Below are 125,555 nucleotides of genomic sequence, written 5' to 3'. Positions count from 1 at the left end.
TTATACATCCTCCCCTGCCCTATTGCCCCCTCTCCTGCTCTGCTGACCCCTTCCCCAAGTTGATTGCCTCCTCCTTGAATCAATCACCTCCTCCCTTGCCCGCTCCCTTCTCTGCTCCATCACCTCTCCCAGGCTCTGGTGCCCCCCTCTCCAGCTTCATCACCCTCTCCTCTACTCTACTGCTCCTTCCCCACCTCCATAACTCTCTTCCTTACTCCATCACTCACCCACTTCCATTTCCCCATCTTCTTTCCTCTCCCTCTCCCCACATCCATTGCCTCCTCTCTTGCTCCATCACCCTTTCCCCAGCTCCACCATCCCTTCCCTTGCACTACCACCCCACCTCCACTGCCCCTCCCTGACTCCCATCAGGGCTGTCCCCATCTCTGGTGCCAAGAGCTTCCCCCAAGCCCTTCCTCCCAGAACGGCGTCCCCCATGCCACGGCTGGACAGAGGGGCGCTGCTGCAGCCCCCTGTACCCGGGATATGGGGGGGGGGGGCAGCCAGTGGATTTTTTCCATTCATTCCCTCTCCTTCCGAGGCTCTCGCACAGGTTTCAGGCGCTGTTGACGGGAAGAAAGGAAATGGGGCAAAGCTCTGCCAGGAACCACAGGCTCCCGGGCTCCGGCGATCCGTCCCGCTCTCCTGCCTGGCCGCTTCCCGGGCAGAATTCCTGAGCAGTTCTGAGAGCCCTTTCTTTCTGCTATTGATCTTGGATCCACAGCGCAGGGCCACTTCCAAGACCGTAAATCTCTGTGTTGCTCTACCTGAGGTTCTTGTTTTCACTGTGGGGCTCCCAGACCTGCTGGAGATCTCGGCTTCTGTTCGTGGCCGGGATGTCCCCGCTCCTGCACTGTCCCCTCCCCGCCGTCCCTGCGCTACCCAGGCGTGCGAGCAGGCAGGGACAGGTCACTTCTCCATCAGGCACAGGCAGTAGGGCAGTGCAAGGGCAAGGCTTGGGGTGCTGGTGGTACCTCCTGATATCCCTTGCATACCTCTGGGGTGAGATGAAGCTCCTTGGGGCTCAGGCAGGGCTTGGACACACCGAGGAGTACCTGGGGGTTGGTGGGGGGGATGAGGGAGGAGCACCCCAAGGTGCAGGGCAAAGGTTAGGGGCAGCCACACCTCTACAACGAGCCCCTTGACTCCAAAAATCCGTATGTTGCTCTTGGCTAGGCTGCAGTAACAGGAGCCAAGAGCAACAGTTTTACATATTAAAGGAAAATTAAATTAAAATATATTTATTTGTGCCCTCTCCCCCCCAACGCCCCCAACCTTTCATAGTCCAGGTGGAGGGCACCCATGGGGGGGGAGCCAGGAAGGTGGGGCGAGGACCCCGGGTCTCATCCAGCCCCTGCCTGTGCCCACCGCCCATCCAGGACCTCACTGGGCAGCCAGGGCTGGGTCAGCGACATTTCAGGCTTTCCAGGTGATGCTTCCCAGCTTTCCTATGCAATCAATTCCTTGAAGGAAAGCCTTAGTGGCCACAGTTATGTTTGGGGTGTCCTGGAGTGATGGCAGTGACTGCCTTGGGTCCCTCACCTCACACAGGACACGTGTCCTGGGTCTGGGGGTTGGAGAGATGAAGGACCCAGGGAAAGGTCTCAGCACAATACACATGCCACCTCCATCCCCATCACTTTGCTGCTCAGCTGTGCGTGACAATTTGTCCCCAGAGCTGCACCACAGCACAAACTACCCCCAAACAATCAGTTGTTAGAGTATGTGGCCCTAACCCACACCATGAAGCCCCCTGAAGCTTTGTGTCACTAAGCACACAGGACAGTGATTTCTGAAACACCCCAGAGCTGGTGGCCAAGGTGAAAAACATCCCAACATCCCAAATATCCTCCAATAGTCCTTTTCATAGGGCTCTGGAGCCCATTGTGCAGACACCCCATGTTAGAGGGAAATTCCGGGGTGACGCCTTATCTCGTGCTCCGTTACATGGTTGATAAGCAGCTCCCATGGAATTTCCCTATAGTGCCGGACCCAGGATGTTTGGATCCTGCACAGTGGGTGTCAGTGATTAGGAGCCGCGCTGACAGGTTGTTATGCTGTTACTAAAGAAATCGCAGGGCTGTGGGAATGACTAGGAATGGCTGGATGCCCGGACCCCCTGGCGCCAGCCAGGCACTGGATGCCAGATGTCCTGCAGGACACTGCAGGGACCCTGCTGGAATCACCCCAGGGTGGACAAGCTGCTCCAAAAGGGATGCTGGAGATGGCACAGAGCAACCCGGGCTGACCTGGGATCAGCAGCTCGTAGGAGTGGGGGCTGCTGATTGCACCTTGTGATGGTGGCCCGGGCAGCACAGCCTGTCCGCAGGGTGCCGCCACCCCCGGAGTGTAACATCTCCCTGTGCCTTGGATGTAATTGGTCAGCCTATGAGTGGGACATTGGACTTTGGGGTCTGGCAGCCCCGGCTTGACCACCCTGACTTGTGTCACCTCCCAGGAGCTGCCCTGGCCTCATAGTGACATTGCTGTCCCCTGCCCTGAATTGTTGTTCAGCCGGAGACACGGCTTTCCTAGCCTGTGCTGTGGGCACTGGAGCTGAGCCATTTCCCGGAGTCTCCATTGTCTTACCCCGTGCTCAGCCCCAGGGGCACCATGTGCCACGCGCTGTGAGTTCTCCAGTTCTCAGCAGCGGCACCGAAGCTGCAGTCTGTGTTCCCAAACTGAGGGATGTCCTCCTGCGGGGAGAGGATCCCTCCCCCAGGGACAACAAGCCCTGGGGTGCGCCCAGGTGTGCTCAGCCGCGCACGCACACCCTGCTGGCACACGGGGGGCCTGGCAGCACTCGGTGGGTCTGGGCAGCCGTGAGGTCTTGTGTGATCCTGTGCCCAGGTGTATGTGTGCATACATGTGCCAGTGCACTCCCCTGTGCGGGGCCTGGCTGGCAGTGTGTGGATGTGCACATGTGTCTGTCTGTGAGTATATGTGCACGTGTATGTTAGTGTATGTGTATGCCTTTATGGGTGCATGAGTGTGTGCGTGTGTGTGTGCATGTGTTAGCCTGTTTGTGCTTGTCTAGGTGTGCGTGGGCATGTACATGTGAGTGTATGCGTGTGTACATATGGACATGCACACGGTATGGGCACGTTTCTTAATGCATGTGTGCGTGTCCACATTAGTGTGTGGCTATGTCTGTGTGTGTTAGTGCATGTTAACGTGTGCATGTGTGTGTGTTTTAGTATGTGATAATGTGTGTGGGCCTGTGCACGTTAGGGTGTGCACATGCGTGTGGAAGATGTGTGGAAGGGTGTGCATGTCTGTGAGTGTGCACGTTATCTGTCTGTGTGCACAGGGACATGTGCCCATTAGTGCGTGCGAGAGCGCGCACGTGTGTATCTGTGTATCTACAGCTGTGTAAATGTTCTGTTTGTGCACACGTGTTTGCGTGTGCGCGTCCCTCAGTGCGCTCTGTGACTGCGTCTCCCCCTCCCGCGCGTCCCCAGCGCCGGGGAGCTCCCGGGCTGCGCGCGGACCTCGCCGCCACTTCCCGCCGTGGGTCCCGCCCCCCGCCCCGCCCCCCGCCCCGTCCCCCGCCCCGTCCGGCCCCGTCCCGTCCCGTCCGGCCCCCTCCCGGACACGCCCGGCGGGGCGGGGCGGGGCGGGGCGGGGCGGGAGGGCTCGGTGGTGCTGCCGGTGTCGGCGGGCGCGGGGCGGCGCGGGGCGCTCGGCGGGGCCGCCGCCGCATGGCGCGGGCCGGGGCCGGGGCCGGGGCCGGGGGCTGCCCCGGCGCGGCGCCTCCAGCACCGCAGCGATCGGCCCCGTGGCGGCGGGGGCAGCGTGGCCGGGCGATGGCGGAGCTGTAGCAGCCGCGGGGCCGGGGCGGGCGGCGGGCGATGGCGGCGGCGGCGGCACGACTGCGGGTGGCCCTCTGGGTGCTGTGGCATTTTGGAGTGGGCGGTCGCGGGTTGGAGCTGGCGGGACTGGAGGGCCCGCGGGGGCGCGCGGCGCGGTGCCAGCCTGTGGACATCCCGATGTGCCGGGGGATCGGGTACAACCTGACCCGCATGCCCAACCTGCTGGGGCACGAGAGCCAGCGGGAGGCCGCCCTGAAGCTGCACGAGTTCGCCCCGCTGGTGGAGTACGGCTGCCACGTTCACCTGCGCTTCTTCCTCTGCTCCCTCTACGCACCCATGTGCACCGATCAGGTGAGCGCCAGCATCCCTGCCTGCCGCCCCATGTGTGAGCAGGCCCGACACAAGTGTGTCCCCATAATGGAACAGTTCAATTTCGGCTGGCCTGAGTCACTTGACTGTGGCAGGTTGCCCACCAAGAATGACCCCAATGCCCTCTGCATGGAGGCCCCTGAAAATGCCTCAGCTGCTGAGCCGCACAAGGGACAGGGGATGCTGCCTGTGGCCCCCCGGCCCTGGCCACCTGGTACTGCTACCGAGGGACGGGGAGCCAATGGGCTGGGAGCTTGCGACAATCCTGAGAAGTTCCAGTACGTGGAGAAGAGCCTCTCATGCGCACCCAGGTGCTCCCCCGGGGTGGACGTGTACTGGTCCCGGGAGGACAAGGACTTCGCCTTCATTTGGATGGCTGTCTGGTCCACCCTCTGCTTTGTCTCCACTGCCTTCACCGTCCTTACTTTTCTGCTTGACCCCCACCGCTTCCAGTATCCTGAGAGGCCCATTATTTTCCTCTCCATGTGCTACAACGTCTACTCTGTGGCCTTCATCATCCGCTCTGTGGCTGGGGCTGAGAACATTGCCTGTGACCGGGAGAACGGTGAGCTCTACATCATACAGGAGGGGCTGGAGAGCACAGGCTGCACCATTGTCTTCCTCATCCTCTACTATTTCGGCATGGCTAGCTCTCTCTGGTGGGTTGTGCTCACTCTCACCTGGTTCCTGGCTGCTGGGAAGAAGTGGGGACATGAGGCCATCGAGGCCCACAGCAGCTACTTCCACATGGCTGCCTGGGGCATCCCAGCCATGAAGACCATTGTCATCCTCACCATGCGGAAGGTGGCAGGGGATGAGCTCACGGGGCTGTGCTATGTGGGGAGCATGGACATCAGTGCCCTGACTGGCTTTGTCCTCATCCCCCTCTCCTGCTACCTGGTCATTGGCACCTCCTTCATCCTCACTGGCTTCGTTGCCCTATTCCACATCCGGAAGATCATGAAGACGGGTGGCACCAACACAGAGAAGCTGGAGAAGCTGATGGTGAAGATTGGGGTCTTCTCCATCCTCTACACTGTCCCGGCCACCTGTGTCATTGTCTGCTACTTCTACGAGCGGCTGAATGTGGATTACTGGATGCTGCGGGCACTGGAGCGTGGCTGCCTGCGCCTGCCTGGCCGCCATGCCACCGACTGCTCCCTTGAGGCCTCGGTGCCCACTGTGGCTGTCTTCATGCTAAAGATTTTCATGTCACTGGTGGTGGGCATCACCAGCGGGGTGTGGGTGTGGAGCTCTAAAACGCTGCAGACCTGGCAGAGCCTGTGCAACAGGCGGCTGGGCATGAGGACGCGGAGCAAGCCCTGCAGTGGGGTCAGCTGTGGTGGGGGACACTGCCATTACAAAGCCCCTACAGTCATGCTGCACATGACCAAGACGGACCCGTACCTGGACAACCCGACTCACGTCTAGAGACGGGGGCTGGCCCCCACACTGGAAGAAGTGGCCTCATGGGTAAGGGGCAAGGGCTGTGTGCAGCAGGAGGGACACTCCCAGGTATAGGGGGGCAAGGTTGCAGGATCCCCCAGCACCACTCACTGACAAGTAGCCGCTTTTTCCTAGAGGATGTTTTGTTGTTGCTGTTGCCAAATCCAGTGACTCCTTATAACGCTTTCTTTGGGGGTTGGTGGGGAAGGGACAGGGAGAGGAATAATCCATCCATGTTTATTTAATTCTGTAATTTATTTTAAATTTTTTTTGATCATTAGCTGCAAGGAATGGAAAAAACAATAAACCCTGGATGTGTTATTTGATCCAAGCTTGGTGCTGTCTGCAGGCATTCCAGGGGATCAAGAGCTCCCCCATGGGACCCTACCCCAGTTTGGGGTCTTTCATGTCGGGCCAGGCCATGCCAGGCCGTGCCACCACAGGGGTGCCTCTGTTGCTGGCAAGAGTGTGGTACCAGCAGGTACCACCATCCAGTTCTCCTCCGTGGCTTCCCTGGGGCCAGTTCTGCCCCCTGGCAAGGAGGAGATGGAAGAGGAGGAGGGTTTTCCCATGCTATGACACGAATCATCTTTTCCACTCCATGCTCTGAAGGTGATTAGTGTCAGTGCCATTGGCTGCCGGAGCCTCGGTGCCAGGCTGAGGAGCTTTGAGGGGGCAGGCCGGGAGCCAGGGAGATGGGCTGGGGACACAGGAACTTGGGGCAGAGAGGGCTCAGCTTTGATGTCTCCCCACAGAAGCCTGAGGTGCGGGTAATGGAAACTTCTGTGCAGCTTTATTTATCTCCCACTCTGGTTACAATCCCAGCTCGCCTTCCCCATTGTCCGCAGGGAAATTCAAGCTTCAGCTGGTGCTGGTGAAGCTGGCAGGAGTAGCCAGGGCTGTTGGGCACAGGGGGGGCAGGAGTGTGCCTCTGCAGGGGCTCAGAGTGAGGGAAGTGCCTACCCCCCTGAGACATTCTGAGGGGCTGGCAGGGGTCAGCTCATCTCTCTAGGGGTTTGATGGGGCTGTTTTGCCTGGCTGTCCCCAGGGATGTGCCAGCCGTTCCCAGTGCTAGGAAAGAGAAGTGGGCAGGGGGCTGTGGCAGGGGCATAGGCAGCACAGCGCCTGTGGCAGGCAGGATCTGTAGGGGCAACACAGCTCTAGTGATACTTAGATCATCTAATTAGCAGCCTGCAGGCTGGGCAGATCTGGACTCCAGGGAGGGTCAACTCTTGTCCAGGGAGCAACAATCCAGCAATGGACCCTCTCTCCAGCACTCAACCTGGCATCCACTGCTCACCCCAACAGCCTTTGGTCCCCATTTGTTGAAGCCTTCCCAGTTCAGACTATCAAACTGTGGCTGGAGGACTGGGGCAAGACTCCCCACTACGGCTGGTATGGGGGGCAAGGGCTGGGGTTGGGATCCCTCGCTCACCATCGAGTTGTGCCAGGGCTGTGCTCCTGTGATGCTGGGATTGGTGAAGCGCCTTTAATCTGTTCCCTGCCACTCCTGGGATGCCAGGAAGGCAGAAGTTGGGCCACAGAGCTGAGAAAAGCTTTTTCCTCCCCCAGGAGCTGGTGTGGTGGACAAGGTGTGAAGGAGCCCCCAGTGCCCATGTGGTGTCGCTGGGGGGACACTGAGGGTCTCTCAACAGATTTGGGTACCCCTGGCTGTGATGGTGGGCATCCAGCCCCTTCCCCAGGCTGGTGGTGATGATGGTGCTAGGGCAAGGACCCTACCTGGCCCCAGCACTGGTGGGCTGCAGCCTCTGGAGCTCCCTTGGTTGCCACAGGAAAGTTTGTTTTGGGCAAAGGGCCATGACCTGGGGCAGGAGAGTCAATATTGGCTGCAGGACAGGCTCCAAAGTCCATCTGGAGAGCTGGGCATGGCTCTGGGCAGGGGCTGCCTGGGAAGGGGACACAGAGCCATGTGTTCTCTCTGTGTTCTGCCCTGGGTGCTAAGCCCAGAGCCAGTTGGGTTCACCTCGTGCACCAGGCATGCAGCCCAGTGCTGGTGCCCGGCTGGCGGCACCCCTGGGGACAGGCTGCCCTTGAGCACCCGGCGCTTGCCAAGGAGCGGCTGCCTCTGGAGTGCTCACCCAGATAAGCTGTCCCAACGGGTTCTTGCTATCGGGCCCCAGAGGGGCCGCCGGCACCCACCACTACCCACTATCAGCCCCAGCAGCCCAGCTGGCTCCACTGGAGGTTGCCAGTCTCAAGAGCTGAGCATGGCCAGGACGCAGCTCCACAGAGCCTGTTGCAAAGCGGAGCTGTCACATGGAAGGACTGGCCCAGGGACACTGCTGGCTCCTAGTCACAGCTTCTTTCAACCCTGTGCTCTGGGGCTCAGGCTCTCTCTGTACACTCCCACCCAAACTCATCCCTGCATCCCATCTCCATCCTCCTCAGAGCAGCCCCAAGGACACCAAACATCTGCTCCAATAAACCCCCAGCAAGCAAAAAGTAGGGGTCAGCAGTGCCTAGGCCCCACAGGGCAGTACCTGGCCTAGGATGGCTGTGGAGGGCGAGGTGGGGATGCCAGCTGGGTGAGAACAGGGCCAGGACATCCTGATGTCCCTGAGGTCTTGGTCCAGCTCAGCATGGAGAAGTGGAGTCTTATCACTCCTGGCATAGCTGAGCTATGGAGTTTATCCACCCTCACATGGATGGACACTCCCTCCAAGTTTGAGTAGCAAAAGAAAAGCCACTGTTCTCTGGGAATTTGCTAAAACCCCCATTACCCAGAATATTAATTAATGATTGAGAATTAAGCCATGAGAAAACCCATGGGGCCAAAGTTGGGTCTCATTTTCCCAAGGCCACATTGGAACTCCAGCAATCATAGGAGGCCCCGGGGGTTTGTTGCAGGCAGCAGGTGCAGCAGGGCTGATGATGGTGATAGCAGGGCTCCGGCTGCCTGCCAAGCCCCCACATTGCCCTGCCAGGTGTGAGGACAGCTATTTATAGACCTGCACAGGACACTGATGCCACGGGGCTGCTATAAAAAACAAGTCTCCAGAAAGGTCTTGGAGCAGATGCTGCTGCAAGATCTCCACACTGAGGCCTGGAAATATCCCAGCTGGAGTCACTCAGATTCACCCAGGTCCTGTTGCATGGCCAGCAAGCCAAACCATCCCCTGTGGAGAGAGGAGGGTTTTCCAGGGAAAACAGCATCAGCCCATTGCTGAGAGCCTTCAAGCCCTCAAATCCATCAGGATTTCCCTGCCCAGCAGTATGGGGCCTGGCTGGAACACTCCCAGCACAGATCTGGAGTGAGGAGCAGGATGAAGACACCCAGGAACCCTTGTTGTCCCAGCAGAAATAAGCAAAGCTTCAGCCAAACCTTTTGTCACAGCTGTGGTCATGAGCATTGGCATGCCACTGCTCTAGCTGCCCTTGGAGCTCCAAGTGTCCCTGCTGGGCTGCTGGAAATCAGGATGGGGGCCTGGGACACAGCAGCAATAATTCTTACTGCAAGCATGGCTCAGGTTGCATAACACACTCCAACACAAGGGAAGAGGCTTTGGGGGTAGCCAGGCCACGCTAGTACAAAAGAGCAGACATATCCCAGCTCCCCATCACCTGGAGAAAGTCCCTCCAGGGGTGCCCAGTGCCACCCCGAATGGAACAGGAGGACAAGTGTCACACTGGCACCCTGCAGGGGACAAGGAACAAGGACTGCTCCCCACTCCAGGGACAGGCAGAGCATAGCTCTGTTCCTTGTCCTCGGGGAGGGTGACAATACACCAGCACCTTCCCGGAAGCTGATCTGATCCTGACTCACCATTCCTTTATGCCATAGCTCCATTTGTGCTCCAGAGATGTCTGGTGGTAGCTCTAGGAAGGCAGAGGAGAGCCATATCAGACAATCCCACATCAACATAGGGACCAACAAAGAACTCACACAAGCCATGTTTACAAACACAAGTACATAATGTTTATTCTTAAGTTTCCAATTTATTACAAGTACAGCCCTTTGCAGAAACCCCCTCCCCCCCAAATGACACTGATTTTTAAGAAAACGTGCAGTTCCAAAGGTTCTACCATGTAGGACCTGCAGGAAATGATCTCTAGGAAACAAGACAAAACAGCCTCTGAAGGGATGTGCGAGATACAAATGTCAGTGCTATTCTGTGGGGCAGGGAAGTGAGGCTGAGGAGAGGGAAGGGCCTGGAAACTTGCCTCATCTGCAGTCATTGACAGTCCAGAACTTAAAACAAGTACCTGTTAAAAAAAACCCCAAACCTAAAACATTTGCAAAACTAGGCTGAAATTTGTAACTGATTATTCCTTTCTTCTCAAATCCCAGGAGCTACAACAGCTGCTTCTGCTTTTCTGTTGCAAAACCAGCACCAAACAGCCCCATGGCCCATTTATTCCACATCAAACCATTCTGGGATAAGAAGTTCAAGCCCTGATTGTATGATCCAAACCTGTCATGATGGAGGGGAAGAGAGAATGAGAAAACAAACCCTTTTCTTAAGGAAAAGTCAGCATCTGGGGCAGCAGAAGCTGGTGCTGGGCCATGGCACAGGAACAAAGGTGTTACTATGAAATGTTGTGAGTGTGGCTGAGAGAGACTAGGATCTCCCTCTCCCCCCCCAAAGTCCCCTGATGTAACTCCTGCTACTGGTAGGAAAATGAGTTTTAAAGAAGGGGGAAATATAAAGCAAACACGATTTTATATAAACTGTACATGTGCCAAAGCAAGACAAGGGTATCTTACAGGTGTTCTTTGTACAAGATCACAGCTAGAAACAAAGCCACTTTCAACTAAAAAATTAATTTAAAAAGTTACACAGCACATTTCTGCTTCTCCCCTGGCCTTGGAGCTCTCCTTGGGCTGTGTAGACACCCACACTCTCCAGTTTGCTGCTGGCACTCCACAGGGCAGCATGACGGCATGCATGTCCAGGGGAGCAGGGAGCCTCCTCTTGGCATGTACAGGTGGGGAGCTGAGCTTAGAGCTCTCCTTGGACTGAGACCTTCAAGGATTGCTCCCCAAGGAGAGGGGAAAGCAGGAGCACCTTGGAGCAGTGGTGTTGGGATGCTGGTGAAAGCCAGACCGCGGTACACCTAAGTGCTTGCTCGCGCCACACAGCCTGGAACCGAGGCTCAGAATTAACACCATATAAATATATACATGCAAGCCTGAGTAGCCCATTGGCCTGATGGCCCCCAGTCGTTCTGTGGAGCAACACTATCCCCCCCCTGCACCAGTTGGAGGCTGGTGTGCTCACATGACTGGCAGCAGACTGCCCTACCACGCTCTGGCTGCTTGCAAAGGCAAGGAAGCAATTCGTTCCAGGAAACTGACGGTGCCTGAACTGGAGCATGCTGGTGTTCTTCTGCCCAGCCAAGCTTGGCCCAGCCCTCCCCTTGCCCTCCCACCTTCCCCTCCTGGCAGGACAGACTCATGAAGAGCTTTGTAGATTTTGAGGAAGCATTAAGTCATTGCCACTCAATGGATGACTTGAGGAAATTGCAGAAAAATTAAAACTAGGATGGGCCCAAGGGAAGGCTGGATTAATAGAGAAGTGCCTGCTGCTCCTCAACTCCCTCCAGACAACCCATCCGACTGCCTGGCAGCACCAGAAGGCCTGCTCCAGTTCTGGCTCTTCCCCTAGCCTCCCCATCCCTCACTTCTTCCTTTTCCGTCCCCGGGAATGTTCAAGGGGCTCTGACTCACTGTCCCCTTCCTGCTCCTCCAGTCCCTGGCACCTAGCAGAGAGCTTCTTGCGTTTCCTGCGTGCATACGTGTGGCCTGGCAGGTGTTTGTGCACCATGTCAATCAAACACTGCTCTGTCTTCTCCAGGCAGGACAGTACGTGACTCCCATTCTGGTTGTAGTGCTCAGCATTGGAGAACACCTGCTTCATGTCGGAAAGGAACTCCTGCACAGAGCGGTAACTGCCACAAGAGCACTTGCTCTGCATAGTCTGGAAGTCCATGGGGTTGCTGATAACCTCAAAGTAGTCTTCAGCTTCCTCCGTGGTCACTGGCTCCCTGCCAAAAGAAGGGCCACACCAATAGAAAGGGAATGCCAACCCTGGCACCACTGCAGAGAAGTGGGGTCCTGCCACCTCTTTGCCCCTGTGGCACCCCTGACCTGCAGTCCCACGATGGTGCAACAAGCCCAAGCAATACCACTACAGTGTTACAGATACATCAGCCCTATGGCACGAGAATGGGAAGCACAGGAGCCCAGGGAGCTGGCTCAGGCATGGGGAGAAGGCCCATGAGGGAAGCTTCCCTCAGTCCCAGCACCTCAGTGCTCCAAAAATCCTGGGGGCAGTAGAGAACACCTACCTCCTGCATTAGCCCCTTGCCTGCCACCTCAGAAGGGCACCATGTCTTCAGTCCAGCAGAAGACTGAGAATATGATGGTTTCTTCTGGAGCAGCTTCTTCCCAGATATGTCTTGCTTTTGGAGCCCTAAGTTTCTCAAGTGGATCTGGCAGGACTGCACCACAGCCAGCCCACATCCCCACACAACCTGTGGCCAGTCCTGCCCACAGAGGAGGAAGACGCCACTTGCTCTCACCTGAAGGGCCAGCTGAAGCGGTATTTGATCAGCTTGCTGAGGATTTCCTCACACTTCTGCAGCTCAAGGTTCTGGCGACGCGCTGTCCTCTTTGTCTGAAGGACCTGCCCACACAAAGGGTGTTGGTAAAAGGAGGGAACTGCTACAGGCTTCGGAGTTCAGCTAACAGCCCTGAGGCCGAAGGAGCTAGTTCTTAGCACAGCCAGGACACTTCTTCCCTCTGAACATGGCGAGGGGCTGGCACTGGCTCCCCAGAGAAGCTGCGGCTGCCCCATCCCTGCAAGTGTTCAATGACAGGTTGGACAGGGCTTGGAGCAACCTGGTCTAGTGGAAAGTGTCCCAGTGCATGGCAGAGGGGTTGGAATGCGATGCATTTAGGACCCCTTCCAAGCCAGGCCATTCTGTGATTATGACATGTGGCAGCCGCTTGGGTTCAGGACAGCAGCTTCATTCAGGAGCTTGGTGGGAACAGCTCACAAACTGCCCAGCTCTCCTCTGGTAGCAGGTGGCTTTTTCAAAATAAGTTCAAAGACAATATGGCCATAACAAGCAGCCAAAAAATAAATGCCAGCAAATGAAGAATGTGAATTCCCTCTCCCTGCCTTGTCTTGAGCTTGTGGCAGGAAGAACGCGAGGCAGATGGAGAAGCACTTGTGCTGCTGTTCTATCCTGGCAGAGCTGACTGTGCCATTTCAAATCCCAGGAGCAGCTGGTGCCCTGAGCACTGTCATCCCTGTGCAGGCTCAGCACAAGGTCACTCATGTGCCCAGGGACCCAGAACAGGTCACACCCAGCATGGGGACATCCCCATAGCTTCCAGAGCTCAGCTTGTGGTACATCACTGCTGAGGAAAACACTGAATGACAGGAAGGCTCCACAGCACAGGGTACTTGCTATTCTGACCCAGCTCCGGTCTCTTCCCAGGACAAGTGATAAATCATGACAAAGTCCTCTTCTCTGAGCCAGTGTGCTGTTCCAGTAAGATTTTCCCCACTGGAATATCCCTCTGTGCTGGCTGTGGCTGTCTATGCTGGGCTTGCTTGCCCTCCAGTGTATAACAAAGACCACAAGCACAGTCCCCCAGACCTAGCATAAGCAGCAGTGAGCCCACAGTCGATGAGCAAGGAGAGTGACAGGACTCACCAGCACCACTAGTGCTGGTCACAGGACAGATGGCAGATCTGCAGGGTGTTGTGACGTGGCTGTGGGGCTGGAGTATCCTCACGTATCCCCTATGGTGTGTAGCTCCCCAGAGACAGTCACTACAGCTCCCCCCACCCAGCACGCACAGACTGCTCTGTGCAGGAGCCTATGGTTTTATTCTTTAAATATCAAATGAAACCTAAACCAGCCAAATTATGTCCTGGAAGTTGGGGAGTGATCATACAGACAACAACTGTCATAAAATGGCCAAGGCTAGGGAGCAAGGGTCTAACATTGCTGGCATTCTCTGGCCATCCAGGACCCCCTCAGTTCCCCCACCTCTCTGCAGAGACATATGGATACTATTAAAAAAACTTTAACAAGCTGCAGGCTGCCTGCTGCTCCAGAGGACAATGTGTGAAAGCGGCTGGGGCGGGATGCCTGACATATCTGTGCTCTGTCTGCAGCAGGCCCTTAAGGATATGTTTCCTTTGTTAACCCAGCCCAACCCGGGCTTCAGGGTATTTTTCTGTGAAGGGATGGGAGGAAGCCTGCCACCTGTTTGGTTTATAACTCATGATGTGAGTGGTCTCCAGGGAGAAATTTGGCTCTTACCAGCTCATCGATGTCTGCACCGTTGACAGGCGCCATGCGCTGCCGGGGTCCCCGCACAGAGTGCAATGTCTGCTTCTTCCTCTGGTGCCTTCCCTGCCTCGAGGAGTACATGGAGCCCTGCTTGCCCTGGGCTGCCTTCCTGGGCCTCACTGAAACAGATAAGCCATGGGCTTAGAGGCCGGGGTGCATCTGGGAGCAGACACCACCCTTTGCTTCCCACACTAGGCTGAGTCTCACTCAGGCTGATGACCCCAGGGACCACCCAGCCTCATCTTAGCTACACTCTCACACCTTCTAGGGAGGGCATCTGTGGGTCGTCACCACCTGCCTGAAGAGGCCATGGCTGGCAACAGCCTGCTGCTAAAAAGGTACTCACACACAGCAGATCCTCAAGCTCCAAGGGAAACCTGGGAGCTCCTGGATCATCCACTGCAGGTCACAGCAAACCTCTCTGCCTGCAGCACCAAGAGACCCCAACACATCAAGGCTTGAGGGAAAGACAGGAAAGCAATACAAGGACAGACAGCTGTCTCAAAACAGCAACATACCCTCTGAAAGCACTGGGAGCAGAAATCGGGAGTTTCCTCAGTTTCCTACTGCCCCTTTACTCCTCACAGTTTTGGGGATGGGTGCTTTTCCAAGTGGCCCACATAGTGGGATAAGCCCCCTGAGAAGAGAACTGTGTGCAGAGGAAGTGTCAAATTACTGCAGCTGGAAGCTGCTCCATGTGCTGCAAGTGGGAAACAATGGGATTTTATTCCCCAAGATTTGGGGTTGCCACATTACCTCCTAGAGAAATGCACTTGCCTGTGTGAGTCCGCCTCTCAGAGCTCCCCACTGGTGGCAATGTAAGCATGTTGACGCACTCCCTTGTCTTATATTTCTCCCATGACCCTCTGTATGAGGAGAATGTGTTTGCCTTCCCAAGTCCAAGCCCTTCCACCTGATCCCAAGTCCTTGAGCTGTATCCAGCACACTGGATACCTCAGCTGCAGCCTCTGATACAGCCCTGTCCCATAAATCATCATGCTGGGCATGTGGCGAAGCTGCAGGGCGTCCACCTGCTGTCACTCTGCTTGTGTGTCAAGCGTGCAGCACGTGCTAAATGTCTGACAATCCAACATTCTAGGTTAGATCCCTCAGGATAATAAAGGCCATAAGGATCAATGTGATTTTTCTATTCAAACAAAAGTTTTCCATGGTGACCTTTCCATGTTAATGCTCTCTAAAGCCAGGGGTTGCATTTAGCACTTTATTTTTAGTGACCGTAACCCTCTTTTGCCATTGTTTGGAAAGCCTGGCTCAGCTCCTGCCTTGGCCATGCAACATAGGCTAAACACACTCCAAGTGTGGACATGGATACACCGCAGGACAACAAGCAGTGCGCACAGCCGTGGTATCAGTGAGCCTCCCTGAAACCAGAAAAAAGTAAGGGAATCAAGACTCAGGCCTGGACGGAAACCCTCAAAAGAACATGGGATAATCCTCTGAGTCCCAGCCTCTGGATTCCATCTGCCCTGTTTAAGACAACCTGTATTTAATGTTATGTCAGTCAAGGACAGTTTGACAGAAAGCAAATGCTGGCAGTGTGTCATTCCCAGACTGAACTTTTCAGTGCAGCAAGTTGCCCAACTGAGACTGAATCAAACTCCCCTAAAACCAAAGTGGATACACATACTAAATATGTTTAGGTGAAGAAGCAGACATTGAAGAATCTAGAAAACAGTCTTTTATTCTTCCCAGCTGCCCCAGGAGCATCCCAATTGTCTCTGTAGGCAATCAAAGGGTGCTAGTGGTCCAGGCCACACTACACCAGGAGCACTGTGCCTTCTAACTGGAATCAAGAGAGGAAGTGCTAGTCCTCCTATTTCAAAATGCCTCCTTGCCAAATCACTAGAAGTCCTGCACTCAAGGGGTTATGAACTGGTGGGAAAAAGAAAAGAAAGGAGAGGGGGCTCTGGTGAGAGCTCCCATAAGCAATTAAACAGCTTCCAGTGTACAACAAATCCAGTAGGCGCAGAGACTGACAATCCCACCACTCTGCAGGCCCTGCTGACCCCCCCAGCCCACTGCAGTCTCTACTGACCCCTCTCAGCCCTCAGAACAGCAGTGTCCCCAGGGAGTGACTGGGCAGTGAGCAGTTTCAATCTTTGCTAGTGCTGACCCCATCACAAATGGCCAAGGGTTTACTCCAGCACAGCCACAACCTTTCCCTGTGACATCTCCCAGGCCTATACCTGGTCTGCATGAGGAAAAATCACAAAGAGGATCAGTATTTCAGATACTGAAGGCAGGAGGGTTACTATTTCTGTTACTTCCCTACATGGTCAAAGCCTTACATTTTAGTCCAGCAACTTCATAGTCTTCTTCCTCCTCTTCTTCCTCCTCAGCATCTGGTTCATCAGAAGCTTCCTCACCTTCTTCACCTTCATCTTCAGCAGAATCCTCTGCATAGTTCCTAGAACAAGGCAGGTGTATGTGTTTGTGGTACAAGAGCCTGAGCATCAGAGCATCAGTGGCCCCAGGGGCCTGGTACTGTTTAGACTGTACAACAAACACCAGGCTCAGCCGAAAGCAGCTTGCTGTATTCTAGAATATCAAGTTATAGCTATAGCTCAAAGGGCACTTCCTCAACTAAAAATCTGAAAGGACTGAAAATTCCCAAGAGCTGAATCATGGTATTTTTTGGTATTCTAGGCACCACGACCATGGGGCATGGGATTATAAGACTCTGATTGCTGTGTAATTACTCCTCCCTGAGAGGACGATTTGCTATTTGCCCAGGTCTGCAGACCAGGCCTAAAGAAATTCAAGAGGGGCTCTTTTTCCTGCTGGAATATTTTCCATATACTTAAGGAAATAGATTGGTTTCCTTACACCATGGGAAACAAATTGGTGAACTGAATGTCAGGCTCCTCAAGTGCTAAAAAGTCAGAAGCCACGCAGACTCCCTGCCCAGCACATTCTGGCTTCTCATCTGTGTCTGTTCAATCACTCATAGAATCATAGAATGGTTTGGGTTAGAACGGCCCTTAAAGCTCAACTTGTTTCAGTCCTCCTGCCACAGGAAGGGGACACTTCAGCACTTCAGACACTTGAGTAGGTTACTTAAAGCTCCATCACTTCCAGAGATGGGGCAGTCACAGCTTCTTTGGGCAATCTGTGCCAGGGCTTCATCACCCTCAAAGGGAAGAAGATCTTCCCAATCAATATCCAATTTAACCCTGCCTTCTGTCAAGGGACAATGTCAAGGAAGCCATTCCCCCCTGTAAACAGTCTCTCTCCATCTTTTTTGCATGCTCCCTTCAGGTATTAAAAGACTGCAATTAGATCACCCCAAAGCCTTTGCTTTTCTAGGCTGAACAATCCAAACTTTCTCAGCCTTCCCTAACTGCAGAGATGCTCTATCCCTCATATCAACTAGGTAGCCTCCTCTGGACTTGCTCCAACAGGCTGAAGTCCTTCCTGCGCTGGGGATCCCAGAACTAGAGGGAGTACTGCTGGTGGGGTCTCATTTGGACCATTAAAAACCAAAATACCCAAACAAAAGGGAACACAGGCAAAGCTACTGTAGGAGCCTAAATCCCCTGAAGAAAGAGGATCTTGAGCAATAAAAGGAATAAAACTTCCAAAGCACAGAGGGCGAAGAATCTGCCAAGTTGACATTCTTTTCCTATCTCAGCTAAGAAGACAAGAGCAGAAAGCAGGTGTTCTCCACCTGATGGGTCTGGGTCAGGAGCTGAGCAGCTTGCAGGTGACAGCCACATCAAAGTAACTATGAACTCAGGCTACAAGAGTTGCTTTTAAGCCCTGTCATTTCTGTACAAGCCTGATGAACTCTTAAAATGCTGTCCAGAGAGTAAGTAATACTTTTAAGGCCATATACCACCACCTGCACAGTACTGGCTGGCACACCTCTATTGTGCTGCTCCTCTGTTTCTGCATCAGGTGCCACTTGACAGCCTCACCTCACTGATATACGGACAGATGTAGCACAGTTATCACCAGCAAATGACTCTCACTGTAAAATGCTTAACTTCCAGCTTGCAACTCAAAAAACCAATCTAACCCCGTGCTGTCAGGAGGCAGCAATTCATATTTGCCACGCCTCCTCAAATCACATTCCCTACAGAAAACCACTAGCATGGCACTTTGACTTGTCGTAGCAGAGTAGGGATTGAGCTGCAGCCTGGAGTAAAGTCTGCTCTAGCTTAAAACAACACTGCAGTAACCCAGCCCAGGGACCCACAGAATTGCAGCCACCAGCTACATGAAGAAATAACCCAACCACATGCTCAAAGGAAACAACTCTTAGTGTAACTAATTTTGGTGGGTGTTTTGCCTATGTTTTCATTTCCAAACCCAAATGATTTATTAAAACTCATGAACTTGTAATGCATCAGTACAACACATGTGCTAAACTTACATCCTGAAACTGCTTTTCTTCTGTTTCAATGCTGCTTTAACTGGGTGATTTCAAACTTTCTAAAGTGGCTTTGCTCCAGGCTGGTTTGGGTCTTGTGAAAAGAGGCTCAGGACGGTGCTGTTGACAAGGCTATGGGCAGGAAGGGTCACTCACCTGCTTCGTGAGCTGCGCCGGGCTGTCGAAGGCTGGCACGCTGGGCACTGCCATTCCCCGTCTGGGATCTCATAGAGTGCCGGCCGCAGGCAGAACAGGTGGAAGGCTTTGTTACACTCATCACACAGGATCAGCTTGTCATCCTCACCTACCAAAGTGCAGCTCACTTGTAACAAGGCCACAGCCTCAGTTAACCCGAGAGCTAGAAGCTGCTGCAGTGCTGGAAGGCAGGATTAAGCAAGAGAAAGATGCAGAGTCCCCTCTGAGGGCAGGGACCCTTTCTCTGATGACCTTCCTTGGGGATCCTTCTTTCTGTCCCACCACTGTATTTATGAACAGCAGCAGTTAAAAACAAACAAAACCAATGCAGAGTCCCTCGCCCTGCAAAGATTTCACTCAAGGCAAAGACAGAAATCTGCCAAAGAGGTTCCACTCAGACAAACATGGGGAAAGTGTGCGGCAATCAGGGCTCCAGAGCTGTAAGCTAAAAATGGAGCTATTCTTGTTCTATGTTCAGTCTGGTTAACCTACATGGTGTCTTCTTTCCACTCAGGGTGACAAGGCTACACTGAAAATCAGTAGGCAGCAGTAGTCTCTTTGTGCCTCCCACTGATGAAGGGAAACAGGGAAATAATCCTGAGCCAGCTTTCCTTTACAGAAGTGGAAAAAGTGTAGAGGGCTTGCCAGCTTGTCTTCCTCTAACATCTCAGTTCTTAGCTTCTGTGAAATTATTGTGTCTCAAGTGAGCCTCCCCTTACTTTTGCCTAGAAACTCCTCTCAACAGAGGGTAGGGTAGTTTTGGCACTGGTTTGGCAAACCCCTGAGGCTCTGCAGTGAAGGCAGATTTTGCACCAGTTCAGCCCTTACTTCTCTAAAGGGATGAATGGCTAGCCTTGTGGTAAACAAAAGGTGCCCAGCAGTCCCCCGAGCTCTGCCTGCCCTCATTTTCCGCTACAGTTTCAGCAAATATAAAAGTGATGAGGCAGAATGTACCACCAAGCTCTTTCCTCCAGGCTGCCATCCAACAGGAGAGGTTATGGCAGAACAAATACAAGCAATCAATCTCTGCTGACACCCCTTCTACCTCGCCCTTCACCTGGAAGACTCTAAAGTCCTTCATTCTATAGTGCACACAGAGAAAGTATCCCCTCATCACCTGTTTGGTGACCTCCCCAGCTCATTGAGTAGAGTTCTGCTCCCACTCTGGCATCAGAGCAGCAATATCCCAAATTGCTTTCCCCATAATAACCTTCCCAACCCCTCCCCTTGCTCGCTCCTTCTCTAAAAGACAGGATTAACTGAAAAAGCTCAGAGATCCAAAGACCATTCAAAAAAATGAAACTAGGAAATGGACAATTGCACAAATATTCCCAGAAGGATTTGTAGATGACTTTCATCCAAGTACCCTAAATATCCAGGGGATAGCAGCTCTGCAATACTGGGTACATAAGAATGGTTTACTAGAGTCAGGGTCAAATGTTTTTGAGAGATCAATGCTGCTGACTGTAAATCCTGACATTCAGAACTTAAAATACAGCCATAGTCAGAGTGACGGACTACAAGGGACACATCACCTAAGCACAGCAGAGAGGTGACAGCATCCAATTGCTGCACAAGCAGGAATTCTGTGGGCAGGAATGCGTACCTTTCTTGCGACACACTTTGCATCTGGCATTCTCTGCTGACATATCCCATTTGATACAGGCATCCAGCATCCCCAGCAGTACATGCATACGGGAGAAGGTCTGGGCCTCACGGATTGCTGTCTTCCATTTCTCCATGGCTGAAGCAACCTGAAGAAAGACCTAACATCTTACAACAATGCACAGACACAGATCCCCTCAGTCTAAAGATGTTTTTATATCCCTTAGCTGGGAACCTTCATAACCAAAGCTCAACTCTGATATTTCTTTCCTTCTGTGTTATCTCAGCAGTTCTGGTTGTGGTTTATCCATATCCAGTCATCCAGGATCAGACAGTTTGTTCCTAACAGTCAACTGCTTTGCATTTCACAGTCAGGTTGAATCAATCTATGTGAACGCCACTAAATTCTTGATCTGAAGGTTTAACCCAAATAATCAGCAGGCTAAGAAAATAAAAGGCAGAAATCTAGCACTGTAAAATGTGGGAGAAAAACTGTGGAACAGCTGGTAATCACAGTGGAAGAAGGGCTGAAGTGACCTGTGCTGCCCTCCAGTGGGTACCACAGAGGCACCTGGACCGCAGTAACACCCATGCGGTCCCTGAGCTGCTCAGGTGGCAGAGGGAACCCAGTGCCACCAGCTATAATCACACTGCACAGGCATTTGGACAGCCAAATATGAAACCAGCTGCTTCCCTGAGACACTATGGCCTCAGTTCATCTGAAATCCCAGAAACTGGTGATGAGGATGACAGCATCAAAACCGAGCCTTGCACCATGGCAGCTGCCAGGGTCAGCACAGAGCAAGGCCAATGGGAAACCACACACCCAGCTCAGGAGGTTTGGAAATACCATTTTGATAAATCCGAAATGCAGCAGGACAGAAGTTATCCAGAGCCATGTCCCTCTCCAACGGTAATCTTGTGCTCTACAACAGTAAGGTGATGGCCCAGACATGACTGGGACATAACAGGCATTTAGTTTATGTTCTTCTACCCCAGGAGAATGAAAGAAAAAACAGTGAAGTGTCAGATGGGAAAATCTAGACTCTGCAGCTGACAGCAATTTGGGAGCCAAACAAAACCTTGGAGTTTTGCAGAGTTGCACATTCTCCTCTGACTGAATTTGAGGAACCACAGCATATATTAGATGCTTGGAAAAACACACAAACTGCTCTGAAATGCCAACATCCCTACTGCTGTTGCTGGTGTGGATTCTGGAGAATCGCTGGAGACAAATGTAAAGCTGCCGAGCCCACTGTGGAAGCTACACAGCTCTGCGCTCTTTCTTTGCAGAACATTGTTGAGGTGCTTTGCATACGGTATAATTGATTTTCCAAGGAACTGTTCCATGGGTTTTGCTGTTAACATGCTGGGCCAAGAGAAATCTGCAAAAGCTGTTGGCAAGCTTTGCTGAGATGTTCCTCCCCAGGTCTGTGGAATTTAACAAATTTTTAGCCTTGCCTCCCAAGCATCAGGAGACTGTGGCATTTGAGCAGCACCAGTACCAAGGGAGTTCCAGCTGCCAGCAAGGCAAAATGGGAGACTGGAGGAAGTTACTTAAATCCCCTCCTTACTGGATAGGAGCAACTGAGCAGGGAAAAAAAACCAAAAAGCAACTCCCAGAATAAAAGTACAAGTCCTCAGTCACATGTCAACCTCAGAGTGACAGAAAACACCTTCTTTGGTAAAGGCAGACAAGCCTCCAGATACAAAGGCTCTCACCTGGCACCCTGAGTTGAAACCCCTTGGAACAGCTGAAACTGGAATTGCTTGGTTGTGAAGCTGTTCTTTGAGGGATTGTCTGCAGGTGCAGACTGACTCTCCCCTTGCACAGACTATTTACTGAACACAGGTCACAGGGGTGGTAACCCACCCATATTCTTCACTCTGCTCAGGCTGTAGTGATGCAATGTCATGCTGCAAAGAAGTCCTGTTCTGGGACAGTCCAGCATGCTACTGCCACTAAAAATGGGAATATTTTCATCAACAGAGACACCAGCCTGATTTTTAGGAGCAGCCACAAAAGCCAGGTCTCACTGCAATCCTTTGCCACTCAGCAGTGTGAGCTTCAGCAATGCAGCTGAGCCAGCAGGAACCCTTAATACAGACAATTATGTCAGCAAACAGGTGCCTGTTAAGCCATAACTTGTTTCTCACAGGGAAAATGAGACATACCCATACCACAAAGTTGCAATTCTTCCTCTGAAGTCTGGAAGTACATTGAGTGTGTTTCCCAGTGTGGCTATGCTGTATTTTACCTCCTGTGTGCACTCAGTGCAGTTCTGGCTCAAAAGGCTTCATAATTCCTAGCCTATGCAGAAGATTTTTCTTCAGAACAGTCGGCCTGGCAGTCAGGGACTTTCCTCAGATAACTGTATCTAAGAAGAAGGCTGCTCTTTCAAGGTCATCTGTAAAGGCTTTCTGCTTTGGCAAAAAAAAAGCTTATTCCAGATAAACTGAGGTTAAAAAGAATTGCCAAATCAAAGCAACAAACACCCCCAAAAATGTTGAACATTGCTTATACCACCACAAAGGTCTAGAAAAGCCTGAACGAGATAGTAAGCACTGCACTGCATAAAAAAATGCTCCAGAGATTGGCATGACACTAAAGCCAGTGCTTGCGAGGGGGGAGATCTGCACAATCACATACTGGGACTGTGTTGTAGTAAATCTGATGCTACCCTGAGTATGCCCTACAGGTACAGCCCTCAGGGTTACAGCCCTAAGGCAAACTGGAGTAAGGCACAATATGGTGCTGCTGTAGAAACAGGAAATGTGCTGATCCAAGTCCTTTCTGCCTCAGACCTCACCGATTTTACAGCACTCCATTTTGCTGTGAGTTTTCAGGAGACAGCATCCTCCCATTACTCTTCCACTCAGGATGGAAGATTTAAAATTAGCAAAGTTTAAATACTTCAGGACAACTGAGGATTGTGAAAATTTCTAGCACCTATCCAAATTATCCTGCTAACACAGCAATAGCACAGCTTAGCAAAGACCTGATGCTCAAACAAGCATTCAGCATATAATGACAGGAGCTTTAAAAAAAGCCCCACAGATCCACAGCAAAAAACCTAGCTCTAGCCTCAGTCACAGATTCCCAAAAAAGTTTGTGTTGGAAGGGACTTGAAAGCTCATCTCGTTTCAACCTCCCCTGCCATAGGCAAAGATACTACTACTAGATTAGGTTGCTTCAAGCCCCATCCAACCTGGCCTGGAACACTTCCAGGGATTTCTCTGGGCAACTTGTACCAGGGCCTCACCACTCTTACAGGAAATAATTTCTTCCCAATATTTACTCTCACCCCACTCTCTATCAGTATGAAGTCATTTCCCCTTGTCCTGTCACTACATGCTCTTGTAAATTAGTCTCTCTCCACCTTTCTCGCCTGCTCCCTGCAGGTAAACACAGGTGAAGAAATATAATTTGGTTTTTAAGTTGGGACTTTCAAGTACTTCTGCTGGTCCAATTCTGACATTGTTGCCTCTGCTGAAGTCAGAGATCAGCCAGGGCAGAGCTGAGGACAGTGGGGAATGTCTTGTCACAGGGCATTAACGTCCTGTTCAACTAAGTATACAAAAACCACCCCTGAACTCTAGTACCTCTGCTGCACCAGTGTGAAACACTGGTGCAGCATAAGTGCCTGCAGTACCCTTCCCAACCCTCTGCAGCTCCTCTCTATCCCTTTTATTAGGAGGGATACATATTTAGACCCACAATACTGCTTTTCTCCTGGAGGCTTGCTTGCCCAGACATCTCCTCAAGTGCTCCCACACATCCAACAACTTTTTTATCTCCCTTTGCCTAATGTGGTATTTACCTGAATCTCATCCCCTTGAAGTCACCAGAACCCAAACATGTCTCTCCTTCTCTTTGTGGACCAAAGCACCATCAGTCCTCTCTGGCAGATACAACTCCTATTAAGTTCTCTGAAAATGTTCTATAATATACTTTTATTTAAGCAGAATTGTATGGAAGGAACTTGACCCATTTCCTATTCACAGAGAGAAAAATAGGCATCTCCTCACTATTATTTTTACTTTCCCCATACATTTACTCCTCAAAATAAACAGGCAACACCTGGCCCCATAAACACCAAATACACTCAACTTCAAATCTGAAATGGGAGGAAGTTGCTCAAGATTTAGTACCTCATGAAATGGACTGCTACTGCTCAAAGAGTTCTACTGCAAGACCGAAACAGAGCCCTGACATGAACAATACCTTGGCTTCTTCTGCCATTTTCTTGTCTTCATCTATCTCGTCCGCCCTGGCAATGTAATCCTCTCCTTGGTGTTTCCTTCTCTTCTGCTTAGGGGCCATGAAACCTTGCAGAAACTTCTTAACAACACCAGCCTGGAGCGCAATCACACACTCTCCAAAATCCTTTAGGCTCTCCAGCGAGTACACCTGTTGGAAGAGCACAGGACCCCATAACAGCTGGATATTACTCTGCTGCTCAAAGTGCATCTGCAAATGGATGCCCATGGTACCTAATGCAGTTTGGTTACCTCCCACACCTGGTGGTTACGGAACCAGCATATTGCTGCTGTCCCAACAAGACATGCTGGCTTTGATACAGAAGATAAAAATCAGCTATGGAGCTCTGCTCCATAAAGAAGCCTGTCATGAGAATATGGAAACAGGACAATTGAACAGGACACTCAGCTCCAACATTATGACCTGCCTACACCTCAAGCCATCAGCTATGTAATCTTGAAATAATTGTTTAAAGGACAAATGAGAAAACTGATTTCCTGCTCCTCTTGTCTGAGGAGAACAAAAGACCAAGGACCTTCCACAGAAAGTATCATCTCACACACTTGTCTTGTTCAGTACTTTGCCTGTTCACTCACTTTTGCTTCATATTCTGGTGTCACATCAACATATCCCAGGCCTCCCTTCTGCAGCCGCGTTGCAACCTCAATTAGATCACTCCGGAGGTAGTTCAGCAGTTCCTGGTTGCCATCACAAGATTTGAGGCCCAAGTTCTGTTTCCGAGCCAAATGGATGGAATGTGTGATGTCCTGATACCTGGAAAATCAAACACAACCTTTGAGTACAGGCAGAGCACTGCCCTGGGAGGAGAGCAGACTCTGGGACAATGGTCTTCAGTGAGAGCTATGAGCTCCACCACTGCAGAACGTTCTTTGAAAGACACATGAAAGCACATGGCAAATCTGGCTCAGAGCAACCAGCACTGCCTTTGTTCTTGGTTTCAAGGAGGAATTTCAAGACTGGCAGAACTTCCTCACTGCTCAAGAGCGTTATTTATCAAGAATCTGCCCAAAAAACCCAGCAATCGCTCTACCTCAATGTCCTCCCCTCTTCAGCACAAGAATAATCAAAGCCCAGCCTGAGATGCTGCCCTAGGAATGGCAAGGATTGCTGTGCCAAGGACTTGCTCTGACTTGGAGAAGGCACACATAAGAAAAACAAAGAGTAGGCTCACTTTTTCTCCAAGCGCTCCTTGAGCTGGCTCTCCCTTACTCCTTGGGGGTGCAGGCAATCCAGCAGTTCATCCAAATCCTTCTGACTGTCACAGAGAAACCTGAAAGAAAAAAATGCACCTAGACCACTACCCTAGATCACCTAGGGTATCTCTGTGACGATACAATTTCTTCTTCTAAATAGTTCCCAAGGATCAGCAGGTAGGGATAAGAGGTAACCTATATCCTGAGGCCATGGAGCAAGGCGAAACATTCCAGGAATGCTGGTAGAAGAATTTTTCTTCAGGTTGGCTTCGTTTCAAGGTCCCCAAATGTAGCCAATGCCAGAGTAAGAAAAACAGAATCAAAATAAACACACAACTGGTTTATAGATGTATTTTCCCCATTAAGTTTATTAAAACATTGACATTTGAATTTAGTTGTCTATCCCAGGGATTCCATTCACTACTCTGCAGTTAAGTGATCTGAATGTTGTGTTAGATGTAATAGAAAAGACTAACATACTATGCACTGACAGCATGGCAATTTAATATTATTTTCTTTCATGAAACAGAAATCTCCAGATTAAAAAGGAGATGTCCTGGCTGATCCCACAACTTCTGCTGCTGGAGATGTGTGCCTGTGCAGGCTCTGTCTCTGCAAATGCGTAAGTCCTCCTCTCTAAGCTTGCCCAAACAAGAAAGCCCAAGTGCAGAATCTGAAAACCATATTGATCAGCTTGAAACCCTCTTGCTCAGGAATGCTTGAAGACAGCAATGGCCATCAGCAGTTAGTCCAATCTAAAAGAAGAACTACTTTTACAGATTTCTCTAAATCAAGATATTCTTCAATTCCAAAATACAATCATGTTTGCATGCTGGGTTGTACATTTAAATGAGATTCCGACCTTTCCTTCTTTTCTTTCCAATTCTACTCTAGGAAACCATGGAGACTCTTCATGTGATGAGATGTGGACTCAACTCAAACTTCAGAGGTCATTACAGAAAATATGACAAATTCCCTACCTTCTATAAGAGGATTGCTCATCAGAAGAGGGAAGACAGGAAAGAGGAGAATCAACCTCATTTGGAAACAACTGCAAAGGACCACTCTGTGATCCTTACCAGAAGATTCCAGATCTAATCTTTCTTCTTGGGCACGAGCTCAGATGAGTCAAGCAACAACTAGAGAAAGATATCACTGTGGCTCTTCTTGGAATACCAGTCTCCACGATGCTTATTTTTCTGGCAGAAATACTTACTAAACACCATATCGGAAAGTATTTCATAATTCTATGTATGCTCCTACTAGGGTAATAGCCTCACAATTTGCATTCAGCTAGGAAATTCATTACTCTAATAGAACATAGGACTGATTGCTCAACAATGGAAGCAGGATGTCTTCAAGCCAGTCATCTTAAGTACATCTGACCCCGTGGAGCATCCTCACTCTGTACTCTGAGATTAAAACCTTCAGGCACCATACTCTCTGCACCTCTCCCTGAAGAATAGGACAGAACAGCTTCAGATATCCTTCACCTACTAGAATCTGTCACCGCTGGGCAATGGCATAATCCAGACACCAAACCATCTGCTCTACAGATACTCCGCACAGAAGTATTTCCCAGACACCTTGAGATGGGTCACCCAGGTCAGGATAAAACAACATCTGACATTGCTGGTGATACACCACGGAATCCAGCTAGACAAATATTCAAGATGACAATGCCTGAGCTTTCCCTGTTTTCTTCCATGGAGACAAAGGGGGCACTCACTGCACTGTTCTGTCACACTGTAAAAAAGAAAGGGCTCTGGAAACAGTCATCATGTAGGGTTTCTATTCTCCAGTATTTTGGGGAAAGACAAAACAGGCTGCTGGGCAGCTGCAGAGAACAGCTCTCACCCTTTTAAGAAAGCCAGAGTTAAGCCCTGGTACAACTTTGTTCCTGATGAAAAGGATATGGGACAGGGAAGGAAGAACATCAACAGGTACTTAATCTTCCCAGTACACCTTGAGAGTAAGAACTGGGATTTCTGGGACAGGGAACTGATCTAATTAAGCCTGAACTGAAGCCTGAACCTAAGCCTGATCTGCAAAATACAAACATATTGGAGACATCATGTTAATTTGATTACTGACCCCTTTCTGCTCTGTGCAGCCACAGCTCCTGCTTCCCAAACTAGCTCCAGGCATGCTGTACCTGTAGGAATTACCTGCACATCCAGCTGGAGCTCAACCACTTCCAAGCTGGGAGCATTGACATGGTAAGACAGGGCTGACATTTTAAATGGGGAAGAAAAGTGGGTCTTGAAGAGAGGGATGGTGCCCTTCATGTTGCCTGACACAGATTAATCACACACTCGAGAGGGAGGGGAAAGATCCCTTTGGGAAAGTCAAGACCAGGTGAGGGTCTTCAAATTTATATACAAGGGGGAAATCCTGACTGGTATCAGGGCTTCCTGCATTCACAAAGAACAGCCTAGATTCTCTCCTGACATTTCTGGCAGCTTAAGCCAACAGACTGGTCACCAACCAGAAGAAAAGGCACAAATAGCACAAGCATCAAGTCAAAAGGAGCTCTCAGTATTCACTCACGCTGAATATTCCTACCTGTTTTCAGGCTACAGGATGCAAGGGACCACAGAAAGATCTAAAACCTGGCCTAAGGAACAACAAAATTGAGAGAACAACTAGAGGAGCCCAGGACCACTACCTGCTTTGGAAGGTTGCTGGAAACAGGGGAACTCCATTTGTACAATACAGGCAAGAAAAGGGAGTCTGCCAGCACCTACTCATAGTTAACTCAAATGGTCTTCTGAGGGGACCCACCCTACCACGCTGAATCCCTAACAGATGAAGAACAATGGCAGTTACTCTGCAGAGATGCCAATGTTTCCAAAATTCAACACCTTTCTATCAGGATGAGCAAGAAGTCTCCTGCATGCTAATATCCTGCCAAGGCTGTGATTCCCCCATGGTTCTTGCAGGAAAGTACACAGCTCACAAGCACTATGGTATGGAGAGAGACTTCTTCAGAGCCTATGTGCCCAGATCATGGAGATTTTTTAATAAGGATCAACATCTGTGAAAGTGGAGCACAAGTTGAACAGAGAGAGTGGTCCATTTGTCTGAAGAAGACAGAAATAACCAAGTGTTTATGATGCTGCACTTTTAGCAGCACTGAACTAATACTTGAACACTGGACCCTTTTCTGTGACAAAGTACTGACAGCAGAACTACTTCTGTGAGATATTATTTATGTAACTCTTGACAGAAGTATAAATCTATTTCTCCCTTTATTAGTGCCCTACCAGCTCCCATCCTCAAAGGGAAAAGGGGCAGGACTGTGAAAATACAACTAATCAGAGTTAATTTAGGGTTTAATTTCAGTCCCATCACTCTAAAAGATAAAAGAAAGGGTAAAGCTAAAGATCCTTTACATGCACTCTGAGGCTACTCAATCCCACATCCCACTAGGAAAAGAGACAAACAGCATGACCTAAAACAGAACATAAAGAATTGAAACCTATGCGCATGCAAAAATTATACATTGTAGCTGGACAAGTCCTTGTATCCAAACAACAGAGATATCCAAGGACTTCCGTGTGGGCTCAGGGCTCCTCAGGGCGTCCAAGGATAACGTGCAAAAAGCAGCCAAGGAAAAGACTCTTCCATAACTACTCATGCTCAGAGCAGTCCTTGAGATCAATGGCAATGGCCCCAAAAGGAAAATACAGAAAAAGGAATATGGATTTCCTCAGAGGAAAGTTCTAGTTCCTGGCTATCCCCTGAAGTAACAGCTCCCAGCCTGTCACTTGGCTTTCTGTGGATGCTTACATGTAAGTGGTGGCAGGTGTCAGACAGGTACTTAGCAAACAAACCCTAAGGAGCTCCAGATCTTTAAGGAAAAACCTTTCAGCTGAGAGACCTTACTGCTTAGCTGCAGGCATGGCTTTGGATGCCCTATCTCTCAGGGAGAGGCAGTCACCACAGCTTTCAATTAGAAGGGGTTACGTGTCCTTTGAGAAGCTGCCTCTGTGCCCCTGCTCAAGGCCCATGCCTGGCTCAGATTTCTACCTGCACTGTTGCTCCTGCCTGGCAGAACAGTGCACACAGGCACAAGACCCTTGTAAAAAAACAGCAAGTGCTGTGACTGTCAGCACTTAAAAGTCCTTCCTAGCGTGGACAAGAAAGAACACAAATTAAGGACATGTGGCATAACAGCCAGGCCAACCCCACCCCTCCCACCCCAGCTCAGTGTCTGATGTCTGAGTGGCCAAAAGGCAGAGCAGGTATGCAGTGACAGTTCTTCAACCTACTCCTCCAGTCTGCAGCATCCGCTGGGTTGAGGACTCCTCTGTGTGCCAGGACAATTATCTTTGTGCTTCCTACTCCTCAATGAACTCCTCTCTCAGCAGTTTGTCCACTGGTGCTTTGAACAGGTCCAATTCACAGATCTACAGCAGATGGTAGCAGCCAGTTGTGTATCTCAGCTGCAGCACTTTCCTCTCCATTTCAAAACAGCCATTTGCTACTTTTGTTTCCTGATCCCTCTTTTCTCTATCAAAGAAAACCTCTTCAGGAGACTTCCCCAGTTTCCTCTAGCATTACTCTCCATCTCCCTGCTGAACATACAAGTTTAGAGTGTTTCCGTTATTTATTTAGTATTTCTTAGCCAATTATTCTCTCATGCAAAGAGCTTCCCTCTTCTCTGAAGGCAGACCCTGTAATGACAGATTATGTGAAGCAGGATTGTTCTCCAAGGGGGAAAAAAAATTGTTTTGCCCTTAGTCTGTACTTCACTTTATCATTCTTTTTATTTCTTTCACTGAGATTCACCACAGGTTTTAAGTAGGCTTTCTTACTTTTAACAGCTTCCTTATCCTGACGTGAACTCAAAATGTTTTGTTATTGCTGCTACAGTTTTGTTTCCAACTTCCTCAACCCTTTTTTTTTCCAAAGGTAAGAGACAGCACTTTCTCTGACCGTTTAGTAGGAAACTCTAAGGCAAATATTTCTGAAAGTGTTTTGGGCTTCTGGCTGTCACTTTAAGCTTTTTTTTAAAAGAAGATTCTTAATTCTTTTTGTTGCTTTCTTTTCTAAAAGGAGAATACCATCTATTATGGCCACTCCATACAAAGCAGCTCTTAGCAACAGAATATAATTTAGCACTGAGTGTGTCCAGGATCTAGTTCCAAGAGCTGTGGCTGTGACTGGTTACTCCACACAGCACTCCCGCCTCTGTCACCACACTGACATACTTCAGAATGTTGTTGGGAGTTGCCAACCTGAATGAGCAGATCAAATACTGTGCTTTTTCAAGTTCAGCCTGGAGTCACAAAAGTTGAAGGAATTCTGTGTTAATTAACTCATCCAATTTGGCTCTATGGTGCCCTCAGTGTTAGCAATGTGCTCTGTAAATTTAAGCTACTGTTTTCCTTATGGAATTGGTCCTTCTCCTGGAAAACACCTTGCCATCTCTGCTCAATAAAGATCAAGTGTTAGAGGAGGCAGTCAGGAAGAGCAGAGGACTTCCCTGTGGATCACACTGCCTGTGCAGGACCCATTCCCTAGGAAAGACCAACTGCCTGAATTTTGCCAAGATGTGGGAAGGCCCAGGGGTCACAGGGTGGGGATTTGTCATGGGAGGATGGGGCAGGGAAGGAAAGCACAGGAACTCTATGATATCCTATAACCTGCTGCCATGACAGATAAGCAGCAGGGCAATACCAAGAGTCAGCACCCAATGCTGGTGGTTCAGATAAATCAAGACATCCACCATTTCAGTCTCTTTTACAGTTCCTGCTGGAGAAGCAGGTACGCGTTTAGTAAAGTAGCTCTGACTGGCAACTACTCTTTGGAGATGAGTTCAGCTCTATTTATCAAAGACCAAAGCAAACCCACACTGTGTGTCAGCAGTGGAACTGTGTGGGACAGATGCTGCTAAGAGGGGAACTGCAGGAACACATACTTTGTGACAGTTATGCTCAGGGTTATCTAAAAAAATACACAATGCTCCACAGCAGTTAACAGGTGAAGCTTAGCCAGGGTTTTCTGGCACGGGGACAACTGATGAGCACTCCTTACCACACAGAGCAACATTCAACCGAGGAGAATTTCTTTAAGGACACTGATAGGGCCAATTACTGCTGCAGGTTACAATCAACCATGCTCAAAGGTAGATTTCATTCACTTAGAAGACACTGCTTGGCATTGGGAAGCATTAAAGGGATAAGAGGCTGTCAACATGGAAAAATAAAATATTTAAAAAGCAATACATCTAAGAAGCATTTTAAAAGCTTAATTTATACTGCCTTTGTATGATTGATTAGGTTGAATGATGGCTCCACTGGCTCTTGGACTGGCTACCCTGTCAGCAGGGCAGTAATAATATCAGCAACAGAGGCCTGTGGAGCTGCTGAACCAACCCAACTGCTCAGCACTGAAAGAGGAACAGGTTTGTAGTAGGTTTAGTAAAAGAAATCTGTCTAGATTCCTTGACCTTTACACTTTGAGTACTTTGCAGCCATGGAAGTGTGTGTTACCATAAGTTCTGGCCCTGCTTGGGAGTGGTGGTCTCAGCAGGCAGGTCTGTGGTGGGCATGGAGCGGTGCAGCTTGTTCCCTCGGCTGTCATTGCCTGTGCTCTTCCGCTTCTCTGCAAAAGAAAAGCACAGGCTCAGGCAGATTCCTGAGCAGCATTCCTACTATTCCAAATACAAAAACTAGTTTCACTTTTTAGCTGTAGAGTGACAAAGCACTTTGAAAACCAAAGGAGGTATAAGCAGTATGAATTTTTATTTCTGAGCATCTCAGATAACACTCTGACATGAATTTAAATCTTTGCTCGTTCAGGCCTTCGATTGTTAAGTTTCCAAAGGAATGTGCTGAAATCCTGCCCACTGGCTGCAGCAGCGGCTGAGAGATGAAAACAGCTGGAAGCAAAGAGTTGATCAGGAACACAGCTGGTCAGCATTTGAAACAGCTCTTGTAACATGGAGGAGCTTGGAATGATGCACCTCCAGCTCAGTCAGTCTCAAAGACACAGGTGCTTGTAAAATTACACCTGGATGAAGGATCTCACTGTATGTTTGCCCTGTTCTATTCCTGTACAGGTATCTAGTTTGCCCCTTGTCTAAGACAATCCTACCAGGTGAGGGCTTGGATCTAACTCCATAAGCTCTCCTATGCAGGATTGCTGTAGATGGACTCAGTGCCAGAACATGATGTTCCAAAAGCAAGAAATGATCACAACTGAAACTCAGTTGATTCAGGTTATTGCAGCATCTTCCGTCTCAAGAACTACTTGCACACAGAAATGTTAAGTTTCCTTCTGTACAGATAGATTTCTGTGCCTGTTCAAGCTTGCAAGGCTCCAGGACCCAGGCTCCAAGTCAGCCAGGCAAAATCACAGAGGAAGCACTAGAAGTTCAGCAAGTCCCTTCCACCTCACCTGCACATTGAGCAAACGTGAATAGAAGGTTGAGAGGAAGTGCATGAGGGATGTTCACCAAAACAATCTCAATCAGCAAAGCTATGCATATCTAACAGACTGCCCTGCTTGTTACTATTCCACAGGCTGATCTAGGAGTCTTGGCACCAGCGGAATATCAGCACTGTGACAGACATCCTCACTCTGCAGCACAACTAGCTAATTGTGCAAGGGGTCTGGCACACTGCAACTCAGCAGGGTCAGAGTGAACCAGAGGGATGATACCAACCGACATCAACCTTGCTACTTGAAGGACAGGAGACTGTCCTTAGGTGAAACACTGCAGGCAAGTCTCCAGACCTGCAGCAGCAGAATGGAACTATCACCAGCACCTCCTCTAGGCTTCTAGAGTTTAAAGGAGAGTTAAATCAGAGCATACCCATGAAAACAGTCGGTCTAGACAGTTCTTTCACACTCATGACTCCACTTGAATAGTCAGAGCAGAGGAAATACCCTCAAGAGACCATACCTCCAGGACTGTAGTCCTTCTTCGAATCTTCCTTTTTCTGATGGGGAAGGGTAAATCTGTAGTCTATACTCTCATGTACCCAGCCTTTCTCAATAAACAAGCCAGGAACTTCATCTGAAAACAGCCAGTACCTGTAAGAAATATGTGTTATTAGGTAACTGTCTCCTTTTCTGGTTAAACACACACACACTTTTATTTGCACTGAGTCGAGAAGCATCTGTGTGCTCAACTCACTAAAAGCTGAATGCAGACATATCTTTATGTTAGCCCTGCTGAGAAACACGAAAAGCTTAGCTTAGAATCCATTCCAAGAGCATGCCTGTGCAATAACCATGAAAAAAAAAAGATGGTAACAAGGTTCCTGAGCAGCCATTGCCAGCACTTGAACCTCCACTAGTCCTGACCTCCATGGGAAGGCTTCAAAAAGTTGGGCACGTAACCAGCCACTACACTTCATATACACAAATACTTCTCTTTCCTCTGCAACTCCATACACCCTCCCAGTCAATCCCTTCCTGGGGGATGGTATCTAACACAGCCCCTTTCTCAGGGCAGAGATGGAAGTTCATGGTCATCTCCTTTCCCACCTGTTGTGATTCCTGTCAGTGCCAATTGGGGTCCTGCGCATCACCAGTTTGGCTTTGGCAATTCCATCCTGGAAAGTTTTCTCAGCAGCAGCTTTATGCCTCCGGATTCTTTCTTCCTCTGCTTCTTTCTCCATCCTCACTGTTAGAATCAGCAAAGAGCAGCATTAGCTTTCCTTTATTTTATCCAGACATCAATATTGTCCTTTATTTTACTATACCACGGGAGTAAAAAAAAGCAGTTTTATTGAGGATTTTAATAAACATTCTTTACAACCATATACTCTTCCGTTTACTTTCTGCCCACCATTCTAAAAAAAAAAAAAAAAATCTCATATAGATCTATATAGAAGTAGTCAAGGTGTAAGAATAGACTGGGCTGAAGAAACCCTGGATAAAAACCATCATATCACAGAATCATGGAATGGTTTGGGCTGGAAGACACTTTAAGGATCATCTTGTTCCAACCCTGCCATGGTCAGGGACACCTTCCACTAGACCAGGTTGCTCTAAACCCTGTCCAGCCTGGCCTTGGACACTTCCAAGGATAGGACAGCGACAGCTTCTCTGGGCAGCCTGTGCCAGGCTAGGATGGATGGGACTAGGGGCAACCTGGTCTAGTGGAAGGTGTCCTTGCCCATGAAGGGGGCAGGGGGGACCATGATCAACTTTTAGGTCCCTTCCAATCCAAACCATTCTGTGATTCTTGGTCTCCCAGAACAGATACTCCCACATTCCAGCTAAGGAGCAAAAGCCAGGCTCCATGAGGGATGCTTATCCCTCACTTGTTTCAGAAACAAAATAACATAGATTAGCTACACGGTCCACTTCCATCTACCCAGCATCCACATATACAACCAATACAACCCCTAAACTGTAATTCTGACGTGTTCTCTCTTTACATCTATACTCCTCAAGCAGCACTACTTACACAGAGACAGGGTCTGGTGTTGCAACTCATGATTTAGAGAGGTTTGAGTGGACAGTTTATATTTACACAGCTCCATAACTAATTCATTAAAGCAAGAAACACTAAACTGAGATTTATTGCCTGAATCCTGATATGAGAGAAGGGCTGCTGGCAACAACCTGACCACGGGAACAGCAGCAGGGCCAGCAGTAGGAACTGATTTTAGGCAGGAAGTATCTCCTCTGTACCCAAGAACCAGATGATGTTTGGACATAAGACAAATTTTTGGTTCTTTTCTGTTCCCAAAACAGATACTGTCTTGTCCAACCTCTCTGGGCCTGTCATAATTAGAAAGGTACTGAACAAAAGACAGACACAAATAAAAAACTAGAAGCAAGTATTGTTTTTTCTTAAATTTACAAAGTTTAAGCTGCCACAGGAACCACAGGAGACAAACTATAAATCTCCAGTGAGTATATCCCTTAAATTCCATATAGCCATCCTTATTTGTGGAATTTAGACAGTAAATCACAAAAGAAGAGGTCACTTGGGTTTATACCGTGTTATAATGGTGCTGGAGCTTCAGTGCTCTATTATGTCATTCTGAGATCTATATTCCTACATTTTATTTAGGTTTCATTCAGAAAATGCTTCTGGAAACAGGCTGTCATTTTTGCCATGAAGTTATTCCACAACACACAAACACTACTCGCTAGGTAATTTTTCTTACCTCTCATTTGTATTTCTTGTTGCTCCCTCTCTTTCTTGGCTTGGATGGCAAGAAGGCGCCTGCTCTTCACAGCACTGATCATATCATCAGCTTCGATTTCCACCCGGTGCTCTATTTTCATAATTTCGTGTTTTTTCTTTTCATTTCTTCCCATCACATGCTCTTCTTTCCCATTCTCCTTGCTTTTAGCCACCATTTCTTTTCGCTTCTGTTTCTCTGCCCTCTTCTTGTCATTTTCCTCCTTCAGGACAGCTAGGCGCTCTTTCCACAGCTCAGCCGAGGCCTGCTGCTTGGCCTCCACATGGTCCTGCACCGAGTATGTCATTAGGATCCGGTGACACAGTGCTCCAAGGATCCGCAATTTCTCTTCAGGAGTCAGCTCAAAGAACTCTGATGTCTCCAGTTTCTCCAAAAACTCATCCTGTACCTCATTATCCTCGAAAGCTGCCAAATCCTTACTTTCATCTACGTTATCCGAGACCTCGCTTTCCTCTTGCACATCTGACTTGCGCAGGCACAGGCGAACCAACTCTGAAGCGGAATGCAGAGTAAGTGGGATTTCAGAAAGTTTCATTCCCAGCTCAGCATAATCCTCAGCAATTTCATCCTGCAGCAGGGTCTGCAAGAGAATGACCAGTACTCTGTTCAAGTACAGGAAGCCTCCCTTTTCTGCACAAAGGGCTTCCATCAGGGACACTGCTGTGATGGGATACTGAGCATCTGGCATTAGTAACCCTGAGTAACAGCTCAGGAACTCCACCACCATGGCCACATCCCCAAAAAGTGTGTTAGGAAGTCCCTCTGGAGTATCAACCAGCTTAAAAGTAGGCAATGTCTTCCCTTTCAGATCTTGGTCCTCAAATCTCCTCTGTTTTTCCAGTTTTTCCTTCATCTCCTTCTCCTTCCGCTCCTTTGCTCTTTCCTTCAGTTTCTCTTTCAGCTTTTCCCTTTTCTTCTTCATGTACTCCTTCCGCTGTTCCTCAGTCATGGTGGCCCATCTCTTCCTGTGTTCCAGGAGCTCATAGCGTTTCTGTACCAAGCCTCGTAAATCCTCAGGGAGACGGGCACGGTCCTCATTGGAAAGCAGCCGAGCTGTTTTGGAGATGATGCAGGACAGAGCACTTTTTTTGTCTTCCCGGTCTTTGTTTTCTTTGTAATAGGCAATGAGATGGAGCGCTGCAGGAGGCAGATGTTTCTGGGGTTTCCTGGAAGATCCAGGGGTGCCTCCAGAATTCCTGGGAGCCCTGGATACCTTAGTGGTACCTTTAGCCATGTCCAGCAGTGTAATTTGCTTCATTTTCATCTTGGGGGTCTTCAAACCTTTTCTGGGAGACTTTGCCTTCCCTGACGACTTCTGCCCATTCAGAACCTTTTTGCCTCTTTGCTTTTTGTCCAAGGTTTTGCTGTTCCCCTTTGCTAGTCGGCTCCTCTTTGGAATGTGAAAGTTAGAACCAAGTTTAGCAGGTGACACAATTTTCATCACCTCTTCCAGCTCCTCTTTAGGACAATTTGAGTTCTTAGAGTTTTTCACCTTCAGCGGAGAGCCAATTATAGATTTTTCCAAATGCACGTGACACCACAGGGTTGGACTCAGTGGCTGTCCCAGTGAAGATCCATCTGCTTTGGATTTCTTAGGAAGCTTTCTTTCAGGTGACCGAGAGCTCTTCCTCTTGGCTGAGGGATTGAGAGCCATATACTAAAATTAAAGGAAGAATTATTTTGTATTAATATTAAAAGGTAAATAAAGTTATCTAGATATCTGTCAATTATTTTTGCCCATTTTAAATTTTTTTTTCTAATGAAATTGCTCATTGCTCTAAGGGTAACAGGCTTTTGCAATCATAATCAGTCAGAGAATGGCCTAGGTTCAGAGGGACCATAAAGATCATCTTGTTCCAACCCCAGCCACAGGCACGGACACCTACTACTAGACCAGGTTGCTTTAAGCCCTGTTCAACCTGGACTTGGACACTTCCAGGGATGAGGCAGCCACAGCTTCTCTGGGCAACCTGTGCCAGGACCTCACCACCCCCACAGGGAAGAATTTTTTCCCTATATTCAATTTAAACCTACTCTGTGTGAGTTTGAAGCCATTCTCCCTTGCCCCGAACAAATATTTATCTCCTGGTTTTACAACAACACTTGACAGTCTATGAAAAAGTGAGTTTACTGAATGAACAAAATAGTGCTTTCTACACCAGAAGATGGATTTTAAAACATCTCATTTTATGGTATGGCATTTAGTTGGTTAATATTATATTTGGCTGGTTAGCCCTAAGGGCTGGAAGAACCCATTCATGCTATGTATGTGTTCAGTACTAAATTTGTATTATCTGCCATCGCTCAAGGCAGCCCTGTACATGAACCAGGCCTCATGAAGTCACATGCATCCAGGTCTTGGGCCCAATACCTGACACTACCACATAAAGACTGCAGCTCTCCCATTTTTCTTACACCAGGAACTTTATTTTACTTGTAGACAAGTAATGCAAACCATTGGAAAAATTAAAAGGCAGTTGCATCTCAAGTTTTCAAAGCAGACCACTGTTCCAGATGTTCAAGCCATGTCACCTCTCAAAAGGTCACCCTTCAAAAGAGTAGGGATTCCTGCTCTGCTTCTCTCTGGAAATGGCACTTGGGGACATGGTTTAGTGGTGGCCTCGGTGATGCTGGGTAACAGTGAGGTTTGATGGCTTTCAACCCTAATGATTTTGTGATTTTAAAACCCAACCAGCACACTGAGGTCTCTGCCAAGACTCAAGGAATGGGCGGCAAAGCAAAGCAGGTACTTTTAGGAATTCTTACCTTATGTGGGTCAAGCAAGAAGTCACTGAATTTACTGGGGAGAGAGTACTTCTTCACTAACTCATCCTCCACAACCCAGGGAGCGTTCTCACACGTGCCAGCACGTAGCGCATTGTGACGGATGAAGTACCTCAGGATCTCCTTGTTGGGAGGACGCTCTGTACGGACTAAGCTATCTGCTGGAACGTTGCTGATGATCTTGGAGATAAGAGACACTGTTAATGATTAACTTCTAACCACATTATAAATACAGATCATATGCCTATAAGGAACAAGGATCATTGTACTGCTTCATGTCCGAAAACTCCTCGCTCATTCAAAGCTATCTGGGAAAGACTCAAGCCAAACAGAATTTGCAGAACTGAGACACAGAGAGATTGGTAGGAGAATCAGATAGCTAGAACAGTAGAAACCATGAGTTTATGATGCAGATTTTTTGCCAAAGCCCACTGTTTTATCTCTGGCCTTCCTACAGCTTGTGCTTGCTACTGACTTTTAAGCTTTTACATATACATGTTTGATGTTTTTTTTTTCCTGAGACCAAAGGAGCACCTCTGCACATGGTACTCTTTGAGGTCAGCACTGCCTCACTTGTCAAATTACCAAAAAACAGACAAAAAGAACAGAGAAGTGCCACAGCTATCCACAGCTTCCCAAAGCACTGCCACCTCCAACTCAGAGCAGCTTGGTCAGGACAACAGCAACAACTGCCATTCATCATTTCACTGGTCTCATGAACTGCAACACCAGAGATGAGGCATTTAACAGCAACCACAATAAAGCTCTGTGACTCAGTGTGTGTGGTACCAAGAGTTTCCATGCACAAAACCCAATTACAGATAGAAACAGACGGGCTGGTCAGCCTCACAGACAACTATCCTGCTTCCAGTGCCAGGACTCTGGCAGAAAGCACTACATTGTGCTGTATAATCACCGACAGTGATTAACTAAACTTGCATATTCATGTTATAATACAAAGGACTCAAGCAGACAACTCACCTTATCTTCATTTTTCAGCTTGACATCATATTTGTGTGGCAGGAACTTAGGTGGGACCCACTTCCTTTCTTCCTTCTTCAACGAAGTGGGAAGCTTTCGAGGAGACCTACGTGCTCGATCATCTGATAAAAAGGCGAGACACAGTCTTATTATTAGAGTTTAAAAGAAAAAAAAAAAAAAAGAAGGAAAAAAAAAACAGTTAAAAAATTGAGAAAAATTGAGACCACTACTGGACAGGGCATCTGTCTTCTTGGTATCTGTACACTGTTTGGTTAAACTAGAACTTTAGGAATATAACCCAAACTGGATTTTAGAAATAGCCAGAAGATACAGGCCAGGAATGGAGGCCCAGACCAGCTCTGAACTAAGGAGATAACATCTATCTTCACGGAGTAAAAAGGACCATCTTCATTTAAACCCATCTCTCTGCAGTAAGATGCAACCACCTATCCAAAGGGAGAAAATGCAAGATTTATGAAAGGGAGATATAACACTACCAGTAAATCTGCTAAGGGAACTCCTCCAAGAGCCCTGACTGCCTATGCCATGCCTTCTTTGAAATAGTTCCATGATAGGAATCACTGACTTTGTTTTGTCTTAAGAAAAGAAAGCAATCTCCAAATGTTTTTGTGGCTACCACAGAATCATGGAATAGTCTGAGATGGATGGGACCTGAGATGGATGGGCCATTCCATGCTCCTGTCACTAGACCAGAGACACCTACCACTAGACCACCATGCTACAAGCCCTGCCCAATCTGGTCTTGGACACTTCTAGGAACTGGGCAGCCACAGCTACTCTGGGCAACATGTGCCAAGGTCTTACCACTCTCACAGGGAAGAATTTCTTCCTAGGATTCAAAGAAAACAATAAAGCAAGCATGAGGGATGAGAGTAATAATCTACTAAATATACAGAGAATAAAAGTAGATGTTAAACCTAAATAAAACTTAAGAATATAGACCTCAGAACCACATAATAGAGCATTGAAGCTCCAGCACGATTATACCTAACATGGTATAAACCCAAGTGACTTCCTCTTTTGTGATTTAGTGTCTAGATTCCACAAATAGGGATGGCTATATGGAATTCCCTCAAAGAGCACCTGGGTATTTGGGTGAGGAAGAAGAAATTACTATCCATTCCATCCTGAAGTTAATTTTAAAAAGCCAGCTTCATTTGTTGTTGCATTCTATTGTAATAAAACATACATTTATCCCTTGAACAGTTCAAAGCCACATGGATGATGCATTGCTTTTGGTATTACACCTCAGAATGACAGCACATTTTCTGCTTTAAATCAGGCAAGAGCATCTGAAAGCCAACAGCACTGATGCCCCAAAAATTCACCACTAACAAGTACAATTCTGGATTTTCACCCTATAACACTGTTTTGACATTCACAGCCCAGCACCGAGATGTAAATATAATCACTGAGCAAACTCCAACACTCACTGCCAGGTGCTACCTACTGCCCTGCCATGCTGTCTCTCTACTTACTCATACTATCCCTCCTGCTGTCATCTTCCTTCAGCATCACTTCCTTCTGGTTGTCCTGGGCTGCCTGGCTGGAGTTCTCCTTGTCACTGGATGGAGAATCACAAGCTCCGTCAGATCTTTTTTCTGAGGCCTCTTCGTCAACTTTCTCCAGGGGATGCATTTTCACAACTTTTACAGGCAACATTTTCTCCTTACTAACCTGCACAGAAATATTGGTGAAGAGTGAACTTGAACAAGACAGGTGAGCTAACGGGCTTTAACATTATGAGGAAGGGAAAAATACCAGCTAAGAGACCTAAAAGCGAAACTCCCAACTCACAGCATTTTCCAATGCTGCTTCCTCAGCCTAAGGACACAGCATGTGCACAAGGTAGCCCCAGTTTAAGAGACTATGTCTTAAACGTTGCCCACACACAACATTAACTCCTCCCCATTTCAATAAGTTGGAGTTTTCATCAACATTCCCAGTTTTGGAGGAATTTTCAAATCTTTAGGGTCTTTTTAGAGATTTTTAAGCTTTGACTTCAGGCTCCATTTGTTTCAGACTACTGCTCCTTCTGGCAATGTGTCAAGTGAAAAGATTATGACAGATGATAATTTTTAATTTCTTCTAATTAAATCATGTATTTATATATAAACAGATCATCACATATTTAAGCAGTATAACAATTTTATCACTTTCCCATGCACACACATATATTAGTCATTTTTTACTTGCTATTATTCCAGGATCCTGTTGGAGGGCCCCTAAAAACCATCCAGTTCCAAGTCCCTGACATGGACAGGGACACCTTCCACCAGAAGTATGGCTCACAGAACCATTTTCCATCCAAACGCAGGTGCTGTCACTGGGATTCTATAGAGAATAAATTTTCACATCCTTCTAATAACTTGAGTTATTAGAACTAACATATTCTTCCTGTCTCTTACCTTTAGCTATCTGGAGTTAGCCCTATGCAGAAGCACAAGATAAAACAGAGAACATATCCTTACCTCAAAGTCACACTCTTCACCCACTGCGAATTTGGTCATGATCTCCAACCAAGCTGCATCCACCAACTTTTCCAATGACACAGTGTTGTGGTGGACTATTTCCAGGACCAGTTTCTCATACCAGATAGGAAACTCCTCCTTTAAGCTGAGCAAGCATAGAAGTTTTCCTTATTCAGGGGAATAAAAGCCCAAATGCAAAGTACCCTCCCATTTCCCAATTCCAGGAATTCCTGTTAACAGCCACAATGAGGCAGGTGCTCCATTAGCATGCAAACATTCAAGGGTTTTTTGGTCCCCTCCTTTCCCCGGGTGTTAGCTGGCATGAAAATCCCAAATGTCCTGGTTCTTCCCAGAAAGAATACTGTAAACACTCAGGAAGAGCAGCACTGAGTGTGAACTCTTTCACGATAGTTATTACTGTTCCTCTATTAGATATTAAATACAGATCCAGATGATGCAATTATCCTGGGGCTTGTTACTTTAAAATGCTTGTTTACAGTAACACCATGATTCTGATAAAGATTTAGTATTTCCTTCTCCCCCAACAGGCTGCCAGTGCAGTAAAGACAGGGGCAGGTTTACACAATCATATTATCTTGCACATTTCATGTGTCATGACCTTCAAACTTTTTCATTCAAAGAAACGAAAACGACACTAACTTCCCTTCTTTCCCTTCTAAAAGTTGACATCAGAAAGTTCGCAGGGACACTAAGGCATATGTTGCACAAAGTCTTCTGGGCTAAAAAGTAAAGTCCATTTCAAGTTACCATAAGGAGGGAAAAAATACTCCATTTTCCCAAAGCACTTTCATCTTCCCAAACTCCAGGATCCATGGCTGAGAACCTTCAGCTATATGTGCTGTGTTACAACTGCCATAAGCAAATGTATCCCTTTAGCAACCTGCCTAAATGAACTTTTTTATCCAGCTTAGTGTCAGGTATTAAAGCAAACTACCTGGGAAGCTTTTCATCCACTTTCAAAGAGACGAGACCAAAATCTCATTTTACAGAATCTTCTCACACCCCACTCTATATTAGAGAGACTACAGCTAAATTTGTTATTGAGAAATTTGAGAAATCTCCTGTTTCTATTTCACTGACATTTCTTAATGTTTCCAGAAGTGGTCAATCAATCCAACATGGACAACCAAAAGAAAGTAGCAGCAGACCATTGAGTTTCAACTCAGGATTTTAAGTTTATGGAGCTGCCTTCAAGAACACCAGGGAGCAATGCCTGAAGGCAGTAGTGTATCACCCCTCAAAGAAATTAGGACTATTAGCAAATGGGCTTCTTATTTGTTGACTTTAAGATTGTGATTAACCACAAATGATGGAGATTTTTTCCTTAGGAGAAGGCTGTGAACTCTGCCAATGGATCAGAAACATGAAGAGAAGCAGCAGAAAATTCCACCTCTTAGGTGACACCACTGACATTGTCCACAGTTTTTATCCTGGGGAAAAAAAAGTCACAGAAGTCCAAGTCATAAGTTGACAGAATGGAGAAATATATCACTTGTTTAGCATAATTCCTATGATTTGGTAATCACACAATAAATTATATGTGTTGGTTGAGACAAGGACTTGCACCTTTACAGAAAATTCATTTCTAAGACAAGGGCCATGCTGGATTTCATCCAAGGATTCCTGTGGGCTAGAGAAGGTCAGGGCCACAGCAGCCCAGAGGAACACAATTTGCACAGAACAAGGACTCTCGTTGATTCAAGTAGAGTAGATTCTCCAAAATCTCGCTACAACTTTTTTTAAATTAGTGCAACAACTCTAATGCAGACCTAGAGTAAGTAATTACAGGTGCAGACCTGGCTGATCTCATACATTTCAACTGACTCCTTTTATTCTATTTTGACTGTACATTGTTCAAGATCTGTTATTTTTCCCTCTAAAATATTCCCAACACTCCAGGGGCTTTAAAATATGCCAAGTGCCCTATGCTGAACTATTTTGGTTCAAGTAATACCAAGAGACAACACCAAATAAGTAAATTACCAAATTGTATTAGTGATGGTTTAAAATTTGGACTTCATTTGCTTTTAACTCCAGAATCCCCAGATCTCCTTACCTCACCTCACCGACTAGCCACACATTCCCAAGCCCACTCTTACACCCCAACACCTAAAGATAAGCACAAACCCACGTCGCCACCAGTACTTACAGCTCAGCAACTTCCTGCTCCTCCTCCCAAGCCTCTTTGTGTGTCAGCTGGCTGCTTCCTGTGCTCTTGCACGTCCAGATCCGCTCGCTGTATCGCTGTAAACGTGCTTCGTACTCTCTGTATGAGTAGCAGCTCAGGAAAACAGGATTTATGCAGTGGAAACCACAATCACCATAGCACAAAACAGTAAACTCTAATCAATTCTTATGACCGGAGCGTACAAAGGCCAAGGAGAGCCTCAACACACTCTGACCCTGTGACCACCATGAGGATGTTGCGCTAAATCAAATGTGCTGGTGCTTTCTGAGGCCAAAATGCCCGTCCTGCTCATCCTGGCACAAAAGGTTCCACACCACCAATAGCTCAGCTGCACTGCACAAGGGGAACACAGATGGCTGAAGGTTTCACAGCATTGCTAGCTTATTTCAGCTTTTCCAGGCTGATACACTAGAAAACAGCACAACCAATGTCACAGGCACATGCAGGAAGTACAGCATGGATTGCTGCTACATTCCTGGCAATAACTGTTGTGACACTGCTAGTACTAATGCTTTATGGTGGTGTTACAAAATCCAGATGCAAATTACCAGGCTACCCATCACCCCCAATCTTTTGACAAAAGAAAAAAAGCAACCTATTTGAAACTGAAACCCCTAGAAAGGCCATTTTTTTCCTTTGATTTCCAAAAATATCAGCCTTCTGCATTCCAAAATGAGGAGCTCTCTCACCAACTACATCACTTCCTTCATGGAATCACAGGATCCCAGAATGGTTTGGGTCAGAAGGGACATTAAAGTCGATCTTGCTCCATCCCCCTGTCACGGGCAGGGACTAGACTAGGTTGCTTCAAGCTCTGTCCAATCTCGCCGTGAACACTTCCAAAGCTTCTCTAGACACCCTATGCCAGGAGCTCACCATCCGCACAGCAGAGAACTTCTTCCTAATATCTAATCCAAACCTACTGTCTTTTAATTTGAAACCATTCCCACTTGTCCTGTCACTTTATGCTTTTGCAAAAAGTCCCTCTCTTTCTTGTTCTTTCACGCTTCTGGTGCTGACACTCCTCTGTCACAACCTCCCTCAAAGTTATGTTATTCCAGGTGGAATAACATGATTAAAGGCTGCCTGAGCAAGCCATCAGGGTGCAGAGAGCAATAGCTACTCTGCTGTGAGCATGTTTAGCTGCTCTCCCTGCTCCGCCTGGGTGGTAATTAATAGTCAGGGTAAACAGAGAGCAGCTACTTCACACTCACTATGGACAGAAGATGCAAGGCACAATTATCAGTGTGGTGTAAATCCACACCAATTGCCCCATGATCAATGCCACATGCCTTCTAATGGGAAGTTATGAGGAGACATTCTAAGAGAGGCAAGAAAAGCACCTTTTGCTTCTCCTGCACATGCCCTCCGGTGCTAAAGCCAGCATGAAGCATAAGGCACACTGGGTATAGCCACAGCTCAGCCCACTGCCGCACCAGCACTGATTTGCAGAGTCTTGTGGGAGCAGCAGATTGCTCTATGCTCTTGCACAGACAGAGCCACCAGTCACAGAAAAGCACTTGGTGTGTCTCACACCTTTTGCCATTCCAGAACATTGTAGTGTGACCAACCTATTTCTTTTTCTTTTTTAAGATTCTTATTAGGAATTACAATTCCATCAAAGCAAATTTCCTTAAATGTTTCCTCACAGCCCCAAGGTAAAGCATAATAAGGTACAGCAGCTGCATTATGGGTGTTGATGTACAGGTAACTTGCAGACGTAGCAATCTTGCCCCGTGATCAATGCAAGGATATTAACCAGGAAGAGTCAACTCCAGAAGTCTGCCACAGTACTCCCTTTCCCTGAAGCACACTGCAAACTCCAGCAGAAACCCCGTGGTCTCTCAGCTTGTCCTGCTTGTGGAGTCTCCTGCTCCTCAGCAGAAGAAAAGACCTGACAATTCATCACCCTACTATAATTCAAGCCCTCTGGTCCATTCTTACCCTCTTTAGGGTTTAAAAGACGCTAAATTTTTCACAGAAACAAAAGGTTCTGTGCTTCAGGGGGAGGAAGTGTGATCATTGCGGTGGAGCAAGGAAAAAAATCACAGCTCATCTGCAAAGCCCCACTGACCAGCCCAGGAGTGCCACTGTGACACTGTGATGCCTGTTATAGTGATACTGAGCTAGGAGAGAAAAAAAATATAAAAAATTAAATCAAACAAGAAACCAGGAATTCTCTTTGAATTTACAGCAACTTGAGGCTGGAACAGGTTGCCCAGAGTAGCTATGGCTGCCCCATCCCTGGGGCAGGTCTTGGAGCAACCTGGTCTACTGAAAGGTGTCCCTGCCACAGCAGGGAGTGGAACAAGATGAGCATTAAGATCCCTTCCAACCCAAACCATTCTGAGATTCTATGATTCAATAATCACTTTAATAATGACTAAGTTGCAACCATAACACTATTTATTCCTGTGCCTTTCCCACTAAGAACAGCCTTAAAACCAAATCAAATCATCACAGCAGACAAGCTTAAATGCAGGAGCAGCAGCCATCTTCAGCTTCATCCTGCTGCAATCCCTCTGCATTCTTCCCTTGGTTTCCTTCTGTGTATCTGTGGAATAACTGAATGACACATTTTTTCCCCTAACATCATTGCCCATATCAGTAGGGAGATCCAAGAGACTTTTCCGTACGAATGTTCCACTCCTTATCCACACCTATGAGAACAGGCTTAACCTCACCATATCAGGACTCACATTTCCCAGACAAGCCTGGAATTTAGACGTGACAGATAAGGTCATTCCCTGTTCAGCTCAGATCTGCCTCTTCCATGCAATTTAATTCCACCTCCAGCTGGTCAGCTCATCTGACGCTGGACACACTCCTTATCCAGGGCTCCAGACTTGTCCCACAGCGCTGACCCTGCCTTTGTGCTCTGCCAAGAGCTCCAGATCAGGTCCTGCTTTGAATTCCTGGGGCCAGCACAAAGCCAAAATGCAGGAGGATGTTTCTGCAAAGTTTACTATAGCTCAAACTTTCCACTACATATACACAGTTTGTCTTTTCCACTCAGACTGGAAACGAACCCAAGAAATTTCAGATTGTTCAGTAGGTCTGATCTAGGACTGCAAGTCATCATTGCCCCTGGTATGCCATAATCAATCCACCTCTCTACACAACTGGAGCCTCCACTGCCAAAAATTTCCAACACAGGAATAAATAAAATCCTGGACACAAGCTATTTGCAAACACTGCCCAAAAAGTTATGAATAACATGTATATTAAATGAAAGAGCTGACTATCCACTGTGTAGCTGTTAATACATCACATCTGTTTGCATCCCACTGCAGATCACCCAATGCAGAAAGATGTCAAAATTAAAGTACAAACAAAATTACAGTAGAAAAAAGGGACCTTTTTAAAGAAAGATGTCTAAAAGTAACCAAGCTAACCACTGCACAAAACAACTGCTGACAGAATAAAACGTTTACTTTTTCCTCAGTTACTAATTTCTGGGAGAGTATGAATATCAACTTCAAAAAAGTTTTACTCCATCTGAATTGTTTGCACTTACATCAGCCAAGAAGGTAAACTTCCCAGAAATGTGGGTACATTTATAAGGTGCTACTCCCTGGATGTGTAGCAAAGTTCTTCTTGTAATTGGAGAGTGTGACACAACAGTGTCTTTGTGCTGCCACCTTCCAGGTAGAGTTTGTCAGGCCAGTATCACATGTGAAGAAGAGAGCAGCAGCCTTTAACCTGCCAAACCCTTCTTCTTCCCTGCGCTGATACCATACGGGAGTATGAACTAAAGAAGGACAGCAGGCTGTTACCCAGAGAGGAGACAACACAGCTTCCCAAAACCATGTGCTGGAAGCTGGGGCAAAGCTTTGGCTGGAACAGCCCAGGCTGGCTGAGCTCTCTAAACCCAGCTTATCTCCTGATCCAGCAGCAGTTTTCCAAACCATGTTGCAGCAGACCCACATACCCACAGCTGAGCTGACCATTCACCAGGGTATACACTGGGTATTTGGGAGACTGCAAATACTCAGCATCCACTGCACTGGCAACAGCACTGTACACATCCAAAGCATTGTCCTGACACTTGAGGTAGCTCAGAGCAGATCCCACTGAGCTCCTGCAGGGATGAGTCTATCCCTGGCTGCCCCACAATCTGCCGTCCCCACACCCACACAACTAGCAGGACCCAAGGCTCTGCCAGGACGCAAAGGGCTCTACACAGCAGGACTTCTCTTATAAGGTTTTTGCAGGATTTGGCAGTCAAAGGAAACCACAAAAAGCTACAAGGGAAAATAAGGCCAAACAAACACCTCAACTCCAATGACCAGCTTATTCCACTCCCACTGCTACCAAACACTTCCATAACACACACCCAAGGGGAAGATGTCTCTCCTCATGCATGCCACCACAGTCTCCATTTTTTTGTGTGACCCAATCTGCTGCAGCTGCAAATTTTAACAACAACAAAAAAGCTTTAAGAAATTTTGGTGTCCTTCAAACACCTCACTTGTAGCTGTGCAGTACAAGACCTTAACAGTCTTTAGAGCAAGAGCTGATCAATAATTTTCTATCTTCAATAAGACAGAAGACAATTCAGGAGAATATATTCTGTCAGATCTTGGCATAAATAACACTGGGTGAAAACTTAGGTACCTCCTGGCACACTCTTAGTAGGCTCTCTCATCTACCAGAGCCACTCCTCCTCAACACTATCTAGGATAAATGGAAGTGACCAAAAATGCCCTCCAAGTCTTCCTTGGGTAATATCTCCCTCCAGCTCACTGGCTCATTTGCAATTTTCTGTTCCACTTTTGGCCTAGCATATATTATACACCGTCAACAAGGCAAAGCAGAAACCCAACATTGCTTGGTTTCTCTTTTTAGCCTCATGACGTCTGTCTGCCAAGATGAACTTTCTAGAACATGCTAGGCTGCCTCCCACAGCACCCCATGAAATACTTCCTCCAGGAAAAGAGCACCTCTCCAGAACCTCAGTGCTTGCCTTGGTTTCTTCTTTCCTTCTAATCCTACAGCTAACACCCCCCTCTCTCAGGAAGAGAAACTATCTTCCCCCCCCCCCCCCCTTAATTTTAATACCCCCCCCAAGTGTTTGCAGAAACATGTCCTCCACCTACTCGCTCGATCCACAAGAGCCATCTAACAAAATGGTGCTTTCAGAAGGAGCCCCAGAGCTCCCCTGTGCTGTTTTGACAAGGCAGATGGCCCTTAAAGCCATGTCTTATTTATAAAAGTAGTATTTAGACTTAAACTCGTCTTTTTGATCACTGATCACTCCTCACAGGTAAAAATATAGAACTGCCTGATCAGGTGGATGACTGAGCTACTTTCAGTTTGCACACACCAAAAAAGCAGGCTGGCATCACAGACTGCATGTTTTAATTTGAAACACAGTTAAAAAGCATGTCTCCAACACTCCACCTAACTTGTTTTACTGGGCTACATTAGAATTTTTTATAATATTTTATTGAGTACATATAACAATGGCTACCTGCACTCAAGAGATGCATTTCCTCTTCAAAGGCCACCTAATCCTTCCTAGGGGCTTCCTCTACCTGTTCTGCTCACTGCAGAAACAAGACACTCTTCAACACAGGGGATATGGAAGTTCTGGAGCCCCTTTGTCTTCCACACTGCCAACACTTCCTTCCCATATCCATGCATTCCCTCTTACTTAGAGCCCTTCCTTAGTTCTCAACTCAGATCCTGATTTTTATAACACAAACACCAACCCAGCCTTCTGCAGCAGCAAGTCTGCACGTTACAGCGCCGAGGTCCTGCCCCTTCAGCCCTGCTGCGGACTTAGTCAGTAACTCTGCTGCCGCGCAGCTCTGTCAGACACCAGTCTGGCCTACGGCCACTTCCTGCGATCAAAGGCTGTCACACGCAGAGGAAAAAAAAAAAAAATTTAAAAATTGGTTTTTATGCAAAAGCAGCCCAGGAAGAGATACGCTCGGAACGAAAGCCTGGGATGTACACAGCGAGAGCTCCTACCGCTGTTTAATTCTCTAGAAATTAAGGACTGCGGAAGCCTCCGGCGGCAGTGTGCTCCTGGCCCGCGGGAGTGCGTGAATTGCTCTGATAGCCCGCTCTGACGGTGCCGGGTCCCCGTTAGCTCCGCTCCCCGCCCGCTCCAGCCCCGCGGAGTTGCTGCCCCACTTCCCCCGCCCGCCCGGAACAGGCTCCGGAACTCCTCAGGGAACAACGATCCCGCCGAGCCGAGGGCAGCGCCCGCCGCGCTCTCCTCACGGTCCCACTACCCGCCCGACCCCACCACCGCTTTGTTCGGCTCCACGGCCCCGGGACCCGTCCCGGCCCCCCCGCGCCCCGGTGTGGCGGATACTCGCGGGTGCGGAAGGCCTCCTGCGTGTGGGGGATGACGAACACCTCACCCGGCTCCCCCGGCGGCAATGGCTTAGCCAGCGGGAACGGCTTGCGGCCGAGTAGCGGCGCCATGGTGAGACCCGACGGGGCCTGGGCGGGACGGTTGAAAAATGGCGGGAGATTCCGCTCCCCCTCACGGCGAGCGGCGGGACCGGCCCCGCGCGCGCGCCCCTACCCTGCCGCCCCGCCCCGCAGCACCCACCCCCCGCGCCGCGGTGCCGACAGTCTATTGGCTAGGCGCCTGCTCCGCCAGCTGCGGATTGGTGTCACGGCCAGTCGATCGCGCCGCCTCGCCCCGCCCCGCCGGCGCGGTGGGGTGAGAGGTCGCGTTATGTAAGTGGCGGCGCAGCGCACGGCTCCATTTTGTAGCCCCCCGTTATCCGCCCTCTCCCCCTGCCGCGCGGCGACCAATCACAGGGTACTCCGCCCCCTCTAGCTCTGTGACCACCAATCAGAGCGCGTTCCGGCCACCGCCCCGCCTCGCGCCCATCCGGGTACCCCTGCGGGGACGCGCGCCAGGCTTTGTCCTCCGCGTCTGGCGCGGGGCATTGTGGGGGTTTGTGTGGCGGGCGCAGCCGCTCCCGTAGGAAGCCCCGGGCCGGGCCCGCCGGTGCGAACTCTCAGCGGCCCCTCGGCGCTGGGTCCCTCCGCTCTGCGGGGAGGCGGAGCGGCGGCCTCCGGGACGGATGAGGTTGAAGAAGAGCCAGGAGCTGCGGCCTGGGGGCTGTTGGGACAGTGGAGAGAGAGGCTCGGCCACCCCGTGGGTGCTGCTCCTGGGAATGGAGGAAAGACAAAAATTAGAGAGTTGTGGGTTGGGTTTTGTGGGTTTATGGCTTTCTTTTTCTTCATAGGAAATGTGTGGGGAGATTTTGTGGCATGAACATATACTGGGGATTGGAGGGGCGGCAGCAGTCAAAGCAGAAGCTGTGATCTCATAGCTCTTTCCAAGGGATTGGAAAGGAGATTTGTGTTTACTGTGCAAATACATTCCAGGGATCCTGGGTTTGTGCTGTTCATGGCACTGAAGACTAGGTCTGCTTTTTACAGCCCTGTAGTGGCTGCTTCAGGATGAGAAGCAGCAGCCCTGGAAAACTGCTTAGAATCATAGAATCCCACAATGGCTTGTGTTGGAAGGGACCTTAAAGATCATCTTGTTCCAACTCCTGCCGTGGGCAGGGATCCCTTCCACTAGACCAAGCTGCTCCAATCCTGTTCAGCCTTGCCTTGGACACTCCCAAAGATAGAGCAGCCACAGCTTCTCTGGGCAACTTGTGCCACGGCCTCACCATTCTCACAGGGAAGATTTTTTTCCCAATACCCAATCTAACCATGCACTATGTCAGGTACTTGGACACTCAGATTACCCCCTGCCTGTAAAGGGCTGTTTATGCTGGGTGATTTGGTCCAAGGGAATGTATGAACTGGGACCAGTCCTGCTCTGGAGCAAAAGAATTAATGGTATCATTCATTTCCCTAGAAGACAGGAGAGTAACTGGATCTCACACAGTATTCTCCAGATATAATAATTGTAGATGTAATAATCAGATTATTATTAGTTCACTAGATTGCTTTATAGTAATGAGGATCTCATAATTTCTGCTGGTGAAGTATTTAAATAATTTAACTTCCCTGGGTGCACACTCATTTGATGTGTTGTGTAATTCTGGAGAAAAGTTTGGGCTGTAAGTATCCCTGGAACACAGCAATTGCATAATGGAGCACAGTGTCTGCTGGAATCAGAAGTCCAGTGTATTTTCCACAGCATTGTAAATGGGCAAGAAAGAAGGGTAATGCTGTAACATAAGTGTTCACTCTTTCTTTATTGTTGGTACCAGTAGTAGTATTCTGCAATGGAACAGATTCCCAGTGAAGTTATGCCCCATCCCTAGAAGCGTCCAAGGCTGGGCTGGACAGGGCTTGGAGCAACCTGATCTAGTCAAAGGTGTCCGTGTCCATTATTTAGATGGAACAAGATGGTCTTCAAGGTCCCTTCTAGCCTATCCCCTCACATGATTCTATGATTCTATTTAGTACCAGAAGAGATATGTATTGCCATAAATCCATCAGTGAGTGTAAGAATGGTTATTGAGGATTCCCATTACCCCTGTAAGGGGCTGTAAGAGTTGCTTGAAAGCACAGTCAGCTCACAGCCAGTGAAACAGGTTCTTGTGTGACTTCACGTGGAGCTTGGCTTCATTCCATGTTATTTTGTCAGAAATTAGAGTACCTGAGCTTGTTGGAACCCAGGAAATTCCTCTGGCTGCCCTGGAGGACTCGAGCCCCTGTCTGGGGGCTTAGAGACCTTGGCACAGAGCCCAGGACCCCTGTGCCTTTGATCTAGCCCTTGGAAAAAACAATTACCAACCTTATATGAAGAATTACAAGCCATGACAGTTTAAGTAGAATGATAGTGTATTTATCACAGGGTGAAAAAATAGATTTTTTGGAGTTTTTAGAATAGGGGTTCAGGGGGCAAGATGGAGGAATCTGGGCACATCCAGCCTTTCTCCTTCTTCTTGGCCTCCATCTTCTGCTGTGATGTTGGCACTCTTGATTGGTTTAGAGTAGAAGCTCACTGTCTAACATAGGTGATAGGTATTGGAAAGTAACTGTAAATATTGTATACGTAGTTTTTAGTATAAAAAGATAACTGCCCGGGGGCAGGCAGAGTGCCTCTGACTGTCTTGCTGAGCAGACCTCGGCAGGTCAGAAGAAAGAATTTTATAGATAAGATACAATAAACAACCTTGAGACCGAGAAATGAAGAGTTCTGACTCCTTCTTCAACCCCTGGGCTGGGAAAAGAGACTTTCTGACATATCTCAGGGTCACTGACCAGCTAGAGACCCCGAGAGAGCTGAAATTCTATGTGCCCTCTGGGTTGGAGGGGAAAGTGGGGAGGAGAAGGAAAACAAGTGTAATGAACTGAGGGAGAATGGGGAGCAGATACGGACCTGTGGAGCAGTATAATGTGGGAAGAACATGCTTAGCTGGAAAGCAGTGTTGAGTGAATATGGCTACTCTGTAGCTCTGACACTGTGGGGACACATCAGGAGTCTGATCCTGGGGAATGGCAGCATGCAGGGAGGGAGGCAGCAGGCATAGGGATAGTTCTTGGACAGGGAGCAGCCTCAGAGGAGCCCGAGGCAGGGCAAGGAGCTGAGGGAAGCAGAACCACGGGGAGGGATGGGAGGGTGAGGTGCCTGTCCCCGCACATCCGCTGTGGAGCCGTGTCCCTGTTCCTCCATAGCAAACCACTGGGATCTGAGGCATGGCAACCTTCCAGTGCCAATACAGGACTGGTCAAGGTCTGGTGTCCCCCAGTCATTTTTCAAGCTGGGAAATTGTATGTAGTTCCTGGCACAGGTTAAACATGCACTGACCTGAGAGCTGTTCATTGACCCTGCAGCTGCTTGCTGAGGCACACAAAGGTTGGGTTTCTCTTCATGGGTGGTACCTGCCCGTAGCAGCAGCTTCTTAGCCTCAGGAGCTCTGAGATACTCCAGGATGGTTTTCCAAGGCTGTTGTATACTGTCTTCCAGTGCCTAGGAGATGGCACTCCTGCATTTGGACAGTGTGTGCAGCTGTTCTCCAGACACACCAGAGGTTGTCTGAAGAGGAAAATCTCATCATCATCCCAATTCGTTCTGCTAGGGAGGGAAGTGACATTTGCACGGTCTGGTGATATATCCTGTTCTGGAAGATACCAAAGCTGGAGTGGTGAGCTGTGAGAACAGTTTCTGCTGAGCAGGCAGGCATTCCTGGGTGTGTATTGATGGCAGAAACTCCAGCAATGGGTTGGTGTCACTGTCAAATGAAAGCATCCTTATGAGGATGGAGCTCACTGTCATGAAGCCTTACCACTGGCTGCCTCTTCTCAGCCATGGCTGGTGCCTTTAGCATTCCAGCAGGGAGCACATGATGGAAATCACCATTGGACCCCTTGTTCCTCACAGCCTTTAACTGCTCTTGCCCTTTCCCTCAGTCCCCATCTTCCCTCGCCTTCACCAGCAGTGGACATAGAGGAAATAAAAGCATTTGGACGCACTTGAAATAACCTTCCACTCCTGTTAATTGCTGGTGGAACTAAGTGGATTTATCTGAATGAGTTGAATGTAGGTAGGAGGTGAAGCTGTGACCCTGGGGAGGTTCTCAGATTTTCCCTCTTCAGAAACAAAAGCAGATTTGCAAGTCTGGTACATGCGTGTTTAGAGAGCAAGACTGAGTTTGTGACCCAGAGGAGCGAGGAGCTGGTGAGTGGTGGGAGAGATGACACAGGGGTCTGTCCAGACTGGCCATGCTGCTGGTCTGACTCTTGCCTGGCCTGAGGGCACCTGAGGAGGTACTGCATTGATGCTGTTCCTAGCAGCTTCCAAACACACTCGTTGTTTGACCTGGTGGTTTGCAAAGCCCTTCTCTGGGTCATGGACTTTCTCTGTACTGACACAGGAGGGAGTCAATGTGCCTAATCTGTGGGCACAGCGTCCTGCTGATCTGTCAGCTGTTCTTGTGATCTCTGCTTGAAAACTGTTTCCTCTTATGTTCCTACATCTTCAAGCAATTTCTTAATTTCCCCATCCTTCCCAGGGCAATAGGTACTTCCCAGTTACTGCTCCTCTGGGCTGGTGAACCAGCAGAAGCCAACTCTGCCCCAAGTGCTCCAAGGTCAGTTTGATCCTAAATGTGATTTTGGCCATGTGGGTCATAACATGCCTCTCCCCTCACCCCAGGTAGCTGCCAGGATCCAAAATCAGGGATTGCCCTCACCCTAGTGCCTGCTGGACTACACAGTGCTGGACTACTCAGTGCCAGCTGTCTGAACATTGTGCTGGCAAGGGCCTCCATAAATAACACAGGATTTGGGAACAGGACATAGCTGTGAGTGGGTGGCCAAGGCTGCCACCCTGCTGTCACCACTGATGCTCTCCACAGGGGAGCTCCCACAGGGCTTTGCATTTGGAGCTGCAAGTAGCCTTGTGTCTTTCAGAGAAAAAGGAGAGAGCTGTTTAATCCTGGAGGACCTGGAAGAGCCACAAGGAGGGGACTTCAGGGAGGATTTCATTAGAAATGGTCCAGATACATCAAACTATCTCCTGCAGGAAGCCGTACCCCATTACTGCTTCTATGTGCAGGACAGCTTACAGTACTTATTCTATTAAGAGCCTGGTGCTGCTTTGATACATTCCCAGGAGACTGTGATAAAATTTCTGACACTATTTTCCTCGACTGATTGCAGTCAGTCACTTCCAATGGAACTGGCTGCCTGCCTGATGCTGAGGTGACATTGTGTCCCTGACAGGCAGGCAGGTTCCTGGTGGAGTGGACATAGCAGCACCTGAGGGCTCCCAGGGGTGGGAAAACAACAGGCTTCTAGGGAATGTCCCCAAACATCACCAGCATCACTGACCTTCTCCCAGTGAAGCAGTGAACACTGCCCAGCTCCTGGCTCATAGCACACACAACAGATGCAGATTCCATGGGACACCTGCAGATGTTCTTTCTCTTCGCTGCTGGTGATGACATCCCAGGTGTGTCTGAATCAGCTCTCCTGCTCCAGCCTGGAGTTAATCCAGATGCTAGATGTAATCTTGTTCCTTTCTAACATCAGTGAACATTTGAATTGGACCAAAAGGCTCTGGCTTTACTCCATACCTGTGAACCTGAAGCATGTTTTCAAGCTGGTGGTCTTGCTCATGCAGTACATGGCCATCCCAGGTGCAAATATACATCCTTATATATTTTTGGTCACAAAATCTTTCACTATCAGAGTCTGTCCTGGTTTAGGGCAAATTTGGGAGGCAACTTCCAAAGAAGTCCCTCTAGAAAGCATATTCAAGTGGCCCCTCCCCCTACTGGTTTGGTAAAAGATTTCCTTGGAGAAAAGCGGAAAAAAACCTTCTTTGGTTCTTTAACAAGCAAAGTATTCAAAAGCATAAAAAATATTAAACATTAAAACTCCTCACTGTTCTGAAGACATGGCAAATTCAGAAAGTCCTTCTTGGGTGTAGCTCCGTTCACTCAGTCTCTTATCAGTCTCTCCTGCACTGGAAGATGCCATGCCCCGGCCCTAGTGGGCTGGGCCACAGGTGTGAGCTCCTGGTGTTTTTCTGGGATTTTAGTCTAGAGAAGTGCTGATCAGTTCCAAGAAAAAGAAAAGCCACAGTCTGGGGAACTTCTCTGCCTTAGCTAGCTAAAAAAAAAGTAAAAGGAGAGCTCTCTCCCACTGTCTGTCCCATGCTGCAGACAATGCAATCCATGAGAAGGAATGTGGGGAAGTGAGTGCAGTTTCTGAAAACAAACTGTGCTTCTTTTCCCCCCCACTTCGCTCTTGGAACCAGTCTTAAAGGTGCAGAACTTAATATTCAGCATAAACAGAACAGATGGCTGGGGATACTAGTATCATAAAGTCATCCTAGGACAAGCCAGCAATATTAGCACATTTTGATAGCTCCTGAGTCAAGGGTTCTGGACTGGCACTGCAGCACAGGCAGTTGGACCAAAAGTGTGCAACAGCCAAACCCTACTCCACAGCTCAGCTCCAATCCTCCCAAATTCCTGGTAGGAAACGCCTGCTCACAGTTGCATGTCTTCAAGGGGAAAATCCTGCCGTGGGTCAGTCACAGCCATGGGGCTTCCTGCATGTGCTGGGAGCTCCTTTGTACCCATATGGGCAAAAAGTAGGGTCCTGTAGGCTGCTGAGCCTAGGGGTGGCCGTTGCATCTGACCAGACCACCTTCCCTTTGGTACCCAAGGATCCCTTTGGGAAAGGGTCCTCTCCTCTCTCTTTGCTGTCCTCTACATGGTAAGAAATTGCTCTGGCCTAAAACCAGCATTTTATTTCAGGCTGGGGAATGGGCAGGGAAGCTCCTTCTTATGTGCTGCGTTTCTGTGACTGGGGAATTGAGAGAAACCAGAGACACACATCTAAGGGCCCAATCCTACAGCTCTCCCTGCAGCACTCAGTGCTGGCCAAGGGGAGGCAATGTCAAGCTGCTATTCCATCGGTTTTCTCTTTTTGCAGAAGCTTGGTGACCCCAGCTGAGGTACATGGTGCCTCAATGTCCTGGTTTTGCATGGGAGACATTTATGGAAGCGATGCAAAACTTTTAGCCACTGGAAACTTGTACACACCTCTATGAAAAATATGTTAAAGATGAAAGAAACCTGGGAACTTCCTGTTTATCTTCCAGCTGGCAAAGAGGTAACACACCCTGACCCTCTGTTTTGGCCAGGCCGGGCAGCCCCTGCCCCAGGCTGGGCCCCTTCCCCCAGGGCACCTGCCAGCCCCCTCCCATCGGCTGCTGGGCAGGGGAGGGAGTGCCGTGAGCAGGGCCATGGCTCCAATTTTTAACATCTTGCTGCTAGCCCAGGGCCAAGCTGAGTCCACCAGCCCCCAGAAGCAGCCTGGGCCGGGCCTGCTCGGCCAAGATTTTACCACCATGGAGTTCGCCCGCAGCCACCGGGCAGTGGGAAGGAGAAGCCACCCCCCCCTCCCCTCCCCCATCGTGATGCTGCTGAGTTCTGGCCTGGCGGATTAGATCCCAGCCTGGCTGATTAGATTCTGGCCTGGCGGATTAGATCCTGGCCTGGCGGATTAGATCCCAGCCTGGCTGATTAGATTCCGGCCTGGCGGATTAGATCCTGGCCTGGCTGATTAGATCCCGGCCTGGCGGATTAGATCCCGGCCTGGCAGATTAGATCCCGGCCTGGCTGATTAGATCCCGGCCTGGCGGATTAGATCCTGGCCTGGCTGATTAGATTCCGGCCTGGCTGATTAGATCCCGGCCTGGCAGATTAGATCCCGGCCTGGCTGATTAGATCCCGGCCTGGCAGATTAGATCCCAGCCTGGCTGATTAGATTCCGGCCTGGCGGATTAGATCCTGGCCTGGCTGATTAGATCCCGGCCTGGCGGATTAGATCCCGGCCTGGCAGATTAGATCCTAGCCTTCCATCCCCCCCAGCCGCAGTTCCCGCCATCTGTAGCACCCCGGCCAGGGTCAGGTGACAATCTGCAGGCCCTGGGCAAGATGTTAATTTTTAGTACTTCAATCCTCCCTTGAGTGAGAGAAAAGAACAAAATGCAGGCAATATAAAGGAGCAATATGAAGACATTGAGGTCAGTGAAGAAGTTAAGTCCCAGATGGGAGGGATGAGGAGATGTTTTAATCTTAGGGCTGAAATTCCCTTGTAAAGCTATGGAGAAAAGACTCTGTTTCCCTGTAGTACATGAAATCATGGGGATATAAAGAATTCAGATTGATATTGAGCAAATGCCTCTATGCCAAAGTAAGCAGATGATAAAGCAGTTGTAATCTATGAGAAGTTTGAACAGAAAGAGAGAAAAGAGTGAAGACCCTGTGCCCCCAGGGAAATAAGAAGACCTGTGTTCCCAAAGATGAAGACGATTTTAGAGATAGATAATGAGAAACTTTGCCTTTGAACAGCTCATCTTTAAAACCCATAAGTTGACATGGCCCATAAACACAGCTGTAGGAAAAGCTTGTGGAAAATGGGAGGGATTTCATGATTGCAGATTTCCCCCAGTGGCTGCTATTGATGGAAATTAAAAGTCATGAGACAACTGTTTTCTTGTGGAGAAACCTCCATAACATTAACAAGAGGGACTTCTCTCCCTAAGTGAACTGAAAAAAGACTTTTTTAGAGGTGGTAAACTAACTGAAATTTTAGGTTTTGTTTCTTTACATTGTCAGTGGGAAAGAAAAAGTTGTGGGGGGAGGAGAAGTGTCCTGAAGGTTTGTTCTGATTCTTATTACTCTTCCTTTTAGTTACTGTTAATAAACTTTTTTTTATACCCTTTTAGAGTGTTGTGCCTGCTTTGCCTTTCTCCTAATCCGACCTCACAGCAGGAAGTGAGTGTATGGTGATTGGCCAGCACTGAACCTACCACATGCATTGGTGCATTGGCTGGGAAATCTTAAAACTGGCGAAATCTCAAATTGGAGAACCAAAGCCACTACACTCCTCCTGGTGTGGTGTCCATGCTGCTGCTTAAGAATTGCTTCAGATTCTCCAGGAACCAAAGCCTCTCCTAGGCCACCCATCACTTCTTGTCGCTGCAGGACCATGGGGCTGGACCACAGCACTGTTGAATTCCTCCTGAGGAAAGTTTAGAGAGGACCTGCAGGCTTTTCTCTGTGGTGTGGGATGCTGGAAAGGGCAGTAATTGCTGCTATTATGGCTGTCTGTGACCCGCCAAGCCTGTAGCCAGACAAATTATTAGGATGGGGTAGGAAGAAAAGTCACCTGGGACATGAGACAAGTAGTCTTGACCTCAAAATATTTCCAAGCTATTGGCACAGGGAAGAGGATGCTCTTGTTGAGTGTTGCAGCACTGCAAAGCAAATGCTGTTCTGCTGAGCTGATGAGTTCTGTGTTGTGGGGCATCTGTGTTGTGGGGCTGCACTCACCATGTGTGCATATGAAAAACTCACTGGCCTGGCAGTAAAAAGATACAAGTGCCTATTTGGAAGATGTCTCCAGGATGATGGGAGCACATCTGTATCATCTTGGTTTTTCCATCCTTGAGTTTGGAATAACAAGGATTCATCTGGAGAATGTGATTTTACTGCTAACAGTGGCAAACTCAAATGTCCTTGTGTTTCATGTGTCTTTGCAGTGACCTTGTGCTTTCTGTGGCAAGGGTTGACATCACAAACATGGTCAGATGCAGGTAGGGAACGATGATGTGCAGATGTTGACACCACCTGGAAGATAAGTTACAAAGCTCATCACAATGTTTAAATATGGATATAAGAGAGAAAAAAGGATAGAGTTAGAGAACTCTGCTAACGTTTTTAACTCCTATTAAAACCCTCCTTGAACTACTCTTGTCACACTCAATCTGGTGTTGACTCTGTCTTTCTAAAGCCATATTCAGACCTGCCTTCCTCTCAAGCCTGTTCATCATGATGTCTCTGTCCACACACTGACAGCTCCTTGAGCCCTTTTTCTCCAAGGACTTGCAGGATTGGTGAATGGCTCCAATCAGTGCTTGGGACAGATAGAGGTTTGGTACAGCAGTGTGTGGGGGATGGTGTCTGATGACTCCTGAGACACAACAGATGTCTCTGTCATGTGTAGGCAGTGTGGCTGGGGGAATGCAGTAGCAGCCCTGAGCAGCATTTATTCTGGGAGAGGATCTGGGATGGACTATCTGTCTGGATAATATTACCTGCAACAGGATGGAGAGGCTCCTCAGTGAGTGCTCATCACAGGTGGGGAGAGCAGAACTGGGGGCACGACAAGGAGGCGGGCATTAATTCCAGAAGGGAATAAATGTGCTCACCTGACAATGGGATTTGCCTCATCTGTACTCTTTGGGCAGATATGGCTGGTAATGTCAGGTCTGTGCCTTGGGCTTGTTCAATTCTCCTCTGTCCTGCCCCAGGCTGGCCCATGGACTGCAGCAAGGTCCCTGCTGGCAGCCCCAGTGGCATCTACATCATCCAACCCACAGGACTGCAAACATCATGGTGTACTGTGAGATGAGTGGGGCAGACAGGGGCTGGACTGTCATCCAGAGGAACTGGCAGCTCAGTGATCTCCTGGGACGAGTCCTGGAGCACCTATGAGCATGGCTTTGGGAATGTGCACTGGGTTCTGGCTGGGCACTGAGTACATCCATCAGGTCACCAGGCAGAAGGTCTACCAGGTCAGGTTTGTCATCTGGGATGCTTCAAATAACATGAAGTTTGCAGACTACAAATTGTTCAGCCTGGATGATGAGTTCTAGAGCTACCAGCTGAGGCTGGGAGTGCACTCATGAAAGGCTTATTTTGGAGTAATTGAAGGCCCTACAATGACCAGAAGAAATGGCAGTGGTATATGTTAAGGAACATCAAAAAAGAGGTGACTTTGGAGGCACAGGGAAACAATTTAGTGGATTTGGAAGATAGGGATGTGGCCTAATCGGGGTAATGATGGTGTTAACCTCCATGGGGGAAATGCAGTAAGTCCCGATGTTTAGCGAGACAAAGAGAGAAAACTCGTCCAAATGGGAGCAAGGAAAGATAATGAAGGGAAGTGGAAGTTACTGGATGTGAAACAGTTGTTAAGTAAACCACTTGGCAGGAAAATGCTAGAAGGCATGCATAACAGAATACATTGGGGTACACAAAGCACTGAGTGATCAGTACCTAAGGGACTGGAGTTTTTGGAAAAGCTAAGCAGGTAACTGAACAGTGTGTGATATGTCAACAGGTAAATAGGACAGTAATGAGACAAGACACCAAGAGGAGGGCAGGAGCTAGCCTTATGACCTTTTCAGAACATCCAGGTAGATTTTACTGAGCTTCCCCAGGTACAATGGTGGAAATTTTTGCTAGTGATAGTAGATTACTTAATCCATTGGGTACAGGCAGTGCTCACTGTTAAAGCCAATGCCAGTATTTTAGGCAAAACCGTTCTGGAATTAATTATTCCCCAATATGGGGTGGTGAATAGGATTGATTCGGACTGATGAACTCATTACACCTCTAGAATATTACACCCAGGGCTTGAACAACAGCAGGTTGTTCAAGCCCTGGGTGTAAAATGGGAGCTATACACTCCATGGCATCTACAAAGTTCTGGTAGTGTTGAAAGGATAAATCAAAATCTTAAAATAACTCTGATTAAGCTGATTGAAACCCAGATGTCATGGATAAAATGCCTCCCTTTAGCCCTGTTAAGAATTAGAACCCAGCCTCAGTCAGATTTAGGAGTCTCACCCTATAAAATGAACTTTGGACTACCTTTTTTGACTTCGCCACAGAGAGTTGCCAGCTATGAGGAGGGGGAAGCCAGTGCCAGAAAATATGTCTATAGCAGAGACCTTAAAAGAGGTAAGGCATGAAGGGATAATCCCTCAAACTACGATCCCGAATTTCAGAATTCATAATGTTAACCTTGGAGGTTGGATAATGATGAAGTCATGGAAAGACCAGTTTCAAACCCTTCAGTGGGAAGGTCCCTTTCAGGTGCTGCTCACCACTGAGTAGGCTGTGCGAACTGCAGAGCGGGGATGGACTCATGCCAACAGAATTAAGGGCCTGGTAGAAGAACCAAAGGAATGGATCGTAACATCCAGACCGGGTGAGACAAGATTGACTTTTAAGCAGAGACTGAGAGATAACCAGAAAAGCCCCGGGACATCCAAAATGTAGGGTCTATCTTCTACCAGCCAGCTTGGGGACTGCTTAAGTAACACTTTGAGTGGGGGATATGAATTGTATTGGTTATTGATGTAATTGTCCTATTTAGTGGATAGGGATTGCAGGTGTCTGTTGAGGGGAAGTACACGGGAAACAGTGGGAAGTGCTGGGTTGATTTGCTTGGGAATTGACAAGTGGAGTACGACGGGAACTGGAGGGCAAGACTGGGTTGGCTCCTGTGTTTGCCCACGAGAAGGTTATATAACCCTGCTGCATGCAGCAACCCCGTAGGCATAGTAGGTGGGGGTAGAAGCCATACCAGACCCCTATCATTCCCTTTTTGTCTATTTCACCTTAGTTGTCTTTTCCCTCCTGGAATCCAAACAAATTCTTGAGCAATCATTTTATGTGGATACTCTTTTCACTACTCACACTGTTGTCAACCCTCACTGTTATGACCCTTCCAAACTATGCTGAAGAAGAAAAACAAACTAAAATACCCCCACAAAGAAGGCAAAGTGATCTATGAAAAGCATGAGTGGAAAATGGAAATTAATTGCTCGAGCCAAATGACTTATAAAAAGGAAAAGGGGGGATTGTTATAGATGGGTAATATGATGATTGGCTCTTGCAATAAAGGGATGAATATTGTGTGTATGTTAAGAGAAGTTTTGTTGATGTATGGTTATGTTGTTGTAGTTTGTTGTTTGGACACCCTCTGTTCTCCCCCTTCCCCCCTCTGTATCGTCAGGGCTGTCAGGGACATGTGGAGGGAGGGTGTGTACATGTGCCCCTTGCGTGGGGCAGTTGGGAATGGGGAAAGCTTGTTGCTGGGGGGGCTTAGCACAACATCTCACCTCCAAGCAAGTTGCAGGAAGGTTTCCACCAAGGGATGGCAAAGAAGAGTTGCCTGGCAGACTTTGGGAGGGGCTAGGGTTGGCTGATGCAACCAGGGGTATAAAAAGTGGAGCAGCCATTTTGTGGATGAGCCTCTGACAGTCGGCCACACTCCCAGCACTGTCTGTTTTCCTTATTCAGTCCTTTGTTGTGTTTGTTGCAGTTTAATAAACTTTTGAAATTTTAAAGGGTGCAGTCATTTCTCACATGCTTATCAGGGTGGGGAAAAGTACTGGGGCTAGCTAGGAACTATATAACTATACAGCAATAGAGCTAGAATATATATGTAAAGAATATAGAGAATATATAAAAGCAAAAATAATTCTGGCAACAGCAACATGCATCCGGAAGTTTAGGATCGAAAGGAATGAGGGACTTGTCTTTACAAACAAGCTGTGGATCTGCTGGTAAATAAAGCTGGATACTGAGTGATAAAAGAAACAATGGGAAGAATTCCACTGATTCATAAATGGAATGAGAGATTTGTCTTTACAAATAAATTGTAGGTCTTTTGATAAATAAAATTCAATATTGGGAGTTGAAAGAAACAATGGGAAGAACCATAAATTCCATAAGGAATTCCACTAATTGACACAAGGAAAAGACAAAGGTGTGGGGAGGTTATACATTAGAAAGGGGCCTTAGGTATTAGGTGTTTTGGGGAGTCTGTACCTCTCAAGTCCCTCAGCCAATGGGGAAAGAGAGAGGGACATGTGGTTGGGAAATTAGGATAAAAAGGTGGCTGTGTTGGCCAAAAATTGGAGAGACCCCAGGGGAATTCCCCATGGCCTCTCCCTTTATTCAAGTAAAGTAATGCGACTCCCCTGTCTACTTTTTGGACATAAATCTCTGGTGTTTGTGGGTTAATTTTCCTGGCAGGATCAAAGGAGGCTGCGTCCTCCAAAACCTTGAGAGAAAAAAACCCCATGGGAGTGTGACCCAGTGGACTTCCTCCCTTTATTGGAATAAAGTTGCAGGACTCCTCTGTCTCCTTTATGGACACTGGCTTTTCATATCATGGTTTTCCATACAGCACTGAGCAGGATGAGACAGAATGAGAGTTCTTGCACCTGTTGTACCACCAGCCCCTGTACCTGCACCCTAACCTGGCTGTGCCCCAGTGCCCAGTTCACCACCCAAGGAACTGGTCACACAAACTGGGCCCATGCATCCAGTGCTTGGGTGGCACCAGCAGTTTCTCCCCCCTGATCTGCCATCTGACCTCCAGCTCCTGCTGTGGTCCTGTTAGAACCGTTTGTACCCCTGTGTGTCACCAGCACTGGGTGTTCATCTGGCTCCAGTACACTCTCTGTTCTGGATGATGGTTCCCTGGGCAGCAGGTCCCACAGTGAGGGCAGGAGAGGAGCAGGGGACAACTGCAAGTCTCCATCTGGGGGAGGCTCAGTCCCTTCTTCTCCCTCGTTCCATAATTCAGCTTCCCTTGTGGCCTCCAGATACCCTGGCTGGGCTCACACTTCCAAGGCCATCCATGCCCTGGCACTGTTACTTCAAGGGTCCACAGTGCTGGCGGGCACACCATGGGGTCCCAGCTGCAAGGACCTCCCTTATAGCTGTAGGGTGAGGATGTCACTGAGGGGTAACAGCAGCCAGGGCTTCCCCAGTGCCCACAGGTTGGGATGTCAGGCACAGCTTGGCACCTTGGCTTTGGGGCTGCACTTGGTGTCCAGGTGGGTGCAGAGAGCCAGCCCTGCTCCTGTGTGGCATGGGGAGTGCTGCTGGAAGGGCTGGGGAGACCTTTCTCATTTGTTTTGACATTGTACTGCCAGAAATGTGTCTAAGACAAATGCTACAGTCCCTGTTTATATATGGCACTGGAAGCAAGGGTCAGAGCTACAGATGAGGCCCTTTTGCTGCTCAGTGTGTGTGGAATCCCACGTAAAATGTCAGAGCACAGTATCCCCTCAAGTAATGCACCAGGTGAAGGTGGACAGACCTGGTGGATGTCTAACAGAAATTTCTGGCATGACCAGGTGAAAGACTGTCCCTACACGGCTTGGCTTCAAACCCTGCAAGTATTAACAACACTCAGAAAAATCCTTATCAGTAGCTTTTGTCGATTTTGTGGAATTCAGTGTGAACACCAGCAGCTGAGAACTCTTATCACTGAAGCATGACAGCTGGCACGTGAGAAGAGGAGTCTGTGGAAGGAGGTAAGCAAACCATAATTTCCAGGAATAGGTTATTGGAATAAGATCCCAGTATTACCAGGTGGAACGTGTCTGGGCTTGTCTGACCCTTGCTGCTGGGCCAAAGGGGGCAGCTGTGGTGTTTCACCTCAGAGACACTTTTGGCTGGCTGGATGTTGCAGCTGGGCGCTGAAACAAGTCCGGTCAAGGTTAGAAACTCAGTTTACCTCTGGTGGAAAGGCTTCAGGCTAGGGTGAAGAGGAAAAGGAGACGGATTCTGCCGGAGGGTTTAATCCAGAGTTTATTCCATGGTCACAGACATCTGAATCTTGGTAACAGCTCCAACAGAATACTGACCCCATGGTCCTGGCTCAATTTAAGCCCAGGGACAGAGGGAGGGGAAGGGACAGGTGAGCACCAACCAGGTGGGAGGAGGAGGGTCTCAGGGGATAAACGACACTTGGCTATGCCAATGACCCCCAGGCCTGAGGGGCATCCTTCAAACTTGACCAACCACACGATGGCCTTGCTGGAATGTTAAGGATTGACTGACAACCCAGAAAGGGGGCGAGGGGGAGGGGTAAGGGAGAGGTATTGCAACACCTGGGAAGGGACTGGGAAATCTAAAACAGGAAATGAGCTCACACTGCAACAACAGGTGAGTTCTGCTGTTTGGATTGACTACTTCACCTTGCTGAAAAACAGAACTGAACTGCAGGCAGAGATGCCTTGTGCCTTCCATCAGCAAAGGCTGGGGCCAAGGTCAACATTCATTCCTAGGGGTGGTCCCTGACTCCTGGATGCTTTGTGGCAGCTCTGAACAAAAACTTTATAGTCATACAGTGCTGCTTTCCCTACACTCCCTGCCTATATCCCATATGTCCTGAGGGGGAGAAACAAGCTCAAGAGGGCTCTGCTGACCTGCTCTCCCTCACTGTGTGTGGGTGGGCATCACCCCAGCTGGGGTGCTTTCTCATGTAGAACATCTCCATTCTCTTGTGGCCAGTGCATCAGGCAGCAGCTGCAACTGTTGGGTCACATCTGTGCAGGGCATTTTGGTAAATCCTCAGCATCAGACTGGAATCTCATCTTTCTTCCCCCCTGCTTTCAGTCCCCATTTTCATCCAGTGCTTGGGCAGCACCAGCAGGTCCTCTGCACTGACCTGCTGGCTGACCCTAGGGACCATGGTCCTGCTAGGTGTTATCACAAGCTTTTCTTGGTTTTGTGGAATCCTGTGTGAACCCCAGCAGCTGGGAACCCTTACCACAGACACACAACAGATGAGCAGAGGTACCTGTAGAGGACAAATAGACCATAAATTCCCAGGAATAGATGCATACTGCTATTTGTTCAGCTGCTTCACCTCACTGATGAGCCCTATAAAACATAGGGGTTGGCCATGCTGCCACCAGACCAGACCTACTCAGATCCCCACTGCACAGGGTCCCAACAGAGACAGCATGGATGAGTGTGGCATGGCATGGCATGGCATGGCATGGCATGGCATGGCATGGCATGGCATGGCATGAATTCTGTGTGCAGCTGGGCATCCTAGCCTTTCTTTCCAAACTCCTAGGTCCCTGTGCTTTGTTTATCCCTCCTCCAGGAGCTCCTGAGTATCTTTATGTACCAGCAATGCCCACAACCCAACATGTCAGTTCTGCTCCAGAGGATTCACATTCCCAAATTCACTGTGTATCTTCTTTCTCCAGCTGTTCATCACTACAGTCCTCTGTTCTTCACCTCCATGCTGGCCCTGCTATCCCCACTTCTTGCTCTGCACATTGAAAACCTGGAGAGATGAAAGTAAATTTAGATGAAATTGTTAATATCCATTCTGACGGGCGTTTTCCTGGTATGTGTTCTCTGTCTTATATCCCTGAACTCTGTTTATCGAACTATCAGGAGCCGTCTCCTCTGTACAGAAAGGGAGATGTGGAAAATAGTCTTGTAGAAATAAAAGAATCCTGATCAAATCTTCCTCTAATTTAATATCTTAAACAAACTTCACCAGATTTGGTAATTCAGCCCTCTTTGTTACTGACAAGGTTGTATGTGGCAGCTTTTTCTAGACAGATTGTTTCTCTTCCTTTATGTATTCTCTTCCCATATATATTTGTATAGTCATTCACAGCCCTGAAACTTCAGAGACACTTTGTATAAGCGACTAATCAAAATGCTTTCTGAAGCTTGCACGTGGCAAAACAATCCCAAAACTTCATCGCACCACTGATGGAGGTCACAATTCTAGAGGCTGTCAGGGAAACAGTCTTACTGAGATGGGTGCTGGGATTTCTCTGAAACAGAGCATTGTTCTCTCATAGCTGTGAGCTCCCTCACACTCTGAAGGTTTCTGGAGCTCTTTATGAATTGAACGAGCACATGAATCCTTCATCACTGAAAAGCAGGTTCACAGCAACACCTTCCATTTGTTGATCTTGGTCTGAGAGCACCCATGGTCTGATTTCCCTCTCAATCCTTCTCTCTCTGTACATATTTCTACTCATCACTACTACCCTGAGTAACTTGTTCAAGTGGAAAGTGTCCCTGCTTATAGCAGGGTGGTTGGGCTAGATAGTCTTTTAAAGGTCCCTTCCAACCTAAACCATTTATGATTCTGTGGTTCTACTCAGTTATGCTGTCTGCTCCTTGCTGAGAGGAGCAAATAGGCAGCCGTTAATGGATGCAGCATTCCCATTCCTAGTCTCTGATGCCTTTGAAGTTTTTCCAACTAAAAACTACCACACAGGAAGAAAAATGAGCCAAGTGGCATCATTGAAATGCCCTATAAAAAACTCAGTGCTGGAAATAATATCCTGTGGGGGGTGGACTTACCTCTGTGCTGTGGCACAGGGCTGCTCTTCTCACTCCATGTTTTCCTGATGCAGATGAAGCTGGAGGGATCATCCAGCAGAACCAGGCAGCTGACCCTCAGCAGGCACAGGGCCGCAGCAATAAGGATCCACATTCCCCAGGGAACAGGGAGGGGTGTAGGGAATGAAGGCACAGTTGTGGTGAGTTGGCAATCAGCCTGGGGATCAGCCAGCCCAGTGCTTCAGCAGAACTCCAAGTACTCCTCCAAACTTGAAGGCCACTGAAGGAGAGTGGGGTCAGGTTGGAAATGGGGAAGAAATGTCAGACAATGAGGGTGGTGAGGACCTGGCACAGGTTGCCCAAAGAAGCTGTGACTGCTCCATCCCTGAAAGTGTCCAAGTCCAGGTTGCATGGGGCTTCGAGCAACCTGGTTTAGTGGAAGGTGTCCCTGGCCATGGCAGGGGGATGGAACAAGATGTGCTTTAAGGTCACTTCCAAGCCAACCCATTCTGGGATTCTGTGATCTCAGAGGACTCTACTTTGCTATCATTACTCTGCTGCCACAGGCCCACAGAGGATGTCTCTTCTCAGTCCCAGGATGTCCCTGGGACAGCCATCCACAGGGTCTAATGCTAAGGGAATGAGGTTTCCTCCTTCTCAACCCTAGGGATGCAGTGGATGCCAAGGACAGCACACTGGGATGTTGTGCATTGGTCCTCCAATGTTCTCTCATGCCCCAGGTTGGCCCAAGGACTGCAGCAAGGTCCCTGCTGGCAGCCCCAGTGGCATCTACATCATCCAACCCACAGGACAGCAAACATCATGGTGTACTGTGAGATGAACAGGGAGGATGGAGGCTGGACTGTCATCCAGAGGAATCACAGAGATACTCCAGTCAGCTGGGATGAGTCCTGAAGCACCTACAAGCAAAGCATGGCTTTGGGAATGTACACACCGAGTTCTGGCTGGGCACTGAGTACATCCACCAGATCACCAGGCAGAATGTCTACCAGGTCAGGTTTGTCATCTGGGATGCTTCAAATAACATGAAGTTAGCAGACTACAAACTGTTCAGCCTGGATGATGAGTTCTAGAGCTACCAGCTGAGGCTGGGAGTGCACTTGGGGAGTGAAGGATGCAATGGCCTCCAAGGGCATGACCACCATGCATGACAATGTGAAGTTCTCTGCTAGAGATCGGGATCAGGACACGTCTGATGGGAGCTGTGCCGCCAGCTCTGGGGGTGGTGGTGGAACTCGGCATGTCACTTTGTACATCTGAACTTCAAAGGGGCATGACATGGAGCAACCTGTGCCTGGGGAACTGCAAAGCCTCGGCCATCCTCATTAAACCCACCACCTACTGCTAGTTGCATTTTCATTTCCTTTCTGCCCAACCTGGGGCTAATTCAGGCACTCCAAAGAATTGGAACAAAGCAAAACCAAACTGGGTGTGCCACAGGGTCTTTGCAGAGGTTGGTCATATGTAGCTACTGAATAAAATAAGACATTTTCAACTTTTTCTTCCTTCTGTAGATTTTCTCTACTTCTCAGCTGTGCCTGTGTTGTCTAGTTCAGAGTCAGACCATTTTAATTACATTAATAATAGAAACAGTCTCTTGGAAACTAAGAAGTTTCCAGATCGGTAGTGCACTTTATACAACATGTGAAACGCTCAACTCAGTAGACTTCTGTGGCTTTGTCAGTTAATTTACATCTTTAGTTTCAGGAAAACTACCTAATTTCTACTGAAGATCTTGCTCAAGATACTAAAGTGCACAGACAACTTCCCACTCCGAACCTCCTGCATGTAAGGCCTAATAGATGTTAATTAGTCAAATAAATTTGTATTCAAAGAACTGTCTGAATTGTGAAAGTTTATTTCAGACCTTTGAAGTTCTCAAAGAGGTTAATGCATTAGAGGGTTTCTACTGCTGCTGTTCAGGTTTTCCCTGAGCCATGATGACTTCCAGAGTCAGTGCTGGTAGAACAGTTGGGCTTGATGTAGAGGGCTTTTCCAACCCCCATGATTCTATGATACATCCTCATCTTTGAGGGCAGAACCCTTCAGCAGATGCCACCCTTTCCAGCTTCCGGCCTCCATGGTATTTATGTACTAAAGTTGCCTCCAGTGGGCATGTGAGTCCTGGAGTGCCTTTGGCTCAGGGAGATGAGAGCTGTTTCCTAATCAATATAGAGACATGAGCTAGAAAATAAGTCATCAATAACAAATCTTCTATTACTTTGTCATGCTTGTGTGTGATTTTTTACACTGTCATTTTACTGCTTGTCTGCCTTGAAATGTGGGATTTCTCTCCCTGCCTCCTACTGCCTCCTGCTCCTCTGCAGTGAGTCATGAAGTGTGTGACAGGTGGGAGTAGGCATCTGCCAGCTCAGAAAGGAGACTACACCCAGTGTAGGAGACAATAACTTACATAAAACGTTCTTGGCTGTCAAACTTGGGAATTTCTTGTTGCATTTAGAAATCTTTTTGGTTTTTTTCTTGGCTAACTCTCTTGCCTTGAGATACACATTGAGATGTATGATTAAAGGAACTCTCTGCTAATGCCTTCCCCTCCCAGGCTGGACACTCATTATACATGCAGGTAGGGTGAGAGGCAGCTCAGGGGCAGTGTCCCCACCTGTGTTGGGCTCCCAGCACCATATTCCCTTCCAGGACAGGAAAGACAATTCCATTGGATATTCCATCCTCATGGTGAGTCTCCTTAGCAAGATGCAGAAAAGTCTCTTTTGCACCATGTCCCCTCATTATCTTTAACCAGTGTGACATTTGTCTGGAAGACACTGTCCCCATCTGCCCTTGTGAGACCCGATCTGCAGGGCTGCCTGCACCTCTGGGGTCTTTAGCACAGGAAAGATGTGAAGCTGTTGAAGCCAGTCCAGAGGTGGCCACTGAGATGCTCCAAGGGCTGGAGCCCCTCCACTGTGGAGAGAGGCTGGGGATGCTGGGGGTGTCCAGCCTGAGAAAGAGAACTTAGAGCCCCTTCCAGTGCTTGAAGGGGCTCCAGGAGAGATGGAGAGGAACTTTGGACAAGACTCTGGAGTAACAGGACAAGGGGGAATGGCTTCCCACTGCCAGAGGGCAGGGTTAGATGGAATATTGAGAAGAAAGTCTTTCCTGTGAGCATGGTGAGGCCCTGGCACAGGTTGCCCAGAGAAGTTGCCCCTCCCTGGAAGTGTTCCAGGCCAGTTTGGACTGGGCTTGCAGCAACCTGGTCTAGTGGAAGGTGTTCCTGGCCATGGCAGTAAGGTTGGAATGAAATAGGTTTAAGTCCCTTCCAACCCAAACCACTCCATGATTTTTTGAGGTGATACCTCACTTTTCCTAGAAGCTCCAAGGTTGCTGTGCATCCTCAGGCCTCTCTTGCTCTCTCCAGGGAGGTTCAGCTTGTCCCACAGTAACAAGAGATGGGATGTAGTGAGCCAGCCCTCTCCAGCAGGCTCCACTTTCTGGGCAAACAACCTGGCATGCATCACCATCATGAAACCCAATTAAAATGCAATGTCAGTGTGAAAAGAAGGGATTTGAGAAGTGTAATATCACCATTTCATTTCTGTTGGTCCCCAGAGGGTGCTCTTGCCCATGGTTTGCCAGGCAGCTTCCTGAGGGAAATCTGGCAGACAAGGAGAGCCCAGAAATATTCTATGAGGAGTCTGGCTGCAGGCTGCAATTTTCTTTTCTATGTTCCTTGCTCTGTCCTGCCACTACATGGAGTGTTAAGATCCTGTCAGCACTAGCTGTTCACACAGGGAGAGAGGCCATCCATGGAAAAAATCACCAAGAACCTCATTGCATAGATATCGAATCATGGACTCACAGAATGGTTTGGGATCTTAAAGCTCATCTGGTTCCATCTCTCTGCCATGGGCAGGAACACCTTCCACTAGACCAGGGTGCTAAAAGCTCTGAGTTCCCATCAGTCAGCTTTGCTGTGGGCACACAAAAAATTTTAATGGTTCCAGTCCTCCATCAGTTTACCCAATTCCTGATTGGACTTTTGGTTTCACAACATACTGAGATGAACATGCCAGCCCTTCCTTTGCCTGGTGCCCCTAGAAACACAGAATCACAGAATATTCAGGGTTCAAAGGGACCTCTGGAGATCATCCACTCCAACCTCCAGCTCTGAAATGTGCTGAATAACCACCTCTAACCATTCCCTGTTCCTACTGCATCCATGTCTACACTGTCAGTGCCTGTCACCTCATTCACCTTTTTCCTAACAGTCCTGATCCCTTTTCTTGCAAGGATGCCATTCCCACTTCTGACCACCCATTTTCTTCATCTCTGTGACCTTTTCCAGTGTTTCTCCATCTTTTCTGAGCCAGGCACCAGAGCCACACACACTTGTGAGCTTGCTTTATACGGGGGCAAGCAATATTTTCCTTGCAATATCTGGAGCCTTTTTTTCTTTTTAATTACTCATGAACCTTCAGCTGATGTTTACAGGGAACTGCTTACAGTTACCTTTAGCTCTTGACTAGCGTTAATCTAGAGTCCCCTAGTGTACAGTGAGGGATGTGCTTCACTTTACCCTTAACATTGACTCTCATTTCCAATGGCATCACACATTTTAGGACCCAAACAGTCTTTTACAAATTTCCTCAGCTCTGCAACCTACTTGCCCCTGTGTAGGACTCCTGCTCTGCTCCCTGGTTGACTAAAGATCTGTCACTGCCTCATCCAGGCTGGATGCCCTTTGCCTGTGGGATTTTCCTTCTCTGCAGCATGAGAGCTGCTGGACCAGGAATGAGGGAGTTGTGATGTTCATAAAAGCCTCACTGATGCACTTCTCTGTTTCCCTCAAACAGATGTTATCTCAGAGGACTGAAGTCTGTCTGGGACTGGTGAACAGATGGCAAATGGTTTTGGTCAAAATTCTGGGAAGTCTCTTTTGCACAGCATGAGTGGAATGTGCCCAGAAAGTATCTGTATCTTTGACATCTTTGTTTCTTTGTGCCTTGCCTAATTCTTCGTTTCCTAGGTCACTCACATGCCCGTTACTATTTTAAAATATATACAGACAGTAGTTTTAAAATTACTTCTCTCTTCAACATCTTGACAGGCAGCTTGGGACAGGCTGAGGTGGTTGTAATGGATCACAGAGGAGAAAACAAAGCTGCAGACCCACAGAAATCTGTCTAGAAAATGTAGACGTGGTTCTTAAGTGAAGAAATGGTGTGAAAGGGAGGTTTGCACCAACCAGTAGAAGCTGTCCAAACCACCTTCTTGTGCATATTCTTCTTCCAGATCTGGAAAATACCCTGGATAGCTGCTGGCCCTTCTTGGTCTCACTTGGGTGATATGAAAAGTATTCAGCTCCATCTACAAACTGGATTAGGGTTCCAATGTCTGCAGCCGTCTGTTCTGAGTTTATACTGTATCTCCATCAGAGGTACCTAAGATCTCTGCCTGAGTGCTTTCCAGAGTGCTTTCCAGGCATGTGTGCTCCTTCCAGGCTGTGGGGCTGGGAAAGAAGTTGCCAGGAATTAGAAAGAAAATAAATGTTTTAAGTGTGAAATTATATGTACTGTGTCCTTCTGTGGCTCAGGTCAGTGAGCAGATGCTTGCGACACAGGTCTGGCTGGGATGGCACATTCCACATCCTGTATTTGTCCAAGATCCACTGTCATGGAGCAGGGATTGGTGCATCAAGCCCTGCCTGCCCAAATCTCTCAGGAAACCTCAGAGGTGAAGGCAACTCAGGGTGGATTTAGAGTGGATATTAGGAAAAAAAATTTTCCTGTGAGGGTGGGGAGGTCCAAGCACAAGCTGCTCAGAAAAGCTGTGGCTGCCTCATCCCTGGAAGTACTCTGGGCCAGATTGGACAGGGCTTTGAGCAACTTGTTCTTGTGGAAGGTGTCCCTGGTCTAGTGGAAGGGGAGTGGAATGAAATGAGTTTTAAGGTCCCTTCCAACACAAATCATTCTAGGATTTGATGATTCTTTCATTTTAAGGACTACATGACAACAAGGTGTGTAAATCCCACATACCCAAACTCATATCTGTTCTCTCTCATATTTGTTGTTTGTATCCCCTCTCCTGCTGGATCACAGCTTTGCGCAGGCTTTCCTGAGCTGTTTCTTAGCTCGGCACTTGGCTCAGTGCCTTGGCATTGCACTGAGCTGAGTGGCCGTTGCTATAATTTTACTTGTTTGTGTCCCTTAATCTGTATTTGTTCCCTTGAAAGTGCAGGGAGATCCATTAAAGCAGAGGCACTGGGTAAATACTGCCAGCACTTCACTCCACCAGTACCTCGGATCAGTGATTAACTCCAGGTAAACAGAGCCGACTGCCAGCCAACCCTTGGCCACAGCAAGGGGGGACAGGGGACGCTCCTCCCCAGGTGTGTGGGGGATGTAAAAGCTGGGGTTGTCAGGACACTGCTAGAGCAGGATGGTGGCATGGAGCTGAAGCTCTGGTGCTTGGTGGCCATTGGATGTGTCCTGCTGATGGTCTGCCATGGGCGGGATCAGCCACCAGCACTATAAATAGCGCTGGCAGTGACTCTGCCCTGGGGAACCAACCGCTGAACCCTAGAGCAAGGAACAGACGGTGGCGTGGGCTGGCTGGAGGAGGTGCTTAGGAGGAGGCGTGGTGCCAGTGTTCTGTACTGGGGAGTCCAGCATGTGCTCGATGCCAATGCAGTGTCTGTAGGGCTTCAGCTCAACTGGGGCACAGATCACAGTGCTGGGTCAGATCCATAAGGGTTCCCCAGTAGGCAGCAGGAATGGCAGAAACTCAGGTGGGACTGCCGGGATCTTTCCTGGAGCCTCCGGTTGGGCCTTGCCCTGTCTCCGACTCTGACTCTGACTCAGAGGATGCAGCTGTGTGTGGCACAGGACCCAGTGCTGCAACCCAGAACTACTCCCAGGTCATCCACAGTGGCCACTTCATGGTGTCGTGCCCGCACAGCGACTCACTGCCCCGGCGACGGCACCACCGTGCTGAGCCCGAGCTGGCTGATCCCCGGAGTATTGACCCGACCCTCACCCGGCTCTTTGAGTGCATGAGCCTGGAGTACAGGTGAGTCCCAGAGCCCTTGTGTGTGTCTTATGGACCCCCAGCTAGCTGAAGGCAGGAGGCTAGATGAGCCCCGTCCCCCAGCCAGGAATTTGTTTCCATCTGACCTCCTCTTCTCCATGGGCTGTGATGTGTCATATGCTCAGAAATTGCCATCCTGGGAAATTTCAGGGAGAAAGAGCTGATGCCGGGTTGTTGGCTGTGGAGCCAGGTGAGAAGCTTCTCTGTTCCACGTGTAGCTTGACTCTCCTCCATTTTCCCATGAGATCTGGTGTCACTGTGCCCAGCTGTATTTCCTCCTGGGCCAGACCTAGCACACTCTGTAGAGCAGCAGTGACCCTGTGGACAGCTAACACTCAGTTCTTTGGCAACCCAGCCCAGAGCAGGAGTCCTGCCTTCCGTCCTTTACTCTGTCCCCATGTCCTGAGGTTATTCCATGACATGCAGTAGCACTTGGGACTGGATGGCTGCATGGGTTTCGTCCAAGGTCTCCTGAAAGCTTTCCTCCTTCTCTCCTGAAAAATCAGATGGGTGCCTGCATTGTTCCTCTGCCTGACAAATTGCCAAGGCCCAGTGACAGCTCTTTGGTGACAACAGGACAGACTGCAATGTGCCTTCTATGGCCACAGTCCACATTCTTGGAGGCAGCTCCCTTCCTTTGCCAAGCCCCAAGGTTTTGAGTTCTCTCCAGCATGGCATCAGCATGACTTGCTCTGCTGGAGTCAGTGCCAAACTGCGTGTATAACTCTCCCAAAATGTCTAAATGTTGATGATGTTGATGTTGCTCTGCTGGAGTCAGTGCCAAACTGCGTGTATAGCTCTCCCAAAATGTCCAAATGATGATGATGTTCTACCATGTGAAAGCAAAACCTCAGCAAAGCAGCCTTGAAGAGGTGTCCATTACCTCATCCAGTATGGCTGAGCTCTCAGGTTTGTCTTAGAGTTCTTGAATGCTCAATGCAATGGGGAATGTGGTCACTGCCAGGACATCCTTGGGGATGCTGGGCAGAGAGACAGCACTCCGGTTCCCACATAGTTGTGTACTTCTGACCCATCACCATATCCTAGGTGGTGGATGGGATCATCCCAGTTTGCCAGCAGCCAGCACAGCACAGCTCTGCTCCAAGGAGCTGGGGAAGCCAGTGCTCTCTGGGAGCACAGGGAGCCTCAGCATGGGGTGACCCAGGTAAGGATCATGCTTCCTGGTTGGGCAGGTCACCCTGAGTGCCACACACAGGGGTCATAGAGACACTGGTGGCCTTGCTGTCTTTTCCTCTCCCAGCCCCATTTTTTCCATACCTGAGCCCTGCAGCTTTGAGGCTGGAGAAGCAGATACTGTCACACCAGGGTGTTCAAACTGTAGACTCATGAAGTGCAAGGCAGCTTCAGTGTGCCCCTGGGCTCTGGAGCTCCCAGGCAGAGTGGAAATGGACAGGATACAAGGGCTTTGACGCTTGGAGTACTGTGTGTGACTGGGGGCTGGCCATTCCACTACAGTCAGGGTTCCATTGCTCCAGTTCTCCTTACTCCCTGGACTCTCGGTGGCACATTTCCTTCCTGCAGTGAACATGGCAGTGCAGATACTGGCTCCTATGTAATGGGACACTCACCTAAGCCTTGTCCAGGGATGGGACAGCCACAGCTTCTCTGGGCAGCCTGTCCAGGTATCTCACCACCCTCACAGGGAAGAATTTCTTCCCAATATCCCATCTAGCCCTGTCCTCAGACACTGTGAAATCAGTCCCCCTTGTCCTGTCACTCTAGGCCCTTGATCAAAATCCTTCTCCAGCTCTCTTGGATCCTCTTTAAGCACTGGAGGAGCTCTAAGGTCTCCCCGGGGCCGTCTCTTCTCCAGGCTGGACAACCCAGCTCACTTTGCCTTTCTTTTGCTAATACATTTTTGACACACTTGTAGGCAGCAGTTGGAGAAAGGTATCAGGGTGAGAAAATAGAGTTAAATGTTTCTGGTGCATTTCTACATTTAGTGTTGTCTGATTTGATACTTCTCTGCATCACCTGCCATTTCCCACTTCCCCTCCCAGCCAGGTTCCCAGAGGCAGCACAGCCTCAGTTGGGGTCACCAGCCTAATATCCTCCAGCCCTCAGGAGAGCACCCACAGTTAAGCTCAGACTAACTTCCTAACCAAGGAGAAACCACTGTAAGCTGTCACCTGGAAGGCTCCTGTGGAGTTCCTCATACAACCCTCATGCAGGGCAGGGCTAGATCCAAAGCCAGGTCAGGTTGCTCAGGGCCATCACTTTGACAGATGGAGCCCTACGATGTGACCCCACCACCTGTCCAGCCTACTCAGGGTTGCCCCTCTCCCACAGGGAATTGCTGTCCATGGCTCTAGTTTGGAGTTTACCTGTTCCAATTCTTATGTTTGTTTCCCCTTGGCCTTTCTCAGTACATGTTTGAGAACTGTCTGGCTCTGTCTCCTCCTTAGGGCAGCTGATGGCAGTAATTCTCTCTTCACCTTCTTTAGGCTGAACAAACCCATCCTTGACAGTCCTCTTCTGTCACATATATTAGTCCCCAAAGACCTTGATATCCTCCTCCAGGACCACTCCAGTTTGTAAACCTCCTTCTCTTGTCCATTAGACACAATGTCCAGACTTTGCCATAGCAGTGTGGAGCAGAGGGGAAAACTACCCTGTCCCCTCATGAGCTGTGACTGCTACAGCCACCCATCCTTTGCTGTCTGGGCTCGCACCATTTCAAAGGTAACTCACTAAACTTTCCCTAAATATTTTTCAATGGTTACATCTTCCCCTCTCCAGCATTCCTCCTCTGCATTTCACAAACATTATAGCAGTCCTGTCTCAGCCTAAGCAATCATTCTGGGGATATGACTTATCTTCCTTCCACGGGCAGGACTGTGCATCACTCCTCAGTGGTAAAGAACTGCTCTCTCCACATCAAGGTTTGCTTCCCACATTTTGATTTGTTTCTTCAGATCCTCCAAAGGGAGGCAACTCCCCTCTCTGAGGTCTTCCTCCTAAGGCTAGGATGAAGCAGTTCCTTTTTACCTGTATTCCAGGACATTTAGAGCAGCTTCCTGTGTAATGATACTTTCCCACTCATTCTCCTGCAACATCCTGCATTTGTTGAATCCTTCCCTAGAATGTTGTTTCTCTCTACAGCCCACCTGGCTGCATCTCATTACCCAAAAAGCTGAGGGTGGACCTTAGCACGAGAAGGCTCATCCTCTCTATCACCGCAGTGTGGCCTGCACATTGTCATGGCTGGGCTCACACTCCCTCTTGTGCCTTACTGCTGGGAATCACTGACCTGGGGAACATCCTCCCGAAGGAAGGAAAACTGGGGGCAGATTGGGAGATGTGAACTGCAGTCACTTGTGGTCTTACCTGGCAACATCTGTCTTGTGCTCCAGAGAGATTTGACAAGAAAGGGACAGCAGACTGGGAAGTTTCTTGGAGTATACACTCAGCCTTTCTTGTCATTTAAAACAAGGTCTTTGGGGGGCCAATCCCCTACTAATTCATCCTCTTGTCAGCCTGCATCCCCCCTGGGAGAAGTGGAACTGCTGCTATTGATTCTTTAATTCACAGTGCCTTAAATGCTCACACAGGGGTAGTGAACACCAGGCAGAGACTCCAGGAATGCACTCACTGGAGTTCATCATTCAACCCTCTTTTTTCTTGCAGAAGACCTCCAGTCTAGGGGGTCTAATGAGTGGGAAAGGCTCGTGCTTGGGCTAAACACACCCACGCTGCATTGTGGCTCTGCTGTCATTTGTGGCAGGGAGTTGCACTTCTTTCTTCTGTCATTCCCCAGGGTTTCCCCTTTCCCCATTCCCTGAAACTGCTGGATGGGTAAATGAGTCACAGACCAAACAAGGTACTGCTGGATCCATGCCAGTGTTTGACCCAGGCTGAGCCCTGTTGCCACCTCACCCTATTCCACAAACACCCTGTAGCTAGTGGCAGGGTCTGTGTCCCCCTCCTTCTGATAGTGTAGGCAGCAGGACCCCCAACCTGTTTGGGGCACCCTATAACCTTCCCAGGTTCAATGGGAAGTTTGCATCCATCTCCCCAGGGGAGATTAATTGCAGGGAAGGGTGGGGTCCTTTTCAAGGCATAGCAGGGAGCAAAGATCAGCCTGTTAAGCCCCAAAACTGAAAGGATCATGAAGGGGGAAAAAAAGCATTTGGTGATAAAGCTCAAAGGCATCTGCTGCCTCCAGGCCCCACAGCAACTCCTAGTCATGGCCCACTGGCCTCACACGAGGCCAAGGTGTGTCCCACAGGCTCAGGCTGCTCTTTTCAGCTGGCTGTGAGTGAGGAACATGGCCTTGACCAGCATGATCTGGCCATGTGCCCAGGAATCCTGTCCCTTCCATTGGCTCCTCCACTTGGCACCATCTTGCTGTTTGCCATGCGCGCCTGGGGAAAGTTCAAAATCCTGGTGATAGCAGAGTGGTCAGTGTCAGCCTTAACTCTCTGTAGGCTGGAGTCACAGGTCCTTCTCCAGCCCCTGGGGCCATGTGTCAGGCTTGGTCTCCCTTGGGAGACCATCCTCATCCACTCCTGCAGCTGCTCCTAGACACATCCCTGCATCAGGCTCTGGAATTGTAGGGGTCCCCAGTCTTCTCCCTCTCCCAGAGGCAGATTTCAAGGAAGGTTGAAACAGAACCCACCAAAATCATTATTTGAGAACATTTACAGGTTTCACCAGCTTCAATGAACAAATCAGAGGCTTCATGCACCACTCTCGTTCCCAGCACCTTCCCCTTCCTGGGGACACAGCCGTGTGGCACCTGGAGGGGCTGGAAACAGGGGATATACAGCACCCTGACACCAACTCAGATTCCACCTTTCCTGCTCCAAGCATGTACCAAGGAAAAGTGGAAGTCAAAGCAGCACCAAGATATTTAGGGTAAAAACTGTCTGCTGGAGAGGGACATGGCTTCTCAGGCAGGAATGCCAGGCAGCCTGCAGCTAGCTCTCAAAGTGACCCCTGGAGCACCTGGCATTGCCCTGAGGCCCACGGCATGTTGTTGGGAGAGCTGGAGATGTGAAATGGATCCCAAAGTAAGGCAGAGGGACCCTGGCCTTCCCTACAGAGTTCCTGGGGCAGCAGGACCCTCAGGAGCTTTTTGGTGGCTGCACATGAGGGACTGTGTTCCTTGGCTGGATGGAAACAAGACGAGGAGTGAAATGAGGCTTCCTGCACTGCAGGTCCCATCAGGGACATCACCACCACCACCACCACCACTACGATGAGCTGCAGAACAAACACAGCTGCCTCTGGGAACCAGGAAATGGGAATCGGGGAGCTCAGCTCGGGCTCGGGGGGCAGGTTTGCAGCAGTTGGTATGGAGAGCCAGGGCAGCTCTGACTGGCTGGTATCACTATGTGTCTGTCTTGGAGCACAGGCAAGTGTCCCTTAACATCCTGAACATCCTCCAGTGTTATCCTCTCTTCCCAGACCCTCCATAAGGGCTGCCCTTGATTGCTTCAGCTGAAGGCAGCATTTTCAAGCCTTGCCTGGTGTTAAAGGAAGGGTCAGAATTACCTGTCCAAACACTGTGATGATGAAAGAGGCACTACAGTGCATGTTACCACACATCTCACCTGGGCAGGAAACTTACCTTCCTGTCCCCCAGGCCCAGGACACAGTTGGCTTGGTCAGGGGCAGCAGGATCCCACCTCAAAGCTGGGGTTCAAATATCAAGGAATCAATGCCTCAATGGGCTGTGCTTTAATCCAGGGGTTTGAGAAGCCTTCTGTGGGTGTGTGAAGCTCAGGGTTTAGGTCAGTGCTGCTCCCAGGGTGTGCAGGAGCTTGGAATGCTCCAGTGGGTGCTCCCACAGGTGCCTGGCAAGTACCTGCAGCAGAGTCACGTGGCTGTACCTGCTCCTGACCTGCCACCAGATTGGTGGCCCCTGTACATCTTTCAAGGTGGTGCCCCTCAGCCTCCCCTTTGCTTGGTGTTTCAGTGGGAAGCTAGTATCTCCGAAGTGGAAGAATTTCAAGGGACTGCGTCTGCTTTGCTGGGATAAAATTCGACTCAACAATGTGATCTGGAGAGCATGGTACATCCAATGTGAGTATGGGTGTCAGATCCCAGATGCCAGGCTGTGCCAGTGGGATGGAGCTGGCACTGGAATGACTGTGTACAGGTGCAGAGATAGGGATGGGGCATGGATACAGCCAGCTGTATTCTCCCCTGTGCAGATGTGGAACGGAGGAAAAACCCTGTGTGCGGCTTCATCACCCCTCTGGAGGGCATGGAGGCTGATGAGCACCGAAAACCAGAGGTAGGGCAGGATCCCTTGCAGCTCTCTTGGGCAGCACCAAGGTCTGTGTGGCACAACAGGGATCTGGGGACATGTTGCATTTCATAGATTTGCTGGAAAAGGTGTTTCTGATATGGCACATGGAAAGCAGCCCTGGCTATGGGGTGTGGGGCCAGAGAGCTCAGCCTTAACCCCCTGTCCTGCCCCCCAGGCTGTTGTGCTGGAGGGCAACTACTGGAAACGCCGCATTGAGGTGGTGATGAGGGAGTACCACAAATGGAGGATCTACTATAAGAAGCGGGTGAGTGGCTCTGGCCATGCTGCCCCCCATCCTGCGGCAGTGCCAACAGTGGGATGGAATAGTGTGATGGATGGAACATGGCTCCCTGGAGCCATGGCAGACAGAGCAGGACATGACAGGCTTTTGCCAGCATGGGAGGGGGATGCTGGCTGACCCCTGAGCTCTCCCTGCCTGGGGCATGACCTAGGCTCTCTTCTCCTTCCAGCTCCGAAAATCCACACGGGAGGGAGGGATCTCCAGTCCAAAGAGGGTGAGTCTGCTGAGACTGCTGAGGGTGGGAAGAGGGAGAAAAGGGAGGACAGTTTGGACCCCTGCACTGGGCAGAAGGGCAAAGAAAAGCAGGGTGTGATAAGCCCATTGGAACGAGATGCTAAGCATCTGGGATACTGGATTCACCCTCTGGAAGTAGCCAGGAGTTAAGGTTTGGAGGGAGCAAACACTGCAGGGAGCATGGGAGCTGCCAGGGGAGCAGCCAGGGAAGCAGACATGGACCCCACCCATGAAAGGCGTCCACTCAGCTCCTTTGCTCTACCTCATGTAGGACGAGGATGTCTGGAGGCCTACAGAGAAATGGTGCAACCAGCTCTTCTGCAACGTAGTGCCCATGCTGCTTGGGGATGAGGAGGAAGAGTGTGCAAGTAGGCAGCATTTCGATTTGGACACCTTCCTCTCGGACATATCTGACACCCTCTTCACCATGACACAGATGCCCAGCACCCACCAGGCACTCCCTGAAGATGGTAGGTGCTGCAGACCATGCTTCAGCAGGATGTGAAGGAGGAATCCAGATGTTGTGTCTTGGTTTAGCCCCTGAGAGCTGCCAGCCATGTCCTTTTGAGCAGGCAGGGTCCCCAGGCATCTGCCTTGATGGGGCAGGGGGAAGGGATGTTCCTGTTCTTCCCAAACAGGAGCCACCAGGGGAGAGGATGCTTGAGGAGTGTTTGGGCAGGGTGGGATCATCCCCTTCTCCTGTGGTTCTCTATGCACCAGCATGCTGAGGGCTGAGCTCCCCAGGGACCACCAGCATCATGAAGGACTTTGCCCCAGCCCCCAGGGAAGGTCCTTCTTCCATGGCCACTCTTTGCTGTCCCTACCTGGCCATGTCTCTCGGGCATCTGCAGCTCCGGCCAGGTCCTGTGCCAAGAATCAGCCTTTCACTGCGGTTCCTGGGAACTGGATGAGGCCCTAGAGGGGCTGATGGACAGTGGTGAGATGGGATGGCATGGGATGGGATGGGATGTGATGGCCCTGGCTCTCCTCAGGGTAGGCACTTATATCCCTGCCCAGGGCAGGGTGCAGTGATACAGGGTGATTCTGGGGTGACACAGAGGTGTGGAAGCCAGGTAGCTATCAGAGCAGTGGTGGGAGCAGCCCTCAAGGTGGGTCTCAGGGATGCAGTATCTGGGCTTTGATGTTCCAGCTCTGCCCTCTTCCAGCGTATGTTGGGAATGCTGACATGATACAGCCGGATTTGGCACCCCTGCAGCCCAGCCTGGATGACATGGACATATCAGGTAAGAGGCAGCCTGGATGCAGTACCACATCCCACCCAGTCCTGCACACCGTGACTGCTTAAAATGGAGGGACACAGGTTTGGCCTGGCAGTAGTGGGAATTGCTGAGACAGGCAGAAAGCACTGGACATCTAATGGCATGGGAAAAGCAGCATGGATGGGCAGGGGCTGAAGGCAGAGCCTTGTTGTGCCTGCCTGACCCTGGAAAGAGGCACAGAAGGTCAGGAAGGGCTTGGCCATGAGGTGTGGGAGGGGATTTCTACAAAAAGAGGTTATTTCCGGGAGTGCTAAAGGCCCTCATTTTGACTGCAAATAGAGGAAGGACAATTGTCCCTCAGAGGAGGAGGAAACCTCTAGAGAGTAGGTTCTGCTGAGTCCCCTCCTCACCCCACTGCCCAGCCAGCCTGGGTGGTTGGCTTGGAGCTAGGACCCTGTACAGGGCTGTGCTACATCCCCTGGGGACAAGTCACTGTCCCTGCCAGGCTGACCAAAGACAAGTCTGGCCCTGGTTTCCAGTTCAGCTGGGACATGTCCTGGTCACAGCAGTGTCCCCAAATGCCAGGGCAAGGCACTGTTGGGGACCAGCTTTGCCCTCTAACGTGTCAGAGCTGTGCACATCATGCAGGGTGGGAGCCTGCTGGCTACCCAGATATAGCTAGTGTCCTTGGGCAGCACCAGCATCTCCAGACCCCTGTGTGAGCAGCCTGGAGCTCCATGGCCTGCCTCCACTTCCTGGAGGAGGAAATAAAAAGGGTACTTGCACCATATGGCTTTGGGGTGTTGCAAGACCAGATGCTGGCAGGGAGCAGGCTAGGCATTCCATGTGCCAGGGCAGGTGGTAGCATGGGTGCCCTTGGGATGGATACTCTTGGGATGGATGAGGTGAGAAGACTCCTGCCACCACCCTCTCAAACTCATTTCAATCAGAGATCCCATCAGAGTCAGGCATGCTGGGAAGAGGGTCTGTTGCCATAGTTGGTGCTTCACCTTCTGCCCCTGGTGCCCCAAGTGGTCATCAGTTCCTAGAAAGTGTGACATCTCCAAGTGGGTTAAATTGACACTTGGTAAGTGTTCCTTATCCTGAGAGGGCCTGTATGGTGTCGCAGCAGCAGCTCCAGCACCTCTCTGAGGGCCCAGCATGGTCTCAAGCTCAACAGGAGATGGCAGGAGCACGGTGGTTCCTTTCTGAACCAATATATCAGTTAGGTTAGCTTTTTTCTGGGAAAAAGGCCTTTTGCTTTAGGGTGCTTCTTGGCAATGGGATGGGTGCAGACCACATTACAAGGAAACATCCCTTCCTGCTCTGACCATGTCCAGTGCCTCAGCCCAGGGACACTGCTGGGGCTGAGGAAGGTCCCCAGTCTCTCTGTGGCTCCTGGTCTGCCAGGCTTAGTGTGTTCTGGGACAGAGTAGCATCCCCTGGGGTGCTTGGAGATCTTTTGATGGGAGTTTTGTCCTGGATGAAGCAGCTCCCTGGGTGATAAGGTGTTACATCTGAGCACTGTGTATGCCATGCACCCCTGGGACCGTGGGGAGAGGAGGTTGGGGTGCTGGGTGCCAGCCAACCCAATTATGTCCCAAAACGTCACTTTTTCAGCAGGGCAGGCAGCTTTGGAGCAAGGATCACCCAGCAGCCTCATGCAGAGCTACACAGGGCAGGCATGTGGGGTAGGCACCATGGGGTCACAGGGCTGTCATTGTGTGGGGTGGTGTGGCAGAGCTCAGTGCCTGTCAGTCAGTGCCTGCAAACCAATCCCCAAATGAGGAAGCATCTTGTGTCTGCGGCGGGTGCTGGAGTGCGGTGTGAGGCAGATGGACAAGTCCTCCTGGCAGAAGCGAGGGAGCAGCCCAGCCCTGTGCCCTGCTGGCACTGTGCTTCAGGTAGGATTGGTGCTGGGCACTGGGGCTGGGCTGTCCATCCCATGGGGTGGCAATGCCCTGCTGCACTGCAGGACTCTCCCCAAAGCCTGGGACAAGTGCTGAAGGGTCTTTGGGTTGGAAAGGCCCAATCACACTGGAGAGCATCCCTAGGTTTGAGCAGGATACCAAAGCTGTGGTTTGCTGACCATGCAGGCTCTTCTCCCTTGAGCAGGCTGCGTCCTGGCCATGCCACACTGCCTCAAGTGTAACAGGGTGATACAACAGTGAGGAGGAGCATGGGCAAGAGCTATGGGGTGAGGAAGAGGCAGGAGAAAGGGAGGACAAGGCTCCCAGGGGCTGCCAGGCATCTTCCATCCCTGTAGCACAGTGAGAGGCACAAGAGGGTCTGACAGGTATGGTGAGAGGCACAATAGGATCTGCAGGCTGGGCATCACAAACTCCTATAAATACCTGCAGAGCTTCAGCGCTGGTAGCAGGGACATCCTGGTGTGAGCATGGCTGAGGTGGGAGCAATGTGGGGCTGGACTGCATCCCAGGAAGCCCAAGTTCCTGCCTGGCAGCACTGCAGCACATACAAAGCACTGGCCTTTGGAGGGGCAGGGATGGCCCTGACATGCTGTCAGGCATTCACCATGGCTGTTGCAGGGGTAAGGGGCACTCTGAGAGCTGACTGGGACATCTCAGCAGTGGCTCTGTCCTGTCTCACATCAGTGTTCCCCTCAGATGGTAGCGCATGGCGTGCTGGAAACATCACCATGCCCAGTCTCCTGCCATCCCACAGTGCTGGCATGTTTGCTCCTCTGGTGTAGATTCAGCAGAGTCTTAGGCCTTTGTGGGTCCCAGCCCAGGCACCCCAGCTGCTGGAGCCTGGATCGCAGCTCTGAGCATGGTTGTGTACACCAAGTGGGCAGAACTAGCAGCAGGGCCTGGAGCTGGCACTGCCAGTGCTAGCCAAGGGCTGGAGAGCATAGCTGGGTGCTTCCCAGAGGAGGTGCAAGTTCCTGTCCCCAGTGGCTGCTCAGGCACTGCACCTGTGCCAGTGGCTGCTGGGCAGCAAACCTAGTGAACTCTCCTACTCCATCCTACAGGGAAGCATCCAGCAATGCCATCTGTGTCCCACAGTCATCCTCTCCATGATAAACCCTCCCTGTGGCGATGCCAGAGCCAGCATTGACACAGGCACTGAGCCAAGGCATTCATGGGGCTGATGTACCCAGGGAGACAGCTGCCAAAAGTGTGGGGCCCACCCTTTGTGCTGTGGCGTCTGGCCCTGCGGAAGGACCAGGGCTGTGGGAAGGAGAGAGAAAGGGAGCGGGAGTCGCAGCAGGGTCACGCGGCTTGGCTTCAGGAAGGCCATGGGATGTGGTTAGCCACAGGCTGCACGCACAGCAGCACTGGAGTGGGCAGCACAGAACTTGTTGGCCATGGGTGAACATGTGCTTGAGCTGCCCTGGCCCCAAAAAGTGCAGAGTGTCAGTAGCAGGGTATGGTTCCACCCTGCCCCATCCTCTCTGGGCAGGTCCATTTAGGCCGGTCACTGTGTCTCTACTTGGCTCTGCAGAAATCTTCACCAGCCACCGGCCACCCCCATCTCAGACACAACCGGGCTACCAGGATCCATCCTGCTTCTCGCCCATGGCTGAGCCCCTGTTCAGCAGTGGAGGGTCCCTGATGGGTGCTCGGGGTCTGCCTGTGAGCCCCGAGGCCCCGCTCCTACCTGGCACCCTCCTCCAGGTGAGTGAAATCCCAGCCTGCAGCCTTTGGCTTACTGGTGGTGTACCAGTCACCCACCCTGACCCTGCCATGTCTTCTGCAGCCCCGTGGTGCCTCCCAGCTCAGCCTCCACAGCGCCTTCCTGGGCTCTGAGCTGCCCCTGGCCCCCCTGCCCCCCGAACCCCCCGACGTGGCACCCAGCAGCCTCAGCCCCCAGCTCCGACACAAGCCCACACTGCAGTACGACTTTCCTGGCAAGTGCCTCAGCCTGGAGCCACCAGCACCCCCCTATGTCCTCCCCATCCCATCCCCCCGGGCACCACTGCTGAGCCTGGAACCCCCCTTCTCCCCCACCTCGGCCTCCCGCTCTAAGTTCCCCTACAGCAGTTCACCTGACCCCTCGCTTGCCACTCACCCTGCCTCCCCTCTCTCGAGCCCTTGCTTTGCTCCCTACGTCCCAGGACTGGGCCATGCCACAGGCATGGGGCACCAGGGGTACTCCAGCCCTGCTGTCTCCCAGCTCCTGCCCCCTGCCCTGCTGGGCAACCCTAGGTTTACTCCCGCCAAGGGGCCACCCCAGGGTGAGGGTGGGCAGCCCAAAGTGAAGTCCAGTGGCACCAAGGCAAGGAGGCTGCCAGGACACCCCCTGTCCCACCTGCCTGAGCCCAACCCCTGCCCGAGCCAGCTCCTGACCACAGGTAACAGGGTTGGGGGGCTGTCGGGGGACACAGGAGTGAGGCGGGGGGCATGCTGTTGTGGGGATCAGAGTGGGGACCCCATTTCTTCCTGGGGTTGGGACACAGGGAATACTGGGCAGGGCACAAGGCAGTCCCCATACTGGGGTAGTTCCAAACCCAGGGGTGAAGCCATGTCTGAGGGATCAGCCCTGGTTTCAATGGCCTCAGAGGGAAATGCCGCCCAGCCCCAGGACTTGGCAACAGGCACTGCTAGGAAGTTCCTAGCAGTTCCTAGAGTCCCTAGTCTGGTCTTTATGGCTCTGTTGGCACAACAGGCTGGGGCGTTCACTGCTGTCCTGCCTGATATGCTGCCTGTGGGTGTGATGGGACAGTCCCTTGGGCACAGTTATGGCCCTCTGCTTGCTTGAGGAGGGGCTGGAGCTCCCTTCCTGCCTGAAGCTCCTGACAACTCTCCTGTGAGGAGAACAGACTCCTCCAGAGGTGCATCCCTTTTCTCTGGGGCAATCCAGCAGGGAAGGGGCTGCAGCAGTTCTGGTGCAGGGAGGGGCTAGCTGTCTCCTGGGGCAGGGAAGGTCACTCCAGCCCCAAGAGCCCCACATAGCAATGCCCATCTGCTTCGTGCCCCCTCAGCCAAGCAGGACCTGGCGCTGGATATCCCTTGCCCAATAGGTGCAGGACTCATGCCCATGACCCCTGTCTCTGAGGTAAGCACTCAACAACCCCCCAGGTTGGGAATTGCCTTCTCCTGGCTGCTGGGGAAGGGGTGGAGATGGGTTCTGGGGGTCACATTTTGGTGTGGGCTGGACAGAAATGGAGGGAAGGAGGGGGCACATGGCTGGGTGGCTGGGGATGGCAGGAGTTGCCTGAGTTTCTTCTTTAAAACAACCAAGGCAGAGGTAAGAGACATCTCACTTCCAGGGCCCCTTTTCTGGGGCATCGTGGCTGCCCCTGCAGATAGTGGCAGGGGCTGCACATCCTAGTGCAACCTGGTGTGCATGAGGTGTTGATCCCTCAACTCCCCTTCCTCTGTCTTCTCCCAGCAGCAGAGCACTGTCTCCAAAGTCCCTGCCACCTTCCTCTCCAGAATGTCCCAGATGAGCCCAGGACTGGCTCCTGGCTCCAGCCCTTCTCAACTGTTGCTGCACACAATAGGCACACAGCTGAGCCCCCTGCAAGTCACCAAGGCAGAGCAGCTGTCCCCCACCTCAGCTTGTGGTGAGTCTGGAGCACCCCAAGGAGCTCCACAGGGCACTGGGGCTCCTGCAGAGAGCTCAGACCAAGCACTGTGGGAATTTTCATTTTGGCTGCAATCCTGGCTATTTCTATTTAATCTGATGAGCATGGAGGTTTCCTTCTGTGCCCTTTCACCTGCTTCTTTCTCCAGCAGCAAAAGCAGAAATAGGGAAAGACAAAAATGGAGCAAAATGTCGGACTGTGGTTTTGAAACCCCGGAGCTTGGTTTTGGAGCAAGAAGCATCCGCTTTCACTCACAATAACCAGTGTGGCTGCTGGAAACCAGGCTCTGGTGTTGTTCCCAGTTCAGTTTGGTGCTGCTCACCACAACCTTGCTGCCCTCACACCTCTTTCCATGCAATTTCTACCCCAAGAAATGCTGGGAATTTAAAACCTCGAATCCCAGATGTTCCCACTTCTGAACAGCTGTAAAATGAGAGGGACTTGGGATAATGTGTGCTTGGAGGCTGAAGAGGAGCATCCCAATCAGCTGAGTGGGGTGGCTTGTCCTGAGGTGGGGGCAGCACTGTGGGATGCCCCTCTCTGCCTGCCCCAGGTGCTGAGATGTCACCTTGTCATGAGTGCTGTTGCTATCCCTCTCTTCAGAGCAGCACCTTCCCTTTTTCAGGCAGTGACTGGCCCAAGCCCAGCCAGGCTTCCCCAGGACCCACTGCAAGGCAGGCCACTAGCATCTCCCTGCACCAGCCCATGTCCCGTCCAGGAAGGCCTGAGTCCACCAAGGTATGGCAGAAGCTGCCAACTTTATATGCACCCCCCTTTCCTCCTCCCCCAAGACACCCTCCACCCTCACTTCAAGCTTTGGGCCAGCCTGTTCCCAGTGGGGCTGCTGGCCCATGGCTGTCCCTGCTGCGGGGAGGTGCCTGACGGCGCTGACCTGCAGCTGGAGAGCCGCCGCATCACACACATCTCCGCTGAGCAGAAGAGACGCTTCAACATCAAGCTTGGCTTCACCACACTGCACAGCTTGGTGAGCACACTGAGTGCTCAGCCCAGCATCAAGGTGAGAATCCAGGGCCAGCCCTGGGCATGGAGGGACACGGCACATCACCCAGAGACACTGCATCCCTGCTGTGACCCACAGCTCAGAACTCCTCTCCTGCACCCCAGCCTGTGGTGCAGGAGGCTGGAGCACACAGCAGGCACACAGTGCGGCTGTGTGAGGGTGGTCTGGGCCCCCTTCCCCTCTCACCCCATGCCCCCCCAGGTCAGCAAGGCCACCACCCTGCAGAAGACAGTCGAGTATATCTGCAAGCTGCAGCAGGAGCGGGCAGCTCTGCAGGATGAGGCACAGCGTCTGCGGGAGCAGATTGAGGAGCTCAATGGCTCCATCAAGTAAGGGGGGGCGTGGCTGGGGGAGATGGGGGAGCACTGCCTGCTTTGGGGTAGCCAGGCAGGGCAAGCAGCAGGATATGGCAGGATGGCAGCAGGACATGGCAGGTCTCCCTGGAGCACCTCCCAGCTGACTGTCCCTCCTCAAACCCTCTCTGTGGGAGGGCTGATGCTCAAGAGGCAGGACAGAGGCAGGGCCAGGTCTCACACCTGCCCTGAGAGGGGGACATTGGCTGGCAACTCCTGCTGAGTTTCCATAGCTCCCAGTCCCGAACATGGCCCCACAATACTGGTTGTGCCCCACAGCCTGTGCCAGGAGCAGCTGCCAGCCACAGGGGTGCCCATCACACGGCAGCGCTTTGACCACATGCGCAGAATGTTTGACGAGTATGTTCGCTCCTCCACATTGCAGAACTGGAAGTTCTGGATTGTATCCTTTGGGGCCAGTGCCTGCTGCTCCATCTCACCCTCCACCGGAGGCACCAGGTGCTCTGGTTCATCCGCTGCTACTGGGTCTTTGGGGTCCCTCAAGCTCAGGAGGCTTTGGGGACCACAGGGAGATGATTCCCAGCCAAAGTCGCATGGTGGGAACATGCTGATATTCTGTGTTTAGGAGGGATATTCTGCTCCAAGGGATCAAAAACAGTTGGTAAATGGTCCTCAGGGAGAAGGGAAGTGGAGCTAAGCTTATGGAGGGAATTGCTCTCGATGACATGGGAACTGGCTCTGAGAGGCAGTAGCCATGGATTAGGAAAGGTCCAGACACAAAGCTGTGGACATGATGGCTTGGTCTTCGTGGTTGCATGCCATACCCTGGAAGCACAGGGATGGGGGGAGGATCAAGGGGCAAGGAACCTGTGGGAAAAGAGCTGGATCTGTTCTTCTCTGAGCACAATTTAGACACACTGGGACTCACTGGCAGAGCCTTTGAGGTGTGTGCAATCCCAAGTGGCAGAGTGATGAAAGGCACTGCTGCCCATGGTCCCATCCAGCACAGGGCATCTGGACCAGGCAGAGGTGACTTCTGATGCAGGGCTGGGGAGCTCCTTCCTCAGGACACAGAGTATCGTAAAGCCAACATGGGCTCTAGATATGCTTGTGATAGAGATATCTCTGTGGGTTACTGCCTGCACAAAATCTGCAGGCTGGTCCCTGCAGGTTGGAAGCAATAGGGGAGCTTATGGGACACACTGATGTCCTGCCTTGCCCCTGAGCACTTTGCTAGCTTGTTCCCTGACCTACTCTGGAGGACATGTCTTCTGTCTCAGCAACCTTTTCTGTAGCCCCAGCCATGACAGGGCTTTTGCATCTCTCCCACTTCCTACCCAGGTGACACTTAAGCCATCACCCTAGCAGTTTGGGCTAGTGCCAGGTGAGGTGCTGTGCTGGGAAGGCAGTCAGCAGGTCTGTTCCATGGCCTGTCCTGCTGTCCCAGCAGTTCTGCTCCATGTCCAGACAAGAAAGTCTGTCCTACTGCCATATGAGGGTGATGCCCACACCTGGGAGGAGTGAGACCCTTGTCATAGCAAAGCTGGTCCTTAACTCCTCTGATCCCACCAGTTCAGTATCATCATCCGGCCCCTCTTCGAGTCTTTCAATGGCATGGTGTCCACAGCCAGCATGGAGAGCCTCACCCAAACATCCCTCGCTTGGCTGGACCAGCACTGCTCCCTCCCAGCGCTTCGGCCAAGTAGGTGATCCTGTGCCTGGCAGTGGCACCCTGAGCAAGCTGGGTTGGCATGGACTTCTCAGTCCAGGAAAGGCATCCTCGAAAGGCAGAGGGGAAAAGGACAGGGGTGTCCTGGGGGATGGCAGGGCTGATCTGTGGGATGTCCTTGGGCTCCTGCTCAGTGATTTCCCGTGCTCCTGTCACACCCACGCCCCAGCTGAGCCGGAAGTGTCCCAACTCCAAGTCCTGGTGGGGCAGGCTCAGCCCTCCCCAAAGCCCCTCAGCCCACCCCAAACCCACTCTCAGGGAGGGTTTCCTTCCACCGCGTCTTCTGGGGCTGTGGAAGCGACCAGTCCCGCCATTCTGGGGGCTGGAACAGGGCCGGGCAGCGCCGTGTTCCCCAGGATGGGTCACGCCTTCCAGCCCCGTCCCCTATCCCCACAGCCGTCTTGAGCTCCCTGCGGCAGCTGAGCATCTCCACCTCCATCCTCAGCGACCCGGCCCGTGTCCCCGAGCAGGCGGCGCAGGCAGTGGCGGCGCTGGGACGCCCTGGCGGCGCTGGGACGCCCTCCATCTGACTGCTCCAGGGGCTCCGGGGTGTCCCAAGGGCACCGGCGTGGGGAGCCGGGACTGCACGAGGGCTGTTCCGCCCTGTCCCCCTGCAATAAAGGACTTGCTGTGCCACGGACTCCGCCTGGTTCTTCAGCCCTGGCGCCGCTTTGGGCACGGCCGGGAAGGGCCGGGACTGAGCGGGGTGACACCGGAAGCCGTGAAAGCCGGGACTGGGAGTGGGGCCAGGGGCTGGGGGAAATGAGGGAAACCGAGCTTGGGGGCAAGTGAAGGAAGAGGCTGTGGCGGGGGGGGGGGGGGGGGTGAAGGGAAGTGCGGGCAGGGACTGGTGGGGGCAGGGGGCGGGGTTAAGGTAAGAGCTGGGGAGGTTGAGGGCCGGGACCTGGGGGAGCAGGAACTGGAGGAGAGCCGGGGTTGGGGAGCATGTGGGCGGGGACCGGGGTGAGGGGGACGTAGAAGCTGGGATGAGAGGAGCCCGGGCTCCGTCGAAGGCACGGGCTGGGGTGCTCAGGTGCTGGGGGAGTGTTAGAAGAGGGTCTAGGGGGGTTTACGGGGCTTTGTGGGAGGCAAGGGCTGAGAACAGGGACTGGGCGGGGGAGTGAGGGGTGTCCTTTGCTGAATGGGGGACGGCCGGGGTGGAGGGTGCAGTACCACCGCCAGGGGCCGCCCTGCGCGTATTACCGGGGCCGCGTATGCGCACACGGAAATTTCCCCCCTCCTGGAACCAGCCGCTGACGCGGCGGCGGGAATATGGAGGCGGTGGCAGGGCTGGGCGGGTCGGTGCTGCCAGGCGCCCTCATCGTCCTCATGCTGGTCCTGCTGCTGGGGGTCGCGCTGCACCGCTCTGCTCCGCGGGAGACCCCCACCGCCCCGCAGTACGGTAAGTACCGTGCGGACAGTGGGGCACCGGGCAGCGCGGAGCGGAGCGTAGCTGAACCGTACCCACCGACCCCTCCCCTGCCGCAGAACCCAGGGCGAACGGGCACGCCAGGCCAGAGGAGCCGCGGAAGGCGAAGCCGGCGGCGAGGGCTCGCAGGGAGAAGTCGCACCAGCACAGCTTCGCACACCGGCTGCTGGTGGCTGCCCTCAAGGTACCGCGTGTGCACGGGGCCGGTGCCTTCCCGGTGCTGATGCCAGTGGCTCCTCGGTATCGGTGTCCCCCTCGATATTGGTGTCCCGCCGGTACCCCGTCCCCCCGCCTCCCCTTCCCCCCCTGCCGTTGTCCTGCCGGAGTCGGTGCAGGCATCCCTTTCGATGCTGGTGTCGTGCCTGTGCCGGTGTCCCTCTTCCCCCCCCCCCCCGGTGCTGGTGTCCTGCTGCTCCTCCCCATACCCTCCCGCGTCCTTCGTGACAACTCTCTGTCTGCAGGGCCACAGCAGCCCGGTCACCTGCCTGGACTTCAGCAGCAACGGCAAGTACCTGGCATCATGCTCTGAGGACCGCACGGTGCGGCTGTGGAGCATCCGGGACCTGGCAGGGCGGGACCACCGCTGCCTGCGCGTCAACATGGGGCTGGACCACGCCGAGCTCGTCCGCCTCAGCCCCGACTCACGGTATGGCCGGACCTTGTACTAGCACCGGGATGTCCTGCAGAGCCGCCAATCTCACGACCAAGCTGTGGTGGGATCAGTGGTGTTGCTCTGGGATGGGTGGAGGCAGCATCTCTCACTGGGTCATCACGATATCATTGACTTATGGCCTTTTCTGAGAGCAGCTGGCATTTAATCACAGAATCACAGTAGTTCGAGTTGGAGGGAACCTCTGGAGTTCGTCTAGTCCAGCTCCTGGTGGGTTAATGTGGTTTTCAGGGCAAATATCTCTGCGCACAGCTTGCTGCCCCCATGGAAGGTACCTGTTGACATCACTGCCAGCTGACAGTGCAGCTGGAATGTGCTGCTGAGTCTCTCCAGTGGTCAGGGGAGCTCTTGCTGGGTGGGAAATCTGGCAGAAGAATATCTTTTGGCTTTTTGGTCTCTTTCCGAAAGAAAAGAAGGGATCTTGTTTCCTGGTGTGGATAATAAATTTCATTCTTTTTCATTCAGTGTTGCAGTTGAGCCAACATAGGGAGAGAAGTTGGTGCCCTTGTAAATATTTTTACGTGGCAGCATATCCCTCTTCCCAGGTGCCCCTGAGTGACCTGGGCTGAGCTGGGGCTCAGAGCCTCTCCCTCCACAGGGCTTTTATTGTCTGGCTGGCCAATGCTGAGACCATTCGTGTCTACAAGATGACCAAGAAGGATGACGGCAGCTTCACCTTCACTGCGACTTCTGGGGACTTCCCAAAGAAGCACAAGGCTCCTGTCATTAACATAGGGATTGCAGAGACAGGTATGGAAATGAGCTGATCACCTCTCCAGTACAGCTTTGATTTCCTTGTGAAGCTGCTGGATTCAAAGTGTTAGAGTTTTTGGCGTTCTCAGGGCTGTGGACAGCACCAGTACTGAGCTTTGTAGTCTATTAGTTTTTTTTAACTTAATTTGCTGCCGACTGAACCAAAAGGTGTTGTTTTCACACCAATAATATCCCTGTAACCAGCTCCCCAATATGCACAGTTTCTTAATTTACATTTCCAGGGATGCTGTTGCAAAGAGGTCTGGTCTCAATATTGAGAGGATTGCTGTTCTCTGGGCTGCCGGTCTCTCTTTAACCAGTCAGAAATCTCTCTAGTGAGTTAATATGGTCTATCTTGAACTTCTGGGATCATCTAGAACAGAGATGGGGGTGGATGGGTGGAAATTACATTTTAGTGGTGAGGGCTTCATGGATTAATGTGTCAGGTATGTGCCAGTGGCAATTGGAAGCAGGTGGATGTGAGTTCACCTCTGTAATAGGAGAGCAGGAAAAATGTTAACTGAGACTGGAGCTGTGAAAGTGAAAACTTAAACCAAGTACCTGGAAGGTAAACAGGCAACTCCCTGCCTGGGCTGAGGTGGCAAAGGGGAAGTGGGAACAAGCAGCAGTCCAGCATGGGCACAACCAGCAATCATGGATCATGGTGTTGTGACTGGGATTCAGTTGCCTGTCTGCAGTCCACAGCTTGAAAGGTGCTTATCCTCAAGCTGATTTTGGGCATGCAGGTCAGATGAAGTGTTTGTTCTTGTTTGTGGCACAGCCCAGTGGGGCTGCATGTGGGGGTCCCAGCTCTGCTTGTGGTGTTCAGGGTTCTGAGTACAGGGCACACATGGGTTCAGTGCCTCCTGCCTGCTCAGGAGCCAGGGGAGTACTGAGGCATAACCAGGAGCTGAGTCTTGTGATACCGCTCTTTACCCTGTCTTAGGAGGCTGATACTCCCTGGATTTTGGTGCTGCTGCTGGTTTTCTCCAGCTGCAGGGAGAGGTTATCCTGGGGCTTCATTGAGTCTGTGTAGTGTTAGGTCTGGGGGCTCTCCTGATCTTTGCCTTTTTTTTCCCAGGGAAGTTTATCATGACAGCTTCCAGTGACACCACCATCCTGATCTGGAGCCCAAAGGGCGAAGTCCTGGCCAGCATTAACACCAACCAGATGAACAATGCCTATGCCACAGTGTCACCCTGTGGGAGGTGAGTGACAGGCAGGATTTCAGGCTGCTCCTTCGAACAGGGATAACATCAGTTCAGACCATTGGCAGTTAGTTGCTATTGTAATGTAACTTTCTGAGGGTTCCACAGTTTAAAAAGGTATTTTGACCTCCCAGGAGGTGGAGCTGATGTGGGGTCAAGCACTCTTGTTCTGTCATCTTGCCTCAGTGCTACTGTTCTGGTAACCTGAGAACAGCTTTGGCCTCACATTGCAGGGGTGGGACAGAGCAAATGGCTTATGCAAAGAAAACAGCATTTTGAACTTGTCTGTGACCTCTTAAAGGTTAATTATAAAAATAAAGGTTTTATTTCTGGGAGATCTGTTTTTTGGGGAAATCACTTGCTGCTGTTGGTTGATTTGCCTTGCTCCTGGCATGAGGAGGTTGGGGCTAAAAAGCATTTAGCTCTTCTACTTTGACCAGAGAGTTTCTCATTCCTGAGCTGTTCTGGTGTCCTTCCTTACTGTTCCCTTTACCAGCCAGGTTTCAGGGAAAAATTGAAATTAAGATGACCAGACTTGAGTGCAGGAGTCAGGACAGGTTTGCAGAGCTGTGGCCCTGCCTCGCTCAGGTTCTCTGTAAGAGGCAATCTGTGTGTCTGCTTATTCCTTCACACAGGTTTGTGGCATCCTGTGGCTTTACCCCTGATGTGAAGGTATGGGTGGTGTGTTTTAGCAAGAACGGAGACTTCAGGGAGGTGACCAGGGCTTTTGAGTTGAAGGGCCACACTGCTGGTGTACAATCCTTTTCCTTCTCCAACGACTCAAGGAGGTATGTGTGTGTTACTTGCTCTTAGTTACTGTAAGGACATGTAAGCTCATCTCTTTCAGTGTTCACCAGCTGCACCACTGAGCTGCAGGGGGTAAAACACTGCTCTGGGGAGCCAAATCTGGCCACCCTGCTTATAGGAATCTCATGTGGTTTAACAAGACCAAGTGCTGATGCTGCACCTGGATCAGTGTGGAGACAGATAGGCATGCCAACCCTCTCCCTTGGAGAGGTATCCCTTGAATAAGTTATGATAAGATCTTCTCAAACCCTCCTGGACAGAGAAATCCTCTTTGGTCATGGTGAGTTCCCAGCATGCTTTGGAAGCCCATGTAAATTTGTTGGGACCGATTGGTTTTTCCCCTTTGTACCACTCCCAGTTTTCCCCATAAAAACCCCTGCTGCTGCCCCGTTCAGGGGGGAGCTGCTATCCCTGGCCTCCTTGGCAGGGTGCTGGAATAAAGGCTACCCCTGTGGAATAACCACACGATGCTCCTGTCTCTTTGTCCCTGTGTTGGCCAGGGTACACTTAGCAAGGCAGAGCTGAAATCACTGCTCAGAGCTGAATTGCCTGCCCCTTGCTGAGGTTACCCAGCAGTTGAAGGACTGCCTGAGACTCCTAGAAAATTGTCTCTTGTGGCATCTCTCTCTGGGAAGATTGCGGCATCCAGGCTGAGCCATCAGACTCCTGACTGGCTGCCCAAACAGAGCAGGGCAACCCCCAGTATCCAAGATGGGGATGAACAGACTGAGAGCAGCCTGGGGGTGCTTGTGAGTGAGAAGTGGACATGACCCAGCTCAGAAACTCCTCTGGGTTGATCCCACAGCGCGTGGGTAACAAGGGAGAGTGGAATTCTGCCCCTCTGCTCCACTCTCAGGTAAGACCCCACTTGCAGAGCTGCCTCCAGTTCTCCAGCACAGGAAGGACTTGGAGCTGCTGGAGTGAGTCTAGTGGAGACACCAACATGATCAGAGGGATGGAGCAGCTCTGGTATGAGGAAAGGCTGAGAGAATTGGAATTGCTTAGCCTGGAAAACAGAAGGCTTCAGGTTATGTAATTGTGGTTTTCTAGGACCTGAAGGGAACTGACAAGAAAGATGGGAGAGAGATTATTTACAGGGGCCTGGAGTGACAAGATAAGGGGGATTGGTTTCAGACTGATAGAGAGTGGGTTAAGTGGGATATTAGGAAGGAAGGCTTGGTTGTGAGGATGGTGAGGCCCTGCCACAGGTTGCCCAGAGAAGATGTGGCTGCCCCATCCCAGGAAGTGTTCAAGGCTGTGTTGGAGCAGCCTGGTCTAGTGGTAGGCTTTTTTGCTTTGGAAAAAGAACCGAGACTGTATCTGTGTATAGACTCACACTTCCCAAGAGATACTCTGCCCTGTCCATGAACCAGGAATCCTCTGTGGAGGTTAAGAGGTGCCACCCTTTTTCCATGCACTCACTGTGCTCTCTTGGCTGCAGGATGGCGACCGTGTCAAAGGATGGCACATGGAAGTTCTGGGACACAGATGTGGAGTACAAGAAGCAGCAGGACCCACACCTGCTTCTGACAGGGCAGTGTGCAGTGCTGGAGCCATGCCGCATTGCTCTGTCCCCTGACGGCCGCACGGTCGCTGTGGCGAGCGGCACAGACATTGTGGTGTACAACACACAGCGCGGTGAGGAGGAGGAGCGTTTTCTTGGCGTGCACAGCCACTGTATCACAGACCTTGCATTTGATACCACTGGCCGCTATGTCGTGTCCTGTGGGGACCGCGCTATCTGTGTCCTCCACAACACTGCCGGGCACCGTGCCGTGGTGGAGGAGATGGAGGCCATGCTGAAAAAAACTGGGAACAAAGCCACGCAGGAGAGGCTGGAGCAGCAGATCTCCAGTGCTCGCAAAGCATTGGCTGCCATCTATGGCAAGAAGCACTAAGCTACCTGTAAAGCAGGAGGCAACTGTGCTCTGCCTTGGAGATGTTTTGTTTTGTTTTGGTTTGGTTTTTTTTTTTAGTAACTGTGAACAGCAGTAATAAAAGAGTGCCCAGGTCCTTCCTTGCGTGCTGTGTGATAGGTGGGACAGGGCTGGGGACAGTGGCGTCTCCCAGTGTCACACTCCACACTCTTGTGTTGTTTTCCTCCCGGGCTTCGATCATCAGTATCCTATGAAATCGATTGCTAAGCCAATGCCTACGAGTTCTCCTGAGCTTAGAAACGGGAGTTGTGTGGATTTGGGGTAGGTTTTTTGATTGGTTATTTTTTTTTTTTTTCAAGAGAGCTGCCAAAGCTCAGTGTTGATGCTAAACGGTGGGGACTCTGCTTCAGGGAACGGGGCAGTGCGGTAACGGTGCAGCATTCCCCCGGCCCGGGATCTCAGGGTGATCTCACGGTAGTGTGCGGCGGGACCTGCCCCAAAGGAAGATGGCGGTGCACTGTCGCCTCGCCTGCGCGTCGTTTCCGTGCCCACTGTAGGGCGTCTATGCCTGCGCAGGCGCAGCAGCCGGGGCGTGTCGGGCGTGGTGACGCAGGAAGCGCAGCGCGCGGGCGGGCCACGCAGGGCGCGTGCGCGGGGCCGGGTGCGCCGGCGGGTGCGGCGGGGCCGGTGCTGCGGGGCTGCGTGCGCCATGTCGGGGCGCTCGGTGCGGGCCGAGACCCGCAGCCGCGCCAAAGATGACATCAAGAAGGTGATGGCAGCCATCGAGCGCGTCCGCAGATGGTGAGGGCGGGCCCGCAGGGGGGGAGGGCCTTGCCACCCGCGCGCAGCCAATCACCGCACCGCGGGGTGCGACTCGAGAGTGCGCGCCCAACCAGCGGGTGCGGGCGGAGGGGCGGCAGCCAATGGGAGCGTGGCGGGGAGGGAAGCGACTGTGAAGGGCGGTTGGCCCAGCCAATCATAGTGCGGGGGGCAGGGGGTAGTGCTGCGCGGTGCTGAGCTGACGCTCCTCTGGGCCAACCGGAGCGTGGCGGGATGGCGGGGTTTGTTGCCATGGTGCCCCAGGCCCGGTCCGGTCCGTCAGCGTTGTGTCCCGCAGGGAGAAGAAGTGGGTGACGGTGGGCGACACGTCTCTGCGGATATTCAAGTGGGTGCCAGTGGCGGACAGTAAGGAGGTGGGTACCGCTGGTGGAGATGGGCCGGGAGCCACCGCCCACAGCCAGCCTAGCTCCCTTAACAACCCCCCTTAAGCTGAGCTCTGAGCCTCCCCCAGCCCTACCGACCACCGAAGCCCCCCGAGCCACCTCCGAGCCCCCCAGTTCTTCCGGACGCCACCAAACCCCCTTGTGTCCCCTCCAAGTCGACCCCTGAGCCCTCCCCAAGCCAGCACCTGAGCCCTCCCAGCCCTGCTGAGCACCTTTGAGGCCCGACCGAGTCCCTCCTGCCCTATCGAGATCCCCCGAGTGCCTCTAAGCCCTTGATCCCTCTCCAAGCTGACCCCCGAACCCCACCCTTCTGAAGCCCCATGAGCTCCTGTCAGGCCTTCTTGGGCAACCCCCAGCCCCAAAGAGCCCCTTCAGCCAACCTGATCCTCCCCTGAACTATCGAATCCCCTGAGCTCTCTTCAGACCCCTCCTGCTTCTGCTTGACTTCTCCAAGGATTTGCTTTACTTGGTGACATTCCTAGATGGGCATCAGCTCCTCCTCTCTTTCCTGATTCCCAGTCCCTTCATAGATGGAGTTTTGCCTCTCACTTAGGAATGTGCCCCCAAAGCCAAGGGAAGAGGCCAGCTTGAGCACATCCCTCTGGGCATCTGGAGACAGAAAGGGGAATGGCTCCTCTGGAGCAGCATATGTTTCTCTGACATTGTGTTTGTGCTTTTCTTTCTCTCCTCAAGAAAGAGAAATCCAAATCGAGTAGCAGCACGGCCCGAGAAGCCAATGGCTTCCCAGCTGACACCTCTGCCAACTCCTCCCTCCTTCTGGAGTTCCAAGGTGGGTCTGGGCTGAGCTGCCTTCAACGTGGGGAAAGACTCCAAGGCTGTACAGCAGCTGGGACATTGTTGGTTCTGTGTGCTGCCAATATGGAGAAGAGCAGTGCTTGCCCCTGAGCACTGGCATGGAGTGGAGAACAGTGAGGTTGAGCTGTGGAGTTGGGCTGATCCACTTCTGGATTGTCCCTGTCCAAACTGTTCATTTTTGCTGTTAGAGAGTCTTAATGGGCTGTTTCTGGTATCTTCTGTGGGAAGCTTCACAGCCAACTGGAGAAGTGGGGTTTCCTGATCCCCCCTTTCCATGCTCTGCTGGGGAGAGGCCAATAGCCACCTGCAGCCAAGCTTGCTTTTCCCAAAGTTACTTCCATGGACCTTAGGGTGAAGGGGCAAAGGCTGTCCCTGGCCTTGCTCTTGGTCTAGGCATTGTGGTGCAGCCAGGAGAGGTTTCAGCAGCGCCAGACTTGCTGCTGAGGTAGTGTACACATCTGCCCAGCACCTGCTCTGTCTGTGGCTAAGGAAAATTTGCGGGCGCTCCCAGATGTGGTGGGGTTATGTTGCAGGTCTGCACTTTGGCAAGGTGTGTGCCAGGCCTGCTTCTTCAATGGTGCTGAGCATTATTCCTTGTGTTGCTTCACAGAGGAGGAACAAAACCGTGGTACACAGCAGGAGATTCCTGCCCTTGGATGCCCAGGGCCCTCCCAAGCTGCAGATGTGGGGTTTGGCAGTGCTCATTCTCATTCCCAGGGCAGGAACATTCCCTCTCCCATGGCCAGTTGTGTATATGATTCCCACTGTGTTCTGGAGGACTCAGTCCTGTGCCTGACAGCCCTTAGGCTGATGTGGAACAGTGAATCCCCTGTTTAACTCTCTGACTGTGCTCTGCCTTCTCAGCAAGACCCCGGCTTCCAGTGCCGCCCTGAGCTGCCTGTGCCCCTGCGTCAAGGTGCTCTTTTTCACCAGGTGCTGTTTCTGCAGATGAGAACAGCAACCAGAGCTCCCTGTCTGATGTATACCAGCTCAAGGTGGACAGCAGTCCCAACTCCAGCCCCAGTCCTCAACAGAGTGAGTCCATGAGTCCTGCCCACACATCTGACTTCCGCACAGACGACTCACAGCCTCCTACCCTGGGGCAGGAGACCCTGGAAGGTGGGTGCTGGGCTGAGAAGGGAGGAGGCAGATGGGTGGGATCAGGGAACGTGGTGGTTCAGTGGGTGGCCATGGCACTGCTGGAAGCTGACAGGGCATTGGGGACTTCTTTAGCTAGGTGTTCTGTCCTCGGTCAGCACTGACCTGGGTGCGAGGTGTGCATTTTTGTTGACCCACCTGTTCTCCCCAGAGCCCTCCCTGCCTTCCTCAGAAGTGGCAGATGAGCCTCCCACTCTCACAAAGGAAGAGCCAGTCCCCCTTGAGACTCAGGTAAGAGAAGGAGGATTCAAACCATCTCTAAATGTGCATGGACCTAGATTGGCCCTTTGACCATTGTTCCTGCTTCTTGTAGCAGAAGCATCTTGGTGGATGGACTTGCTCTGCAGTCCCGAAGTGCCCCTGGGAGCTCCCAGAACCTCCTGGTTTCCTGAGCTTTAGTCTTTATTCCTTGGTTCAGATCAAGTGTTGGAGTGTGAGGGAAGGATATGGGGATGTGGGAAAATGACAGTTCTGGCAGGCTGCAGGGCTGGAGTGGGTTGCCATTCCTGGTGCCCTGGGGCCTGTGCATGGGTGACAGCCTGGGCTGTCCCCATAGTGTGACACAGCCTTGTCTAGGTGTGAATAGCTCAGTGTCACTGCCTGTGACCTCTGGCTCTTGCAGGTAACTGAAGAGGATGAGGACTCTGGTGCGCCACCTCTGAAGAGATTTTGTGCTGACCAGAACTCTGTGTGCCACACAGCCTCAGAGAGCTAACCTGCCTGGCCTGGCACCTTCGCCAGCCCCTTGCAGAGCCACCTGGCCCCCCAGGACCAGTGCTTCCCTCCAGCCTGCCCCTTCCCCAGTGTCGGGGCTCCCACCACTCGCATCAAGTGCGCCCTGCCCTGCCCTATCCTGCCCTGCCCGATGGATGGGGCTGCTGCCAGTACCTGCAAATTTGCCTCTATTTATTGGCTCTCTCTCTCCCTGCTCCCTGCCCCTAGAGCTGGGGCTCTCTGCTGGGTGGGCTGCATGTGGAGGGGGGTTCTCCATGGGGCTCCCTGCTCTCCATGGTCCCCAGGACACTTGGCAGATGCTGTTTGCCTGCTTGTGGCTCCCCTGCCTGCCCTTCCCCTGGGTGCTGGGAACAGGAGAGGCACCTTCCACCTGCTCCAGGTGATGTGTTCACTCGGTTGTGGGAGCAGGTGATGATGGGTGTGGGGGGCAGTGAGGGAGCGGCCAGCAGGGACCCACTGGGACGCTGTGCAATAAGCTGCTAGTGTAAGCCATTCATGCTGGGAGAGAGGGGAGCGCTTTCCCCTCCCAGAGGGCAGGTCCTGACCGGCCTCGGCTCTGCCTCGGGGCACAACTCCAGCCGAGTGGAATTTGCAGTCCCCCGGGAGCCTGCAGAGCAGGAGGAGCCGCTGCCCTATGCTGGAGGGCCTTGCCCCGGCCTAGGTACCCGCTATCTCCGAGGTGGGAAAGGAAGCAGCAGGGTGCTGGAGCTCCCGGGAAGCGCTCCCGCCCTGGGGCTCTGCCGCCTCCCAATACCCGCTGCCCCCCTAGCCCCAACTCTCCCCCCGCTGCCACTGCATGTCCCGCCGAGTCTGTGATCGAGCCTGGTGAAGCTGGAGGCGCGGCCGCGCGTGGAAGTGGAAAGTTATTTTAGCACTGAATAGAATATTTTTAAAATTAAACTTTGAAATACAGATGCAGAGCACGATGTCGGCCGAGTGGGGAGGGACCGCGTGGGAAGAGAAGTTTCTTCCAAACGGAGCCCTGTGCCGGCACTCGCCGCCTGCGGCGCCCACAGAGCCGGCCCGGAGCCCGATTCCCCGGGAAGTTCGGTCAGCGCCCGGTCCCCGTTCTCCACACTTTCCTCCCTGCCGGTCGCCGGCGCTGTCTGGAGCGGCGGAGGACGGCCCCGAGACGAGGCGGCACTGGCGCCCGGCGGGGCCGGCCGGGGGCGGGTGGGGAGGGAAGAGGAGCCCGGGACGGCCCCTCAGCCCTGCGCAGCGGCTCCGACCGTGGCCCCGGCCCGGGGCTTTGCCCGCTCCGCAGCCGCCCCCGCCCACCCCAGGGACTCTGCCCGCGGGGCGGGGCTCTTCGCCCTCAGGTACCGCGGGGGCCGGGAAAAATCGGCCGCGACTTCCGGAGGCGGGGATGTGGTTTCGACGTGACTTCAGAGTAGTGCCAGACCGCCCAAGCAATTCCCATCGTTACGCCGCGGCCTCCGCACCAAGCCCGCTCAGACCTGACTGCCCTTGTAATAAATTATTTTAATTTTCACTTTCATTATCCAGTGTTTCCTTTTTCCCAAGTTTTCTTGATCCCGATATTGCGTGTATGCCCTTCTCTTCATGTCCAGTGAAGGGTAGTGGAGCTAGGGAATGGTCTGGAGCACGTTTGATAAGGAGCAGCTGAAGAACCTGGGAGACTCAGTCTGGAGAAAAGGAGGCTCAAGGGGGACCTTCTTGCTCTGCAGGACTCCCTGACAGGAGAGTGCAAGCAAGGTGAGGTTGGGTTCTGCTCCCACAGAACAAGGAGTGGCATGAGGGGAAACAATCTTGAGTTTTCTCAGGAGAGATTTAGGTTGAACATCAGGGAAAAGTTTCTTCAGTGAAAGGGTTCTCCAGCTCTGGCACAGGCTGCCCAGGCCACTGATAGAATCACTACCTGGGGAGGGATTTAACAGATGTGTAAATGTGGCACGAGGGGAGGGACGTGGGTTAGTGGTGGTCTTGGCAGTGCTGTGGGACCAATTGGACTCCATGGTCTCAGAAAGGTTTCCTAACCCTAACAATTCTATGATAATCATGGTTTTAATAATATTTCAGGATCATGATTGCCAGCCAAGAGAGGCAGCTGCCGATTAATTTGACCACAAACTATCCTGATGTGTTGGTAGTTATTGGGAAAACGCTTTTAGGAAAGAGTTCCAGAAAGAAGAAGTCTAGCAATCAGAAAGCAGAAAAAGTCTTTTCCATAGCAGCAGCGTGCATTGCTGAATTCAGGAGGAGGAATTTTGAGAATGGAGAGTGAGGACAGAAATGACTTCTGGGAGCATGGCATTTGTGGAGACATAGAGACGAGCCTCAGGGATTGCACTGGCAGAAGAAAGGCTCATCCATACTTTGCACGGATGCAGCAGGGGAGTAACCTGCTGCTTTTTGTTAAAACATGGAGCTGTTGAGGCCCGGAGCTGGGAGGTGCAGCCACAAAGTTGCACCGCTGCAGCTTAACCACTGATTTGTTTTATAGGTCTGGCACGTTGGTTTATCCTGTGACTTCCAGAGAAGCTCCTGAATTCCTGAGAAAGAAAAACTGTGTCAAGTGCTGCAAAGAGAATGGACTGACCCCCAAGAGAGCTCAGCTGAGTTTTGATGGGGGAGCAAAAGAGACTCCTCCAAACATCCAAGAGCACAACATCCAAGATACTGTGGTCAGGTTTATAAAGAAAGATGAAGTGCTGGTTGGGGAGGTCCTGGGTTTCACACAGGCAACACATATTGAATTTAAGGAATACAGTACAAAGAGTAGCTTGTAATACATCAGAAAAAACTTTCCTAAATACGTCTCTGCCTTTGCAAACACTGAGGGTGGATATTTATTTTTTGGTGTGGATGACAACAGTAAAGTCACTGGGACCCACAGTAATATGGAGAAAGTAGCTTTAGAACAAACAGTAGCTGATGCCATCAGCTCAATGTGTGCCCATCACTTCTGTGGCTCTGGGGCTGGCGTGCAGATCCAGGTGTGTCATAGACATTTTTTCATAGAAATCCCTTCTTTGGGATTTGTGCATCTTCTGGGAAGCAAAGGCCCCAGAAGAAGAATGTAAACAATTGTTATCGGCTGCTGTGAAATGTAGCAGGTGCTCCTGTGATTGGATCACGTTCCGTGTTTACAATTGGGGGCCAATCACAGGACCAAGCTTGGGGACAGATTCCCTGGACACAGAACTTTGTTATTCATTCTTTTCTATTCTATTCTTAGCTTAGCAGCCTCTACAAATTCTCTCCTTATTCTTTTTAGTATAGTTATAATGTATTATATATCATATATCAATAAATCCAGCCTTCTGATCATCAAACAAGATTCTTGTCCTTCTCTCTCACCATGAAGACCTCTTCAGGTCACTGTAATACAGGTGCACATCCTGGGTGTTTATGACCAAGCAGGCTGTTCACAGGGCTATGCCTGTGCCATGCACATTGAGTCATCTGGCTGCACTGTGCTCGATGGTGACCCCGAATTCTGGATGGTGCTGGGCACTATCAGGGAGGAGAGTGTAGGGAGCTGGGCACTGACTAAAAGACTGAGCAGCCGGAAATGGATGGAGCTCATGACAGCTGCAGACCCAGATAAATAAAACCCGCATTTATGTTAGCATCAACTTCATTTCTGTGTTCTGCTGCAAACATTCAGGAGGAAAGATCAACTTCTTTTCAGGGTGTTCTCACCACACCTAGAAAGGGCCATTTGACCCATGCCCAGCCACAGGCACTGGGATGATGGTGCAGTTACTGGCCTGCAGTGGCACCTCTATCCCTGAACTCATTCAGCAGGACTTCTTGAAGCACTCTCAATCGTAGAATCATGGAGTGGTTTGGGTTGGAACACAACTGCCCACAAGACACTGGGTTGCCAGGCTTTCCTTCATATGGAAAAGGGTCATCAATTTGTGGTCAGGCGCTGTAATCCAAAAATGGGATTCTGCCTCCTAAACTTGTGAATATCAGAGGATTCCTTCCAGATGAAATCTGCCAGGCTTTGGCTGGCCTTGGACTCCTGGGGGCTGTGTCTCAACTGTCCCTGAGACAGAGGGTTGCAAGGCTTTCCTTCCTCTGGAAAAGAGCTAACATTCACAGTCACACTCCTGTGGTAGATAGGGATAGGCGCTTCAGAAGATTACACGATGTCACGGAAAGCCAGGACCCCCTGTTCCCCTAAGATAAGAGATTACCCTAGGAGTGTGGCCCCACTAACAGTAGTGCTAGTAACCTTCCATTCCTTACCCAGTAATTTTCCATTCCTTACTAACCATAGATAATAAGGACAGACCCCCTTTTGACGTAGAGAACCCCTTAGACTATAAAACCCCACAAGAAGAAGTAATAAACGCCTTTTGACCATCCACCATATTGGTGTCTGCGTGTGTCATTGGCCCGAGCGACCCTGGAGAGTTTGGGTCGCCGTGCTGTTCCTCAGAACCAGGTCGCCTTGCCTGTCACCAGAAGGCAGCACACTCCTGGGGCTAAAAGTGGGATTCTGCCTCCTAAAATTGTGAACATTGGAGGATTGTTACAAGATGAAAGCTGCCACGAGTTATGGCTCTGGCTGGCTTTGGGCTCCTGGCAGCTGCCTCTGAACTGCTCCTGAGATACTGAGTTGCTGGGTTAGGTGCAGTTGTAAGGGGTAAGGGTTAGGGTAGTTAAAAATGGTAAATTTTCTTATGTTTTATACATATATATATATATATGAATAATTTTTATAAACATTGATTTCCAAATGCAACCCTTTATCTACTGTTTTATATGCAGGATCTTAAGAGTATAAGAAATTCTAAATATGCATATTATCTTAATACACAGCGTTTGAAAATACAAATGTACCTTTTGTATATATAATTTAAAATAAAGAAAGGGCTTGAAAATGGGAGAAAATATGATCTCTATGAAGGCAATAAAGATAGCTCTGTCTATTCAAGCAAAAAGCATGTTGTGTGTCATTCCAAAACAGTGATATCTTGGTTGGGACTTAAATCGCTGCTGCCACCTCACTGCTGCCACTTGGTGATAACTACGAGGTACTGCGCATATATGCTATTTAGTGACTCAGTAGTGTCACCTGCAGACTAAAAGCAGTACTGCAACTAAGAAATGGGCATACGTGCCATGACCTAAACGACTCACTGCGGCCACCTGCAGCTAAAAAGCAGTGCTGCAACTAAGAAATCCTCGCACAGACAGTGAGTGACTCGTTAAAGTGTCACTGAGGCGCTTTCCATGCCTACCGCTGCCTCCTGCTGGCCCTGGTGCACATGTGGTGCCTGGGAGCACCAGGTGTGGAACCCAGCTGCAGTGGCAGTGGCTGAGGAGGGTTGTAGTGAGCCAAATGAGGAAAGAGGGCTCTTGCCATGTGCTGTTGGGCTTTGGCTGCAGGAAGTCACATGACTTGAAGGGCTTGGAGCACAAGCCCTGCGAGGAAACACTGAGGGAGCTGGGGTTGTTTAGGCTGGAGGAAAGGGGACTCAGAGGTGACTTTATCATTCTCTGCAACTACCTGAAACAGGGTTGTCGTCAGGTGGGGGGATAGTCTATTTTTCCAGGCAACAACCGACAGAATGAGAGGACACATTCTTAAACTGTGCCAAGGGAAACTTAGGTGGGATGTTAGGAAAAAGCTTTTTACTGAAAGAATGATAAAGAACTGAAATCGTCTGCCCAGGGAGGTGGTGGAGTCACCATCCCTGGGCACGTTTAAAAAAAAGATTGGATGTGGCACTGAGTGCCGTGGTTTAGTTGAGGTGGTTTTAGGGAATGGGTTGGACTAGATGATCTTAAAGGTCTCTTCCAACCTAGTGATTCTGTGATTCTGTGATGATAATGTGCTCAAGATGGTAGAGGAGTCAGGAATTGGCATCAATCCACTCTCAAGATGGCGAGCATGACAGGAAGTCACGTGCCGTAACAATCAACATGGTGGATCCAGAACAAACTTGTAGTGCTACTCTCAAGATGGTGAGAATTTACCAGAAATTGCATCACACCGCACTCAAGATGGCAATAATGGCCAGAAGTCACTACAGGTACACTCAAGATGGTGGTACGGGCATGTGAGTCAAGATATCCTTCCCAAGATGGTGGCAGGCTAAAAATGAACTTTGGGAAAGAATGCAAAATTGCATTTTGGGAAGACAGCTCTTCTCAGAAAGGTGTTTTCCAGCATTCTTGAGCACAACCTAGACCTCGACTTCCAACTTGCAGTGCAGTATTATTACAGCGTCCTGAGTGGGTCGCTGCTGGTGAGAGAGAGACGGTGAATCTTGTTTCTAGATCAGAAGGCTGGATTTATTGATATATCATATATAATACATTATGACTATACTAATAGGATAAAGAGAGAAGTTTGCAGAGCTGCTAGGCTAAGAATAGAAAGAAAGAATCTATATCAAAGTTGTGTCCAAGGACTCAGTCCCTAGCTTGCACCCGTGATTGGCCTCCAATTATAAACATGGGGACATGAGCCAATCAAGGTGCCCCTGCTGCATTCCACAGCATCTGCTAATAATTGTTTACGTTCTCTTCTGAGGCCTCTGCCCTCCAGAAGACACAGAAATCTGAAAGAAAGGATTTCTGTCAAAAAATGTCTGTGACATCTCACCTTTCTAAATTGTATAAAATAAAGAAAAATGCTGATGTGGAATGAACAGGAAATTTCTTCACCTGTAAAATATACAATACTAACAAATCACTAAAACAATCCTACAATCTAAGAAAAATGCCAAAAACAATGCAAAGAGAATTCAAGTCCATGCAGCTGAGTTTCAGGAACAGTCCATCAGCTGAAGTTGTTTCTTTTGGACATCTGAGAGTCCTTTTCGGTCCTTTGCTGCAAAAGAATCCCATCAATAGTTATCAAAAACCATTGACAGTCTTACAACAATTTCAAACAATTTTGGAATGTCCTTTTCTGGCCCTTCAATGCTTCAGTGCTTCAGAGCTGCTGCCCGCTGTTTTCAATCTTTTTTATTTAATTTTAAATTTTTTTTTTTTTAATCGAAAAGCAAAAAAGCAGCAGCCGAGCACAGCAGTGCCAGAGAAGGAAAAGCCCTGGGGGTCCTGGCCCATGATGGACCAGGAACCCCAAAACTGGCCCACAACAGGGGGACCAGGTCCAGTAGGACAAACCAGAATCCCCAAATACATAAGGAGGCCACGCAGTGGGCCCAGCGCAGGAACTTCCTGAGCCCAACGGCCCAGGCCAAACCCATAAAGCAGGCTCTGCATTCCCGCAGGCCTGCACCCTGCTGCCAGCACAATGGCAGCACGGGTGGTGACACGCTTCCTTTCCCCAATACCACTGAGGCATGCCAGCAGCAGGGAAATAGAAGCCTTCTCCAGAAATCCCATCTGGGGTCTGGAGATGTTTGTTTCCCACCGCAAACCAGCTATGGTCGCTTCTCGCTGTGCCCCCTGCCTCTGCAATGCAAATGCATCAGGTGTGTCTCCCATCTGCCCCATGGCATCATCCCCTCTGGGCTGGGGACCAGAGGCAGGGCTCTCGGGATGCACCTGCCCCCCCATGCCACCAGGATGCAAGAGAGGCGGCAGAGATGGGAGCCGCCATGTCGCAGACATTTCTCCACAGAAATCCTTTCTTTCAGATTTCTGTGTCTTCGGGAGGCCAGAGGCCTCCGAAGACAAGGTAAACAATTATTATCAGCTGCTGGGGAATGCAACAGGGGCACCTATTTTGATTGGTGATTGGTTCATGTTTTATGTTTATAATTAAGGGCCAATCACCAGTGCAAGCCAGGGGACTGAGTCCTTGGCCACAGCTTTGTTGTGGATTCTTTTCTATCTCTTCCTAGCTAGCCTAGCTGCTCTGCAAAACCTCTCTCCTTATTCTTTCTAGTATAACTATAGTGTATTATATCTTATATTAATAAATTCAGCCTTCTGATTCAAGAAACAAGATTCACCGTCTCTCTCACCAGCCAGCGCCCACTCAGGCGCCGTAAGACCGCCATGGGACCATCCCCGAAAAACCACCCCCGAACCCGCTGAGAATGCTGATGTTAAAAACAGGCAGCTGGACTGCCGCAACAGTCAGCTGGCAGGCAGCCCCCGCTCCATGGAAGGAGAGACCCACCTCCAGGGCCGCTGCCTGGGGCAGGCCCGGGGCTGGCAGGCCGGCCATGGGGGGCGCCAGGCCGGGGTGGGGGCCCGCAGGGCTGTGGGTGACGCTGGGGCTGGCCTGGAGCGTGGCAGTGGCTCTGGCCGCAGAGGAGCCAGCCGAAGAGGGAATCACGCTGGATAAAGGAGCAGCCATGGGCTGCCCCGAGGTTCCTGCGGGTTCGGGACCGTCTCCAACACCGTCCTGAACAGGGACTATCTCGGCTTGAGGCGGCGGGAAGGCCGATGGAAACGACAGGGGGGCTGAAGGGGCCGATGAGATCTCCTTCTCCGCTGAGCCAGAAGCTGGAGACGCATCCTCATCATTGCCTAGCAACAGCTCAACCAGTACCGGAAGTACTGTCTCTTCTGCCCTGTCAGACGCAGGCGCTGGCAGGGGCGGGGAGGCCTGTGGAGCCGTGGGTGGGACCGCCTGGAGAGGCGGAGACGGGATCTCCTGGAGAGACGGAGCTGGCAGAGGCGGAGAAACCTCAGAGACCGGTGCCGCCCCCATGTTTGAAGGAGGCGGAGTCTGAGAGGCCGGCTGTGGCTTGAGCGGCGCCGCCTCCTCCCATCCCCCCGGAGAGAGAGAAGGGGGGGAAGGAGAAAACTCCATCTGAGCATGCTCCGGATAAAGAGTAAAAAAAACTTCTTCGTGCGGCGCAGTTTCGCCCCCCCCGCCGTGAAGCAGAGGGGGCCGGGAAGCCCAAAGTCATCCCCCACGGGGTCTTCTGCCAGAGGCAGTGGAAACGGAGCCTGGCCATAACAGTTAGAAATCCATTGAAAGGCACCTGCTCTCCTTTTCAAAACTGGAAAAAGCTTTATAAATGCTGGGTAGATAAAAGGAAGAACACGTCCCTGGCTCCAGACGCACTGGATAATCGAGTCCATGCACTCCCAGACAAAAACATCCAAAGTGTATAGGACATCAGTAAAGAACCCAAAAAGCTTTGCCCATCGAAAGAACTCATAGAGATCTGTTTTTTCCAGAAAAAATCCATCTTCTCTATACCAATGTTGCCAGAGGGCAATAATTTTCTTCTCTGAAGGAGTAAAACGAACCACGTACTTCAAAGGGTATCTCCCCCATATAAACAGCCATAATTTTCTCGCGGCTGAACCCTCAGGGATAGAAAAGTGAACAGTACCTTTTTCAAATGTCCAGCTTGCTCTGGCCAGCTCTGCAGGTATGCTGCTCTTGTCTACCATGTTTCCTGAAGGTTTTCCAGAAGAAGGTTCTCTTTTTGATCAGCCTTGGCTGTGAACTCTGTCCAAATCAGGATCTTCAGTTCTTCAGCTCCTGGCTTGAATCCACTTCTGTGGTCACTTCAAAGCAACCATCAAATGCTACACATACAGGATTTTTACCCAGTGCAGCAATTTTGCTCCTCTGGTCTTATCAAATTAATTTTTGCTCTGACACAAGGGGTCACCAGATATTACAGCGTCCTGAGTGGGTCGCTGCTGGTGAGAGAGAGACGGTGAATCTTGTTTCTAGATCAGAAGGCTGGATTTATTGATATATCATATATAATACATTATGACTATACTAATAGGATAAAGAGAGAAGTTTGCAGAGCTGCTAGGCTAAGAATAGAAAGAAAGAATCTATATCAAAGTTGTGTCCAAGGACTCAGTCCCTAGCTTGCACCCGTGATTGGCCTCCAATTATAAACATGGGGACATGAGCCAATCAAGGTGCCCCTGTTGCATTCCACAGCATCTGCTAATAATTGTTTACGTTCTCTTCTGAGGCCTCTGCCCTCCAGAAGACACAGAAATCTGAAAGAAAGGATTTCTGTCAAAAAATGTCTGCAACACAGTATGGCTTGCAGTGCTTCCTGGTGTTAGGACAGGGGTGGTGGGATGTAAGAATCCATGTCTGCACAGACTGTACAGGTCCAATCCAACTAGCTATGGACCCCAGCCCACATGATCTTACATGGAGAAAGGCAAAAGACAAGAAGCATTCTTCTCCACGTGGGAATGAATTTCCTCTCTTTATTCCCAGAAGAACCATCAGATGGAAAACCTCACATGGAAAAAAGAGGCCAGTCAGCTGCCTCTAGGGGGTTTTTATACCCAGGGGAGTGGGGGCAAAGGAAGAGGACCACAGCCAATGGGATACCTGTGAGGAGGGGCAACAGGAGGGGTAACCCAGGAAGAGACCACCAACGCTGACACTTGGCGGGGGTTGGGAAGACCATGTGGTCATAGGATACAAATCATGTGAACAGTGTAAATTACCAAACATCCAGTGCAAACAACTAAATAACTATTTAGTGCAATACAACAGAGGGGCAGTGGTGATGGAGAAGGGCAGAGGGTTAGGGTAAGGTTTAAGGTTAGGGGTTAGAGTTTGCAGTTGCCAATTGGTTCCCAGAGATTGCATTGTGTCTCCATGGTCTCCTGGGTGCCATGAGGAGTTCCTACGTTAGAATGGACACTTGCTTCCATCATACTCCTTTACAACACAGTGGCCTTCTAGATGCCCTGAGGGCATGCTTTGAAAAATGCAGCCTTGTTCCTACTAGGCCTGGCAATGTCTCAGGGACACCTATTACCCATGATGTCCCACTTAATCAAAGTAGATCCTTGAGACTCCATTGCATCACAATAGTCTTCTGACTTCCATGAGTCTCTGCTGTGTTCCAATGGACACCTAGTTCCACCTTCCCTGGCAGTACACAAGTGGAACCTGTGTTCCATGAATCCCAGTGTTGTTCAAAATTGAAACTTTTTTCCCCAAGACTCGATTGCATCACAGCGGTCTCCTGGGTTCCATGAGGCCCTGCTGTGAGAGAGTTGGCACTTGCTTCTATGAGATTTCATGGTCTAACAATGTTCTTCTGTGTTCCATTAGGCCTGGCTGTGTCACAATGGACACTTGCTTGCACAAGTCTTGGAAATGTCCCATTGGCACCAGGGATCCACGAAGCTCTGCTGTGTTGACAACTTACTCTTTGTTCCATAAGGCTATTGCCTCACAGTGGTTACCTTGGTTCCATGATGGCCCTCTGTGTCACAATGAAGCCTTAGTATCTTGAGCTTTTCTTGTGTCACAGTGGTCTCCTATGTTCCATTAAGCCTGTCTGTGTCATAATGGACACTTGTTTCCATGAGCAATGGGGATATCCCAGTGGCACCTGTGTTCCATGAGGCCCTGCCATGTTTGCAGTTGACACTGCATTCCCCAAGATCACATGGTGTCACAGTGGTCTCCAGGTTGCCATGAGGTCCTTTGATGTCTCCATGAAAACTTACTTCTATCAGATGCTGTTGTGGCACAGTAGCCACCCAGATGCCATGAGGCCTTTTTGTGCAATAATGGAACCTTGTTTCTACTAGGCCTTGCAATGTCCCAGTAGCACCTGTGTTCCATGAGGCCTGTCTTGCTCAAAGTAGAGCCTTGAATCCATGAGATTCCACTGCATCACAATGTTCCCTTTAGTTTCATGAGAGACTGATGTGTTTATAACTGTATAAAACCCTTGTTTCCTTGGGATTTTATTGCACCACAGTGGTCTCCTTGGTTCCATGGGGCTCAGCTGTGTTTACAAGTGACCCATGGTTCCCAAAGATTCCATGGTGTCACTGTGCTCTGCTATTATTAATGAGCCTGTGTTGTGTCACAATGGACACTGAGTTCCACCTGCCCTGACAATATCCAACTTGCAACTGTGTCTCATGAGGCCCCGCTCTGTTTGCAGTTGGCACTTGGTTCCCAGAGATTGCATCGTGTCACAGTTGTCTATTGAGTGCCATGAGGCCCTGCTATGTCACAATTGACACTTACTTCCATCAGATTCCTTAGCATCACAGTGGCCTCCCAGGTGCCATGAGGCCTTGCTGTGCAATAATGGAGCCTTGTTTCTACTAAGCCTGCTGATGTCCCAGTGGCTCCTATGGCCCATGAGGCCCAACTTAGTCAAAGTAGAGCCTTGGAACCATGAGATTCCATTGCATCACAATGGTCTTCTGAGTTCCTTGAGGCTGTGCTTTGTCACAGTGGACGTGGACTTCCACATGCCTTGGCATTTTCCAAGTGGCATCTTTGTTCCATGAGACCCCACACTGTTCAAAATTGAAACTTTTTTCCCCATGATTCCTTTGCATCACAGTGGTCTCCTGGGTTCCATGAGGGCCTGCTGTAAAAGAGTTGACACTTGCTTCCATGAGAGTCCATTTTATAACAATGTTCTCCTCTGTTCAATTAGACTCAGCTGCTTCACAATGGACACATTCATTCATTAGCAGTAGCAAAGTTCCAGGGGCACCTGTGTTCCATGAGGCTGTGCTGTGTTGCAAGTGACAGCTTGGCACTGCCTTGTTCAGCCAGGGCAAGTAGCCACAAACAGAGGCCATTTTCCAAGAGAGAAAGAAGTCCTCTCCCCAAGGTTTGAGGATCAGATAAAAGGTGGCCTTTGGGGCTCTAAAAACTTGCAGGGTCCTAGTTGCTGGAAGCTTTAGTTTTGGAGAAATCCAGCAAAGTTTGCTAATTTCTAGCTTGGCACCGCCCTGTGGCCTGGGCAAGTAGCCACAAACGGAAGCCCTTTTCCATGGGAAAAAGAAGTCATTTACCCGGGGTCTGGAAATCAGATGAAAGGTGGCCTTGTGGGCTTGTAGGACTCGCAGGCTCCTAGATGCTGGCAGCTTTAGTTTTGGAGAAATCCAGCAAAGTTTGCCTATTTCTAGCTTGGCAGTGGCCTATCAGTCCGGGCAAGTGGCCACAAACAGAGGCCATTTTCCATGGGAAAAAGAAATCATTTCCCCGGGGTCTGGGTATCAGATGATGGTGGCCTTTGGGGCTCTAAGGACTTGCAGGATCCCAGTTGCTAGCTGCTTTAGTTTTGGAGAAATCCAGCAAAGTTTGCCAATTTCAAGCTTGACCCTGCCCAGTTCGGCCGGGGTGAGTGGCCGCAAATATAGGCCATATTCCCTGGGAAAAAGAAGAAATTTCCTGAGGGTCTGGAAATTCGATGAAAGGTGGCATTGTGGGCTTGTAGGACTTGCAGGGTCTCAGTTGCTAGCAGCTTTAGTTTTGGAGAAATCCAGCAAAGCTGGACAATTTCTAGCTGGGCACCACCCTGTTGGCCAGAGCGAGCGGCCACAAAGGAGGCAATTTTCCATGAAGAAAGAAGTAATTTCCCCAGGGTCCGGGTATCGGATGAAAGGTGACCTTTAGGGCTCTAAGGACTTGCAGGATCCTAGTTGCTAGCAGCTTTAGTTTTGGAGAAATCCAGCAAAGTTTGCAAATTTCTCAGTAAGCGCCTCCCAGTGACTCAGAGGGAGTGGCTGCAAGCGGAGCAATTTTCCGTGAGAAATAGAAGTCCTTTCCTCAGGTTCTGGGTATCAGATGAAAGGTGGCCTTTGTAGCTCTAAGGACTTGCAGGGTCCTAGTTGCTGGCAGCTTTAATTTTGGAGAAATCCAGCAAAGTTTGCCAATTTCTAGCTTGGCACTGCCCTGTCAGCCCGGGCGAGTGGCTGCAACTGGAGGCCATTTTCCATGGGGAAATAGAGGTCCTTTCCCCAGAGTCTGGGTATGAGATAAAAGGTGGCTTTTGCAGCTCTAAGGACTTGCAGGGTCCCCGTTGCTAGCAGATTTCGTTTTGGAGAAATCCAGCAAAGTTTGCCAATTTCTAACCTGGCACCGCCCTGTCAGTCAGGGCGAGATGCTGCAAATGGAGGCTAAGTTCTGTGGGAAAAAGAAGTCCTTTCCACAGAGTCTGGGTGTCAGATAAAAGGTGACGTTTTGTGCTCTAAGGACTTGCAGGGTCCTACGTGCTGGCAGCTTTAGTTTTGGAGAAATAAAGCAAATTTTGCCTATTTCTAGCTTGGCCCCGCCGTGTTAGTCCAGGGCGAGTGGTCGCAAACAGAGTCCATTTTCAGTGTAGAAAAAGAAGGCCTTTCCCCAGGGTCTGGGGATCAGTTAAAAGGTGAGGTTTTGGGCTCAAAAGCCTGTCAAAATCCTAGTTGCTGGCAGCTTTATTTTTGGAGAAATCCAGCAAAGCAGGACAATTTCTAGCTTGGCACTGCCCTGTTTGGCCCAGGCGTGTGGCCGCAAATGGAGCTTACTTTCTGTGGGAATAAGAAGTCTTTTCCCCAGGGTCTGTGTATCAGATGAAAGGTGGCCTTTGTGGCCCTAAGGACTTGCAGGGACCTCTTGATGAAGGCTTTAGTTTTGGAGAAATTCAGCAAAGTTTGCAAATTTCTAGCTTGACACAGCAATGTTGGACAGGGCGAGTGGCCACAAACAAGTGCCATTTTGCATGGGAAAAGAAGGCCTTACCCCAGGGTCTGTGTATGAGCAAGTGGTTGCCTGTGGGGCCCTAAGGACTTGCAGAGTCCCTGTGGCTAGCAGCTTTAGTTTTGGAGAAATCTAGAAAGGCTGCAATTTTCTCGCTCGGCACTGCACTTTTTGGCCAGGGCGAGTGGCTTCAAACCCAGGCCATTTTCTGTGGGAAAAAGAAGTGATTACCCCATTATCTGCGGATCAGATGAAACGTGGCCTTTGCAGCTCGATGGACTTGCAGGGTCCTAGTTGTTGGCAGCTTTAGTTATAGAGAAATAGAATAGTTTGCCAATTTCTAGCTTGCCACCCCTGCGACTACCACTATGAGGGTCCGCAAACAGAGCCCATTTTCTGTGGGAAAAAGAAGTCATTTCCACAGGGTCTGGGGATTAGATGAAAGGTGGCCTTTGAGGCTCTAAGGACTTGCAGGGTTCTTGTTGCTGGAAGCTTTAGTTTTGGAGAAATCCAGCAAAGTTTGCCTATTTCTGAGGTGGCGCCGTCCTGTCTACCGGGGGAGGGGCTGCAAACAGAAGCCATCTTCCATGTGGAAAATAAGTCCATTCCTGAGGGTCTGAGTATCAGATAAAAGGTGGCCTTTGTGGCTCTAAGGATTTATAGGGTTCTAGTTTCTGGCAGCTTTAATTTTGGAGAAATCCAGCAAAGTTTGCAGATTTCTAACCTGGCGCCGCCCTGTCTGCCACAGCAAGTGGCCTCAAACGGAGGTCATTTTCCATGTGGAAAAGAAGCCCTTTCCTCAGGGTTTGGGTATCAGTTAAAAGGTGACTTTTAGTTCTCTAAAACCTTGCAGGGTCCTCGTTGCTGGCAGCTTTAGTTTTGGAGAAATCTGGCAAAGTTTGCCTATTTCTATCTTGCCACCGTCCTGTCGGCTAGAGGGAGTTGCTGCAAGTGGAAGCCACCTTCTGTGTGGAAAAAAAGTGCTTTCCTCTGTGTCTGGGTATCAGTTGAAAGGTGACTTTTCAGGCTCAATAGCCTTGCAGAGTTCTAGTTGCTGGCAGGTTTACTTTTGGAGAAATCCAACACGGTTTGCAAATTTCTACCTTGGCACCACCTTGTTGGCAAGGGTGAATTACTGCAGAGGGAGTCCATTTTCCATGGGAAAAAGGAGACATTTTCCCAGGGTCTGGGAGTCAGTTGAAAGGTGACTTTTGGGGCTCTAGGGATTTGCAGGGTCCTAGTTGCTGGCAGCTTTAGTTTTGAAGAAATCCAGCGAGTTTGCCCATTTCTTGCTAGGCACTGCCCTGTCGGTCAGGATCGATGCTGCAAATGGAGGCCATTTTCCATGGGAAAAAGAAGTCCTCTCGCCTTGGTATCAGATGAATGGAGGCCTTGGGGCTCTAAGGACTTGCAGGGTCCTAGTTGCTGACAGCTGTAGTTTTGGAGAAATCCAACAAAATTTGCCAATTTAGAGCTTGGCAGTGCCATATCAGTCTGGGTGAGTGGCCGCAAAATGGAGGCGTTTTTCCGTGTGGAAAAGAAGTCATTTCCTCAGGGTCTGGGTATCAGTTGAAAGGTGACTTTCAGGTCTGTAAAATCTAGCAGGGTTCTAGTTGCTGGCAGCTTCAGTTTTGGAGAAATCCAGCAAAGTTTGCCAATTTCACGCTTGGCGCCACTCTGTCGGGCAGGGCCTGTGCCAGTCATTTACCACCGCCCGGGTATCAGATGAGAGGTGGCCTTTGAGGCTCTGTGGCCTTGCAGGGTCCTAGTTGCTGGCAGCTTTAGTTTTGGAGAAATCCAGCAAAGTTTGCCTGTTTGGAGCATGGCACAGCCCTGTTGGACAGGGTGAGTGTCCACAAACACAGGCAATTTTCCATGGGAATAAAGGAGTCATTTTCCCAGAGTTTGGCTATCAGGAGAAAGGTGGCCTGGGGGCTCTAAGGACTTGCAGGGTCCTAGTTGCTGGCGGCTTTAGTTTTAGAGAAATCCAGCAAAGTTTGCCTATTTCTAGCCTGGCACCGCCCTATTTGGCAAGGAGGAGTTGCTGCAAACGGAGTCCATTTTCCATGGGAAAAAGGAGGCATTTACCCAGGGTCTAGGTATCAGACAAACAGTGGCCTTTGAGGGTCTGCGGCCTTGCAGGGTCCTAGTTACTGGGAGTTTTAATTTTAGAGAAATCCAGCAAAGTTTTCCCGATTCTAACCTGGCGCCCCTCTGTCTGTCACAGCAAACGGAGGCCATTTCCCATGGGCAGAAAGGAGTCATTTCCCCAGGGTCTGGGAATGAGTTGAAAGGTGGCCTTTGGGGCTCTAAGTATGCGCAGCATTCTAGTTGCTGGCAGATTTAGTTTTGGAGAAATCCAGTAAAGTTTTCCTGTTTCTAATGCGGCACCATCCTGTCTGCCAGGGGGAATTGCTGCAAATGGAGGCCATTTTCCATGGAAAAAAGAAGTCATTTCCTCTTGGTATCAGATGAATGGTGGCCTTGGGGCTCTAAGGACTTGCAGGGTCCTAGTCGCTGGCAGCTTTAGTTTTGGAGAAATCCAGCAAAGTTTGCCCATTTCTTACCTGGCGCCACCCTGTCGGTCAGAGCGAGATACCGCAAACGGAGGCCATTTTCCGTGTGGAAAAGGTTTCCTATCCTCAGGCTCCACATATCAGTTTAAAGGTGGTGTTTCATGCTTTAAAGCCTTGTAGGGTCCAAGTTACTGGCAGCTTTAGTTTTGGAGAAATCCAGCAAAGTTTGCCTATTTCTAGCCTGGCACCGCCATATTCGGCAAGGAGGAGTTGCTGCAAACGGAGTCCATTTTCCATGGGAAAAAGGAGGCATTTACCCAGGGTCTAGGTATCAGACGAACGGTAGCCTTTGAGGGTCTGCGGCCTTGCAGGGTCCTAGTTACTGGGAGTTTTAATTTTAGAGAAATCCAGCAAAGTTTGTAGTTTTCGAACCTGGCTCCACCCTGTCGGTCAAGGCACTCGCCTCAAACGAAGCCTGTATTCCATGGAAAAAAGAAGTCCTTTCATCTGGGTATCTGTATCAGATGAATGGAGGCCTTTGGGGCTCTAAGGCCTTGTAGGGTCCTAGTTACTGACAGATTTATTTCTAGAGAAATCCAAGAAAGTCTGCCAATTTTGTGCTCTGCACTGCCCTGTTGGCCAGAGCGAGTGGCCCCAAAATGTAGGCATTTTTCTGTGTGATAAAGAAGTCATTTCCCCAGGGTCTGGGAATCAGTTGAAAGGTGACGTTTGGAGCTCTAAGAACATGCAGCGTCCTAGTTGCTGGCAGCTTTAGTTTTGGAGAAATCCAGCAAATTTTGCCTTTTTGGAGCATGGCACAGCACTGTTGGACAGTGTGGAAGGGGCTAGCAGCGGGCCTGTTAGCTAAAGGAGCGAGAAGTAAGAAGAAGAAGCTGATAAGGAGCTTTCTCCAAGGCCGTAACCAAGGAGATCGAGAGAAGAAAGATAAGAGCATTCTGCAACTGGATGGGAAACAACTGGAAAGTGTATAAAAGATCAGCCATTTTCACTAATAAAGTGTTGCCAACTGTTGCCAACTGTTGCTAACAGTTGCCAACGGTTGCCAATGATTGCCAATGATTGCCAATAATTGCCAACTGAGACTGCTTATGGTCTCTGCTTTATGTCGTGACCACCTCGATTGCGACATTTTCATGACCGCTGACGTGATAAGAACATAGTCGGTGGGGGCCCATACGGGGTCCTAGCAACTGACAACTGTGACCCACTGGGACGTAGTGGGGGAGGCGGCGTTGGTGCAGCTGAGAGTGGCAGGTGGAAGCCACAGGGAGGTCCGGACCTGATTCACTCCAATCAAGACACCTGGAAGTAGGTGAGCCACCAACTAGTAATAATGGGACAAAATTTATCTAAAGAGGAAGAAAATGTTCTGTCAACATGGAAAGTTTTGTTAAGAAATAAGGGAATTAATACGTCAGACTATGCACTTCGTAATATAATGCTGTGGGCTAAATCACAGAATTTTGGCACTGATCCCGACACAACATTTAGTGTTAAGGCATGGAAAAAGTTCGGGGACAGACTTTGGCAAGTCATTTGAGCGGGAGATAAAACAGTTGTTGATCTAGCAGTTACTTGGAACTCGTTCTTTGAGGCTTTAAAGGAATGGAAAATAGAGAAATGGAGCAAGGTGCGGACGAAGAGTCGGGGCTGATAACAGAACCTGACAGGGGGGCCTCTGAGGTAGAAGGGGGCTCTGATGGAGAACTTGGTGAAGAAAGTTCGGATGCCAAGGGAGTTACCTGGCATGTTGCCAGAGCTTCTGGGAAAGCTGCCAAGACTTCTGGGCAACCTGCCCTAGCCTCTTCTTATCAGACCCCTAAGCCTCCTTATCTCACACCTGCGCAGCAGCTCGCAATGGTGCCTGTATATACTACACTGCTACGCCAGTTAGCTGAAATGTCTTTAGCAGAGAGAGAAACCCAGCCATCTGCCCCCCCACTTCCCTCCCCTCTGGTCCAGCTGTCTGCCCCCCTGCTCCCCTCTGAGCGGCTTGAACAACTTGCAAGGCCATATCCTCCGTTACCTGACAGTGACAGCAACAGCGAATCAACTGATGAGTCTCCCGCAGTAACACCTGAGTTGGGACAAGGAGCTCTGGTCCCTTTATCTCCTAAGAGCTCTAGCCTTACTGCCCCATGGACTTTGCCTCCATGTCAAGTAACTGTGCTTCCTCGACACCCTCAGGAGTGTTGGGAATTTGTTAGGAGGAAAGCAATTGAAGAAAAGAATTGGATCACCATAGAAAGGTTAGGTGCTCCAAGAGTACCTCAGGAGAACAGTGCCAATGCAAATGTTGCTTGTGATAACCCTATGGCTTTTCCAGTTTTCAAAGCAGTTCCTGGAACAGGACAGAATGACAGTCATCACGTCTTTGTCTGGAGGGTTGTGCAAGACCTCCAATCGAAAGTAGCTCAGTATGGTATTAATTCCTCAGAGGTAATGTAATTAATACATGTAATTAATGCAGATTTGCTTGCACCTTATGACATCACTCATCTTGCTACAATTCTATTCCAGCCAGTACAATATGGTGTATTTCAAGAAACTTGGAGGCGAGTGGCTGAGTGCACCGCTTTAACAAATATGCAGTTGCCTCAACACGACCCTCGTCATGCTGTGGGTGTTGATGCCCTACTGGGCACAGGGCCTTTTGCTAATCCAGATTTACAGGCAAGGTGGGATCCTTCAATTTTGGCACAAGCTCAGCAAATTGGCATGAGTGCTTTAACTAAAACAATGGAAATGGCAGCTCCAAAACAGAAATATATCACTATACAACAAGGGACGAAAAAACCATTTTTGCAGTTTGCAGAAAAACATGCTGCCGCTATTGAGAAACAGGTAGATGATGAAACTTTGCAAGACAAATTTTGTGTACAACTGGATAAAGAAAATGCAAACCCAGATTGCAGAAAGATTATTGACACTTTGCCGGGGGAACTCACCTTATATGAAATGGTTACTGCTTGCTCAAAAGTTGGTTCAGTTGAGCATAAAATGGCAGCTCTTGCTGTTGGAATCCATAAGGTTAGAGGGTTTTTAGGAAATGGTTAAAAAAGTATAGACCTCAGGCTGAAGTTTTGTTAGCATTGCAAATACAGCAGAAAAGTTTCCCATGCAAGCAGAAAAGTTTCCCAAGCAGTAGACGTGACAAACCACAATAGGTCTTTGTGGAATTGGCTTTAGGATGGCAACAAGGTTATTTAATGTATATCTTTAGAAGGTTAGCATGAATAGAACTCTGTTCTTTGTCTCTTATGAACTAGTCTTTGTTTTAGCTACGATTACGTATGTTTTATAAGATTGGATAGAATGCTTGTCAATATGTGTTTTCTGTGTCTGATTGGCTGAATTCTAGTCTGAGATGATTTTATGTATTGCTGTACCAGCGCTGTTGGGGGAGACATTTTTTGGTGTGGATCAGTGAGCTGTCATGTCTCCATTTTGTATTTTGAGACTGATGTGCTGGAAATAAAAGCAAAAATCTCTTCACTTGTCTGGTTACAATGTTATCCATATTTGGATATTTTGCCGTGGCCTAGTGGGTTCCTTTTTTAAGGCGTGGGTTCCTGACACCATTGGACTTATACCTGCCCCGTCCCCCGCATATTGGTGCCCCGCCCGAGGACGTAGAATAGAAGAAAAAAGAAAAATCGTGGAAGTACCAGCCGCGGAGACCCAAGTGTTAACAAGGAGGACACTGTATCATCTCTCCCGCCAAAGCTAAGAAAATTGTAAGTAACTTATCTCGGGAGAGCGCTTGGGTGACGTTGGGAGGAAAAATAGAGAAAAAGAAAATTATTAAAAGAACACAAAAATGGGAACGAATTTAACAAAAGTAGAATGGGATGTTTTTCATCAATTAGAGACAATGTTACAAGAAAAAGGTCACTCTGAAATTTCAAAAACGGAGCTTAAAAATTTACTTGTCTGGGTTAAAGCGAATACGCAAGATTTAAATTTGCAGTCTGCTTTTACTTTTCATTTTTGGGATCAGATAAACTGGAGAATCTATAATCTAGTCTCTCTCAAAAAAGATGAAAGCTTAAGAGAACTTATGCCAGTTTGTAGAGCGCTGTTGGAGTGTTTTAAACAAACTGATAATAATAAGATCAACTTGGACTCAGAAAACAAAGCTTCTGGTTCTGTCTCATTAAATTCCAGTAAACCGGAGACTGTGTGTGTATCGGAGAATGTTACAAGTTGTTGCAAATGCTGAAAGTTTTGCTTTGAACTCTGTAGGCCTTCCTACATCTACAATGATTCCACAGGAATGGCAAATAGCTGTCATTGATCTAAAAGATTGTTTCTTAACTATTCCATTGGCTGAGCAGGACAAAGAAAAATTCTGTTTTACAGTGCCTTCTATAAATCATGCTGAACCTCATAAAAGATATCAATGGAAGGTACTCCCAGAAGGCATGAAAAATTCGCCAACTATTTGTCAATGGTTTGTGGCACAGGCCTTGTCAAAAGTCCGGGAGCAATTTAAAAACTGCTACTGCTATCATTACATGGATGATATCTTGTTGGCATCTGACAACAAACAACAGTTGTCAGCTCTTAAACAATGTGCTGTGACAAATTTGAAAGCTTTTGGTCTGATCATTGCTCCAGAGAAAGTGCAGGAACACATGCCTTGGAAATACCTAGGTATGCTGATGACCAACACTCAAGTTATGCCTCAACCTGTAAAGTTAGACATTGATGTTAAAACTGCTACTGATGTACAGAAATTGGTTGGTTTAATAGGTTGGATTCAATCATATTTAGGCATAACTAATCATCAGATGCAGCCATTGTTTGATTTGCTTTCAGGCATCACTTCCTCTACTGATGAGAGGCAATTGACCTCAGCAGCAAAAAAGACCTTAGAAGACCTTAGAAGAAGTTGAATTAGCCCTAGCACACAAATTTGTTAACAGGATAGATACCTCTGTTGGTGTTCAATTCTTTATTTTGTAAGACCATGAAATACCATGTGGAATACTGTGTCAATGGAATGATAATTGGGAAGATCAATTGCATATTCTGGGATGGATATTTTTATCTTTCAGATCTCGGAAAACGGCTCCAGGACTTTATGAGCTTTTCGCAGATATTATCATCAAGGGCCGCAGGTGTTGTCATGAGATTTTGGGACAGGACCCTGTGACCATTGTGATACCTGTACAACAGTGGTATTTTGAATGGTGCTTTCAAAATAAAAATGAATTGCAATCTGCCTTATCTTGTTTTACAGGGCGAATCTCATATCATTTGCCTTCTCATCCTGTTCTAACACTGGCTAAAGAGATTCCTTTTGAATGCAAGCAAATTTGTTCTCCTGTTCCAGTGGAAGGTATAACGGTTTTTACAGATGGGTCCGGGAAAACCGGAAAAGCAGCTGTGGCTTGGAGAAAGGATGATCACTGGGAATATCAGACAGTGATTCAGCAGGGATCTCCTCAACTGGTTGAACTTTCTGCTGTTCTTTTGGCTTTTACTTTGTTTCCTGGTTCTGTAAATATAGTTACTGATTCAGTTTATATTGCCAATTTGGTTAAGCATTTAGATCAAGCAGTGTTGTATAATATTCAAGAGAAACCATTTTTTACCATATTAGTGAAGTTATGGACAGTTATTGGTGC

General features: G+C 50.0%; 6 protein-coding genes and 1 pseudogene across 15 annotated transcripts; 6 read left to right on the top strand and 1 right to left on the bottom strand.

The window, feature by feature from the left end:
• The first annotated feature begins 3,877 nt into the window (after positions 1-3,877).
• Positions 3,878-5,953, top strand: FZD9 (frizzled class receptor 9). The gene has a single exon (XM_059487116.1). It carries the CDS (start codon positions 3,990-3,992, stop codon positions 5,610-5,612), a length of 1,623 nt encoding a protein of 540 aa, XP_059343099.1. The 5' UTR covers positions 3,878-3,989; the 3' UTR covers positions 5,613-5,953.
• Positions 5,954-9,541: 3,588 nt separating this feature from the next.
• BAZ1B (bromodomain adjacent to zinc finger domain 1B) lies at positions 9,542-50,802 on the bottom strand. Of its 3 annotated transcripts, XM_059486700.1 has the most exons (19): positions 50,596-50,802; positions 44,232-44,348; positions 42,062-42,206; positions 41,069-41,267; positions 39,570-39,691; positions 38,571-38,768; positions 35,766-37,461; positions 34,129-34,267; positions 33,542-33,672; positions 32,127-32,238; positions 25,605-25,703; positions 25,009-25,186; positions 24,377-24,562; positions 20,153-20,300; positions 18,508-18,655; positions 16,268-16,386; positions 13,929-14,077; positions 12,171-12,274; positions 9,542-11,633 (listed from the first exon to the last, which is right to left on the bottom strand). In XM_059486700.1, exons 1-19 carry the CDS (start codon positions 50,706-50,708, stop codon positions 11,267-11,269), a joined length of 4,470 nt encoding a protein of 1,489 aa, XP_059342683.1. In that variant the 5' UTR covers positions 50,709-50,802; the 3' UTR covers positions 9,542-11,266. The 3 variants fall into 3 exon arrangements, with proteins under 3 accessions (XP_059342683.1, XP_059342684.1, XP_059342685.1); XM_059486701.1 differs by lacking the exons at positions 9,542-11,633; positions 12,171-12,274; positions 13,929-14,077 and adding an exon at positions 14,188-15,340; XM_059486702.1 differs by lacking the exons at positions 9,542-11,633; positions 12,171-12,274; positions 13,929-14,077 and adding an exon at positions 15,643-15,851.
• A 10,428-nt stretch (positions 50,803-61,230) lies between these two features.
• LOC132082804 (fibrinogen-like protein 1-like protein) lies at positions 61,231-70,016 on the top strand (annotated as a pseudogene).
• Positions 70,017-75,398: 5,382 nt separating this feature from the next.
• On the top strand, positions 75,399-92,996 carry MLXIPL (MLX interacting protein like). 5 transcript variants are annotated; one of them, XM_059487003.1, is made up of 17 exons: positions 75,399-75,694; positions 81,654-81,760; positions 81,892-81,974; positions 82,165-82,254; positions 82,460-82,504; positions 82,796-82,994; positions 83,691-83,768; positions 87,210-87,382; positions 87,465-88,059; positions 88,690-88,763; positions 89,100-89,274; positions 89,921-90,033; positions 90,233-90,313; positions 90,518-90,645; positions 90,949-91,072; positions 92,203-92,332; positions 92,756-92,996. In XM_059487003.1, exons 1-17 carry the CDS (start codon positions 75,399-75,401, stop codon positions 92,887-92,889), a joined length of 2,625 nt encoding a protein of 874 aa, XP_059342986.1. In that variant the 3' UTR covers positions 92,890-92,996. The 5 variants fall into 5 exon arrangements, 4 of the variants coding, with proteins under 4 accessions (XP_059342986.1, XP_059342989.1, XP_059342987.1 ...); XM_059487006.1 differs by having other exon boundaries at positions 90,194-90,313; XR_009419830.1 differs by lacking the exon at positions 90,518-90,645 and having other exon boundaries at positions 90,194-90,313; positions 92,756-92,840.
• Positions 92,997-93,583: 587 nt separating this feature from the next.
• On the top strand, positions 93,584-99,306 carry TBL2 (transducin beta like 2). Its single transcript, XM_059487192.1, has 7 exons — positions 93,584-93,761; positions 93,848-93,972; positions 94,250-94,434; positions 95,057-95,208; positions 96,293-96,419; positions 97,055-97,207; positions 98,668-99,306. The coding sequence occupies exons 1-7, from the start codon at positions 93,632-93,634 to the stop codon at positions 99,122-99,124; spliced, it is 1,329 nt and encodes a 442-aa protein (XP_059343175.1). The 5' UTR covers positions 93,584-93,631; the 3' UTR covers positions 99,125-99,306.
• A 452-nt stretch (positions 99,307-99,758) lies between these two features.
• Positions 99,759-106,334, top strand: BCL7B (BAF chromatin remodeling complex subunit BCL7B). 4 transcript variants are annotated; one of them, XR_009419838.1, is made up of 7 exons: positions 99,759-99,904; positions 100,221-100,296; positions 101,020-101,116; positions 102,091-102,261; positions 102,452-102,531; positions 103,949-104,751; positions 105,500-106,334. XR_009419838.1 is itself a non-coding variant. In XM_059487093.1 (6 exons), the coding sequence occupies exons 1-6, from the start codon at positions 99,813-99,815 to the stop codon at positions 103,013-103,015; spliced, it is 609 nt and encodes a 202-aa protein (XP_059343076.1). In that variant the 5' UTR covers positions 99,759-99,812; the 3' UTR covers positions 103,016-103,947. The 4 variants fall into 4 exon arrangements, 2 of the variants coding, with proteins under 2 accessions (XP_059343076.1, XP_059343075.1); XR_009419837.1 differs by having other exon boundaries at positions 102,076-102,261; XM_059487093.1 differs by lacking the exons at positions 103,949-104,751; positions 105,500-106,334 and adding an exon at positions 102,923-103,947.
• On the top strand, positions 105,054-107,826 carry LOC132082803 (schlafen family member 12-like). The gene is given in 4 exon segments (XM_059487231.1): positions 105,054-105,234; positions 105,236-105,385; positions 105,500-106,076; positions 106,389-107,826. Coding segments are annotated over 4 exon segments (1,104 nt in total). The 5' UTR covers positions 105,054-105,079; the 3' UTR covers positions 106,611-107,826.
• The last annotated feature ends 17,729 nt before the right edge of the window (positions 107,827-125,555 follow it).

This window comes from Ammospiza nelsoni, chromosome 21, assembly GCF_027579445.1.
Source record: "Ammospiza nelsoni isolate bAmmNel1 chromosome 21, bAmmNel1.pri, whole genome shotgun sequence".
NCBI lineage: Eukaryota > Metazoa > Chordata > Aves > Passeriformes > Passerellidae > Ammospiza > Ammospiza nelsoni.
The sequence above is the reverse complement of the archived record's forward strand: the minus strand, read 5'-3'. Positions and strand labels throughout refer to the sequence as shown.

What these genes read in the sequence shown, in the direction of transcription:
- FZD9 (XM_059487116.1), top strand. Translation starts at nt 3,990, where the DNA reads ATGTGCCGGGGGATCGGGTACAACCTGACCCGCATGCCCAACCTGCTG.
- BAZ1B (XM_059486700.1), bottom strand. Translation starts at nt 50,708, where the DNA reads ATGGCGCCGCTACTCGGCCGCAAGCCGTTCCCGCTGGCTAAGCCATTG. An exon ending in CAGCAGGAGGGATAGTATGA is followed by an intron (nt 39,692 to 41,068) that starts GTAAGTAGAGAG and finishes CCTTTTTATCAG; the next exon opens with ATGATCGAGCACGTAGGTCT. An exon ending in CGGCGCAGCTCACGAAGCAG is followed by an intron (nt 16,387 to 18,507) that starts GTGAGTGACCCT and finishes GCCTTGTTCTAG; the next exon opens with GAACTATGCAGAGGATTCTG.
- MLXIPL (XM_059487006.1), top strand. Translation starts at nt 75,399, where the DNA reads ATGGCAGAAACTCAGGTGGGACTGCCGGGATCTTTCCTGGAGCCTCCG. An exon ending in GTCCCCCACCTCAGCTTGTG is followed by an intron (nt 89,275 to 89,920) that starts GTGAGTCTGGAG and finishes TCCCTTTTTCAG; the next exon opens with GCAGTGACTGGCCCAAGCCC. An exon ending in AGAACTGGAAGTTCTGGATT is followed by an intron (nt 91,073 to 92,202) that starts GTATCCTTTGGG and finishes TGATCCCACCAG; the next exon opens with TTCAGTATCATCATCCGGCC.
- TBL2 (XM_059487192.1), top strand. Translation starts at nt 93,632, where the DNA reads ATGGAGGCGGTGGCAGGGCTGGGCGGGTCGGTGCTGCCAGGCGCCCTC. An exon ending in TGCTGGTGGCTGCCCTCAAG is followed by an intron (nt 93,973 to 94,249) that starts GTACCGCGTGTG and finishes CTCTGTCTGCAG; the next exon opens with GGCCACAGCAGCCCGGTCAC. An exon ending in CATAGGGATTGCAGAGACAG is followed by an intron (nt 95,209 to 96,292) that starts GTATGGAAATGA and finishes TTTTTTTCCCAG; the next exon opens with GGAAGTTTATCATGACAGCT.
- BCL7B (XM_059487092.1), top strand. Translation starts at nt 99,813, where the DNA reads ATGTCGGGGCGCTCGGTGCGGGCCGAGACCCGCAGCCGCGCCAAAGAT. An exon ending in GGGGCAGGAGACCCTGGAAG is followed by an intron (nt 102,262 to 102,451) that starts GTGGGTGCTGGG and finishes TGTTCTCCCCAG; the next exon opens with AGCCCTCCCTGCCTTCCTCA. An exon ending in CAGTCCCCCTTGAGACTCAG is followed by an intron (nt 102,532 to 102,922) that starts GTAAGAGAAGGA and finishes TGGCTCTTGCAG; the next exon opens with GTAACTGAAGAGGATGAGGA.